Source organism: Myotis myotis, unplaced genomic scaffold (assembly GCF_014108235.1).
Source record: "Myotis myotis isolate mMyoMyo1 unplaced genomic scaffold, mMyoMyo1.p scaffold_m19_p_7, whole genome shotgun sequence".
Lineage (NCBI taxonomy): Eukaryota > Metazoa > Chordata > Mammalia > Chiroptera > Vespertilionidae > Myotis > Myotis myotis.
Window position 1 is genome coordinate 63,175,790 of NW_023416379.1, and position 144,179 is coordinate 63,319,968.

A 144,179-nucleotide genomic window follows, 5' to 3' on the forward strand; every position below is an offset into this window, starting at 1 on the left:
TCTTACTTCTTTCTTTCTAATTTGTCTGATTGCTGTGGTTAGGACTTCCAGTACTATGTTGAATAAAAGTGGTGAAAGTGTACATCCCTATCTTGTTTCTGATCTTTAGGAAAACACTTTTAGTTTTTCCCTGTTGAGTATAATGTTAGATGTGGGTTTGTCATATATGGCCTTTATGTTGAGATGTGCTCCTTCTATTCCCACTTTGCTGAGAGTTTTTTTTTTTTTATCATAAATGGGTATTGGATTTTATCAAATGCTTTTTTTGCATCATTGATATGATCATGTTGTTTTTATCCTTTATTTTGTGTATATGGTGCATCATGTTTATTGATTTGTAGATATTGTACTGACTTTGAATCCCAGGAATAAATACCACTTGATCATGATATATAATCTCTTTAATAAATTGCTGGATCCTGTTTGCTAATATTTTGTTAAAGATTTTAGTATCTATGTTCATCATGGATATAGGCCTATAATTTTCTTTCTTTGTAGTATCTTTATCTGGTTTTGGAATTAGGATAATGCTAGCCTCATAAAATGAGCTTGGGAGTCTTCCCTCCTCTTGAACTTTTTGGAATAATTTGAGAAGGGTAGGGGTTAGCTCTTCTTTGAATGTTTTATAAAATTCACCTGTGAAGTTATTTGGTCCAGGACTTTTGTTTGTTGGAACATTTTGATTAATACTTCAATTTTGTTCATTGTAATCAGTCTGTTCAGATTTTGCTTCTTCTTGATTATTTTTTTCAAGATTGTATGTTTCTAGGAATTTATCCATGTCTTCCAGATTGTCCAATTTGTTGGCAGATAGTTGTTTGTAATATTTTCTTATAATCCTTTACATTTCTGTGGTGTCAGTTGTTACTTCTCCTTTTTCATTTCTAATTTTACTTATTTGGGTCTTCTTTTTTTTTGATGATCTGTTTACAAGTTTATCAATCTTGTTTATCTTTTCAAAGACTCAGCTCTTGGTCTCATTGATCTTTTCTATCATTTTTTTTAAGAGTCTATCTTTTATTTATTTCTGCTTTGATATTTATTATTTTCTTCCTTCTACTCACTTTGCATTTTGTTTGTTGTTGTTTTTTTCTAGTTTCTAGCGTAAGGTTAGATTGTTTATTTGAGCTTTTTCTTGTCTTGAGGTAGGCCTGTATTGCTATGCATTTCCCTCATAGGACTAGCTTTTCTGTGTCCCATAGATTTTGGTCGTCTCAAGTTATCTTTTGATTTTTTTCCTTGATCTTGTTGTTAACCCATTCATTGTTTAGTAACATGTTTTTTTAGCTTCCATGTGTTTGCGTGTTTTTCAGTATTTTTCTTGCAATTAATTTCCAGTTTCTTATTATTATGGTCAAAGAAGATATGATTTCAATCTTCTTAAGTTTATTGAGACTTGTTTTATGCACTAACATGTGATCCATCTTGGAAAATATTCTATGTGCACTTGAAGAGAATGTATATTCTGCTGCTTTGGGGTAAAATGCTCTGAAAATATAGTGAAATCTGTTGGGTCCAGTGTGTCATTTTAGGTCTCTGTTTCCTTGTTAATGTTTTGTCTGGAAGATCTACTCATTGATGTCAATGGGATGTTAAATTCCCCTACTATGACTGTATTACTGTCAATCTCTTCCTTTATGTCCATCAATATTTGCTTTGTATATTTAGGTGCTGCTATTTTGGGTACAGAAATATATACAAGGGTTACATCCTCTTGTTGGATTGATTCTTTTATCATTATGTAATACAAATCAAAATTATTTATAAAAATATTTATTACCATGAGCAGCATAACTTGTGTCCAATGGAAGTTCACTGGTAAGCCATGAAATGTCTTGGGTTGGAGGGGACATTTTGAGGGTCATCTTATACCTCAAGGGAGACTCTCACCTACTTCATCCCACAGACTCTGCCAATGGGAAGTTTATTACCTCCTCTCTTGTATCTTAATGGTGTCTCTTAAGAAATTCTGCCTTCTGGTTAAGCACACTTATAGATGATATGAACTGACAAGGTGTCAAATTTTTCCTCTTCATTTCAGTGGATGGGTGGACACTGAAATGGACTGGAAATTCCAGATTCAACATCTAAGTCAAATTTCAGAGGTTGGGTTGTTGAAAACTTCTCATGCCTACTTCGAGCAAACTCTGTCCTTAATATTAAGCTGGCCTCAGAACTGGCCAAACTACTAAGGTTTTGATGCTGGGTGCAAAGACTGGGATTTAACTTGTGTAATTTGGCTTCAGTATATATTCCTAAAGCTGGTCTAGAATTTGAGTAATTCCTGGGGAAGGACAAATACCTTCCTTTCTTAAAAATTACTTTGGTATTAGATTACCATGAAAATCCCTTTTCCCCTCTGTATTAAGGGAAAGGAGAATAATGACAACAATTCCCTTTTAATAGCTATTGAGATGCATAGTGGGTGAAATAAAACTGAGACTATAACTAACACGTAACTCTTATTGTCCATGAGCACAAAAGCCATTGCAGGGCCAAATGTAGGTAAATTCTGAGAGGATACTATATGGATTTTTATTTTTTTAAATCTCCATATCTGGGTCCTATCTTATCTTAATTAGTATTCTCTAATACTAATTTACATACTCTGCATGTACCCAGCATTCTTATACATTCTCCCTTTTAAGTATTTGCACGCAGGAGGAGATGAAAAATTCATTCATGTTAGGACTACCAGGGCTATTCATGCCAAGGCTTGCTGAATAAAATAAAATGTGAAACCTTTTGTGGAATTGCAACTAATTGGTATGTGAGATAGAGTCCTATGTAGTGGACTATACTCCATAAACATTAACCAGTATAGGAACTTGGACCATAATTTATGACTGGAATTAATTATATTGAATAGTTATTATGTGATGACAGAGCAAAACATTTGAAATAAAGGTTGTTCTGGAAAAATCAAGACAAAAGATCAATCATCACACACTGGAGAGATCACCTATCGTATCTTCATAAATTCTTCTTTTACTAAATTCTTTATTAATTCTGAGTCTAAATTCTGACCTTCTTTGTTTTTTTTTTCTTTAATTGGCTTTTAGTTAACAGTGAATTTAGACTACTGATATCAACTCTAGGAATTGGTCAAGCATGAGTTACATTGATGGGAAAGCGAGCACATTGTTAAAAATTCTTAGAAGTCACTTTTATTTCAGTAATACTCATAGGACTTGTGTAAGCAAACTTCAGGATATAATTACTGAATTTATTTGAAAATCATTTCCATAAAACACAGTAAAGCACCAGTTCTCCGTAATTATTTTTTATGGGCTGCCTTCTGACATAGAGGTGCATAAGAAGGAAGAAGAGTGAAGTCAGTATTCACTTCTAGCCTGAAGAAATTACAAGTTTTCTCAAGTATTTATATAAGTGACCATTAATACGACTATTCTAGAGGAAATGTGATAAAATAAGACTGTTGGAAATGTGGTCTTTTCAAAACAAAATTTGAGATAAGAATTCTTTTCCTAGTTTAAATAATTGGGATTATTTTTTGATACCTTCTGTTCTTTAACATTTAAACCCACTTTTTATTATGCAATACCATTTTCTTCTCAAGAAGAAATATCTATATCTACCTAAATGGTAGGCATATAAAAGCTATTCTTTTATAGGACTACTCTAATACTAGTATATTGTCTTTGAGAGTAAGGAAGGCCAATCTTTAATGCCTTTCACAATAGTTGTTTCAGGCTAGATACTCCATAAATATTGTTTTAATGAAGAGAAGAAAAAACCAAATGAATGGCCAATTCGAATAATAGACACAGACATTTTGCTTTGAAAAGGAGCAGAAAATTATGGTTGAAAATGACATCTGCCTGAAAGCCCTTTACAAAAATATCTTCCAACGTCTTCTAAAATGGTTCAAAAAATAAAAAATGTAGTAAAAAAAATGCATCCAAATATAAACCTTATGAACAATCTACTGCAGATTCTTGGAGAATTCCCAAGACAATATAAATTGCCAATGTCTGGACTGGTAAGAACACTCTATGAATCTAACCTAGCTGTATTTTGCCTAATGTAGCAAAACAAACCCCACATACCTGAAATAATGGAAGACATCACCCTTTCTTACTAGGCTCACATGTAGATGCAGGTGGTAAACCAGCTAGAAAATCAGGCAAGTGATTCTTAGACTCGGGCTTTGGGGGGAACATGATACTATTCTACTCCCATTTGTTCTCCATATTAAAAGACAACAGCAAGCTCATTAAGATGACAAGTCTCCCCAGAAGATGTCAACTCTCCAGAAGACTACCAGCAAACCTGCTAATCAATTAGGTCCTATTTATTAGGCCTAATACAATAAAAGAGAACACTACCTTTATTGTCTTACAAAGAATCTCAGAGGAGAGAGGTCAGGGAAGGATATTTATAGGGTGTTAGTGTCTGGGCTCAAGTGGATTAAAGCTGGTCTTACAAGGAGGAGAACATATTAGGATTGAGCAAAGTACATGACATAATAATAATTTAGGACTGTGAATGCAATGAGAGTCTTGAGTGAGTCTTAAGCAAGCTGTTTGGCTAGATTTCGGTTGCCATAATTTACTGAAAGAAGCAGTGAAATTGTTTATTGATTCACATCCCTATATTTCTCTAATAATGTTCTGGAGTAAACAGTTAAGTAATGTTGATACAGGTGGCCTGATTTCTCCATCCTGGGAGTTAAGTTCCGTGGATGCCAGTGGTCTCAGATCTCACAGGTTAGGAAGCAGGGAGAGAAGGGTAAGTGATCACTGCATCCTGGGACATTTAAAACCAAGGTGAAGAGGGTAGAAATAGGAAAAAAAACTAGTTTTAGCATCTATGCAATGTGTTATACATGTGCACAGTCTAGTAAGAATATAAAACATCTAGGGAGTGAGATCAGAAGACCATTGCATGTAGGTTTAGCTGTGCTACATGAAGGCCTCAAATACACTGGGAGTTGTATTAGAAACTGCACATGGTAACCTGTTCCTCACAGTGAGTCTCAGATGGAATTTTGACTAGAATCCAACTGAAGAAGCAGGGCCAAGGAGCTGCAACTTCCCTAGTCTTTTGGAAACACCAGGTCTTTATAGGGATCTCCTTTCCGGAGGAGAAGAACACAGAACAAAACTCACATAGGGCCAATAGAAATACATGAGGAGAGTGGAGGAAGAACACCATTTGTAGCATACTGCTCAAAATTATTTACCTTGGAAGTCAGAGAAACATTTTATATGCTCTTTGGCATCCTTGGTAGGGTACACAATGACCTGACCACTATGAAAAAGGAGCAGAAAATTATAGTTATTGAGTTCAGATAAAAGGGAAAAAGCATAAGTAAAGAGACAAGAAGTCAAGATAAAGGGGAAAGGAGAAGAAAACTAAGATTAATAGTGTAATAACAATTTTTTTACAAGTTGAACTTGTTGGAGAATAAACAAAGTTTTGAGTTACAGGATTTGAGGCTTTAGAAGCAATTTTTGTTTTAAATATGTCAGAGCAGAGATAGAGCGCTGGTGTTTCAAACACCGCAACTACCATGAGAGTGTACAATGGAACTGGTGGAAGCGAGGGTATAACTTTGGGGAGGAAAATTAAAGATTAAAAATTACATTTTTTTGTCACCAGTTTTTAAATTACCACAATCACATAAAGACCACATTTTATGATTCTTTATATTCATAAAAGCATTGAGAAATTTAAAAACCATGTTTTATATTAAATAAAGAATTTAATAGCAATAGGATTATTATTTCTTTACATGTAGTAGTGGAAAACACAACAGAAAACAGTATCAGCAACACTGGAGTATAATTAGAAAGTAGTCCTCAGATTAGCTCTCTGGGTCGTAAGTGTTCTGTAGCCTCTAGCTTCTCTCACCAGCAAAGTGAAGGTTTGTACAACATAGTAGGTGAGTGATTTCACAGTTTTTTAAAAATTAAAGCTGATTCTGTTTGAAAAATGAGACTCATATTTCTGGTTTCATGCCTTTTCTTTCTCAAAATGAGAGCTCTATAGCCTCCAATGTAGATAAATGTAAGAAGTCCTGCCATATATTTCAGCAAAGTAATTGAGATAGAAAGAACTAATTAACATAAAGTTAAATTATTATAATTTCATAAACATAATTACAAAATTTAAGAGAAAGTTTCTGGATAAGAAATGAGGCTGCCTTGTAGAATCTCCCTGCTCTAATTCATAATGAAATAAACAACAACAAGCAAGCAAAAACTAGAGAAAAAAATCCACAGCAGCAATCAAAACCAGAAAGGAACAAAACTCAGTCTTCAAAGAATTACAGTTAAAGAAAGAAACATGACTCTGGAATGGCAGGACTTCTAAACCCACAACACTCCCCAGGAGCCATACCAATGAATCCACAAAATTCTAAGAATTCTGTCTAATATTCTGCAGTTGGGAGGAAAGCAAACTGAGTGGGTCAGCTTAAAGTTTTAATTGTTAAGCTTTTAAATGAGAAATAGCAGCCCAATTTTACTATGTTATATTTTACTGCAGGTTTCTTTTCTTTGTGGCCATATATTATCTAGAAAATAGTTTTATTTTGGTATACCCTCTAATATAAACCGCTAGCATGTACAGATTGTTAATTATTACCTAATTATAACTCTGTGTTTTGAATAATAAAGAGAAGAAGGCTAATATTTCCTACATATCAGTTGAGGGCACTGGTTCATGCTGGGTTCTAGGAGACTCTGATCTCCCTCTAGGTTATTTATTTCCAAGTAGGAGTGAGTGTCACTTCTGGGGATTTAAGAAATACAGATATCCCTTACTTCTCTTCTGTCCTCCCATCAACTGGAGTTGGGAATGCTACATATATATAGCTTGACAAAATTTTCACAAATTATTCTGATATGTATATACCCTGTTAAACATTCCTTTAAAATGATACTGTTCTATGAACACGTAGAGTCTGCTATATAGAACTATATGTCCAAAAAAGACATACAAATGGCCAAGTACATGAAAAGATGCTCAGCTTTACCAATTATTAAGGAAATGTAACTCAAAACCTCAATGGGATATCACCACACAGGACTATTATTAAAGACAAGAAATAACAAAAGTTAGTGAGGATGTGGAGAAAAAAGAACCTTTGTGCACAGTTGGTGGCAGTATCAATTGGTGCAGCACTATAGAAATAATACACAGGTTCCTCAAAAAATTAAAAATACAACTACTGTATGAACCAGCAATCCTACTTCTGGGTATTTATTTGAAGAAAATGGAAACATTAACTCTAAGAGATATCTGTACTCCCAAGTGCATAGCAGCATTATTTATAACTAGAGGCCTGGTACATGAAAATTTGTGCAGTGGCGGGGGTGGGGGGGTGGGGTGGGGTGGGTGTCCTTCAGCCTAGCCTGTGCCCTCTCACAGCCTGGGAGTCCTCAGGGGATGTCCTACTGACGGCTTAAGCCACAGTCTGGCCTCCCTCTGCAGGAGGCAACTGGGCCAGCTGATTAGGTGACGGTGCCGCCCCCATCACCCTACCACTGCTGGTCACTGCCCCCTTCATCGCTGTTTCCTCCGTCTGCCCACTGGCACATGCCTTGGCTGGTCTGATGCTGCCTGCTCACCGGCCCCACCCCGCTTCCCCCGCACTGGTCATTCCGCCAGTTGTTCGATTTATATATTACTCTTTTATTATATAGGATAGCCAAGATTTAGAACCAACCTGTGTCCATTAATGGGTGAATGGATAAAGAAGTTGTGAGATCTATCTGTCATCTATCATCTATCTATCTATCATCTATCCAATGGAATATTATTCAGCTATTGAAAAATGAGGGAATGTTACCATCTTTACAAAATTGATGGTCCTTGAAGAAATTATGCTAAGGGAAGTAAGTCAAACAGAGAAAGAAAAATACTGTATGACCTCACTTATATATAGAATCTAAAAAAACAACAACCCCCCAAACCAAAAACAAACAAAAACAAACAACAAACAAAAAAATCAAGCAACAAAAAAACCTCCTTCAAACTTGTAGAGGAAGATATCAGCCTTATGGCTACCAGAGGCTAAGGGAATAGGAAGGAGGAATTGGAGGAAAGTCGTCAAAAGGTACAAACTGCCAGTTATAAAATAAATAAATACTAAGGATGTAATGTACAACATGATGACTGGAGCTGACACCACTGTGTACTATATAGGAAAGTTATTAAGAGAGTAAATTATAAGAGTTCTTATCCTAAAAAAGAAATTTTTTTCTTTTTATTGTATTTATATGAAAAGATGAATGTTAGCTGTGCCCATTGTGGTAATCATTCTACAGTATAAGTTAATCAAACCATCATGCTGTATGCCTTAAACTTATACAGTGATCTATGTCAATCATTTCTCAATAAAAGTGAAAAAATAAAATAATTATTCCATGGTTAAATAAGTTTGGATTAAACAGCATGAAAAAGGTTCATTTTTTTTTTTCAGAATGATACACAGATTTTAATATACTAATGTGATTGTGAAATTCCAAACAGGGGTATTTTATAAGGAAAGCCTGGAAACAATGAACTAAAGAGCTCTGCTGGCTTCTTTATAAAATATATTTCAATGCAGTCAAACATCTTATCCTCAGGTTCAGCAGGAAGATTGTAATCTATGAAATCTGGCCACAATATGCCAGTCACTTTACATCAGAATAGCAAATGAAAAGTCACTCTGTGACTTTGCTAAAGAAAAGTTGGAAGGAGGTCTGCATTATTACTTTTAGTGCACATTTTTTGTGGTTTGGTATCCCATATTCCTTTCCTTTTGCAGTGGAACCTGAAATTCCTTGTGGGGAATAACTATCATATGTGGCTCAATGTCAATGGTCCCCAGTTTTCCCCTTTTACTATAATAGCCAAAGGGGGTCCAACCCTTCTATTTGCCCTGAGTATATTCAGTATGTGGGCATGAGACCCACACTATGCCAATTGGGCACTTATCCCCAGGACTTTAGAAGAGGTGGGGGACAGCTACAGTTCAGATTACCTCAGATACCAGTTTACTCTCCAGAGCGTCTAAAGAATTTATGGCTTAACAAGCACCATTTATTAGGCTTTCTTTAAGTGGAAGCTTGTTTTTGTCTTCAGTTCTAACTCTAATATTTTCTTTGTCAAGAACCAATTTTCCCTCCCAAATGTTTAGTGTGGTTTTTTATTTTTGTTTTGTTTTTTTGTTTTGTTTTTTTTTGTAACCTTGAAAGACTCTGACATTACACTTTGACTAAGCTTGAGTCACATTTGAATAAGAGCATTATTAGTAGAATTCTTCACAATTACTTTTTTGAGATGAGGGGCTGGATTCTTATTGATGTCAGGAATGCAGTTGGGAAAGTTGAGTGATTCCCAGGGCCACTTGTGGTCCCTCTCTTGTCAGTCCCCAGCTTGAAATCAGAGACAACATAATCAATGATTGAAAGAGGACACTCAAGGATAGTATTCAAGAGAATACTAAAACACTAAATGTCTTGCCAGAACTGTATTTAGTGCAGCAAACATTTGTCCAGCACTTCTACTGTGTGCTAGAAGGATTTTTAAAAACAATCTATCTGACTCATTTAATTTCCAGGTAAGAAATTACACAACAAGAGATGGAATGTTCTCTGTAAATTCACAAAGCTGGTTAGTGAAGAGCCAGGACTGAAACTCAGACAGCCTAATGCCTGATTCAGGGCTGCTTCCTCTGTTCCCATTGGGCTCACCATAGAAGGGCTGCTCTGAAGAGGGTGCTGTCCTCGGTGTGCAGTGAAAGCAATGGGGAAGCAGTGACCTGACGGATGAGAAGAAGGACTTGCCGGTGAGGGCTATCATACATTCCTCTGAACTATTAAATCTCTTCTTTGGGAGGCTTATGAATCAATATTGCGGTCCATCTCTGGGAACCTGTCTAGTAGCAGGTATCTGGTTAGATTGGATCCAAGTTTGAAAACAAGAGCATTGACCTTGGCTCAGGAGTGCATGCCCTCTTCTCTGGCTTTAGGGTTTTCCCTGAATCTATTTGTAAAGGAAGCAGTGAAGCCAAAAATGCAGGAGGATGCTCTGTGGGCAAAACCCATTTGGCCAGACTGCCTGAGTTCAAATTCAGATTCTGTCACTTACTGGTTCATATAGTGATGAGCATATTACTTAACTCCTTGTGCCTCAGTGTCTGTTGTAAAATGAGGATAATGAAAATGTCCAGTTTGTTTGATTTTTCTGAGGATTAATGAGTAATAACTACTAAACTGTTAGTATAATGTAAGTGTTGGTTCTTACTATTACTTGATGCTGCTAAAATCTCTTCAAGCTGAAAAATATTTATAATTCAGTGCTATACAAACATGTTAGAAGTATTGGCTACAATCTAAAAAAAAAAAAAAAGCAGAAAATTACACATGCAAAGTGGGACTGTCAATTTAGTTGTATTTAAGTCATCTTTCCTGAGTGTCCATTACGTAGCTGGCATGGCTCTAAACAGATTAGGTGGCTTTTTGCCTCAAGTTGGGAAGAACAACTTAAGTAACATTTTCTTTTGATTAATGATGCTCCATGTTTGCCTTTATTTTCACTGTTAAAAAGATACATGGAAGGACAGAAATATGAAAAATTAGATCTGTGTTCTCAAATACAAACAGAAATACCAAGAACATGTTAAAGTGAAGGGAGAGATGAATAACTTCTAGGGGAATCTGGGAAGGCTTCTTCTGATAGGTTGTCTTTCTTACACAAATTACTTTCCCTTCCCACGGAAAAAATGAGACAGATGCAGCCGTCTGACGCAGATTGGGTTTTCAGAACATGTAAGTTGTCTTGGATAGCATGACGTAAACATAAGTCCTGCCTGAATTCCATTCCCTAATCTGGATTAGAAGTCAGTCACTGTTGAAAAGCATGATCTCCTCAGCTCTGTGTTAGCTAGTCTCTGCTGGCTGAGCTGGCACATTCAACCATGTGGATGAAAATTAGTTATTATGCCTACGGATTGTGCCAGGGAGGTGGAGTGGTTACTGGGATTGCCACTGACAGTTCTTTCTTGGGTAACAATGGGCTCCTGATTTATTAGGCTTTCTTTAAGTGGAAGCTTATTTTTGTTTGCAATGTTAGTTCTAATAATTTCTATGTCCAGACCAATTGTCCCTCCCAGATGTTTAGATTATTTTTTTTAAGTAACCTTGAAAGACTCCGACATAACACTTTGACTAAGCTTGAGTCACGAGACTGTGGTGCCACCCTACTCTAAGTTTTTCTTGCCCCTAAGGCTGTTGGCAGCGCTCTTTCTGATATGAATACCATTTGTTTGTAATTTGCCTACGCTTTTAATAAAACATTTCTGTTGGAATCAGCATTGCTCCTTCCAAGTTGCTGCTTGCCCAATAAGTCAATGCCCATAAGTGCCACCATCTGAGCAAATCTCTTGCAAAATTTCTGCCTCTGGTTTTGTTCACAGATGTTGATGAAGAGATGTTCTCCCTAAAACCTCAGGTTATTCAGGCTCAGCTGCATTTTTACCCAAGTTGAAGCTTGTTTTGGAAAAAAATTTTATAGGTACTTTCAGCAAATACTGGGAAAAATGTTTATGTAAATAAAAATGATGAGATGGTTTTATTTAAAAGAAATCAGACACATTTTTTCTTGAATAATGTCTCTACTTTCTTATTGTCTTTTAAAAAATTAAATATATTTTTATTGATTTTAGAGAGGAAGGGAGAGAGAGATAGAAACATCAGTGATGAGAGAGAATCATTAACTGGCTGCTTCCTTCATGCCCCCATTGGGGATCGAGCCCACAACCTGGGCATGTGCCCTGACTGAGAATTGAACCGTGACCTCCTAGTTCATAGGTCAATGCTCAACTACTGAGCCACACCAGCTGGGCCTTTCTTCCCGTTTTGAAACAACACTGCTACTACAGTCATGATCCTCTTAACACCAGGAATATCTTCTGAGAAATGCGATTTTGTTGTTGTATAAACATCATAAAATGCACTTATGCAAACTTAGATGGCATTGCCTACTAAACATCTAAGCTTTATGGTATAGCCTGTAGCTTCTAGGCTACTAACATGTACAGCATGTTACTGTACAAAACAGCATGAGATTACCTCAAAGCACAAGAGAAAATAACGCACTCAAGAGTTGTAATAAAAATGAGGTATATGAGAGTGCTTTGGCATAACCTGGCATACTGTTTTACAGAAAATGTTTTTTTAATAAGTGAAAAATATACTCTAAAATAACTATAAAAAGTATCATATAGTAAATACATAAACCAATAACATAGGCATTTATTATTGTTATCAAGTATTATGTACCATACCTAATTGTATGTGCTACACTCTGATAAGACTAGAAAGGCAGGTTTGTTTTTACCAGCATCATCACAAACATGTGACTTTATGATGGCTATGATGTCACTAGGCTATAGGAATTTTCAGTTCCATTATAATATTACGGAACTACTGTTGTGTGTGGGGTGTGCCATTGACTGAAATGTTGTCATGTGCCATAGAACTGTACGACAGCACCATTACTTTTACAGAAACACAGTCTTTAAAGATGAGAGCAGATGCAACTGGGGTTGGGGTGGGGGTGGGGATGCTGGTCTATAATAATGCTAACCTGCCCAGCTGTCTGTCCATTCATGCCTTTCTCATCTCTGAACCTCCCTCTATCCCCTTGCCTAGTGGAACACAACAGGTGTTCTTTGCTGGGAAACCTCTAGTCTAGCGGTTCTCAACCTGTGAGTCGCGACCCCTTTGGGGGTCGAACGACCCTTTCACAGGGGTCGCCTAAGACCACCGGAAAACATATATGTAATTACATATTGTTTTTATGATTAATCACTATGCTTTAATTATGTTCAATTTGTAACAATGAAATTGGGAGTCACCACAACATGAGGAACTGTATTAAAGGGTCGCGGCATTAGGAAGGTTGAGAACCACTGGTCTAGACGAATGTATCTGTACAGAAATGCATATAAACTAGTACTTGAGAAACGAGTAGGACAGAATCAGCCCAAGTTCCCCCATGTGGCTGGGAGAACATTTCTAGTTAATGTTGACAACGTGCTTATTTACAAAACAAATGTCATTAACATTTTGGTGACAAGTTAGTTAAACTGATGGTGATTTATTTATTGTTAAAAGTCCTAAATTTGGGTTTCTTTTAAGCCTTTTCTTTTTCTTTCAAAATGAAAAAGATTATATTACCTATTCAAACTGTAAAATAATATGTGTAAAAATTCTTGATATTAGAGAAAAATATTAAAACAAAATAAAAGTTACCTAAATGCAGGTACCCAGAGACAAGCATCCTTGCCATTTTGGTGAATGTCTTTCGAAATGGTTTTCTATGCTTGAGTTCTTAAATTGTGCTCCACTTAACCCTGCATCGGATTATATATTACTAGAGGCCCGGTGCACAAAAATTTGTGCACTCAGGGGGGTCCCTCAGCCCGGCCTATGCCCTCTTACAGTCTGGGACCCCTTGGAGGATGTCCACCTGCTGGCTTAAGGATCGGACCCAAGCTGGCAGTCAGACATCCCTCTGGCAGCCTGGCAGCCCTCAGGGGATGTCCACTTGCGGGGAACAGGCCTAAGCTACAGTCAGACATCCTTAGCGCTCCCACCACTACCTCTGTACTGGCAGCCATCAGCCTGGCTTGTGGCTGAGCAGAGCTCCCCTTGTGGGAGCGCACTGACCACCAAGGGGCAGCTCCTGCATTGAGCATCTGCCCCCTGGTGGTCAGTGTGTGTCATAGTGACCAGTCATTCCCAGTCATTCTGCTTGGGGTCAGTTTGCATATTACCCTTTTATTATATAGAATAGAGGCCTGGTGCATGGGTGGGGGCCGGCTGGTTTGCCCTGAAGGGTGTCCCAGATCAGGGTGGGGGTCCCACTGGGGTGCCTGGCCAGCCTGGGTGAGAGGCTGATGGCTGTTTGCAGGCTGGTCAAGCTCCCCACAGTGGGGACCATCACCCCATGGAGGTTTGGCCTGCCTGGGTGAGGGGCTGTTTTCAGGCTGGCCACACCCCCTTTAGGGTCGGGGGTTCCCACTGGGGTGCCTGGCCAGTCTGGGTGAGGGGCTGAGGGCCATTTTCAGGCTGGCAAGCCCCCTGGCAGTGGAAGCTCCCAGCCTCTCTTTCTTTTCTTTTCTTTTTTTTTTATTCTGGGATTTATTTACCTTCTATGATTGAAACTTTGTAGTCTTGAGAGGAGCTCAGAGCTGGCCAGGGCGGGTGGGAGGGAAGCCTCCTGCTCACTCCAGTTCCATGGCCACGGCCAGCTGAAAGAAGGTATCTGGGGTTTATTTATCTTCTATAATTGAAACTTTGTTGCTTTGAGTGGAGCTCAGAGCCTGTAGTGGCAAGTGGGAAGCTTGGCTTCCTCCATCATTGGGGCGACCAAGCCTCCTGCTTGCTCCAGCCCCTTGGCTGCCCGCTGCCATCTTGGTTGGGTTAATTTGCATATAGTCGCTCTGATTGGCTGATGGGCGTGGCTTAAGGTATAGCGAAGGTATGGTCAATTTGCATGTTTGTGTTTTATTAGTGTAGATTATAATGTTTTCTGATATTTTATTTATTTATTTTTAAATTTGTCTTTATTGTTGAAAGTGTTACAGGTGTCCCCTTTGCTGTTGTTATTTTTCCCATTGACCCCCTCCACCTGGCACCTGCCCCTCCCAGACCTTGACCACACTACTATGTGTGTCCATGGGTTATGCATATATGCATATAAGTTCCCCGGTTAATCACTTCCCAACCCCTCCACCCCCCACCTTCCTTCTGAATTCATCAGTCTGTTCCATGCTTTATGTTTCTGGTTCTATTTATTCAACAGTTTATTTTGTTCATTAGACTTCTGTGATACTTATCTTTCTCTGATGGTTTATTTGCTCAGCATAATACTCTCCAGGTCCATCCATGCTATTGCAAAAAGTAAGAGTTCTTTCTTTTTTATAGCTGCTTAGTATTCCATTGTGTAAATGTACCACAACCTCTTTTTTTAAAAAAAAATATATTTTTTATTGATTAAGATATTACATATGTGTCCTTATCCCCACGTTGCCCCCTATACCCCCCCGCCCCCCCCCCCCCCGCTCATGCCCTCACCCCCCGTTGTCCGTGTCCATTGATTAGGCCTATATGCTTGCATATAAGTCCTTTGGTTGATCTTTCCCCCTTACCCCCACTCTCCCCTACTCTCCCTTCAAGGCCCGACAGTCCAATCAATGCCTCTCCGTCTCTGTCTCTGGATCAGTCCCTGTTCATCAGTTTATGTTGTTCATTATATTCCATAAATGAGTGAGATCATGTGGTATTTATCCACTCTCTAGTTCCATCCATGCTGTGGCAAATGGTAAGAGTTCCTTTTTCTTATTCCTCTTCTTAAAGAATACCTTTCAGCATTTCATATAATGCTGGTTTGGTGGTGATGAACTCCTTTAGCTTTTTCTTATCTGTGAAGCTCTTTATCTGGCCTTCAATTCTGAATGATAGCTTTGCTGGATAAAGTAATCTTGGTTGTAGGTTCTTGCTGTTCATCACTTTGAATATTTCTTGCCACTCTCTTCTGGCCTGCATGGTTTCTGTTGAGAAATCAGCTGACAGTCGTATGGGTACTCCCTTGTAGGTAACTGACTGTCTTTCTCTTGCTGCTTTTAAGATTCTCTCTTTGTCTTTTGCTCTTGGCATTTTAATTATGATGTGTCTTGGTGTGGTCCTCTTTGGGTTCCTTTTGTTTGGGGTTCTCTGCACTTCCTGGACTTGTAAGTCTATTTCTTTGACCAGGTGGGGAAGTTTCTGTCATTATTTCTTCAAATAGGTTTTCAATATCTTGCCCTCTCTCTTCTTCTGGTACCCCTATAATTCTGATGTTGGTACTCTTGAAGTTGTCCCAGAGGTTCCTTACACTATCTTCATATTTTTGGAATCTTTTTTCTTTTTTCTTTTTCGGTTGGGTATTTTTTGTTTCTTTGTATTTCAAATCTTTGACTTGATTCTTGGGATCCTCTTGTCTGCTGTTGGATCTCTGTAAATTATTCTTTATTTCAGTCATTGTATGCTTAGTTTCTAGTTGGTCTTTTTTCATATCCTCCAGGGTCTCACTAAATTTATCGGCAATTTCCATAAAATTCTTGAAAAACCTCATAAACGTGGTTTTGAACTCTATATCCAGTCATTTGCTTTCCTCCATTTCTGCCATTTGTGACCTGTTTCTTTGTCTCTGCATTTTGGCTGCTTCCCTGTGTTGATAGAGTGGCTTTGTGTGCTAGGTGTCCTGTAGGGCCCAGTGGCTCAGCCTCCCCAGTTACCTGAGGTGGACACTCTTGGTGCACCCCCTTGTGGGCTTTGTGCACAGTCTTGTTGTAGTTATGCCTTGATTGTTGTAGGATCACTGGGAGGAATTGACCTCCAGGCCAATTGGCAGTGAGAATCAGCTGTGTCTGCAGTGGGAGAACTTCTGTGCTGAAGACACCCTTCTGGGGCAAGACTTGCTTCAGTGGGGCTTTGGTGCTCACTGAGTCTGCACCCTGAGTGTGTCCCTTATGGATCTGAGGAGTTGTAGTCTGGATGGTCCCCCTCTGACCACTGGGTACACTGGCTCTTGGATCTAAGAAGGTGCTAATTTAGCCTCTGCCTGAGGTTACCCAGCAGGAGCTACGAAGAGAACTGCAGATTCCCCTTCCTTTTTTGGAGTTTGGAGGTGCCCTGATGAGGCCCAGCTGTGAAGCAATGCAAGCTGCTGTGGGGCCTTGGGCCTTCTCTTGGAAGTTCTGGGTCTGTCTGGCCCAGCTGCAATTTGTTAGGTAATTTTCAGGTTGCAAAGGGCCAGGGCATTCATATGCAAAAGCCTTTGCTGCAGCCTGGGTGGGACAGGGTCTCAGGGAATCAAAGGGCGGAGCAAGCAACTATGGCTGGCCCTCAGCCCTGCCCTAAGGGGCAGCCATCTCAGTGTCCCAATAATTGCTGCAAGCATCTCTGAGGGAAAGCCGCCCTCAAGTTCAGAGTTCTGCCTGCTGCCAGACAGTCCAGTTTCTCCCCTTATGAGTCCTGGGTCCCCAGAGACTTCCCAGAATCGGAGCTCAGAGAAGTCGGGAGCTTGTGACTCCCTCCTGATTCAAAAAGACAGCCGCGTCCTCAGGTACCAGCCCCTTGCCGCGGCGAGCGCGCTCGAGCCTCCGTACCTTTGCACTTTACTTCTGCAGCTCCTCTGGGTCTCAGTGTGCTTTTCTCTTTTCTTCTAGTTGTAGAATTTACACTCAGCCAGCCTTCCTGTAGTTCTGGATGATGTCCATTTTGTCTTTTCGTTGTATTTTTGAAGTTGTTGTGGGAGGCAGCAATTTCCCGGTGTTTGCGTATGCCGCCATCTTAGTTTCTCCGTACCACAACCTCTTTATCCACTCATTTGCTAATGGATACTTGGGCTGTTTCCAAACCTTAGCTATTGTAAATTGTGCTGCTGTGAACATAGAGGTGCATATACTATATCCTTTCTGATTGGTGTTTCTGGTTCTGAGAAGGATCACTTGACATGCAAACACACAGGCAAGGGTCCAGTGGGAAACAAAGACAGGTGGAACATAGGCAGGGGGAGACAGGGCAGTTCGAGCAGCCTAACCTCAGGAACCAACCATATAGGAATAATAAAATGTTTTTGGACTCAAAGTGGGAGGCATGTGAAACTAGGGAGGGTCTGCAACAATAAGGTGTACTGACACATAACAGAGAAAGTTCAGGTCCATTGCTGGGCAAGAACAACTGAGGGAATCAATCAGGTGACAACATGGATAGATATACTAGTAGAAGCAGGCTTGTAGCAAATATATACCCCTGGACTACAAGGCTACATGGGCAGCCCATTATCGGGCCCCCTCCCCATGTGGGGAGTCTGGATCTGCTTGTAATAAATTTTCCATGCTGTTGCTTAAATCTTCTGGTCTGCACAGCTCATTCTTCAGCATCGCGAGACACGACCCCAGGAAAAGAAAAAAACCTCAGCTCACCGATCTGGTGATCAATTCCCTAGGACAGTGGTTGGCAAACTGCAGCTGGCGAGCCACATGCGGCTCTTTGGCCCCTTGAGTGTGGCTCTTCCACAAAATACCACGTGCAGGCACACATGTACAGTGCGATGGAAACTTTGTGGCCCATGCGCAGAAGTCGGTGTTTTGTGGAAGAGCCACACTCAAGGGGCCAAAGAGCCGCATGTGGCTCGTGAGCTGCAGTTTGCTAACCACTGCCTAGGGTATATTCCTAGATATGGGATCACTGGGTCAAATGGGAGTTCCATTTTTAATTTTTTTGGGAAACTCCATACTGTTTTCTACAGTGGCTGCACCAGTCTGCATTCCCACCAGCAGTGAAGGAGGGTTCCTTTTTCTCCATATCCTCGCCAGCACTTGTTTGTTGATTTGTTGATGATAGCCATTCTGACAGGTGTGAGATGATACCTCATTGTCATTTTGATTTGCATCTCTCAGATGATTAGTGACTTTGAGCCTTTTTTTTTTTTTTTTAATATATCCCTTGGCCTTCTGTATATATGTTATTTTTTTAATGAGAAGAGTTTAGGTATAAATGCTAGGTTAAGCAAGGTTAAGCTTGTTTCTCTATTGTAGACCTCCTCAGGACCTTTAATATCTGAATTATGCTATGAGAATCACTAAGAAACTGTTAGCATGCAGTATATCTATAACTTATGATACTGGACTTCCTTTTTGGAAAACAAAACAAAAAAATCTGGAAAATGTTGTTCTTTGAGCACTTGTTCATAGGTTAATACATTTTATATAAAACAAAAGCCAGTCTTTATCCTGTTTTTATGTAAACTCAGCAATGTGTAATGAATATGTGCTCATATTCATAAATAGAAAGCTACACCACCATCATTTTTAATGACTGTATAATATTCCATTTTACACATGTATTATCTTCTAACTAAATTCTATATCTGTAAGCTCTGAGGCAAAAAAGCCAAAATAAAGACATACCCACTAATTTTACAAGAATATTTGCAAGTAAGCCAAAAGGTAAACATATTATTTAGAAGATATACTAGTACAAGAGCCCTGGCTGATTTTGCTCAGTGGTTAAAGTGATGGCCTGAGCACAAGAGGTTGGCAGGTTTGATTCCTGGTCAAGGGCATGTACTTCCATTGCAGGCTTTATTCCCACCCCAGTTGGGTTGAGAATAGGAGGCAACCAATTGATGTGTCTCTCTCACATTGATGTTTCTCTCTGTCTTTTTCCCTCTTCTCCCCTCCATTCTCTCTAAAAATAATAATAATAATAATAAATAAATAATATAAAAAAGAACATATATAAGAACACAGACAATTCACAGAAAGAATAACAATAAACCAATGTAGAGAAGAAATTATGTTCAGCCTCATGTCTATGCCATACAATTCAGGACATTGAATTATAATGTTTTATTGACTCGACTGCCAAAGAATAGAAAGACTAACAAATTCAGCATTTGTTTGAGAAAATGCACACTTTTTTTTCTATTAGTGAAACATGTAAATTGGTGTCACCTTTGTTAGGTGTAGGTTATCTATGCTTTTTAATGAGCATATCCTTGGAACCAACAGTTCCCCTATAGATTACTTCTTGGCTGAAAATCCACCATCACCTCATAAATGACTTCTTACTGAGGTCTTACTGTGGACTGCACACAGTGGTAGATCTGTGGGCAAGATAAATTTTTGTTCTCTACTTCTCCTCAGGAAGCTAGTGATATATACACTTTTGAACAAATCAAGTGCACAAAGAAACCACTAGACTTTTCACCAAAACTTCTGAATACCCAGTAATAGCATTGCATTTGACCACAATTGTAATTAGATCGCTGAAGTTAATCAAGCCTTTTCTAAACAGATATTTTTTTCTACTTTCAGTAGTGATTAAAAGTGAGTTTAAATTCCCAGAAGTTCCTGGCAGGGCTAGCATTTGTTCTTAGCATTTTACCACTGGAAATCCTTCTAGTGAGTCCTAATGAAGGGCAGATTTCAAAAATCAGGGTTTTGTATTCTGAGACACACTGCCTATCTTATCCATCCTGCACACAGTTACACTTCTATTTCCATCATGTTTCCTATTTTAGTCACTGAACAGTAGCTTTTTCTTCAGAAAAGTAAATTCTGGTATAAGGGAGAAGTCAACTGGATCAGTAAGATGAACGGATAAATAAGATAAACCCATTCAGCTGGCGGCTCCTGGAGGAAATGGGTTATCTTGTCCTCACCGTGGTGTCCCCAGTACCCAGGGCTTGTCACCCAACCTATTGGGTGGACTCAGCAAATATTTGTTATGGAATAACCTCAGGAAAGGTGATGTTAAAGAACTTAGACCTTTGAAAGTGAGCTCTAGATGGAAAGCCTACTCATGAGATCCACTCTGCATTTAAATGTAATTTCCTGGATATAAAATCACCAAGGGTAGAAACTTCATGGTCTAACAGCTAAATGAGAATTATGAAGATCAAGTATTTGGAAATGCTACTGCAGTGATGGCGAACCTATGACACGCGTGTCAGAGGTGACACGCGAACTCATTTTTTTGGTTGATGTTTCCTTGTTAAATGGCATTTAAATATATAAAATAAATATCAAAAATATAAATCTTTGTTTTACTATGCTTGCAAATATCAAAAAGTTTCTATATGTGACACGGCACCAGAGTTAAGTTAGGGTTTTTCAAAATGCTGACACACTGAGTTCAAAAGGTTCGCCATCACTGTGCTACTGTGTAAAAATCAGACTGGACAATTAAGATAGAGTATCAAGAAATAGGTGATGCCATAAATATGAAAATAAAATGAAGGAGAAGGAAAGGGGATGAGAACAAATGTGTGAAGTACCATAGTATATCTAGTACCTTTATATATACATATAGTAGAGGCCCGGTGCACAAAATTTGTGCATTTGGGAGGATCCCTTAGCCCAGCCTGTGCCCTCTCACAGTCTGGGAGCCCTCAGGGGATGTCTGACTGATGGCTTAGGCCCACTCCCCACAAGCTGCAGTCTGACTTCCCTCTGCAGGAGGCAACTGACAGGCCCATTGGGGGATGGCGCCAGCTGGAGAGCGGCCGGCCCCACACCCCATCACCCCTCTGCCGCTGCCAGTCACTGCTGCCCCCTGATCACCATCCCCTCCCTCTGCCCACTGGCACCCACCTTGGCTGGCCTGGCGCCCCCCACTTGCCGGCCCTGCTTCCTGCTGACCGGTCATGCCACTGTTCAGTCAATTTGCATATTAGGTTTTTGTTATATAGGATTGCATGTAATTTTCCCTACAATGCTGTAAGATTGTTGTTATTGTGCTTTTATTTTTACAGATGAAGGTCTAACAGTTTAAATAATTTTCTAAAGACCACCCTGTTTACACATGCTATACACTGGAAATAAAGCCTGCTGTTCCTTGTTACAAGGAAAGAGCTACTGAGGACAGCAAATCAAAGGGACAGCGTCAGAATGATCAGTTTGATAAAATAGGACAGTTGTTCTAAAACTTTAGTGTGTTTCAGAATAACTGAAGAGCTTGTTAAAACCAGCTTTCAGGGCCCCACCTCCAGAGTTTCTGAGTCAGTAGGTCTGTCATGGGGCCAGTTCATCTGCATGTCTAACAAGCTCCCAGGTCCTGTTGCTGCTGCCAGACTGGAGATCATACTTTGAGAAGCACTGGAATTTGATTATTATCATTTGTATTGATTTTAGAAAAGCATCTGAAAATGCTTTTTTATAATATTCTTTTGGTCAATATTGTTCCAGGATTGACCCACACTTATTCATTCAATGAACAATTCATTCAACAAACTATTCACTCAACAAATAGAATAATGAGGCAGGCAAAATATGGAATTACAGATTGAAACCTGCTCCCAACCAATGAAATGTGAGTTAATAGGAATTAAAGACAAGTTCTGATCATAAAGTTAATATAGGGTTAACAAGAACAAAAGCCTCTAAATATCCTAAGTTTACCTCAGAATATATTAATAATATAGGTCTAACATGACAGTAATGTGAAGGAACCCTGGGTTGCAGAGAATAGTTGGATTAAGAAGTTTAATTCTGGCTGCCACTTAAGAGAGTAAGAGAGTCTGGGTGTTGAGAGTTTAGCTAGGCTACTGCATGATATTGCTGCCTTGGCTTCCCTTTAGTTTGACAAAGTGGCCCGCAGGGGCCCTAAACTCACACTAGGTTGGATGTGAGGAAGTTAGGTGAGAGGTCACTACTAAAGATGCCCTCCCTCCATGCAAGTGCATGCCCCAGATAGCCCACAAAGTCACAAGTACATGAATTCCTGATGTAACTTTTTCAATGGCCTTGTGATAAACAGGTTTTCCACCCCACCCCACCCCATCCCCACCCCTGGGACTTGCTCTTGTATATCCCTCAGGTAGGACTTTCAGGAGCTTACCAAAACCCCAGGTTTTATCGTTTGAAATGACCAATTCTTGAGGTCCAGAAACCCCAAAGCACTCCTCTCTGGAACCTGATAAAGACATATGATCTGGTCCTGTCATGTCCTCTTCCCGCTCCTTGCCTTGACTTCCCCGACTGGCCCCTAGAGTTGTGTCATGTACCTCTCCAGAGCCTGTGATTAATAACTTGGCGATTGGGTGGATGGGACGAGATCAACCAAAGAACTTGTATGCGTTTATGCATAACCCATGGACACAGACAATAGTATAGCAGGGGCAGGCTAGAAGGGGTCAATGGGGGACTGGGGGGAAGAGGGTTATATGTAATACTTTCAACAATAAAGATTTATTTAAAAAAATAACTTCTCTCTTTCAATTTCCCTGTGATCTTTTGTTAAACCAAGCCCACCATTTGACATCCCAAGGCACTACTTAGCAAATGTTTAGCTAGCAAAATGACAACACTGGGGTAGTGAGAGGTCTAGAACTGCCACATGAAATGCCAGGAGATAGGATAGGAGATTTGGTGGCTGAAAACATTGGGTGATGGAGGAGCAGTACTACAATGGCGAGGAGTTGTACTAAATAAACTCTTATCTGCTTCTGACCGAGGATTTAGGGTAAAATTATAGGGTAAAGACACACAAGCCATTATGATGCTATAACACAGGAGGAACCAAGTGATACCACAAGGCTTATTGAAAATGTGCCAGGAGAGAATAGATAGGACCATCTAGATCTGACAAGGACTCACAATGATGTTGCATTTGAGGTGAGTCATGAAAAATCGCAGAATTTCAAAATGTAAAGTTTAAACTTGTTCAATTCAACCAACACTGGTGAGCCATCCATTTCATGTGGGGCAAGGCACCTGGGATACAAAAATAAGTTAAACATGGTGTCTGCCCTCCAGAGTGTCCAGATGCTGGAAATGGGGCCGTGAAAATAAAATAAAAGTTGGTCCCAAGTCTCATGAGGTCCCAAGTCTCAGCAGAGTTGAGAGACATTTGCAGTGGGATAAAGATTCTGGGGCTGGGGTCGAGGGAGAGGGGAATGGAAAGGGACTCTAAGGAAAGAGTATGAACCAAAACACAAGCATCGTTGTGACACATAGGGGCCCTTCTTTGTGACTGAGTAATTCAGTGGTTGGGATTTATGGGAATAAAGACTGGATAAATGCAGTGGGAGATTGTGTGGGAGAGTGACAATGTAAATGAATGAAGTAGACCTGCCTGGTGAAATTTGGGCCAAATTATTTGGGTAACAGAATTTATATAAAAGATGTTGGAGAATCTGTGTTTTAGGTGGATAACTGGGAATTAAGGATAAATTTGAGAAGCAAGAGGCTGGATGTGAGGAAATTAGGTGAGAGATCACTACTAGAGAGCACGTAAAAGATGAGTACTTTCGCTTCATCATGTTAGCAGCTTCAAAGATGAACCCAGATTATATAATTTTAAAAAGAAAATGATATAATTTTAAAAAGAGACTTTTGTATACTCAAAAATAGTCAAGATAGTCATTTCTTTTTTCCCTCCCTTTCATGTATGTTTGTTTCTACCCTTCTGTCTCTTTCTCTCCTATCCTCTTCCTCTCTCTCTCTCTCTCTCTCTCTCTCTCTCTCTCTCTCTCTCTCTCTTTTTACAACCTGGGAAGCAATTTTCTAGGTCCAGGAAAAGATTCTTATCTTAAAATCAGTAGAGGGCTCTTGTATTTGGCTTAGAAATTCCAAGAGCTGTATTGCTGAATAATATTTCTTACTTATCAGTTGATAAGAACCAAATGTATATATTTGTTGTCATTCATTATGATTTGAACAACAGGACAAGGGCACATAGTACATGTTTTTATGTTTTCCAGCATGTTAAAATTACTTTCTTATTAAACCCTACTTTTAATGGAATGTTATTCGAGTTCTCTGTTGAAGAGATTGTGCTACCAGGGCAGGGAATTTTCTGCACTACTTACTGCTTGTGTGCTTATCTTATGCCAGTGTCCTTTCCCTTGGGGTGGGGAGGTGAGGGGAAACAGGTAGAGTATAGACTCAGTAGTTTTTAAGCCAACAGCATTCTTGATTTCAAGCAAGGCAATCGGGTGAAACAAATGTAAAATACTACATCCAGTGAGTAGTGAGGCTAAGGAGTTAATTGGCAAAGGCATATAAAATAAAATGAATAAAACAAAATTGGTAAGAGTCTGCTTTCACTTACTTCAGCACTAAATTGCTCTGAAATCTTTTTATTAGCTAATTCCTATTTTGACTATATTTCATTGATTAAAAAATAATAGAGGAAAATACATCTAACCTCTTGATAATGAACATATGATAATGATTAAAATTTGTAATACAATTTGTTTTTGTACAGAGGGTGCTTGATGTGGTTTTTGAACCATTCTTTGAAGGGATTCCGTTTGTCATTTTCAATAGTTATGGATTCAGGTGGCATTTCTTTGTACATAGGTTGATCAGATTACTTTCATTCATTTTAAAATGATCAGATAATAGAATCTTTCTTTCCCTCTTTCTCTCCTCTCCCTCTTCCTCTCTCCTTTCCTCCCTCCCTTCTTTTATTGGTATGACTTTCTTTTCTTGGATAAAATAAATAAATCTGGGGATAAGCATGAAATAATATTTCTGTTAGCTGCTAGGATAGGAGCATGTGATAGTGATAATTATTGAGGGACCACAGGTTTGACATATAGCAATCAAAAAATAAGAATACATTTCATGGCCATGTAGCAATACTAGTGGTCCTCTTGACCATTTCTATAATTCTAGTTCTTGATGCCACAGCTAGAAGGATTATTTCTGAGTGAAGAAAGGTGCAAATTTGTAACTCCAAATGGGTAAGAAATGAGACTCACTTAAATGGTCTCAACTAAGACCTGTCTAGGAGCCTGTACCCTATGAATGAGCAGCATATTAGCATATTCAATTTCAGTTGTTTCCTTAGGTCACAGCAGAATCAAGAAGGCTTCCAGGGGCTGTGAGAGAGCCTCCAATCTCATTTGTGAGTGGTTGCTGACATCTCACGGAAGAGGCTGGCCTGGGTGATGTGGTCTGGGCGCTGCCCCTCCTGGACCCTGTGAGTGTGAAGTCCTGGTTTACGTTGAGAGCAACTGGTGTCTGGGGCTCACCTTCTACTGCAGTCTTTTCAGTCTTTGAACTATTTCTCTGAAGTTCTGGCACTGTATGTGGAAAGTGGCTCCCCAATGTTCTTGGGACCATGCAGTCACTATCTCCCTTCCAGCCTCTGGAAATCTCTCGTTTCTCTTGTTCCTCGCAAGACAATGTTTGTTTGTTTTTTTTGTTTTTTTTCTCCCACTTTCCTTTTGGGATATATAGGACAATCTTTAGTAGTACAGACTGCTACAAAAAATAAGAAGAATCTTTTAATGTAAGCCCAGGGAAACATTCAAGATCTTGTTGCTTGCTTGGAATGGGAAAAAACGATAGGGTACAGATATGTAAAGTAATATGTTGGTGTGCTCTAAACTGTCTTATGTGGCTCCCTTACTCTGGTAATGCAACACGGGGCTTGCTGGTCTGGACTGGTTTGGTGTCTTCATGACTGTCCAGGCCTCTCTGTTATCAGGGTCAGGGCACCATTGCCATTGGAGTCTGCGTGCACGGTCGCCTGTGGGGTTGGCGGTGCAGAGCCCCATGGCTGCATGTGCCTCAGGGTTGGTAATGCTGGATGTCCAGCCAAACATCAGGTTTGAAAAGCTAATCCTGAATTTCATCAATTCTGCTTACTACTCTCTAATTCTCCTACTCCTCTGAACATGCAACTTTTGCTTATTTCCTATATTTGCTTTTCTCCACTTTTGCTTGTCATTTATTTGACTCCATTCTTCTGATTTTATGATCTTGAGTTTCCCTTTGAAGCGACATTTAAAAATTTTAAGAATATAAGCAATGAGTTAATATTTGGGACAACATATCATATGTGTAGATGCAACTCAGGCTAAAATGCCTTCTTTGATAGACATTTCTTAAAGTAGGAATGACATCAGTTTCTTTTAGGCAGAGGACTTGCTTCACATATTTATTGAAGTTTCATTGTCTGATAGCATTATTTTTAATATGAATGGAATGCCAAAGTTTTGTTCCCGACTAAAATCTCAAACAAATGACACAGAAGATCTGTGAAATTCCTGATGTAATTTCCTAATATTTTGTTTATTGATTATGCTTTAAGTAAATAAAAGCAAATGTTTTCTCAAATTAAAGCATACCCATTAAATTCTAAGCAAATGAAATGAACTAATACAAATTGAGTCACTGACCAAGAAGTATTTAAATTTGAGGCCTGTGATAGGTCTAATACTGTTTTAAGTGTCCAGGATGCACAAGAGACATAGGAGAGTTATTTCTGCCTGTAAGCATCTTTAAATCCACATGGATAAATGATGCGTAGAAAATAATTCAAGAATGATGTAAAGTATAACAAATTCCTTTTGATTGGAAAATTCAGTACAATACTAACCAGGTGATAGTCTTATTGTAGATTAAAATAGGAAAGTGGAACCAACAGACAAAAATAAAATCAAAGAACAACTTTTCCACTTTACAGATATATTTGAAGTCTTGTCAGTGGCTTGAAAAGGTACACTGATTCTAAATAGGCCTTATTTAACTGGTTATGCCTGGAGGCAGAAACTTCCAACTCAGGCCAAATGCATGGTAGGGAAAACATTGTCTTGGCAAGAAAATGAGAGAAAAGATGAAACAATAATGCACTTTCCAGGTGCAACAAAGACCTACAAACCTGAAGAAGTCAGGGGAGGACAGACAGAATTATGAAAAGATTGAAGAGAAAAAAATTGTGACTCACCTTGACTCCAAGACTCACTTGGAGGTGAAACTGTTATCACATGAGCCATTTCCTGAGGTCTTTGAACTCTAGTTCATCTACCTCCAAAAGCTGTGCTCCTTCATCTTTCCTCTTCCTGTGAATGACCCCTGAAGGTGATGTTGGGAGGGTAACATAATTGAATTGCTTGAGGATCTTCTAGGAGAGAGAAGACTTTAAGGAACCCAAAATAGTACAAGGAGAATCAAACTCAAAAGGCTTGCCCTGGCCGGTTTCTGGTTTGGCTCAGTGGATGGAGCATTGGACTGCGGACTGAAAGGTCCCACGTTCGATTCTGGTTGGGGGCATGTACCTGGGTTGCGGGCACATCCCCAGGGGGGATGTGCGGGAGGCAGCTGATCAATGTTTCTCTGTCATCGATGTTTCTAGCTCTCTATCCCTCTCCCTTCCTCTCTGTAAAAAAATCAATTATATATATATATATAGCTTAACAATGGTGCAGGTCTAGGAGAAAACAGGTTCTGGTGGTGAGTACCTGTAGGTCTGAGTACCGAGTACCTGTAGGTCTCAAAGGACACTCCGCTAATCATCTTTTGCAATCCCTTGTCATAAGGAGATGAGGGCATGTCTGGTCTTCCATTGTTTCAAGAGGAGCCAGAAATCCAGTTGTTCATGTAAAAGTATCTTTCAGATTTAAAATACCGAGATTTAATTCATTTGTTTTAAAAATAAAATATTGTGCAAGCCAAATAAAACATATATATAATTAGTAATTGGCCTGTGGGTCAATAGGTTGCAAACTCTGAGATGGTTTGCCAAGCTGAGCAGCCTTTATTACTGGGAGGTTTCTGCCCTGCTTTACCAGTGAAAGCCCTTAAGGAGGAAAAAAATCTTCCTTTGTGCTTTTGACCTTTAGAAGGAGAGTAGAGTGATTCAGGAGAGAGAGACTGTCTTAGAGACTCAATCACAGAAGCCCTAAATAGCTGTTTTAGTTGCTACTCCTTGTACTCTATGTACCTTAGGGAATTATTATAACTAGCACAGAATTAGACAGAAAGTGAATGCCCAGACTCAAACATTTAATGTAGATTATACCATAAAAAATGACCAATATTTGATTTTTAAAAATCTAAAAATAGTTGAGTTTATAGTATTGTGACTTGCTCAAAATCAACCTCCTTTTTCAGATACTAACCCAGATAATCATGATTGGCTTTGGGTAGATTTTGTAAAATTATCAGAATTTATTTTTTGGGGAGGGAGAGAGGGATTTAATATAATGAATAAAAATGTGGGCTGAGGAGCTAGATTTTCTAGGTTTGAAAACTGACCTGCCATTTTGTAGTTGGTTTGCTGCAATTTCCTCATGTGGACAATAGGTCTAAAAATATAACCTGCCTTCTGTTGACATTCTGATGGTCAAAGGAGTTATTGCACGTGACACTTAGAAGAGTCTGGTACATATTAAGTTGCTAGTAAATGAGAGCTATAATTTCCATTTTCTCTTTTTGCACTTCTCATGATCTGATTGCTTATTGATCCTCTTCTGCTGATAGTACTTTATTCATCTCACCTAAATTTCTTCCCCATCAACTCTAATCTTAATTGTCACAAGAACTGCAGTTGAATGAGTTATGACTGATGACACAAGTTTAGTAGGTGGGCATTCCCAGTGGCATTTGTAGTTAAAATAAAACACTTAAAGAAGTAATTTTTTGTTTCCCACTTTCTTGGTGGCAAGAAACACCCAAGACTGTTAAACCTCCAGATCCCATCCTTGGAGATTCAAGTTTACCTGGTCCAGGATGGATTCCGGGAATCTATAGTTTTAATAATGACCTCAGCAATTGTTTTCAGGCAAGTTTGGAAAAACTACTTTAAGGCAAATAACTCAGTTTCTGATCATTATGTGTCACCCTCCATGATTGGCTTGTTTTCCTAGTCTTCCTGGAGGGGAGTTTTGACAACATCTTTGGGTGATTCACATGAATATTAAAATTTGAAAAGCACAGCTTCAGAACATCAGACCTTGCTGACAGACTAAATTTACTATAACTTGCTTGGCAGTGAAATTAAAAATTTATCTCCTGTGTTCTTGATGCTCTCTTTTAAAATAAGGTAATTTCATGTTTTGTATTTTTACAATATCATTTTAGATGAAAATGAAAACATTCTATTATATATTACTATCTGCAAAGAGCCTCTTGTGTATCGTCAAACTTCCTCCACATATGTAATATCTTAAAAATTGCACTTTAATATATATGTAACCACATAGATAACCACTATGAATATTTAACTCAGCAAAAGTGCTAAGCATGCCTTTCATACATGGTAACTTATTGAAAAACCACACAGCATAGGATCTATTTGGATATATCTCTGTTTTCTTTTCAATGAAAAGTTACAGAGAAAAACTAAACCTAATTCAGTTTAATGACATTTATTTACTCAACTAGAGGCCCAAATGCATGAAATTCATGCAAGAGTAGGCCTTCCTTCCCCCAGCTGCTTGCACCGGCTTCCCTTTGGAACCTGAGACCTGGGCTTCCCTCACAGCCCCGGCTTGAATGGAAGGTTGTCCAGAAGGACATCTGGTCTAATTAGCATATTATGCTTTTATTATTATAAATAGCATTCATGCTTTCTGCTTAGTAAGGAGAACAGTTTGCATTTTTATGAAAAATCAGGCCAATTTAGATACATGTAATGAAAATTAACATTGTCATTTTTTTCTTAATTTTTATTTCTTATTTTCCCACCTCCAGCCCGTAACCCTCTCATGTTGCACATGTCTTACATACAGTTTCACTCATGGACTCTCTAGGCTCTTGGTTTCATATTGAAACTTTTAGTCATTCCTAAATAAACATGTAATGTATTATATTGCATATAATACAATGCATGTAGTCCACACCTTCTTTAAATGTGACAGAGTGATTCAGCTCTATGTGGACACTCATTGAAGATTATATTGCTTTTACAAAGTAGTATCTTTGAGGAGAAACATAAACCGGGTATGTTTATATAAATTTGTAGTTTATTTTTAGTCTATTTTGATGCCCATCAACCTCTAAGTGACTCAGATGAAATGTGTTATTTCACATAGGAAAACGGAGCTACTGACTCAATGTTCAGAGCATGTGTTTCTTTTACTGGAAAGGTAATTAGTCTTTTTGGAGAGTCATATGCACTCTCCAATGGAACGTATATTGGGAGAGGAGGTGTTTGGTTATAACTTTACTTATTAGGAATCTCAGGATTTAAATAAGGGCAACCACAAATTACTGGTCTTATTGTCTTATTTTTGATAACCATGGCCTCTTTATCTACCCACATTTATAGGTCAACTCTATATGGTTTATTTAAAATAAGATTTTAGCTAATACAAACAACCTAGAAATACAATTGTTACTGATTTTTAGACTTGAAACTGACTTGGGAATATGTTTGTCATCAGAATATTGTTGATATGACTTTGCTATAAACCTCAAAATATGGTGAGGTACAAAGCAAAGCATAGAGTCAGTGCAAGTTGGGATGGCATGTGGCATGATATCAAATATATAAGTATAAGTATTGTTTTACTTTATGAGAGCCATAAAATATTTCATAGCTTTGTGTTGCCACATGTGTCTATGTTTTTAAAAAATATCTTCATTTTTAAATTAAAACAGGTTTGAAAATTTAAACATCTTAGGGGGAAAGTTTCCTTAAAAATGTATTCATTTCATGGTACTTCATCGTATTTTCAGAATCGTATATTTCAAAACCAAATTACCTATGTATTCCAACACAAGGGGAGCAGACTCACATTCATTATGCAGTGAAATGTCAAGACTAGCTGTCTTTACAATGATCTTGGACATTTCATTTCTAAGGGCATAGAAAAATATTAGAGGAAAAACATGTTTAAACTGAAAATTCTGTTAAACAAAGTTGTTTTCATATTTTTCTAATTAGGAAGAAAATTTGATACATACATTATTATATTGTGAATTTTAAGCTGAATTGCTTTAATGAAAGGATGCTCCACATGTGATGCAAGGCTGAGACCCCCTTATGAGTTCATTGTTGGACCTACTGCCTCTTCTGAATGAAGCTTTTGTCTGAGCTCTTGGATACAGTAACCACTAGACAGAGGGGCACTGAACACTCAAAGTGTGGCTACCAAGACTTAAAAGATGAATTTGTAATTTCATTTAATGTTAATTAATTAAAATTGAAGTTTAAATAGTCACATCTGGCTAGTGGCCGTAATCTTGGTAGGTGCAACTCTATACATGAAAAAAGGAATATAATTCGAATTCCTAGGTAACTATCTCTGGCTTTTCTTGGCTGGAACTTTGTCAGTAGATTGCCATATCCAAGAAATTGGGGTTGGGATTTTTCTAGACTAAACAGAAAATTTAAATAAAATTTTAAGCACGGTTTGTGAAGAGGTGTGGTATGTATACTCACTCAGTTGCCTTACTACTAAGATTGCTAATGTTATTACCTGGATAACTCCCTTCCAAGTTCTCTGAGAAGTTCACCCTCAAGTTATGCACGAGGGAGAGCAGCTCTGGTGTAAGCTCTCACTCCTCTTAGTTCTATTCCACTCACCATTTCTCCCAAATAACATCTCCCCGAATTATTCACATGGGATAAGGGAGGGATGGCCAGGATTGCAACCATATTCCATATCTTTTTATTTAATTTCTAGAGATTGAAGGGGTATACAAATGTGATGTCCATTCGTGCTGGCAATGACAGGGAGATGAAGCCACAAGCATTCATTGCAAAGTGTAAAAGCTGAAGTCTTCTGGGAAAAGTCAGAGATGTAACAGAAGTCTGAAAAGCCAATCACATTCTTTCATATATTGATTTCAGAGAGGAAGGAAAGGGAGAGATAAAAACATCAATGATGAGAGAGAATCATTGATCAGCTGCCTCTTGCACACCCCCTACTGGGGATCGAACCTGCAACCCAGGCATGTGCCCTTGGTTGGAAATGAACCCGGAACCCTTCAGTTTGCAGGCCAACGTTCTATCCACTGAGTCAAACCAGCTAGGGCCAACCATGTTCGTGAATAAAACGTATGTACCAGTTCTGGAGAAAAGATGTGTTTTATGCTGTAATTTAGGTTAGAAGACTTGAGGGTAAAGAATTTGACCAAACAATGAATGGATCAGTCAGATTTTACTGATGCAAGGGATCTTATGAAGAGCCATTTCACACCTTAAGAGATGACATTTGTCTAGAGAGGATAAATGACTTGACTCAGATCACATTATAAGGGAAGAAAACCCTAGTCTCTGATAGAATAGTTTTAACTTGAGAAAATGTTTTTTTACTTATCTACTACTCTGTCAAGTAGGCCACTTCCTATTGTTCCTGAGGTAGACCTAAAAAACAGCAGTAGCGGGCCAACCTAAAGCAGGAATATCTCTTATCTTCTTTTCCCAGTGTTATCCCCAGAAGAGAAATTCCCCAAACAAGTCTTCAAATATGTACTTTTTAGCTACCAATAATAACCTATAATTTTAAGCTTTTTAGGGTCATTCTGGGAGAGACGTTTAAGATGAGAGAGTTCTTTTTCCTTTTGAAAAAAGAAACCTCTGGTTTTCCAAACATTTCCTAAACCTCTGGAACTCTTTGCAGTGAGCCAGAAGTGGAAAAAGTAACTGGAACTTCTTGGGAAAAATAAGTAGTAGCTGTTGAAAAGAGCATTTATCAGTAATCCAGACAGCTCGGAAGTTTGGACATTGCTGAACAGGGAGTGTGGCCAGAAATGACTAGACTTGGGGCATTGCTGGTCAGTAACTTGGTTTAGAGGTGGTTGGGTTGGGTTCATTTTCTAGGATTACCATAACAAAGTACCACAAACTCGGTGGCTTCAAACAATGGACATTTGTTTTTCATCGTTCTGGAGGCTCGAAGTCCAAAATCAAAGGCTCTCTGCGAGGCCTCCAGGGCATAGCTTGTTCCATGCCTCTCTCTTAGCTTCTGGTGCTGCAGTCAGGCTGAGGTGTTCACTGGCTTACAGATGCCCATGACAATCTCTACCTCTGTCATCACAGGGTTCTTTCTCTCCTGTAGCGGTTTCCTTCCTCTTCTGCATGTATCAGTCTAAGTCAGAGGTATGCCCCCACACAATGACATCTAATGGGTCTAGACGTAGGCATATCAATTGCCCTAAATGCTGGAATTCCCTGCTGGTTTGACTACCTTTTACTCGGACCCTGCACATCTATGTGTTTCCAAGGAATTTCACTGAATATCGCAAGAAGCTTCCCCCTGGGGTTGTGATTGTGTATGTAGGAACTCTAGAGAAACATGGCCCATCAGTTCAACTGTGGATAAAACAAAAGCCTCTTTCAAGGGCTGAAAACAAAGCTAACCATGGGGCAGGGGAGCCAAGGAAAAACTGGTGAGGAGACAGTAAAATGTATCTCTGGTTTTACTTTTAAGAAATACATTAGATAAGACAAACGATCATATACAAAGATGTAAAGTCTCTTTTAGATAGGACTCTGCCCCTTTTATGGCTTAAAGTCTTTTAAAATGTGGAGGAAATGACTTATATCTCATGTTCCATCTTGGCCCATGTGGAATTTTGTTCTATCTTGGCTCATGTGGAATTTTATTGGCTCTCAAAAAAAGAGGGATAAAACATACAAACATATCAGGTTTACGGAGCTGTTAATAGATGTGAACCTTTGTTGCATGTTGCTAGCTCTGCAGTGTCAGTGAAATTCCTTGGAAACACATAGATGTTCAGGGTCAGAGTAAGAGGTAGTCAAAAATCTAATATGTTCACGCCTGACCAGTGGCCCTAACTATCTTAATCCAAAGAAGCAACTCATTTCAGTTGATATTAGGCAGCATGATATGGCAAGGATGGGACAGTACTCTTGGTAATTGACAACTCTTGGGTTAGGATGTGGCTGGCTTCTCTAACTTTATGCAAAAGGCCACCGAAATAACGGGAATAAAGTTCTTATTTTTGTGTCACTTTTCCCCTGAAGTCCCAGGTGTGGCATTTTGGTATCTAGGAGAGTAAACTTCCTCTTGAGTATGAATATCTGCTTTCTGTTTCAATTTCGCCACCAAAACAAGGTCCTTATTATTGAAGCTTTCTTTTTTTTTTTTTAAAAAAATACCCATACCCATTCAAACCATTTGTTCTTGTTACTCTTTTCTTGACTACTTTTCTTTTCTCTCTCTCTCTCTCTCTCTCTCTCTCTCTCTCTCTCTCTCTCTCTCTCTCTGTCATGTGTGCAGTCACTATGGCCAAGATCCTCAGCCGGAGGCACTTTCCTCAGCAGGTGTGAAGTTACAGAGGTTTGTGAGTCAAACTTGGACAAAAGAGTCAGGAACAAAGATGGCAGATGATAAACTTTCCAAGTTATAACCTGATATTGACTTGAATAATCACTTTGACCTCGGTTTTGGTGATAGGACAAAATATTCCAGATTTGCCTTCTATTCACTTCTAAATGCTCAGCACATCTTCCTAGATTATATTCTTAAGGAAATTGAAATGAAAGTCTTCAACCTATGAAACAGAAATTGACTTTTCATATGGTGCAAATCATGGCTCAGAAAGTGTTTCATTACTCAGTTTTCTAGTATTGTTGTTTTATTTTTAAGATGAAAAATAATTGATTTGCTTTCTATGCCATGTATATCTTATGAAAATTTAAATAATTTCTTCTACTATTTCACATTATATCAATATTTACTAAGTCCCGGAAGAAACTTGATCAGAGGTGTTCCTTCAGCCTGGGATCCAGGATGAAATAATGTGGGCGAGGCCTGTGATGAGCAAGTAATATGAGTGCAAATCTGCTTGGTCACTGCAAGCCATCAGGGCTTCTGATTGTCACAGTACAATTTGGCACAAGGTAATGCAGGCATATGTGCTTTCATAGGCACGGGGGGATTACCTTTCTCCCTTCATGCCATGCATTCTCACTTCTTTCTATAATTATATTTTCTATTTAGAGTAGAGAATGAGCAAGTTTGTAGGTGGTTTCATCCATTTCTTCTTGGGTGAGGACAGGACGACAAGGAGAACAAAATTTTGTTTTCTTTTATTATTAGAAGAAATTGAATCTGTGTTTTTAGATCTGTCTAGCTTATGAGAAATGATAGGCATGACTAAATCATCATGAGTAAGAGAATATTAAAACTTTTTTAAAACTATATTTTATTGATTTTTTTACAGAAGGAAGAGAGAGGAATAGAGAGTTAGAAACATGGATGAGAGAGAAACATCAATCAGCTGCCTCCTGCACACCTCCTACTGGGGATGTGCCCACAACCAAGGTACATGCCCTTGGCCGGAATTGAACCTGGGACCCTTCAGTCCACAGGTTGATGCTCTATCCACCGAGCCAAACCGGTTAGGGCAGAACATTAAAACTTTTGACTGCAGCTAAGCATAGAGAGGGCAGAGGGAGTAAGTCCATGAAACAATTACCTTTATGCATACATGTCTATTGAATATGCAGATGCAATACAGGGTTAATAATACACCCATTATACACCCATTTACCAGGTAGTTTGTATTGTTTTTCTACATACTAGTATTTGCATATCTTTCTAGTAGCTGGATGCCTGCCCTAGAACTGCATATCATGGACTATAGTCATTTATTATTGGGTTGCATTTTTGTGGGCATTTTTATAAAAATAGACTCTGATTATAGAATGGAAGATTTTGCATTGTTAAAGGGATTTTAGAAATCAACAATGAGAAAGAGATATTTTGGGGATGGAAAAATTAGAGCAGCTGTGGTTTTGCCCTGAAGTAACAGAAAAGGGTCTAATTGTTGTTTCTGTGTATGAATAAGTTGTTCTGAATCTACTATGGACAAACTGCATGAAATTGCCAAGTGTGAGTTGCTGAAAAGAGCATGGGATTTGGAATTCACCTCAACTTGGGTTCTCCAGAAACAGAATCTGCCAAGAAGATGGGTCTGTAGGAAGTTTATTAGGGAGTGAGTTTGAGATCAACACCCTTGGAAGGGAAGGAAAGAAAGGAGGTGGGAGGACGAAATTGTGCTCTGTTGCAGCCTCACTGGAGACTTCAGCTGACAATGAGGGTCATTCTTATGATGGGATGGCCTTTCTGAGCTGTCTTCAGATAGAGGAGAAGACAAGCCTTTATATGCCCACATCAATTAATCTGCAGATGTGGGTCACCTTGGAAGAGGTGAAACTTTGGGGAAAGAATTGACTCTAACTTCTGTTTTGTCTTTTGTTTGTTGTTCAAGCTGGGAAGCTTAAATTCCCATACATAATAAAGAAATGCTACATCAATTGAGACACCGGAAGAGAAACACTTGCAAACAGACAAGTGTCTTTTAATGCTGTAGCTTTTAGGTTACATACACTAGAAGGTAGCTACTGCACTGCACAGTTCCAAGGGGCTCACAGTCTATGATACAGTTCATATGAATGTTACCCAGGTGAACGGTACTCCCTAAATCTGTGCAGTGAACAACCTGTGTAGCTGTATGCTGTGCCCTAGCATGAGGTGGAAATGAGAACCACAGGACTATCAATGCAGGTAACGTTCTGACTGATTAATGATCTTGGCCATAGAATTGGCTTGTTTCTTTACCTGGCATAACTTGTTTTAGCTCATTGTCTTTCTGGTTTACTTTGGATTGGTTTCTTTTGTGGCTGTCCTAGTGTATCTGATGTCTGAGGATCATATTTTAAATAATAATGATAGTAATCTGCTTTTCTTAAGGGGTTGAAGTCATTTAACCCTTTCTCTTTTGTAATTCAGAATTCTGTGACATTTATTGAAATAGCTGATCATATAAATGGGATGCTCCCTTCAGCAGTAAATGTGGACTCACCCTCTGGACATGTACACACTTCCAGAGCAGGGCAACTAGTCCTGAGTGTCAACTTTGTAAAACATCAGGTTGCACTGCATTCCTACTTTTAACTTATCTGAGAGAACCCAGGAAGGGCAGTTATTTTAGGCAAGTGCCCTGTTGTTGGCTTCCATAACCTTAGTTGAAGACCCTGACTTCTCTTCCTGTCATGCCATCTTATGAATTTCTACCTTAGTATAATCTTTTTTTTTTTTGTGGGTGAAGGCCCAGCTAAAAAATGCAGTATTACATCTGTGTAGTTTCCCCCTCAACCCCCCCACCCTAAAATGTAAAATTTTATCTACCAGAAGAACAGGCTTATATAAGTCTTAGAGTCATTTAGAGGAATTCAATAGACTGACTACTGGAAATGCTAGTTGTCAAAATAAGAAAACAAAATTAAGACTTTGTCAACCCAAATCAGTATTTAAAGTTTTGCTAAAAATTAGACAAAACTCCAGAGTAACCAAAAGTTAAGTGAAAAATACTGTCATATAGGACATGCCGCATTCAAGGACATTTTGTAAGGCTTTGGGAACTGGTGATCTGCTCTGTGTGGGCTAGTCAGGGTGCTAATCACATGCTGTTTTCCATCTTGCTAGAATTACTACACTCTCACTACTGGCTCAGCGGTGGGCCTGCATTGCATCAGACTTGGGCTTTTGATCCAACAGTGCCCAATTGCAGCTTGGCAAGTGTCTAGTGAGTGGGCGTGTCATGAAGCACTGTCCAATTGCGGTGGCAGTTAATTACTTAAGGTTGTGGAATAAAAAGAGAACATTGAGAGTCAAAAAGAGATATTAGCGGGGCTCTGGGGTGTTGAAGTTCCAGTTGGACCACAAGTATCCTCAGTTAAAATGAACTGAGGCCTGGCCTGCGTGGTTCAGTGATTGAGCATCGACCTGTGAGCCAGGAGGCTTGATCCCCAGTGTGGAGCGTGCAGGAGGCAGCCAATCAATGCTTCTCTCTTATTATTGATGCTTCTATCTCTCTCTCCCTCTCCTTTCCTCTCTGAAATCAGTAAAAATATATTAAAAAATAAAAAATAATAAAGTGAACTGAAGGAGCCTCTGCCACAGGCAGCCAACTTAACACTTGACCCTACTTATTGGCCACCATATTTGCGGGGGTCTCAGGCTATAGAGATTTGACTACTGAAGCTGGGTTCATCACCCTTTGTAGGAGAGACCATAACACCAACCTCACATAAAAACATTAACCAGCCAAACTAATGGGTAGTAAAGAGTGACTGTGGAAATAGAAAAGTCCCCTTGTAGGGGACTGTACAGGTTCTCTCTCTCCACATACTTCTCCGTCCTTTCTGGAGACTTCTACCTTCAACCAAATGGAAACAAGGCCCTAATTTGAACAAATGCCAACCAGTTAATGCAAAAATGAATGACCAAGGTTGCTTGCAAACTGTGACCCAGAATGTAGGTATAGGAATACTTTTAAATTCTGGGTAATTAGATGAAGAAGTTTACTTAAAGTTGAACAGATAGACTGACAGCAGAAAATCTTGCGACATTAAGCAAGAGAGCTTCTGAAATTTGTAAGAACATCCATTTTAAGAAGGAGGGTGTGCCTGCATGCATTTTTGGCAGCTGTGGTTCTGTGGCTAGGTGAAACTATTCAGACTAACCATGAATGGGAAAGAGCTGATAATTTAGGGCAGAGCACAATGTGTTCAATTCAGCACACAGGGAGTAAGATGATATGATATAATGCCAACAGTTTCCCTGTGCTCTTAGGGACCTACTATATTAGCAAACTGGAAACGTTATCTCCTCTGTTTGTATAAGCATGCCACTGATATTCCTCATCCCAAGATGCATTCCAACCATTTATGTTTTGTGCTTCCTGGAAAACTAAATCTCAGACTGCCTGGAAGGCTTTGCTACTTTATGACACTACTGCCAGCATTTCATTAGAACCATATTTAGTTGAATACCTTCGAAAGAATTTTATATACCAAAAAAATGGACCCTTAATTAAATCCTAATATATTGATATATTTTGACAAATAATAACTTGAAAAAGAAGCAAAATTATTTGAAGGTAACATCATTGTTGACTCAGTATTCACCTATATAACAAACTAAAAAGAACCATGTTACAAAGGAAAAAATGATTGAATGTTTGGTTTACATGGTGCCACATGGACACATTTTATGCTCAAGAGGAAAACTCTCAAAGACAGCATGAAATCTGATTCCTCATGTTGTCACAGGGCCAAACACTGGTGGTAAGAAGTTTGGCCTTAGCGAGACCATTGTATATACATCAAATTCATTGCTTAACAATACCAATAATTTGTAGGCTTAAGTTGGTTTTGTGGTTGTTAGTTCCTCAGAACCCTAAACAATGAAGTGTTACAGAACTAAAAAGGAGAACCATTTTATTTAGAATCAATTGGTGGAATAAATCTGTCAAACCATTTGGCTGATAATAGTATACAGACTTATCTACAGGTTGATAAAGACATCACAAGTATGTACAAGAGTAAGCTCTGAATAGGACTCAATGCAGCAGTGTCAACATGCTTAATTCAGTCTTCATGAGGAAGAAAAACTAAATTGAATTTATTTTAAATATATTTAACTATAAGAACATTCACACTTCCCTAGTCCTAATTGCAGGGAGAATTAGTACAGAACTAAACCTATTTTAACAAGTTGGCTTGTCATTAATGTCAAGAAAAAAAAATACTGAAGAGCTTGATCAGCTATTGCTGCTAAATACTACAAGATTTAATTGAATTCAGCATCTTCAATTTATATAGAATATTTTAAGTTCTTTAATAAGAATATTTAATTGATGAAGATTAGATATGCCTCATGAAATTTTATTAACAAGATGAACTTGTCCAGAAGTCTCTTTTCATGGACAATTTTAAGTAAATATTGCTTTGTGCCAGCTTAAACTTTTATATAGTTCAAAAATTAGGAAGTCTAAATTAATGATTGTTCAACTATTGAGGATATACATATAACAAGACAAAGTCAAGGCTTATTTTTAGTAGTTTTAGATAGTTTTGTAAGAGAAATGAATATCATAAAACTCATTGTATCACTAGCATGTGCATAAACATCCATAATTAAATCTATGTTTTGGGATTCTTTTTTCAAAATTAAATCCAGTTTTGTTTTTCTGAAATGGATTATACCACATTGATATGTGGAATTCACTGATATGGTCAATGTAGGTCAGACTCTTGGACATAGAGCAGGGGGGACAAGGGTGGAGCGTTCTTCTGGAGGGGCACTCTGAGGTATCAGCACATTATCAGGTTCTGAGTGTGAGTTCTCAATCCCAAGTAATACCTCTTACATATCATATGCTGCAATATTGTATATTGTCTCTTAAAAATCTGAGACATACATTATAGAAAATAGTCAATGAACTATTAAATCAATACATTATTGATTTAAGCCATGATATTGATGGTTTTTTTCTGTAGAAAAAAATAACTGAACAATGACTTTGTTTCTTCATCAAGTTGAGAAATTTGTTACAGTGCAATTATAATTTGTTATTGGCAAGAGCATAACTTGCTTACATTTTTGAAATCATATAGAGATTCTGATTAGGGAATCTCAAGAGTTTTTTTAAAAAAGTTTTAGAGTCTTAATAATCCATGTTCAATCAATAGCTAAGTGACACATACGCTACTCAGGGGAACTGAGGTTGAGTTTTTATTTTGATCAAAGAAAAATTGTCCTCATCTGGTGAAGTGGGAAAAACAGAAGCTTTAATGGTGACTTGTATTTCACTAGTCAACTCATAGTATTGGCTTTGGCTACCATGTGGTTTTACAGTCACATTGATGTGGCATTGAAGAAAATCAACTCTGCGGCATCAATCAGTACTCTAACCAATATTAATCAGCACTGTGGGTTGACATTTCAGGCTGCTGTAGACATTTCAACATGGCCACTTTACCTTTGCCAAAGAAATTCAATTTTTCTCAACTGCTGCAAGATAGTGGGTCTTTGAGAAGAATTGAATGAAAGAAAAAGAACAAATATGATATAGGCTTATCCCTCTTGCTCTTATTCACATGTGCATTCCATCCTCTTTGAATTCATCTTACCAAACAGGACTGCATGAATGATTAACTCTAAAATCCTGTGATTTCTAAACTTAGTGGATTGGGGCACCATAGCCCTGTTCAAACCTTTATATGTCAGTAATAGCACATGAAACACCAGGATATAGAAGAGTCTGTGGCCTGTCCTATTCCTTTGATTTCTTGGCCTCATTCCTTTTTATAACTCTTCAAAGTCTTCTAGACTTACATTGGTAGATTTAGTAACTTCATCTATGATGTGAAGTAATAGAATAATAAAAAGTAAGAGATGAGAGAAATCTCAGTGATAATCTAGTACAAATCCTAATTTTAAGGATGAGGAAAATGAGATCCAGAGACTTATTAATTAGATAGAGGACACAGTTATTAGTGGCCAGAATACCAGAAGCCAGCTCAAAATATTAGAACACTTGGAACAAACCAAAACTAAGAAATTATCTCTTGGTATCCAATGAATAGCTTTTTTCATTATTTCCTATTGACTCATAAAAAGTGAAACTTACAGATAATTTTTATACCTACCTGAAAAAATTTATCTAAGAAAGTATTTAAATAAAAACCAAAAGAGATAAAAGGAAAGGATTGTACTGCTAGAAATGATACATATTCTTACTTTATACAGTGGGGCCTTGACTGACGAGTTTAATTCGTTCCGTGATGGAGCTCATAACTCAAATTACTCTTATGTCAAATCACTGTGACATTCGCTGCGCCAACTAGCTGTGGGGTATCTAAAGCTGGCTCATAACCCGAATTTTTTTGAGCTTGCAACTCAAGGCAAAAAATCGGCCAAGAGATGGCTCGTATCTCAAAAAAACTCGTTAGTCGGGACACTCGTAAGTCAAGGCCCCACTGTACCTAAAGTAGCCAATGATTATATATCAGAAATAATGACATCAATTATAATTTCTATTATAACTTCAAAACGGGGTACTTCTTTAATCATGTAACCTTCAAGTGTTTGAAAGATAATAGATAATATATTTCTTTCAAGATTTTTATAACTATTGAGAGTAAGGAGAAAAACTTGTTTCAAATATATTTTTGTTTTGTGGAGAATTGTTAAATATTTTGCTTTTAGTAAAAAAAATAATGGTTAGACGCATGGAATCCCAGAATTGGAAGGGTATGTAGAGATTTCTAGCCTAGCTTCCTACCCCAAATAGAAATCCTTTCTGCAGTGTCTCTGAGAAGCAGTCCTGTGGTCTCTGCTTGCATATTTCCAGTAATAAGAAACACACTATTTGTGAAACAGCACTTTTTACCAAGACGTCATAAAATTCTTCCATATTGAGCATGTCAGCCACCCCGTCCTTAAAACTTCAGCTCAATAGTATTAGTTGTTCCCTCTAAAGCAAGGGAAAAAAGTTTGTTCTCTCTTTTTTTTTTGTAGTCATCGCACAAACATTTAGAGATTGCTATTCTATCTACTCTAAGTGTTCTCTTCTGTTGCACCAGTACTTCAAGTTTCTGTAGTAGTTCCATGTAAAGCATGACTTTGGGATTCCCAGCCATTTTTGTAGTTCCTCTGAAGGTTGTGATTTCTGAATGTACCCCTAGAAATTGATGCTCACATAATGATTATGGGTCCCCAATATTTTCCTATATATTTCCGGTATGGTTAGTTTTCTATGTGCTTGGATTGTGGCATCAAATTTCCAGTATAGTCCTAGTTCATGTTGATCTTGGGGGTAAATAAAATATTCCAGATGTTTTCAACATGACCCTTGTTAAAGCATCTTCTTAATCCTGGTGAAATTTGGTCCATGAAACTTAATGCAGAACTCTAGATTTTTCTCTGCTAATTTTTTTTATGGTTTGTTCCCGGTGCTCTAGCATTTTGAGCTGGCATCACTTGTGGGTATTCTGGAGTTTAGCCTCAGTAAGGATAGACCCTGGCATGGTCTCTAGTAAAAATTCTGGGCGTGAGCTTGGATGGTGGGATATTCTAGCCTTTAAAGGATTATACTGATAAGAATAAAAAGGTATCAAAAGAAGAGTGAGGCAGAAAAGGAAAAGTTTCTTAAGTCAAAGTTCACTAATTTGTAGTTTTGTCTAGAGACAGCTAGGAATAGGGCATTTTAAATAGATATATTGATATTTTATTAGATAGAGCCCATCATTTATGCTAAAAATATGCCTTAAGAGTATATTAGGGGTGAATTAGTCAAAGAATCTCTGTTATTCTGATTTAAAATTATTTTAGACCAGGGTTTTTCAACTTCAGCATTATTGACATTTCAGGCCAAAATTTCCTTGTTATGGCAAGTTTTCTATTGAGTTGTATATTGTTTAATGGCAACCCTGACCACTACCTACCAGATGCCAGTAGCACCCCTAACCTAGTTGTGGCAACCAAAAATATATCAGATGCTGCCGAATATCCTCTGGGGAGATAAAATTGCCCTTGGTTGAAAATAACTGGTCTAATTCAGTAATTAATAAATTACAGCAACCATGATAAAACATAGTCTATTAAATTTGTTGCTACACAGCAAACAGTAAACATTAATTTTAAGGAGCATGACCACTGCTAACACATTTTATGCTCATTTTTGTGCATAGTCTATATGAGGGATTGCCATTTTTTAAACCTACTGTCTTTATGCCATTAGAAGGACTTCATAAATATTTATGTGCACAATTCTCAAAATCTTTATTTATTGATCCAATAAGTAAATATTCGCTGAGCATAGTATATGTTCCCAGTACAATTATCCACATTGGGGTTACAGCCATAAATAAGACAGAGGAAAATCCCTACCTTCATAAAGCATGCATTAATGTGTGTGTGTGGATGTGTTCTGGAAGTGAGCATGAAAAAAACAATGAAAATTTAAAAAAGTCATATAGGGGTTTGAAGTTATTGAGATATTATAAAGAACACAAAAGTAGGATAATGAATAGAATAAAGAAGGTGAGTGTGCTGTTGTAAATTGATGTAGAGGACAGCCTGTTTGAGATTACATGTTAGCAGAGAACTGATTGATATGAAAAAATGAGCCATGAAAATCCTTGAGAAAGAATATTTTAGACAGAGGAAAGAACATTCCTATAGGTCAAATTTCATCCTTCTCCAAATTTATATTTGGTGGTCCTAATCCCCAGTACTAAAAAATGTGACTGTATTTTGAGATAGAGCTTTTAAAGAGGTAATTAAGGAAAATGAGGTCATATGGGTGGCCTCTAATCCAATATGACTGTTGTCCTTATAAGAAGAAGGTATTTGCCCGGCCAGGGTGACTCAGTGGTTGAGCATCAACCTATGAACCAGGTGGTCATGATTTGATTTCGATTAGTTACATGCCTGGGTTGCAGGCTCAATCCCCAGTACAGGGTGTGCAGGAGGCAGCCGAACAATGATTCTCTCTCATCATTGATCTTTCTATTTCTTTCTCCCTCTCCCGTCCTCTCTGAAATCAATATATATATATATATATATATATATATATATATATATATATACACACACACACACACAATATATATATATATATATATATATATATATATATATATATATATACACACACACACACACACTAGAGGCCCGGTACACAAAAATTTGTGCACTCGGGGGGAGGGGGTCCCTCAGCCCAGCCTGTGCCTTCTCGCAGTCTGGGACCCCTTGGAGGATGTCCACCTGCTGGCTTAGGCCTGCTCCCTGGGGGATCGGGCCCAAGCTGGCAGTCAGACATCTCTCTGGCAGCCTTGCAGCCCTCGGGGAATGTCCACTTGCCAGTGGGGAGCAGGCCTAAGCTGCAGTTGGACATCCTTAGTGCTGCTGAGGATGCGGGAGAGGCTCCCACCACTACTGCTGTACTGGCAGCCATCAGCCTGGCTTGTGGCTGAGCAGAGCTCCCCTTGTGGGAGCTCATTGACCACCAGGGGGCAGCTCCTGCATTGAGCATCTGCCCCCTGGCAGTCAGTGTGTGTCATAGTGACCAGTCATTCTCAGTTGTTCTGCTGTTAAGGTCAGTTTGCATATTGCCCTTTTATTATATAGGATATATACTAGAGGCCTGGTGCATGAAATTCATGCATAGGGCGGGGGTGTGTCCCTCAGCCTGGCCTGCACCATCTCGCAATCTGGGACATCCCTCTCTCAATGCAGGACTGCTGGCTCCTAACTGCTTGCCTGCCTGCCTGATCGCCCCTAACCACTCGCTTGCCTACTTGATTGCCCCTAACCACTCACCTGCCTGCCTGATCACTCCTAACCATTTGCCTGCCTGCCTGATGCCCCCAACCACTTGCCTGCCTGCCTCCTCTTTCCTAATCACCTCTGCCTGCCTGTCTGATCTCCCCTATCCACTAGCCTGCCTGCCTTATTGCCCCTAACCACTCTGCCTGCCTGCCTGATTGCCCCTAACCACTTGCTGGGGAGTGGGGCCAGCCGGGGTGAGGGGCCGTGGTCCTTTTGGTCTCTGGTCATTCTGCTATTTCGGTCACTGTGCTTTTATTATATAGGACATTTTGAACAGGGGATTTGGACACTGACACATATAGAGACAGCCATGTGAGAACATGGGGAGAAGTAGCATCTGCGAGCCAAACCTGCTGATACTTTGATCTTATATCTTTGAACTGGGAGGAAATGGAGTTCTATTTTTTAAGTCATCCAGAACGTGGTATTTTGTTATGGCAGCCCTAGAAAATCAACAAGCAAATCAACAGGTAAGAGCTGGGTATGTTTGTGAGCAACAGGTAGGACAGAAAGAAATCTGGGGAGAGTAGTAGAAGAGGGGATTGTAAAGAAGGACAAGGGCCAGATCATTTGCTGATACAGAGGCTGGATTTTGTTCTTAGTAAATGTGAACAGGTTTTAAGGCAGGGAATTGACATGAGTGATTTACATTTAAAGAAGGCCCTATGACTGCAGCATGAAAAATAGACTTTGAAGAGCTAGAGCAGAAGCAGGAGGTGGGTTAACAGGCTGTGCAGTAGCCCACATAAGAAGAGAACATGACGTGGACCTGGCTGCTGGTGGTGGAGTCTGTGAGAACTGATTGGGTTCAGGGAATGTTCTGATGGTAGAGCCAACAGATCTTGCTGGAAGTACTATGTAAAGAAAAGAGAAGCAAATACGAATCCTAGTTTTGTACCTAAGTAAAAGGGCTAAGGATGGTTCTGTTTTCTGAAGTGGGCAAACTTGAAGGAGAAATTATCCTAACCCTTAAACGTAGGTTGCTATGTTGTTATATGCACATGAAATACTATTTCTTTGTTTGGAAAATTTAAATAATAATATTTCTGGGAAAACTTAAACAATAAAGGAGTAAGAAGTATATGAAAAAAAATTTCTCCCTTTGTAATCTCATTCCTCAGAGATGAGCATTATTAACAACTAATGGCATTTCTTTCTACACCTTTCAAGGGTATATTTGACCTCTCTCTCTCTCTCTCTCTCTCTCTCTCTCTCTCTCTCTCACGCACACACACACATTTCTTAGAAACTGATTAATAAAAAGTGCCAGAATTCTCAAAAATGATATAATTCAATGGAATGTGCATTTATATCCCCCTCCTCTTTTTTTTTTTAATTTTAAGGGAGCTTGTTAGAATAGCATGTAGAAGGTCAGATAGTGGGTGGTAAAACCACCACTTTGAGGAAAAGAGAGCAGTATTCTCAATGGCAGTGGTTGCTGTTATTCTGGGCTTCAGATCCTGGATCTTTGTTTTCAACTGGATTTGGTTTTTATTAAGGTGAATTTTGTTCAATGAATTTAAATCTTATTTGTCTGTAATTTTATAAGTGAATCTTTTGGGGGGGGACTGGTAGGGAGTTATAAATACAAATGATAGAGTAATTTCTTATTTGATTAACTATTATTATTTTAAAGTCTCTAGGTCTTTTTATGTAGTGATCTATTTTTTCTGACATTTTTATATGATTAAACCAAATGTGAACAAGGCAATTCAAGAAACCAAATTTACTTGCTGAATTCACTAAGTCTCTAGATGGGAAAAACAGAAATGAACAGATTCCATATAAAACATACAAAGGAAAGGACAAAATAAAGTTAAAAATTTTCATCTGAAATAGTTTAGCAGATTAAATATTGTTAACCCTTAGAGGCACCATAAAATGAGATACAATTTATGTGTGTGGCCATGCTATTATAAGCATTGTAATATCTATATATATAAAAGCCTAAGCAACCGGCTGATCAGCCAATCGTCTGGTAGGTATGATGTGCACTGACCACCAGGGGGCAGATGCTCAACACAGGAGCTGCCAAGAGACAGAAACTTTGCAGAGTGCCTTCTCACACTCCGGGGACCCCTCAGGGGATGTAGGACTGCTGGTTTTGGCCTGGAGGGACCCTACCTGTTGGAGGGACCCCACTCACTCTGCAGATGCCCTTCGAGCCCTGGTGCCACCCCAGGTGTGGCTGGCTGGGGAGGTACCACAGGAGGTTGGCTCCAGGAGTGTCCAGCCCATCTTGCCTAGTCCCGCCCTGCCAGCCTCCTTCTAATTAATTTCCTTTTAATGTGCACAAATCCATGCATCGGGCCTCTAGTCTTTGTATAATGCTGGAACCAAAGTTGTCAATCATAAACCACCTGATTCTCCATAAACCTCGTATTCTTTCTGGTTCTTCTTCTTTTCCATCCCCATACAAGAAGAAATATATTCTAGAACAATGAGCTACACAGAGCTCTCAAAGAGAACGAACTAATTCAGAGGATCAAATACAGCCCTGGGGGGAAGGAAACAGATGACATAACCTAAATGGTCTTTGGAAAGAGAAGTGATGTGTCTATGCCAGTCACTATGATAAGCTTTTAACACCGACATCTCATTTAGTCCTTACATCAACCCTGATGAATGTTATTATGTTAGTTCTCCTTATCTGTGGTTTTGTGTTCCCAGGTTTCAGTTACCCATGGTCCAAAAATTATAAATGGAAAATTCCAGAAACAAACATGTTATGAATATTAAGTTGTGCATCATTCTGAGTAGTGTGATGAAATCTCATGCTGTCCTGCTCCATCCTACACAGGACGTGAATCATCCCTTTGTCTATCTTGTCCTCGCTGTATAATTAGGTTATCTCAGGAGCAGTAAAATTCATTACTCTTCCCTGAGCTGCTAATGATTTATTTTTGTAAATGGTTACAAAGTAATAATTTATTGCCATACATATATTTCTCTGACCACGTGTTAAAGTTGACGTGTATTATAACACAGAATTCAAACTTTCCTTCATTTCTTTACGTTAGCTAATGGAGCTTATCTGGGATACAACGGAAGGTATTTATGCAGACTAATTGGAAGATTAGGATGGTTAAATTCCTAGCTGTGTGGTTCCATATTAAGCAATGAATAGCATTTACACTATACATTATTTCTAAATCTTGCATTTTTATGGTACTTACAAGTAATTTATATGTCTACTATATTTCTCACAAATAACTTTGCCCAAATTATAGAAAGCTTTCTTCTACAAACAGGTTAGGTGTCAACTAGGAGTGTGATTTGTTTCTTCAGTTTTAAAACTGAAAAACATGGGAATAAAGTTTTAAAGATTTGAACTAATAAATTTTTGTTACCTATAATTCCCAGTTCCAAATCATTTAACAATTTCTCTATGAAGATCTTCAGTTGGCTGATTCACAATTTCTTTAAATTCTAGTTTAAAGAAAGGATAACTTTTGCCATTTAGACTGAGACAAATGTCTCCTCTCTGGAAGAAGTGGGGTAAGATGTAGACAAAGTTTTACTCAGAAAGGAAGAAGTAGGAGGCCAACTGGGGTCACGGGAAGGGGAAGATAAAGATCAAATATGTTAAGACTTCTGACTATGGCCTCAAATATCAGGGAACAAATTGTGTCTTTTAGTTTAAGAGAATATCAAAAGTAGAGAAATATTAAATCATTCCCTTTTGGGGAACTCAGAAAGTGACTGCTTCAGAGTGTGATTTCAAAGACATGGCGGGGGGCAGAAGTGGTGCACATTGGTGCAGCGGGAGTAGATGAGGCTGCCTGGGAGTTCTCAAGTTGACCTTGGACTCTGGCATTATGGAAGGGACCTGGGAATTCTGTCATGTTCTCAGGCAGAAATGGAATATACTTAGCGTTTGACTGGTAAACTTGAAAGAAGGGCTTATAGAAATAGAGGAAAATGGATGTTTCACAAGGACGAGAGAAAGGCAGACTTGTTGAGGCAGTAAACCTACTTTCCCTCCCGCTATCACCCAGATTCCTCTGGATGGAGAGGGAGTAAATTTGAATGACTAAGAATTTATTCAAAGAGACAGAGTAACAGAAAAGAGTCTCTTGTACTGGAGGATGTTGAGGCATTAATCAGCAAAGTTAAGATCTTATTCTCTTAGACCCGTGGTCGGCAAACTGTGGCTCGTGAGCCACATGCGGCTCTTTGGACCCTTGAGTGTGGCTCTTCCTAAGCCTTAGGAGTACCCTAATTAAGTTAGTAACAATGTACCTACCTATATAGTTTAAGTTTAAAAAATTTGGCTCTCAAAAGAAATTTCAATCGTTGTATTGTTGATATTTGGCTCTGTTGACTAATGAGTTTGCCGACCACTGTCTTAGACCATGTGATGAGGGCTTGTGAGGAAACAACAATAAATTTTCTTTGCTCATTTGTAAACCAATGCAGTCCTGTGATTCTGTTGACAACTTTTATCAGGCATCTTTAAAAATCCAGTCATTTTCCTAGGCCAGGACAACATTGATTCATTTAGCCCCTTCCTCTAATGTGGTAGGAAGCTCTTTAGCATCACTGTGAGCCCAGCGTCTCTCTCCCTGGCTTCTGGCCCAAGGCCCCTCCCCTCCCCTCCCTCCACACAGCTGGGGCATGGACGCTGGGCTCGTGTTGCCAGGGTGATGCTGCCAGCGTCCCGCCCCAGCCGCTATGGGCACCACCATCTTTGTCTAGGAGTGATGTTTAATTTACATACTACTCTTTTATTAGATACGATATGTTCTACTTGCCTAACACTATGCTATGTATCATAACAAATGAAGGAATAAAACAGTTTGTTATAACTTCCTAAAGGAGATACCACATATACCCATGACATATAGGAAAATGACTTTATGTGGCAGGTTATAATTTTAAATGCTTATCTGACCCTAGCTGGTTTGACTCAGTGAATAGAGTGTCAACCTGTGGACTGAAGGGTTCTCAGATTCAATTCCACTCAAGGGCACATGCCCAGGTTGTGGGCTCAGTCCCAGTAAGGGAGGTGCAAGAGGCAGCTGATCAGTGATTCTCTCTCATCCTTGATGTTTCTATCTCTTCCTCTCCCTTCCCCTCTGAAATAAATAAAAACCCATTTAAAAAAATGCTTATCCATATGATTACAGAAGTAGAAAAAGGGTTAGAGACAGGAGAGAATACTGCCAGCTGGTGTTATTTAGTCTTTATAACATACCTAGTATTATGTAAGGAGTTAGAAATACAAGAAGACAGAATTCTTATTCTTAAGCTCAGTATCTTCTAAACCAAGGAAGGCCTCAAATGAGAGGCACTATTTTGGACAGAAGAGTAGAACGTTACACAGCAGGGAGATCTCTCTCTCTCTTTCTCCCCATCCTTTCTATAAAAAAAAATCAATTAAAAAGCACACACACTTGAGATTTCTTTCTGCGCATGGCATCAGTGTGTTGCCTGGTAGAAAGATATTTTTTTTTCTTGTTCCTGTTAGGTTTCTAAGGTTTTCACTCTTAGCTTTGTAACTCTTATATTCTTCCTGTGTTACACTGACAGCGCCCGATATACATGGGTTCCAATACTTTTAACACTTGTCCCTTTATCAACCAGTTCTCAATCATGTGGAAGGACGGAATTGTGAGCCACACTGTGGCGTGGAATAATCACGGCCATAGGTTTTTCAGTCACTTGACACAGGAAGGTATTATTTACCTTCATATCATATTAGATACCATTCCCTAATTTTATGGGAGGAAACCCAGGTGTAAAGCAGTTGCCTAACATCACATTGAATGCGTGGAAGGCTGGGACCCACGCTCCAGTCCCCTGATGCTTGGTAGTGGCTTTTCCACTCAATCAGCGCCTCAGGAATGGGCTCCTAGGACACTCATTCTGGGAGGTTTTCATTGGGTTTCCCAGAACAAAGGGTCCTGGGGAGGAAAATGCTTTTGGGAGTTCTGCATGCTAAATCTTTTCTGGGCCTAAACTGGCAGTCAGACATCCCCCTCGCAATCCGGGACCCCTGGATCCTAACCACTTGCCTGCCTACTGGCTTGATCGCCACCTAACCGCTCCCCTGCCAGCCTGATGGCCCCCAACTCCCCTCCTCTGCCTGCCTCATGGCCCCCAACTCCTTTCCCCTGCCTGCCTCATGGCCCCCAACTACCCTCCCTGACCAACCTGAGGGCACCCAACTGCACCCCCCCACTGGCCTGCTTGCCCCCTACTCTCCCCCCCTCCCCCTGCCATCCTGATTGCCCCTAACTGCCTCTGCCTTGGCCCCACCACCATGGCTTTTCCAGAAGGACATCTGGAAGGTCTCCAGGTCTAATTTGAATATTACCCTTTTATTAGTATAGATATTAAATTGTTAAAATGACCCATTTTCAGAGGAAAGCTTTTCTTCGTACACCTTTCTTCTAATGGGAAGTTATTTTTCCTCAGCACCACTTTGGGATGGCCTCACTATCCTTTATCCTCATTCTGGAATTAGGGTAGCCAATGGCTTTCCTGGGTGCAGTTAAGGCGAGGAGGATCAGAATTCTTTCTGAGAAGAAAAGTCAAATGGCTTCACAGCAGGAAATAACTGTAACCTCTATTTTGTTGAGTGCCACCAGACTGATGAGGTATATGTGGGCTGAAGCATAAGCGAAGTATATCTTATTTCTCATTTACAAAAAGCAGTATGGCTCTCGGTTAGAGCTGGTATTTGGTGTCGGCTAGTCTGGTTCTTGTATAGCTCTGCCATTTAGCAGTTCTGTCATCTTGGGGAAGTTATTTAAGCTATTTGAGCCTCTATTTCCCCATCTGTAGAATGGGAACAATAATTCTTAAATCTCAGAATTTTTGTAAGGATGAAATACCATCACATAGAACCTACAGCATATCACATATAATGCACAATATGTGTGTTTATATAGCCATCCAAACATAATTTTCATGTGATATACTTCCTTCTAGCTTTTTACAAAAATATATTGTTCCATAATTGTAATCGATGATGTATTATTATCAATAGTAATTAAATCATAATGGGTTTAATGTTCCATTTAGTTTTCATAATTAACATTTTTAATGCCTGCATAATATTTCATCAAGATAACAGAATTCGGCTGATCATTCCTCTATTTGTGACATTTTGATCATTCTCAGCCATCCAATGACCTGCTCACATAAACTAAGGTTACTTTTCATGCAAACGAAACAAAACAAATGAACAACCCTTACTCATTCATACTATTTGTCAAATTTGCACTCAGTATTTTCATAAGGAACTGCATTTGGGATTCCTGTTACAGGGATGGCTACACTTTGCAGAGGCTACTTAATATTTTCTTGAGTTTTGATAGTCTGAGTGGCGTTGACATATAACGTAATCCTTTCTTAGGGCAGATGGTACAGCCTGCTCACACAGGCACGCTCCTCAGTTGTTATCATTTCACATCCTTTACGTTCAGAAATGGACCAGGGAGAGACCAAACCACGCCAAACTCCCACCTCAGAGAAACACTGCCTATTATCAGGCACTCCTTGAAATAAGTTAGGCCATATCAGCCGGTCTGCTGAAATGAACTTCCAGGGCTGGTTACGTGTTTCTGCTGTGCTCCTCTTCTGGCCATCCTATCAGTCTTACCCTGAGTGTTGCTATTAATAAAAGAATACCCCTTTTCTTCCCCACTCAAAAGAGGCCTAGTATGCCTCTGCAATTTCTGGATCCCCAAACCCGTCCCCCACCCCTCGCCCCTAATTGAATCCACCTGCACTATAATTACTAGTTTCATTCTCCTTCCTGCCTGCATTATTATAGGTTTTGACAAAATATGAGATATTCATGCTCATTTTATTCACTGGACTTTCTAGTTGTGGTTATGGAATACATATAGAAATGGCTTGACTACAGAGCAATTTGCCGTCTAACTTAGCTACCAAACAATGCCACGTTATCTACTTTGGGATCTTATTTATATTAGAAATAAAAGTTTATTGAAGTTTAAAAAGCTTTGCTCTCGCAGAGTGAGACATGCACTAAATTCGGTATTTCAATTTATCCCACCAAGGTTCATTTTCCAGAGTATACGGCGAGGTTAAGCTTTGTGTACCTTTCTTGGAGGGCCAAGTCCAGCTCGCCTATATTTGCAACCCTACGGGAAATGGTCCCTGCACAAACTTCATATTTTAAAATGGAAAGGAAGAAAAGCACTAGCTCTCAAAAGGCTCTTTTCAGAAAGGCTGAAATGATGAAACGTGAATATTTTCTTAAATGTTTGGCCTCGTGGTATATTTACATTAGGAACCCACTGTTTTCTCTGAGCCCTCCAACTTTTATTTTAAGACCTATATCATTCTGAAGCTATAAGTGAACTGCCGAGGGATGGAATTTTACAGGATGTGCTGCGGACAGGGTGCGGGCAGAGGAAAGCATATGTTTTCACACTTTAAGTTGTTAGGGGAAAAAGGGTATTTGAGCATAAATTGGCATTAGAAGGCAGGAAAGTCTTGGTTGTTCGGAAAATAAAGAAGTCTGCTCTGTTGAACCACAATGTTTGAGTCCTTCAAAACCATGTGCAATATATTTTGTTCATGTTTCACATTGTTAAGCAAACTTGTAGGAAGCGTTGGGAAAATGGGATCTTGTGACCCCAGATTGAAGCGGGATTTCCACGGGCGCTTTCATTTTCCACTGCGGTGCGAGCGCCGCGATATCCCTTCTCCCCCAGCAAACATTTCCATAAGCAGCTTGCTGCCATCTGAACCTTATTTAATGTTCTACTCATCTGTTTGCTGCCCTCTAAAGCTGGTCCCTCTCCTACCTTCCCTAGGTTAAGCTCATCAGCATGTTCTCATCCCGCAAACATAATAGCTTGAAACTAATTTTGACTTCTTCCCCCTCCCATCCAAAGAGTCACCAAGCCCTTAGTGATCTGACCTTTATTCTATCTTTCCCAGGTCTCTGACCCCTCTGGGGCATCCCCACAGCCCCGTGTCACATTATGCCTTGGAAATAGCACACATCTGATCCAGAATGGGCTTTGGAGTTAGACATCCTAGGATCAAATCCAAACCATGGCATTCACCGGCTTGGGTAACTACAACAGGGTCGGTACAGCTACTTATAGGACTGGAGTAACTGTGCAGAATCATATATGTAAAACACAATGTTTGATACAAACCAGAGTCTGTGAAGAAAAGTTAAGATTATTCATCAGTCTCCTTTTTGATGCTCCCCTCCCTTCCAAGTTCACCACCACCAAGTCAGTCTAACTAAAACACCTCCAACATATTAGCCCTACCTCCTGGACTCCCCAGTACTCACTGGCAGCCCAAAGCCGGACTCTAGCTGCCTGGTTAGTGTTCTGCATACTTGATTACTGCACTCGAGCCAACCGCGTTTTCAGTCCTCCAAAACAGGTTTGTGTTTTCCCATCTTTCATGCTCTCCGAATGTGGGCCACACTGTCCTAGTCACCTGGAGCACCTTCTCTCTGGAAGTCCTTTCCACCTATCCAAATCTTATAAGGATACAATCAAGTCCAATTATTTCTGCAAAGTCACCCCTAACCATGGTCACCATCTGAACTCCAATAGCTCTTAACGTTAGTCACTAACTTCTTAGGAAGTTAATCACCTCATGCCTATGACATGGTGTTCCATCTTTATTGAGGTGTACTATTGCTATTTAACTTTTCACATATTTATTTCTTACTCCTTCAATCATTTCCTTAGTTCACTGGAGGCAGAAAGCAGGAAGTTTACTGTGTTATGTCTGTTGTAGTTTCTGGCATTTAGTCAAGTTGACAGCTTAGTTGGATCATTTAAGGGGATAGCGTGATTTATGTCTGACATTAAGATATTTTGTGTTAATATCTGGGACATAACTTTTTAGAGAAATAAAGCTGAGGTGCACTTGCTTTGTGCCAAGTACTGAGCTGGGTAACGGGGATGGAGAGGTTGATACTGTGCTTTCTTAAGGACCTGGCGCTGGGAGAGATGCCCACGAATCAGTACATGCAGGAGGGCTGTGTGTCAATTACTGGTAGGCACACCTGTGCACAAGGCAGGTGGCTGTCCTTTCTACACGAGGAGGTGGGATGGCGACATGGGAGCAGAGGAGGTACCGGAGAGCTGGTTCTTAAAGAGTGAGGAGTACTTTGCTCCAGGAAAGAATGTGTGTGCTTGTTGGTGGGTGGGAAGTAGAAAAAAAATATCCTTTGATGTACATGACAATTCATAAAAAGAAGTTTATAAATAGAAAACAAGAATTCGTTAAGAATGTACAAATATTTAAAAATAATGAATAACTAAAGTTTACTTTCCAAAAATATGTTCACACCAACTTTCTTCTATTCTCCTTTCTCTTTCCTCCCTCCGTCCCTCTCTCCCATTCTTCCTTCTTTCTGGAATAGTCTTAAAATCTGCTAGAATTTCTCAAGAACTTGCTGTGTGTCAGCCTTGATGCCAGTCCCGCCATCTCTGATCTCCTTTAGACCCGTATAGCTCTCTAAAGTCAGCACTACTCCTGATGAAGAGCCTCTGGTTCAGCAGTGAAAATAACTTGCTCAAAGTCAGCTGGTAAGTGGCACAGCTGGGGCTCTACACCCCTGTCTCCCAGGTCCTTGCCTTTAGTCACAAACAGAGCTGCCTCACTCTCTCCCTACTCTACTCCATGTGACTCAGTGTAGCATAAGTCCTGCCCTTTTAAAGTCCTAAATATTTTTCTGAGTTTCCATCCCAATTACATTAGCCCTGATTGAGACCCACACACCCACCTGGATAATTACCACAGCCTCCTGATGGGTCTGCAATGCTAGCCTTTCCCCAGTTACACCACAGGTGGCGGTCAAGGTGATATTCTCAGAAGGCTTCTAAGGTGTTCTATTGTCTACTAGACACTTTAGTCAGGGGATGCTGATGCTGATAGTCCAGAATACACATTGGCAATCACTGTCCTATAGGGTTCTGGTTGAATTCAGAAGATCCAATGAAGCTGTGAAAGGTAGGAATCTGGCAGGGGGAAGATTGAAGACAGATGGTAGTGACTGGAAAACCAAATGAATTCTTCTGCATTTACCTGGATATTTGGCATCACATGAATAGAGCTTGAGAATAAACATGCTCATTCCTATGCAAGGTTGGTGTATGTACAATAACAGAATGTCTAAGGAGTGGGCGTTTGCATAATCCTTCAAAATCAGAATGGAAGTATGTGTTCAATTTTTTTTTACTTTGTTCTGAAGCTATTTTTGAAATATCTGGTTTTCCCAGGCTGTCAAATATATGTTTTATTAACATGGTTTAATAACGTAGTGGTAACGTAGTTAAACACTAGTTGGTTTGAGTCCTCCCTTATATAAAACTGGGTAGACATGATGGGAGAAGTTACATTTTTCTATCTTCCCACATTCCTTGCTTTGTTTACATTGAAGTTGAGAAAAACAATCACTTTCAGAAACCAGACCCTCTGGTGCCTGGTGCTCAACTGGCCTCCTTTGGGTGTGGGATGTGTGAGTGTGTAGGAATGTGCATTGTCACTCGAGGATCGGGACTCTTGAACCACTCTAACTAGAAAATTAAATAAATATAAATTAAAAATTAAATAAATTTAAATAAAAATGAAATAAATGCTTAAAGAATTATTATCTCTACCTTTTCTTCTTCTTCTTCAATCTATGTAGATATGTCCTGATCAGGCCATTGTGTGATATGAAAATGTTTCCTATGTTAGAAAGTAGAATGAGGTTAATGATGTATTCCTTTCTTTTAGTCGTTATTCTCTTTGAATGGAAAATATAAGAAGTTAAAGTAAAAATAAAATAATAAAAACTACACGACGTATTTAATTGTCTTACTCTCTATAAACAATTATGCAAACTTGTTCAAACTGTTCCTAAACAACTTGTTTTTGTATATTCATTCAAGCTTTAGTGTGAGTGTTTCCTCTTGTTTTTGATAAAGAGTGTTCATAAAGTGTCTACGAATGCATTCTTTTCCTTTGATTTTATTTTTTATAACTCTGAATCTGACCATGCTTTTTAAATTATGTGTTTGTCATGCTTGGCGGCTCATTCCATGTTTGGCCATTCCTAAGCTTCTGTAATTCTTTTGAGGGCTCCAGAAGGTTGTTGTGTGCCCTGACCTCCTGCTAGGTGAACGGCTTTTTTTCTCCCTCCAGATGTTTTCCAGTTCAAACTTTTATAGCCACAGTCTGTATACAAGTCATATATGAAAAGTGTCAAATATCATTGTCCAGCAGTAAAATTAGGACCCTTTTAAATTGGAGGGAAATGTTAACAAAGTGCAACTGTGTCTTGCCAGTGTTTCTCCTGGCGAGCTGGCTCAGAGACGGCTGTTTTCCCTTCAGCCATCTGTGCTTCCATAAACAATCCGCCCGCCGTGGTTTCTTCTCCTCACTCAAATTCTAGCAGCTGGATTCCCGTCTTCGCTCCTTTTGATGTTGTGACACCAGTAGCAGCACGGTCATGAATCTTGGTGCTTCTTTCTACTTTTAGGGATTAAATCACCAAAAATGTAGAATAAGTAGTTCACATGAGTCTCCCACATGGGGATTCTGCAATGCATGTGCTAAAGTAGGCCATTTGGGGCCTGATGAGAAAATGAAATAGAGTATTTTAAGCCTCACCCAACTTCATATGCCCATGTTTCTTCTCTATTTGAAAACAAGCTAATTCTTCTATTTAACATTAAAAATTTTTTATCTGTTGAGAAGTCCTCCTGTTCTTACTCTACCCCCCACTACCCATCACGTTAACTATTTCCAGCATCATGCACTTCAGCTCCTTGAATTCAGTTCAAAGAAAGTGCTTTCATAGACATCTAACTTTATTAGTATTTGTTGACCTCCTAACCCTTCATAGGAGGTCTTCAGATGTACAATTAGTTAGTGTACAGTGTATACACACACACACACACACACACACACACACACACACACACACATATATAATCTCTTCATTGATCACATCACACTTTTTGTTCCTGTTTAAATTCATTTATTGCACATTTTTTGTTTTTCAATGAAATCAAGTCATTACAAATTGTAGAACTTTTCAGAATATATCACATTTGCTCTTTTAAGAGTTAAAAAAATCTGATAGTGATTTTCTCATTAATATGTTCTTGCAAAAAGTTGTGTTGCAAAGTCTATATAACAACCTTTCTTTTAAGAAAAGGCAAATGTAATAAAGTAAGATATCATATAAACAAAAAGAAATTTAAAAATATCTCCCAAAGAGCTTTGTGAGCAGTTGCATTGGAAACCTGATAGTTGAACAACAAGCAGATGACCAGCAGAGAACACAATGATCTCACACACATTAAAAAAGTATCAGATGCCTAAATAATATTAAAAACCTGCAGATAAATATTATAATATTTGAACATTAAATCGTTTTTACTGTAATACCAAAGACCTGAATTTAACAAAACATTCAAGTGATTGGTCAATATTTTTTCTTTTCATTGACAAGCTTTGTTGATTTTGTAAGATAAAGATATTAAAAATGAGCTTGGCTATTAGTCTTGAGCTCTTTAATGTTCAGATGCTTTTGCTTTCATGTAGGATTATATTACTAAACTCAGGAAACTGTTTTCTTTTTTTCCTGAATAAACTGTTTCTTTTGAAGAAATAAACTATTCTTAAATTCTTGTGAAATATCAGTGAATTAATGAATTTTATAAATTATGTTGAGTGCCCAATATTTCATTCCTGGACCCAATTTTCACTTAACTAAAAGTTCCATGGGGGTCAGGGTCTATCTTATTCTTTATTGTTGCCCCAGTGCCAGCATGATAGGCACTCAGTGAATGGATGGGGAAAAGTGAATGAGTGTTGGTTGATGTTTTAAACTTATTATACTTAAGCAGGATTGTAGGAGACACAAAGACTAGGAATCAGAAGTTTTCATTCTGCCACTTGGCCAGTTGGATGGCTTTGAGTGAGGCACCAGATACCTGCTGTTTTTCTTAGTCATTAAATTAAGGGGTTTGAGTGGATGGCTTTTAAGTTCCTTTGCAACATTATTTTAGTATAATCTCTAGGAGGATCACCTCATTTATGCAATAAGTGTTTATTGAACACTTTGATAACACCATGCAGAAATCATTTACTCAATGATTCTGTAATTTATAGTATGAGTTAGAGGAAAAGAGGTGAGAAGTGTACAGTAAAGGGAGAGAGTAAAGAGGGTTGAAAGCCCAGAGGAATTGAAAGCAGACTTTATGTGATAGGAACATACTGGATGGTGGAGAAAGAGTATAGAGAGCAGTGGGAGAGGAAGAGTAGAGACAAATTAGGAGGGTGTTGTCATGGTCCAGAAGAGGGAAGAGGGAAGCTTGAACTAGGGTGGACAGTGGCACTTGTGAAAGTGAATGAGTTTGACACCTATTGTGTGTGTAGAACTGACAGTAGTTGGGATGGTTATTTTTAAAAATAATGAATGAGCCCTAACTGGTTTGGCTCAGTGGATAGAGCGTCAGCCTGTGGACTGAAGGGTCCCAGGTTCAATTCTAGTCAAGGGCATGTACCTTGGTTGCTGGCACATCCCCAATGGGGGTGTGCAGGAGGCAGCTGAATGATGTTTCTAACTCTCTATCCCTCTCCCTTCTTATCTGTAAACAATCAATAAAATATATTTAAAAAAAAAAGAATGATCAGGCACTATCAAGAGTGATTCTCAGAATTCCTGCTTCAGCAACTGGGGATGGCCTTGACTAAAGTGAAGAACATAAGTGGAATAGGAGACTAGTGTATTTTAAGGTTGACTGGTGAGCATCAAGTGGAGGTATTAAGTAGGCAGTTGGATGCATGGAGCTTAGAATTGATTCTAGGATGTAAATATAAATTTTGAGTCATCAGAATACATAGATGATATTAAAATTATGAGATTCGCTATAACAACAACAGCTATACCAAACCTTGAGCAACTCCAATATTGTTTGTTTCAAGAGGTACATATGCTATCTGACCTATTAGAATGACTCTTTTAGTTGAAATCATATACCAATTAGTCATTAATGGCCAAATATTTTAATGGCAAAATTATGGAAATATTTTGTGTCTTTTTTATCCACATGTTCCAAATATTGCAAAAAATATATTTGGATGAAAGATGCCTTTGATTAGAGACATATTTTTCCAATATATGTCTTTAGATTTGAATTTTCTCCCTGAAACTCAGTTGGGAGAAAGTTACATGTTAATATTTTTTGCTACTCAAATATAAGCTATAAAGCTTCGTATGTTTTGGATTGGAAATGTATCCTTAGTTTTATTTTTCTAAGAGGTTATACTCTTCCAGAGGCCTTGGAAAAAGTTCCACGGCTTAACTGGCCAGAAAACTTGGGCAAGAACCCTCTGAGTTCTTCACTTTCCCATGGTTGACTGCTCAAGGCAACTACATGAAAATTTGCGTTGCCTTACAGGAAGTCATAAAGGCTTTAGATTTAATTTTGAACAAAAGTTTGGGTCAATCTTCCAATCTCTAACATATTATTCACTTCTTCTCCGTCTCAGAATTTCATCCATTTGGTTAAGGAAGCCTATCACCTTTTAATCCCCTTCCTATTCCTACTTAGGTCCCCAGGAGAGGAGGATCCAGGCTGTGAGCACTGCAGATCCTTCCTGTGCCCACGAGATGCCGGTGCTGCCAAGTCACAGCCAATTCCTAGCACCTGTGTGTCCATCATCAGAGGTAATTTCAGGTTTTCCCTCTCTCCTAAGTGGAACAGAAACCGGGGAAATCGTTCCCCTTAAAACTGGTTTGTGATTTTCAAGATCCACCAGGTGTACCTTTGTTTCCATGTAATTTTCATGCTTGCATTTCACGTTGTTGAGAACCGCCTGCCACAAAATGTGGACCTTCGTTGAAAGCAGTGAAGCTAAAAGACGGACAGTTGCACTTCTTTAACTTCTGAATCCTCCTGTTGTGGTTGTGCAGTGTTGCTTTCAGCCTCACTGTGGGCTCAGACCCCCTGCAAATTCTTGTACCTTTGCTTGTTGCCCAGTCAGTCACATGGCAGGTGGGTGGAGGGGCCGGTCCATTTGCAGGTACTACCACTCCTATCTTGCCAGTGTATTTTGGAAGGGACCTCAGCAAAGGTGTTTACCTTGAGATTCCTTAAAGCTGACTAGCAGCTGATTAATGCGTTGTCTATTCTACTTGGTTAGGGACTAGGCCAGTGGTCGGCAAACTCATTAGTCAACAGAGCCAAATATCAACAGTACAACGATTGAAATTTCTTTTGAGAGCCAAATTTTTTAAACTTAAACTATATAGGTGGGTACATTGTTACTAACTTAATTAGGGTACTCCGAAGGCTTAGGAAGAGCCACACTCAAGGGGCCAAAGAGCCGCATGTGGCTCACGAACCGCAGTTTGCCAACCACGGGACTAGGCTGATTCCCCTGAAATCATCTATCTGACACCTGTTTCTAAAATCTCAGATAAGAGCCATCACTCTGGCTCATGTCTTCCTCTGCTCTTAACTTTATTAACATCAGTAGCTGAAAGAAGATGAAAGGAATGTCAGACTATTACCAGATTGATTTCATGGCAAAGCAAGTTGCTAAAATTGTCCTGCTTCACTTGTTTTAAAGAGATCATCCACATGTTTGAAGTCTAAAGATGCCTTGTCCAGAAGCCTTCTGATCAGTCCATTGTTGTAGTCTGTATATTAGCAGACACCTTTTCAACCAGCCTCCTGGTGTTTATCCAAAAAACTGACATGCTCCAGTTCTGGGATCCTACACATCCAAGAGCCTGTTTTGATTAGTTGAGACATTCATTTACAGTCACTAGAGCACTAATGGATAGGAATGCCACTCTTGAAAAAGTAAACTCAGTAATTGATAATTTACTTCTTGCATCAAAGGGAATACAGCCTTCCCCGCTGTCTACGTCTACACATTAGCCAATGTCTTGGGTGATGTGGGTAGGTGTGGGGACATAGGACTGTTTTCATATCCCAGGATCCTGGCATTTAGGTCATCATCACTTCTTATTTAGGAAGAGCTTTCCTGTTTTGAAATTCAGGGTCTGAGATAGGGACTGTAAAAACCAATTTATGTGCTACTTTATTTTTGGTATTTCCCTAGTAATGACAGAGAAATCCATCTCTTGGCAAACTCTTAAGACTGTACTCATATTTTTTTTCCTTTTCTAAACTTTTTGAGTATCGCTTTACACTTTCTTAGGAGATATAAAGCATTCTCTATATGCTTTTAAACTCAGTCCTGTCTCATCCATTAGTATTTCCCACATTCATCTTTTTCAGAGTCCACATTTATCTTTGCACAACAGTTCTCCAACAGCGTCACAGCTGTAACTGGTTTCTTGAACAGTCTGAACTCAGTGGGGAATGAATATGAAACCATTCTGTTCTCTCCAGTCACTGACTAGAACCACACTCAGATGAATTTCTCTTTCTTGTAACATGGGTGACATCTTGGACAGATTAAAATTGGGGTCACTATTGAGTGAGTTGATTTTAAAATTCTAATCTCCATTCTGATTGAAACTTTAACTCTTCCTCTCTCCCAGTAGATTTAAAATAGGGAGTGGGACATACAGACAATAAGTGTGGTGAAGGCCTGAGTGGTGGCGGGAGTTAATGGGGGAAGGGGGCGGGGAGGAGGGAAGGGGAAATCTGTAAAATTTTCAACAATACAGGGAGTGAGGGGGAGAGATCATCCAAAGGGCTTGTATGCATGCATATAAGCATAAGCGATGGACGCAGACAATAAGGGGTGAGGGTGAGGGCAGGACTGGGAGGATGAGGAAGACAATGGGGGGATAAAGACACATTTGTAATACCTTATCAATAAAAATAAAAAATACTGCAAAAAGTAAAATATAAACAAAATGAGGAGTGGGAAGGGTCTGCTTTTTTATTTCTCCTTCACTTATGGGAAGGAAGGCTGAGAGTAGAAAAGGCAGTCTCTGGGGGTCATTAGAGCTACTCACAAGTGTTCCTATTCTCCTTGGCACATGAAGGAGTTACACTTCCCACTCCTTCATATACTTTCTTAATGACAGATGGAGGGAAAAGGGAATGTGGGGAATCCCACATTCTCACAGCTGCCATCTGGAAGTGACTTATCTCACTTTCAGTCAGTTTTTATTGGCCACAGTGAGCAGCCTTAATCACCACCATAATTTACCTTTCTGGTCCCCAAATAGTTGGCTACTTCTTACCCAAAATTCCATCCAGCCCCAAGCCTAGAATCTCTGAGTGATATTCCATAGTTTCCTTACCAAGTCTGGACATGACATGCCTTCTTTTAGTCTGAAGATCTATGAATGTAGTAGACAAATTACCTATCTCCCACACACCCATTATTCAATGGTGGAAGAAGGTTATGACAACTAAAATAAGCATTCCCATCTAGAAAGAGGGAAGAGTGAGAGACACAAAGTGACTACAGATTCACAGCAAATCTTAAATCCAGCTAGGTCTAGCCTGACAGTGAAGAATGCTTCTTGATTAGACCTTGACTCTGCTCACTAGGAGAGCTCCCTGGCCCACTGGTCCCATGGCTCTTGAATCTGTCACTCTAGAAAATTCTTCCTTTTCCATTACTCTTTGACCTAATCAGAACAGATACTGATAAATTTGTCTGCTATGGAGTACTGAGCAATTTTATTAATCTGCTTCATGATACTGAGAAGTCAGAGACCTAAGATAATTTAAAGTTTTGAACAGTCTCTGACTTGTTCAGTTCAGATATGTGGTTTCTTTGGTAGTATAACTTTGCTAAAAACATAGCAAGCATCATATTAGATTCCATTCAGTTCTATGTGCCAATAGAACACAGTTTATTTTTAAACATACTAATTCCTTTTGCTAAAATGCTCCTGTCTATATCTTGAGTTAATTAGGAAACTACCAGGCTTTTGTTATTGGTTTCCGCGCCCCCCCCCCCGCCCCCACCATTTTGTCAATTGGGAAAAAAAATGAACATTAAACCTTTAGTTGTTTCTTGCTATTCTCATCTTAATCTATTCAGAGGTTTTAACAATAAGATTGAAAGCCACACCTTTAATTGGCTTTCAATAATAACTGGTCTTTATTATTCTAATGAATCCTCAAGTTTTTCTTTTGCAAGTTGAGAAAGGAGAATTAGTAGCCTCTTGAACCTTATTTATAGGTTTTTGTTGTTCTATTTTATTTGCTTTTATTTACTCCTGAAGTTAGCCAATTCTTTTCTGAACTCATCTCTTTCTCATAATACTGTATCCTCCCCCTTATCTGTGGTTTTACTTTCTCTGGTTTCGGTTACCCAGAGTCAACAATGGTGGAAAATATTAAATGAAAATTTCCAGGAATAAACAATTCTTAATTTTTAAATAGCACCATTCTGAGAAGTGTGATGAAATCTTGCACTGTCCAGCTTCATCCTACCCAGGAGGTGACTACCTTTTGTCCAGCTTATCCAGATGTCCATCAGTCATTTAGTATCCATGTTGGTTATCAGATTGACTGTCGTGGTAGTGCTTGTGTTCAAGTAACCATTATTTTATTTAATGATGACCCCAAAGCTCAAGAGTAGTGACGGATATGTGAAAGAGAGGCCGTAAAGTGCTTATTACATATTATTAGAAGGTAAATAGTAGCTGCTAAGTCACAATGCCTACATCATTCACCTCACTTTACCTCATCACATAGGTAGGCATTTTATCATTTCACATCATGACAAGAAGGGTGAGTACTGTACAATAAGATATTTTGAGAAAGAGAGAGAGAGAGAGAGAGAGACTACATTCATATCATTTTTATTACAGTATATTGTTAAAATTGTTACTGGACTAAAAGGGTCTATTTGCCTGTGCACATCAAAGTCCAGTAAGACACAAATAGGAGTTTGCAGCAAAGAAAGTAAGGATTTATTGGTTGAGAAAAGTGGCCTGTGCCCATAGCAGGTGAGCTAATCCTCAAAGAACTGGCTCCAGATGGCTTCCATGTGATGGGCTTCATAGGGGAAAATCATTAATCATGGTGACTAAGGGAGTTGGGGTCACGGTCAGGATCATGGTCTCTACTGATTGGTCTGCACTCGGGTAGGGAGTCGTTAATCAGTGCATCTGGTCCTGATACCAGCCATGGCATTGCTTCTTCTGGTTTCACAGATTTTCTGGGCCTGGGGCTGAAGCACAACTGAGGCCTAGATGTTATCTCTAGTTTGACTCAAACTCTGTCTCTGGGGTCAACAGACTGGAGACTTTGTTCCTACGATTATTTGTTGCTGACCAGAACCTCATTGTCCGGAGGGCTTAATGATTAAGGGAGTGGTCCTGCTAGGGAGAAGGAGGCAGGTGAGTCAGGGTGCTGGATGAGGCCAGCTTGAATCAAAAGGAAAGAAAGAAGAAAAGATCATATTAAAGAAATGGAGTTTCTACATGGTTATACTATTTTATTTTTGGCTATTGTTGTTAATATCTTACTATACCTAGTTTATAAATTAAACTTTGTTATAGGTACACATGTATTGGAATAAAACAGAGTACAGATAGGGTTTGGTACTATCTGTAGTTTTTGGCATCCACTATTGTCTTAGAACCTATCTCCCATGGATATGTAAGACTACTGTATCTTATCAAAGTGAAGCCAGAAACAACCAGCATATAGGTTGCTTGTATATATTATCTTCATTCCAAGTTATTTCGGGCAATAGCTTTAAGTATCATTGGTATATAGCTTTAATCATTATCATTTTAGCTTCCAATAACAGTTTCCTTTCCTTGCTGCCTACAGCTTGGTTACTTAGCAATGCTATGTATTTCTGGTTGTATGTTGTATATCATGATTCCATCTCACATTGAGTACTAATTTCTATATCAGTAAGAATACATTAAGTAGTGCTTAACCCAACAAAGTTTAGTTCTTGCTCCAGCTACATGTGCAATACAGGACAATAGAAGAGCTTTGCTCCTTGTGATTGCTCAGGGATTTAGGTTGGAGGCTCCAGTTGATGGAGGGTCCATGTAATTAGATTTCATTGACTACAGCTAGTTACTTGGCTAACCTAAGTTCATATTGGATGGGGAAGTATAATACTACCAGATGCCTAAAAAGAAAACTAGAATGTTTGTGAGTAGCCCTAATGAATATTATAAGCATCATGGCATTATAGTGATTGGCTCTAGCTTTTACTGTTTTAATTTGTCCATCTGTGGTGCAGATGTAGAATGAACAAGAATCCTTAGCAATCTAATCCTTTCCCAAAGCCTGTTTCTTCCATATTCTTTCCAATCCATTTAAAATAGCAATTCCATTTGCTCACGTTTTTTTAATAAAAAATCTTATCATCTTTCATGTTTCTTTTTCTCTCACACTCAAAATCCAATCTAAAAGCCAATTATATTTGTTTTACTTTCAAAACATATCCATAATATTACCATTTTTCTCCACTTTCATTTATACCATTTAGCTTAAAGCTACTATTGGTGTTCACCTCCTAATTGGTTGCCTTACTTCTACCTTAAACCTGTTTAATTATTCTCAATGCATTTGTCATCATATTTTTTAATGCCTGGAAATATCATATAATTCTGGATCATTTTACTTCATGATCCAGTCCCCCACATTCTTCTACCCTCCCATATTCCTTTATTTACTCCCTTCTTGCTCAATCTGTCCCAGCCACATGATTTTTCTTACAGTCTCTCAAACATGTAATCACTAGCTGTTCATTTATTTTCTCTCATATAGTCAGTGACTCACTCCCTCACCTCTTTCAAGTGTTTGCTCAAATGCCCCTTGGTCAGTAAAGCCTTTGCTGATCAATATATTAAAATTATCAGACCTCCAACTCTCTTTTCCCCTTTTCTGCTTTTTAATTTCCTTCATAGCAATTATCACTAATATGTTAATTTTTTTACTCATTTATTTTATTTTCTCTACTAGAGGCCCAGTGCATGAATTCATGCACAGGTGGGGTCCCTTGGCCTGGCCTGTAGGGATTGGGCCGAAACCAGCAGTCCAACTGCCTGCTGCTCCTGCTCATCCCAGCCCAGCTGCGCCTGCTCAGTCAGTCCTGATCAGGAGAGGCTCCTGCTGTTGCAGCTGTGCTCGCTAGCCTTGAGCCCTGCGTCTGGTGCCCTGAGGAAGGGAGGGAGGCCGGGATGCAATTGGCCCTCTGGGTGGGCGATGAGACACTCTTGCCAGCCCAGGATCCCAATCCGTCCTGCTGATGTTTGCGCCGGTTGTCGGGAGTCACCTGGTGGCTGCTTTTATATCATTTCTTCCTTGTGGAGCGTCTAGGGAGGGGAAGCAGCCATGGTGCCTGAGGCTGACTTCCAGGAGGCCTTCAGTGCTGTTGGGATCATGCCGGTGGTGCCAGTCCATCAGTACCTGGCCCATTCTCTGGAGATTGGACCTGCAAGACTACTGAGGGAGTGAATGGCTGCCATGGGGCCAATGGGCACCTGGAACAGGTCACTCAGTTGAGAGCACTCCCACTGTGAGAGAGCACCAACCACCAGGGGTCACCTCCTGTGTTGAGCGTCTGCCCCCTGGTGGTCAGTGTGCATCATAGCAACAGGTCGACCAATCCTTTGGTTGTTCAATTGTTCGGTCGCTCAGGCTTTTATATATATATACTAGAGGCCCGGTGCACAAAAATTTGTGCACTCGGGGGGGGGGGGGGCCCTCAGCCTGGCCTGTGCCCTCTTGAAGTCTGGGACCCCTCGGGAGATAACGACCTGCTGGCTTAGGCCTGCTCCTGGGTGGCAGAGGGCAGGCCCAATCCCTAGGTCAGCCCCTGGTCGGGCTCAGAGCAGGGCCGATTGGAGAGTTGGGGCGCCGCCCCTGTCATGCACAGAGCAGGGCGGATTGGGAGGTTGCGATGCCACCCTCAGTCACGCTCAGGGTAGGGCTGATTGGGGGGTTGGGGCACCGCCCCCTGTCACACTCAAGGCAGGGTCGATGGGGAGGTTGTGGCGCCACCCCCTGTCACGCACAGAGCAGGGCCAATCAGGGGGTTGGGGAGCTCCCCCCTGTCACTCACAGAGTAGGGCCAATAGGGGAGTTGGGGCACTGCCCCCTGTTACACACAGAGCAGGGCGGATCAGGGGGTTGGGGCGCCGCCACTCTCACACTCAGGGCAGGGCTGATGGGGAGGTTATGGCTCTACCCCGTCACACACAGAGCAGGGCCCGTGGGATGGGGGGGTGGGGCGCCGCACCCTGTCACACACAGAGCTGCAGGGCGATCAGGGGGTTGGGGAGCTCCCCCCTATCAGGCACAGAGCAGGGCCGATTAGGGGGTTGGGGCGCTTTCCCCTGTCAGGAACAGAGCAGGGCAGATAGGGAGGTTGTGGCCCTGCCCCCTGTCACACACAGAGCTGCAGGGCAATCAGGGGGTTTGGGCGCTGCCCCCTGTCACGCTGATCCCGGTGCCGGGAGGCCTCTCGGCTCCGCTGATCCTGTTGCTGGGAGGCATGTTACCCTTTTACTATATAGGGTAGAGGCCTGGTGCACGTGTAGGGGCTGGCTGGTTTGCCCTGAAGGGTGTCCTGGATCAGGGTGGGGGTCCCCACTGGTTTGCCTGGCCAGCTTGGATGAGTGGATGATGGCTGTTTGCAGCTGGCCACACACCCTTCAGGGTTGGGGTCCCCACTGGGGTGCCTGGCCAGTCTGGGTGAGGGGCTGAGGGCTGTTTTCAGGCTGGGACTGAAGCTCCCAACTGCTCCTTTTTTTCTTTTCTTTTTTGTTTTTTAATTCTGGGCCAGCTTTAGCTCTGAGGCTTGGCTCCAGCTCTTAGGCCTCCGCTGCTGAAAGCAGGTATCTGGTTTGTTTCGGTTCTATAATCGAAACTCTGTATCAATTCCAGCTCTGAGATCCCGGTTCGCTGAAAGCTGGTTTCTGGGGTTTTGTTTAGCTTCTATATTTGTTACAATGTTTTTTAAACTGCAGGCTCAGAGGCCGGCAAGGCAGGAGGGGAAGGTTGGAGTCCTCTGTCACTGAAGCAAGCAAGCCTCATGTTAGTTTCAAGCTGCCTGGCTGCCGGCCGCCATCTTGGCTGGCAGTTAATTTGCATATCTCGCTGATTAGCCAATGGGAAGGGTAGCGGTCATATGCCAATTACCATGTTTCTCTTTTATTAGATAGGAGATAGATATAGATATAGATATAGATATAGATATAGATATAGATATAGATATAGATATAGCTAGATTTTCAGAGGAGCAATGGGGATTATTTCTCTCTTTTTTCCCTCCCTTCTCTCCTCCTTCTCTTCCTTCTTTCCTATCTATCTAATTCTTTTGTTTGTTTGTTTGTTTTCCTTTTTTTCCTTCTTGCTCATGCTGTTGATTTCTTTTTCTCTATCATCATCGTTACTGTTATTTTCTAAAATCTTTTTACACTGCTATGTCATAGTGCCTAAAATAGAACAGGGCTTGGCATGTATTAGGCACTCAGAAAAGTTTGTTAAATAAATGAATAGAAGAATATTTATTCATAAAAAGACAAGTAGTATCCAAACTGAGCCCTAGCTGGCTCTGCTCAGTGGTTAGAACATTAGTCTTGTGGGTTTAATTCCAGTCAAGAGCATGTACCTTGGTTGCAGGCTCAGTCCCCCGGAAGCAACCAATCGATGTGTCTCTCTAAAAATTGATGTTTCTTTCTCTCTGTCTCTCCTCCTCCCTTGCACTTCTCTAAAAACCAATGGAAAAAATATCTTTGGGTGAGGATTAACAAAACAAAAAAAAAGAAGAAAAAAAACAAAACAAACTGAGTGTTCACATGGGAGTTTTACATGAGGTGAAGGTGACATTTCATGTCAGTGAAGAAAATATGGTTTTGCAACAACTGGATAAATATGTAAAATATATAAAGTTGAATTCATGATAAACTTAGAGTTCACTCCAAAATAGATTACTTACATATACAAAACTTAAATTTTGGTATACAAACCCACTAAAATAAATAATTAAATACAGGGAAGTATTTTTGAGCATGATATAAAAATGAAACTATAAAACAAAGGATTAATCCAATTTATCACTTGAATTGATGTTATTCATTTACATGAAATTTTAAAATATTGTATATGTCAACTTCTGCACAACAAAGGAAGCCATCAACCAAATGAAAAGGCCACCTACAGAATGCAAGTTAACATTTGCAAATTGTATATCTAATAAGGGTTTAACAGCCAATATATATATATATATATTTGTGTGTATATATAATTTGTATATAGAAATACAGATCCATAGCAAAATCCCAAATAATCTAATTTAAAAATGAAAAGAGGAAATATATAAACATGTTCCCAATGAAGACATACAAATGGCCAATAGGTACCTTAAAAGGTGCTCAACATCACTAATCAGAGAAATGCAAATCAAAAGTACAATGAGATATCACCTCACATCTGTTAGAATGGCTATCATCAAAAAGACAAGAGATAACAAGTATTGGTGAGAATGAGGAGAAAAGGAAATCCTTTACATCATTGGTTGAAACGTAAAGTGGTACAGTCATTATTGGTACAGTATATATATATTTTATATAATATATCATATTTTAATATATTTTAATATATAATATATATATTATATTTTATATATATTATATATTATATTTTATATATTTATTATATATATAAAATAAAAGCATACTATGCTAATTAGACTGGACGTCCTTCCGGACGACCTTCTGGATGAAGCAGGGGCTGTAGCCATGGGATCGAGGAAGCCACCCCACCTGCAAGGGATCCAGGCAGCCACCACGGCTGTGAAGGCCTACTCTTGCACAAATTTCATGCATTGGGTGTGGCCTCTAATATATATATATATATATATATATATATATATATATATATATATCATATGATCTATCTATTCAATTTCTAGGTATATAGCCAAAGGAAATGAAAACAGGATATTGAAGAGGATCAGCATTTTCATCTTCATTGCAGCTTTACAATAGCCAAGATAGGAAAATAACCTAAATGTCCATCAACAGATGAATAAATAAAGTACTAGAATGATATATATCCAATGGACATCATTCAGCCATAAAAAAGGAAATCCTGCCATTGGTGACAACATGGGTGAAACTTGAGGGTGTTATGCTAAGTGAAATAAGTCGGAGAAAGACAAATACTGCATGGTAACATTTATATGTAGAATCTAAAACGGAAGGGGGGAAAATGAAACTCATAGAAACAGAGAGTAGAAAAGTCAGGGGCTGAGGGTAGGGTTGGGGCAAATAGAGTGAGTTTTGTAAAAGGTACAAACTTTCAGTTATAAGATGAATAAAGCCTGAGAACATAATGTGAAATAGGGTGACTATAGTTAATAACATTGTATTATATAAAATAAATTCTGATTTCTTCTAAAATGTCAGAAACATGCATGAATTAGTGTTTTTTCCTGGAACACTCTTTTGAGTTATTTATTCATGTATTCACTCAGCTTATATTTTTGAAGAATTAGAGACTGGCTTTAGTTAGGTACTGGGTATGTATCAGTGAACAAAATAGAGAAAATCTCTGCTGTGGGGAATTGGAACGTATACTAACCATACACTATGTACCAGACACTGTGAAGGCTATGGAGATGTATATAGTTCTGCTTTCAAATCCTTGTTAAAGAAACAGATATAAACATATAATCACCACCCAGAAATGTTACACACTGTTTTTGCTCTATAGGAGTGGTTTTGGGGAAAAATAAAGTATATGGCAAATATATCATAAACAGTCAAAACAAACAACACAACAGAAGACAAGTATTTCAAATTTCTGAGGGCTGACTAATGTCCTAGCTATATGAACAGTTCACTCAAATTAATTTTTAAAAAAGTTCAGAAACACAAACACACAGTAAAATGCACAAAGAATATGATCAGAGAAAAGAAATAAAAATGGATCTTAAACACATGAAAAGGAAAATCATCTCACTGCTATACTTAACACTAGCTTGCCCAAGGAAGTCATTTTGACTGTTTTTTAATTTCAATTAGGAAAACAATTATGTATATAAGGACACAATGTCTTAGAATTTTGTGACTTTTTTTACAACATATGAATGCGTTTATTAATAATTGTAGTTACCTCCCCCTCCTTCATTTCCGGTATATATATATATATGTGTTATACCTATATTGCCCAAAAGCAGTCATTTTGACTGCTTGGGGAAATTATGACTCTTATTATTGAATTGAGTAAATTTCTTATATGACCAGGTCAGCTCTGTATTGAAATAACAGTTTTCATTTTTTTTTCGATTACCGTCACATGATAACATACAAGTACATGATAAATTGTCGATACTTGATAAGTTGCAGTTGCTCAATTAGCTAAACTAGTACTTGTTATTCGAATCTTTATGCAGTGATACTTGTTCTAATAAGTTGTTTATTGTATTTCTTTTGCGCCCTAAATTCATAAAAGAAATGTCGAATAGAAGTGAGTTATTGGAAAAGCTAAGGAACATAAGTGAAGAGTGCTCTGATATTATTCTTTCACAGTGCAGTCATTTTGACTGCTTTTGGGCAATATAGGTACATACTAAATTTCCGTCTTTCTAGTGTTAAAAGAAGCAAATGAGAACTTCAATGATATACACTTTTCAAAATCACAATACTGGCAAAGATAATTTATTTTAAACATCTGGTGTTTGACTAATAGGGTACAATTATAATTCTAAAAAAACAAATAAACAGATTAAACAGAAAAATCTATCATAAGCTATAAAAGCAAATAAAATCCCATCATGAGTTTAAGTATTTTCTGTTAACACTATATCTTCCCCCAAAATACTTATGTCCTTTAAAATATTTTGAGATATTCTACATTTGGAGAACCAATGATGGTGTCCATTTTGTTAACCTGAGCTGATCATTGACTTGGCCCTGAATTCTTGATATTTTGTGGAACCATCATTGAGAAGACTTTGTTTTATTCTTTACCAGAAACACATGTTCAGGGGGAAACCTTGTTTAGTTTGTTCTTGACAGCTATAACTATTATCAGGGTCACACCCTCGTGGAAACCATGGATATAAGAACATAGAGCGGCCTCATTCAATGCTGGGGTCCCACCAGGGGCAGGCAGGTTCTCTGCAGAAGACCTGGCTGCAGTACTCAGTTCTCCTTCCTTATCCCCTCCCAGCAGTGCCTGCCCTCTGGCCGGATTCTAGACATCGATTTATTTTATTTTCTGGCAGCTGAGCTCTAGAGCACTTTCAAAAGAAAAGGCCACAAATGAATAAAATATTTCCTCTCGGGGGTCTGGAGGGAGGGAGGACACTTGAAGCAAATGAACAGGATGCTTAGCTCTTTGGCGCAAAGCTTTTGGATTCTTTACATCATCCATCTACTCCCCGTGCTTCTCTTCTGCCTCTAGCTCATCCAGGCTGTCTGTCCCTCAGAGGCCTCTCGCACCTCCCAATCTGGCCGTATTTTTCCCAGGCGCTGGAATTGGAAGGATTTTCTATTAAGTAGGACAGGGTTTTAAGGGTGGCCAAGCAGGAGGATGTGAGGAGAAAGAGGCTGGGGCGGGGCAGTGAAGCGTCTCAGAAATCTTGCCTTGAGGCCCAGAACATAAAGCTAAACTACTGGTAGGAAGCTATAAATCCTTCATTTCAGTGAAAGGATTGGAGCACGTCTTCTCCAGCTCACAAGCACTTCAGCAGAAAAACATTTATCTTGTCTAACCTTGCAAAGCTGGTCCAAAAGCAGACTGGTTGAATGAGGCAGAAATGTTGGGAAAGCGGTCGCTGCAAAGGCTGTGTTCTTACAGGCAGCCCTCTGCAGGAGGGAGCTATGCCTCTACACAAAAATGCTTTCATGGTCTGGCCCCATTTCTTTGGCTTGGCCAGCCGGATTCAAGGGCTTTCTTTAGGGGGTTCTGCTTGCGATTTCAGTGACCCTGGGCCCCACTTCACTAGAGTTACATTTTTCTGTCTCTGATAATGATGATCTGTAAACAGTCTCAGCCTCTCTGTTGCAACCCAGATGTGAGTTATACACTGTGATGCAAAGAGAATTAAAAAAAAAAAAAATTAGTCCAGGATGTTCTTTGTGACATTTAGAATTCCTTTGAGAGGAATTTTCCAACTTAAGGTCTTCTCCCCCACCTCCCCCCATAAGCATTTTATAAGTCTTGCCGGAATGATTAATCATATTTCTAAATAAAACATTTACTACTCAATGTCTAAATAAGGTATTTGAAATGCAAAGAGGTTTTCCTTTGGCTCTTCTTGAAATAAAACTTTTCTGAACATTTCTTGGATGAGAGGATATGGACATTTTCAGGTTTCAATGTGTCAAAGCGTTTGAGGAGCTGGTGATGGCACTTACTTACCTGGTGACCTGGCTGCCTGACTGCTCTGCATTTGTATTTTGTTAAGTGATTTGTAGGCTATTGAGCCCGGGAGAGCTCAGCACGGTTCCAATGCATTCCATTATGTTTTCATTGCTAATGTAATTACCGACATCTACAGAATAGCAAGTGTATATAAAAATGAATCATTCCATTTCTGAGGGCTTAATGGGCTTCTTGAAAGAAAAGGAAAGAGAAAAAAGATTGAGCCTATTAAGAAGCCTTTTCCCCTCCCTCTCCGGTTTCCCAGTGAAATGTATTTCTAGCAAGCAGAGACTAGGGAGTCGGGAGTGGATCTTTGAGGGATCGTTCTGATTTCTTTCGTTCTTTCTTTCTTTCGATTCTGTTTTTTCTGTCTTTCTTTCTTGCCGGCCTGCCTCCGTACGGAAGGCCTTCGTCTTACTTCTTCCTCTCTCCTCCTCCTCTCTCCTCTCTCCTACTTCTCTCTCTCTCTCGCTCTATCTCTCCTCCTTCTTCTTCCTTCTTCCTTCCTTCCTTCCTTCCTTCCTTCCTTCCTTCCTTCCTTCCTTTCTTTCTTTCTTTCTTTCTTTCTTTCTTTCTTTCTTTCTTTCTCTCTCATTCCAACTTTAGTCAGTAACAAACTTCCAAATTGCCTCTCTCGACAACTGTGGAACATGCCCAATAGTTTCTCTTTGTGCAAGAAAAGAGGGCATAGAAATTGCTAAATTTAATCAGTAATAATCAGAGAAATACGAGATGAATCTAGTTCAGAGGTTAGGAAATTATGATTCTAGCGACCCTGATTCAAATAGTAATATGATTTTGATAGGCAGAAAAAAGCTCAGGATGAGACTAGGACATAAAATAGGCACAGGGACCTTTTAATTATTGCTTTTGGTGTGTTCTCGAGAAACTGAAAGTTTGGAAATTTAACCCAGTAGCCCTCACCTGGGTTGTTTTGCTCCCCACCCCATGCCCCCTCCCTTCTGGAGGATATCTGCAATGTCTGGAGACATTTGGGTTGTCACAGACAGAGGGGAGAATGCGACTGGTGTATAGTGGGTAGGGCCAGGGATGCTGATGAGCATCCTGTAGCATACAAGACAGCCCACAACAAGAAGTATCTGGCACAACATTTCAATATTATTGGTCTTGAGAAACCCTGGATTAATTTAACTCATCATCATTAAAGATGAAAACTCAAAATAAGCAAATAAACATAAAAGACTAAGCCTTATATAACCTTTAGCCATTCATCTTTTTAAAAACATTTTTAAGGCCTGGTCTGTGATACAGTTCTATTGAGCTACCTCGAGTCCCACTACATGGAACTCTGTACTTTAGTACTTTTTTTCCTTCTATTTCCTTATTCACATTTAAAGATATTCAAGACTTTTCTTAAACGTCACCTCTCCTAGGTGAAATTTTCTATGACAGAGTCTCCTTAGGGCTCTGTCTCTTAGGAAGGACAAACTATGTTTGAAAAAAGCACAGTATGTGCCTCTGTTATCTACTCTTCACTTGCTACTGCTTGTTCACATTCAGTCACATTCAAGCACCTTCTGTAGACTATGAGCTCCTGACAGCAGAAGCTGGATCCTGCTCATCTTTAAAAACCCAGCAGGGTCTACTCCTTAGCACCTTTCAAAGGGACAAATGCCATCATGAATGAAAGTCTCAGGGAAGAAAGAAGCCTCTTTGGGTTAACCTCTCTCTTAACTCTGCCTACTTCATCTTTTGACTGTTTTTATCACGTGTGAACTTTGTTCAATAGCTCATGATGTCATTTAGTCCAAAGCTCTTTCCCGAGCTGCGTTATAGGTATACATAGTACTTTCAAAAGAGTTACCATCACTTTTTCCTGACATCGCCTATGTATCTTAAAACCCTCCCCAACTTTATTCGATTATGACCCTTACATTATTTCCTTTCTTAATTTGCTTCTTTTCCCAAATACCCTGTATCAAGACAGATATAGCAAAATGAAGCTCATGAGAAACCTTCTCATTCTCTCTTCAGAGTCCTGTTCATAACTGAGTTCTAAATCACTTCCAAATTCTCTTCTCATTTCCATGACCATTTCTTTAATGTTGACCTCTATCTCATTATCCATACTGCTTCCTAAGAGACAGAGCCCTAAGGAGACTCTGTCATAGAAAATTTCACCTAGGAGAGGTGATGTTTAAGAAAAGTCTTGAATATCTTTAAATGTGAATAAGGAAATAGAAGGAAAAAAAAGTACTAAAGTACAGAGTTCCATTTAGTGGGACTCGAGGTAGCTCAATAGAACTGTATCACAGACCAGGCCTTAAAAATGTTTTTAAAAAGATGAATGGCTAAAGGTTATATAAGGCTTAGTCTTTTATGTTTATTTGCTTATTTTGAGTTTTCATCTTTAATGATGATGAGATAATTTTTTTTTTTTTTTTTTTTTTTTTTTTATTGCTTAAAGTATTACAAAGGGTATTACATATGTGTCCATTTTATCCCCCCGCCCTAGACAGTCCCCTAGCCTCCCCTATCCCCCAATGTCTTATGTCCACTGGTTATGCTTCTATGCATGCATACAAGTCCTTTAGTTGATCTCTTACCCCCCTACCTCCTGCCCCGCAACCCTCCCCGGCCTTCCTGCTGCAGTTTGACAATCTGTTTGAGGCAGCTCTGCCTCTGTATCTATTATTGTTCAAAAGTTTATAATGGTCTCTATTATCCATGAATGAGTGAGATCATGTGGTATTTTTCCTTCATTGACTGGCTTATTTCACTTAGCATAATGCTCTCCAGTTCCATCCATGACGTTGCAAATGGTAAGAGTTCCTTCCTTTTTAGAGCAGCATAGTATTCCATCGTGTAGATGTACCACAGTTTTCTAATCCATTCATCTACTGATGGGCACTTAGGCTGTTTCCAGATCTTAGCTATGGTGAATTGTGCTGCTATGAACATAGGGGTGCATATATCCTTTCTGATTGGTGTTTCTGGTTTCTTGGGATATATTCCTAGAAGTGGGATCACAGGGTCAAATGGGAGTTCCATTTGTAGTTTTTTGAGGAAACTCCATACTGTCTTCCATAGTGGCTGCACCAGTCTGCATTCCCACCAGCAGTGCACAAGTGTTCCTTTTTCTCCACATCCTCTCCAGCACTTGTCGTTTGTTGATTTGTTGATGATAGCCAGTCTGACAGGTGTGAGATGGTACCTCATTGTTGTTTTGATTTGCATCAATGATGATGAGATAAATTTTTAAGCGTAATTTTTCTTGTCCCTAGTTAAATTATGTAATGATTCAATGGCTCCTCATTGCCCGTAGATAAAATCTACATTCTATAGACTGGCACTATAAGAGCCTTTATGCTATTATTCCATGATATTATCTTTCCAGCCTCACCTCATCTTCAATCATCATATGTGCTCCCAGTACACCAAACAGTTTGTGTTATTTCCCTTGCCTAAAAGCACCTCATTTTATCTCCCACTCACCCACATTGTCTTCCACTCATTGTTATCCATCAAGCTCCTCTCTCCTGAAATTATTCACTTTTATCTTTAAGCTGGTTGGTGGCTCTTTTTTGAGTTCCCGGCTCATTCTGACTATATTTCTAGTACAACCCTTTCCTCACAGCGTTGTCAGCATGTATTTTCCCTATTAAACTGTGAGCCCTTTAAGGAAGGAGATGCATAGCAACTCTTTCTACCTTCCCATTGCCGATTAGAGAGCCTGACAGGGAAAAGTTAATAAACACAGAGCCTTTGATGTAGGAAGTATTCAGTAAACACATGTTTAGTTAAACTGAGTCTCAGATGAGGAACCCATGGGAATAAACCTGGAAGTGGCAGGGTGTTAATATACTCAGCTTATCTTTCATGTACTAATGGTATTTAAAGGGACCAAAACTCAAATCGTTTCCCCGAAGTGTGAGGCTCCAGTCTCTTGGTTTGTCTGCCCTATTGGATTTTGCTAGTCTCCAGTTCTATGGTTGTGACTTAACTATTCAAACTCATAAAAATTCCATTCAATTACTTCACTAAATGGAATTTAGTTTGGCCTTTAGAAAGCTCTCCTAAGACTTTCCAGCCACTAGGTTATCATTTAGTCAGAGTATTGTGGTAAAGAGTGGCTGGAGAATGAATGTGGAAGTGATGGTGGTCCATGACGATATTGCAGGAAGCACATAAATTACAGGAGCAATACCCAAGTGTACAACGTGAGGGAAAGGATAACCGGGTGTTAGGTGAGGTCCAACAATGAGATAATTCAAGTCTCATTTCCAGGTTTCAGCTACTGCAAGAATTTTAAAGATTTAAAAATAGATATAATATGTTCCTTGTCACATTCCCAGACATGGAAGGGCTCCTCTGTCACATTCTCAGACTCTGTGGGTACGAGACATGTAAAGCAGAGAAGGGATGTTTAAGTTTAAGTCTGGGCAAAATTGAGGCACGCGCTAGTGTTCCACATTCCAGAAGGAAAAAAGAAACACCTCAAAGCAAAAATCACATCGTGCTATATTTTTGCAGACATAGCTGAGGTTAATATTAAGATTGTCACATCAATTTTATTTTTATTTTTTCTCTTTCTGAGAAATGAAGGAGTGAAAAAGAGGAAATAAAGTTTAGGAAGGTAGACACACGACTTGTAGTTCATATTTCATAGAAAAATATACAGTGTAGGAGCCTTTCTGGAAAAAGTTCTGAAGACTGAATTGGATTATTATAAATGTATGTAGGTGCAATTGATGTTCGTAAAACGGAAGTCAGTAATGTCCATCTGGAAAGCATTTATCAGGGATGTTAAGTGTGATGATGATTAGGAGTTTTCTCAATTAGATTAATAAATAAAGTACATGTAATTTGGTTTGTTATTTATAACTCAGCTGAATTATATGCTAGATCCACACTGCACAAACTATTAGAACTCACCTGGAAAAAAAGAAACTAAAGATCTTTTATGTGCTATTTGGTTGATATGGTTTAAACTTGAAACATTGACTATTTAATTCAGCTTTTTTTCTCTTAATTTAACTTCCTTACTAATCACTTAATGGCTTAGTTCTTGGTTTCTGTCCCTTTGGTTCCCCTAATAAACTTAAAAAAATGAATGTCCTTGAGATAATCCCATTCAAGATAGTATTTGTTTGTTTTGAAACTTGCCATCAAAAGAGCCTTGACTAAGGCAATTCTTTTGGTTAGCGACCAGGCTATAATAGGTCCCATGATATGCATGGTGCTTGTGTCATTTCAATTCTGACAAGAGCTTTTTGAATTAGATATCTTTGGTCCCATTTGGCATTGAGGAAATTGATACTAAATAACTTGTGAAAGTCCCAAAGCAGGAAAGTGACAGAGACAGTATTCCAAATTTACACTTTAACCCTTCACTGTAGGATGGCTCTAGTGTTTGATCTTATTATCTTTATACCTCGTATATATATATATATATGTAGGATCCATAGTTTTTATATGTGAATCTGCTCTACCTCCACAAATTCTGAGTAAGGCAGACTTGGTATTTTTTCTTTTCTTATCCTTTAGAGTTGGCATATTGCTTTGTCTAAAATAGATGCTCTGTTAACATTTACTAGTAATTGACTCAGTAAGTGAAAAATAATGGGGAAACACTAATGGCAGGTAAAATGTTTTAAATAATTAAGACTTGGCTGGAAATGAGAAAGAGATGTTTCTTCTGTTCTCTTCCTTGGGAGGGAGGCCACAAGGCTGCGACCTCTGGGAGTGTTGAACTTTGCAGGGTCTCTGTACTAGGCTGGAGGTCTGGAAGGGACGAGCTGTTTATCTTTGTTTTAAAGTTATTTTCTAAGGCAAACTAGGCCTTCAAAAAACATTTATGAATTCATTGCAGATGAGTGGATTCAATACTATTTTCTTTAAAAGATTCCAGCCTTGCCCGGCCAAGCATCAACCTGTGAAGCAGGAGGTCACAGTTTGATGACCTCCCGGTCAGAGCACATGCCTGGGTTGCAGGCTCGTTTCTCAGGAGGCAGCTGATCAATGATTCTCTTTCATTGATGTTTCTATCCCTCTCTCCCTTCTTCTCTGAAATCAGTAAAAAATATTTTTAAAAAAGATTCTAGCCTTGATAAAGCTAGATTTTTCTTTTAATACTACAAAATTTTTGTGTCTGCATTGGTGTTGTTTATATATTATTTAATTTTTTCTTTGCTTTAGATACCCTTCCTGCCATTATAATAAAGGTGACAACAACAAATCTGACACGTATTTAAATGACTTTTGGAATATGGATAAATCAGATCAGCTCTCTATTCTATTATACAATTTCATTTGAGTTTTTCTTAAATCTTTCAACATCATACCATCTCTCAGGTTAGCCTAATATTGTGTAAATTTTCTCGTTGAAATCATAGGATGGTGAATTTTAATATTTGAAGAGGAAAAAGAAAGTATGCAGAGTGGGGTCTAGGTGTTAAAACACACACAGTAAAAACCTCTGACTCCTGCTGCCCAGCCAGGGTTTAAAAGCCAATGTCCAATCCTTTTGGTTTACAGATAAAATGATTGAGTCAGAGAAAATATTGGTAAACTGTCATTTGGGTTCCAGAAGGAATGCATAAAACTGAAAAGAAATGTGAAAATTCACCTAATAGGAATGATTTACTTTTGTAATATATTTAGTAATAACACTTTTATTTGCACATGACTGAAAGCCAACTGAAAACAAGATATGAAGAAAAGCAAATGAATTGGCTTATAGAATTCAGAAGTGTTGAATACCAGACCATGGAAAGGGCAAGTATGCAATTGGGCATTAGGCACATTCCACACCAGGTACTCAAGTGCTACCGCTCCTGCCTGTTGTTAAACTTTATTCGCTTCCATTGAAGTGCCAATTTATCCACATGGCAGAACATGTGGTTGCCAATGATTTCCAAATTTTGCACCTCATCATTTAAGACACCAGGAAGAGAATGACCTCAAGCTTTCCCTAGAGCCAAATGAAAATGCCCTACCAGGTCTGTGCTGGAAGTCCTAGATTTGCAATATATGTTGACTACTCAGCAATATGTTGTCTCATCTCTTAATAGTATAGTAAACCATACTTTGTGTTTATTATTTAGAAAAAAATTTTAAAAAAAAAGAATTTCACTTGATTTGGGCACAAATTTGAACTCAAATTGGACAAAGGACAGGGTCACATGGACTGGGAGAAGCATGTCCATATAAACCGTATAGATAGGGGATGAGGCAGCTTTTAGACTTGGGTACTTAGCAAAACAGCTCAGGCACCTACTAAAAGAATCAGTTATTTAACTTGGAGAAATACATGAAAATGTTATAATCTTTTAGCTGAAACACCTTTGCATGCAGTACAAGGTGATTTTTCCTTGGGAACCATTTAATTTCTCTAGAGCAGGCCCTTTCAGCCTGCTGGGCAGTGGGATGGCCCGAGGACCCCAGAGCCCACTCTGCAGACTTTCACCTACTCTCCTTGCATTGACTTCTGTGCCTCACTTCTGTGCTGCCTGAGGTCTGTGCCCCCGTTTAAAACATCCTGATTCAATTGCTCCAGATAATATGTTTCTTTCATCTGTCAAAAGAGTGGAGAAAGACGAAATCTTTTTGTAAAGTTGGGATGGGCCTGTGCAGAAGTTAACACCGTGAGCAGGCCTGAAGCGACTGTTGTTAGAAGGTGCAAGCTTGGTCCTCAGCTGGTACTTTGGCTTTCAAAATGTGCCCCTTGTTACTAACCAATAACTCTGTGTTTCTATTTCTAGGCTGTTTGTACAAACGCTGTCATTGATGGTGAATATCTGCTGTCCTTCTGGGAGTCTGAAATTTTTATACTTGCTAGGCAAAGGGTGCTCACATGACCAGCCCCCCACCCCCCTCAACAAACAAACAAACAAACAAACAAACCCTAAACTATTTGTCTCAAACAGGATTCTCTGGACAGAAACATCGCGTGTGTGTTGCTGCATTTTCCCTGCAGGAGGACTTTGTGCTCTGTGTGACGGGAGGGAGAGAATATAGGAAGACTGCACATTGATTCCTCTAGGCTCACCTGTCTTCTCCCTTTCTGATCCTTGTATCACAGTGATAAATCTTTACTATGAGTACAATTATTTGCTGAGTCCTGTGATTCCTTCTAGAGAATCATTGAAAGTGTGGGTGGTTTTGCAATACTTGGAATAAGAACCTATTTTTTTCCAGGTTCATGGTTTGCTCAGTTCTGGACCTTGCTCCAACATCTCTCTTCAATATCACTTTCCATGTAATATCACTTACATTATAATCCATCAGCTTCCCTTTTCCAGAACTCTGTTGGAATCTTTTCTCATTGGTATCCTTTCAAATTCTCTTTGTCCATGTGGACTAATACAATTTTTTGTTACTCTGTTGTCATTACAATACATATTTGTACAAGGAAGGATAAATCAAGTCTGGTTAACCTGTCATATGTATGTGGAAGCTCTCTATTATATCTGCGTGCTTTTTTCTTTACCATTTAACCTAGTCACTTTTTGAAGGAAACCAATTCTTCATATTTTGCTTTTGTGATGTTTGTTTCATATTTATCTCTAATCATTTTTATATCTTGTTACATGTTTTCATTGTGTGTCATTTTTCTGGCTAATTTGCCATAGCACTATTAGAATCTTCTGTATATTAATGGATCTAATTTATAAATAATTCATTGGTATTATTTTCCTCCACAATATTTCATTTGCTTTAAAAAATATCATCCTGCCCTAACAGGTTTGGCTCAGTGGATGGAGCATCGGCCTGCGGACTGAAGGGTCCCAGGTTCGATTCCAGTCAAGGGCATGTACCTTGGTTGCGGGCACATCCTCAGTAGGGGTGTCCAGGAGGCAACTGATCGATGTTTCTCTCTCATCGATGTTTCTAACTCTCTATCCCTCTCCCTTCCTCTCTGTAAAAAAATCAATAAAATATATTTTTTAAAAAATATCATCCTAATGCCTTATTTACTCAGGTTTCAGCATATTTTATAGAGTTAATGTCTTCCCAACATTCCTTGAAAGTACAGACACATGTTTAATGTTTTTATGTTATATATAGTATTTTTTAAAAATTACTTCTCATTTCTGGTATCTCTATTCCTTTTATTTTTGTTGTATTTTTATATCTTCAAGTATTTTTTTTTTGGCTAAAGTTTCAAGTTTTAATATCTTTCTTTCTATTCATTTTGGAATGGATGATTATTTTCTCACCTATTATTTTACCCAAGGTAGTGTAATAATTTTCTTGACTTTGTTATTTGTTTACTTGTGCATTGTATAAACATTTCCTTTGGGCTTGAGAGTGAGATATTGATAGTTCATATTTTCTTTATCAGTCAATAGTGTTAATATGACACCATAGTCAGCTACACTCTGATTTTTGTTGTTGTTGTGTTTTGTTTCTTTGTTTGCCCATTTGCCTGACTTTTCTCTAAACTGGTTGAAACTCTTGTGCTGGGAGACAATGTCAGCCAATTGTGGCACTTACCTTTTGCTTCTGGGTGAGCCAGCACTTCGGTGATAATACCGTTTAGAAAAAGTTCAATTGACATTTTTGTTTCTTAGGCCAGCACATATTTTCTTCTCCCAAGTTATCTTTGTTCTGCAACTAGAGTTGGCTTTGGGGATATTCTTTTTCACCTCATACAATCCACCTTCACCTTTACACCTTCCACCTGTCAGTTAAAAAGTGAGATTAGAGAGAAAATAATGGTAATGTGTAGGCTCCTAGGATTTCCTCCGATCTTACTCCCATGAGGATCTGTGGACATGGGGAATGTGCTCGAGGTTAGGGATTTTCCCTCTTTTCCTGTCTCTATAATCTCCACGGCTTGTGCTACATGCTGGGGAATATTAGTGGGGCATTTATTTCTTTTCTTTCCACCATTCTTTACTGTATTTTCAAGATCCTTTTTCAATTTGAACCAAATTATATGTTCTTAGATGTATCTTGCATGAGTTGTGAGTTGTTCCTGTTTGAGTATAGTTGACATTTCCCCTTAAAATTTATTCAATGTACATCAATATTATCATATATTCCAGCCTTGGAAACAATAAACCTCTCAGTCTGATAGCATATAAACTTCTTAGCTTTAATGGAAATTTTGCAAAGGTTTAACACAACAAAATGACTCCAAAGACTGGGCTGCTGCATCATCACATACAGTGATTTTTAGAAAAGGTATTCTGTTTTCATTGACAAACTAAAAAGACTTCCCCTCTGTGTTGATAAAACACAAATCAAAGAGAAAGGGTTAGTGAGTAAAGCAAGAAGGATTTTGGCTGTCACTCAAGCTTCATGGTTGGGCATAAACTTCACGGGCACAACAAGCTACCCTGCACAAAACATGCTAGGTGTCTAGTAAAATCAGTAGTGTTTAGTTTCTAAGCAAAATAAATTAATTGGAGGCCGTAACTAACATTATACGCAATGGTGAAAAACTGAAAACTTATCCTTGAACAAGATAAGGATGTTTAACCCTGGCCATTGTTTCTCAGTGGTTAGAGAGCGTCCCCCCTCCCCACCTACGAAGGGTGGTGGGTTTGATTCCAGGTCAAGGACATGTAACTGGGTTTCAGGTTTGATCCCTAGTCCCTGTCGGGGCACTTGCAGCAGGTGACCAATCTATGTGTCTCTTTCATCTCTCTCTCTCTCTCTCTCTCTCTCTCTCTCTCTCTCTCTCTCTCTCTCTCTTCACCCTCTCTCTCCTCCTATCCTTCCACTCTCTCTAAGAAAGATAAGGATGCCCACTCTGGCCACTTTTAAGCAACATAGTATTGAAAGTCCATACTGTTTTTGTTTTTTGGTGTGTTTTTTGTTTTTGTTGGAGTAGTTTTCTCATTTCTGTAGATTTAACTATATTTCATTATTGTCTCATTGCCATTTTAATGCTCTATAGATAATATGGGGAAATGGCCTGGTCTTTGTGCCTCAGTGGTTGAGCATCCACCTATGAACTGGGAGGTTGCAGTTTGATTCCTGTCCGGACATATGCCCAGCTTGTGGGCTCAATCCCCAGTGTGGGGTGTGCAGGAGGTGGCCGATTGGTGGTTCTCTCTCATCATTGATGTTTCTATCTCTCTTTCCTTTCCTCTCTGAAATAAATATATATAAATAATATGGGGAAATGTATTTCAATGACCATCTTATCTCATTTTCTGTGTACAAAAAGGTAGAACTTGTTGAGTTATAGGACCATAATGATATTTTAGTATATTTTCATACAGATAAGTTTAAAACTTTAGATATATTGGCTATTTGACAAATGAAAACTTAATTGAAAATTACTTTAGCATATCATTAATCCAGTAAAGTTACATTACTCAAAGAATTTAAAAATCTGTATTTTAAAAACAGTAATATATATGAGGTAAATTAACAGCAGAATGTTTTATGTACATCCTCACATTGTGGATTTGATTGTCTGGAAACTATTCAACATCCACTTATGATTGTTGTTAGCACCTTTTAATGCAAACAGTACATAGAGTAACTGTTACATTTCTTTGGAGAGCAGAACTGACATTTTAAGTGGCTAAAATAAGATTAAAGTATTTAAAAAACACTTAAATCTGTCATGTAAAGATGTTTCCTATTATCGCCAGGAGTTACAGATGGTCTCATCACAAAATATATCTACCATAAACATTATGGGATTATGAAGTTGAATTTCTAAAGTTCTGACAATGTTCTCTGGTTGCTACCACTTATAATATGTTCTGCTTTTTTACTTCATTTTCTGTACACAGTAATGTCAGATTTCTGCTAGAATAAGAGGAGAGAAATGAAAGTTTTCATGGATACTATAGATATGGAGAAGATAAACTACAATTTAGTTTTTAAAAACCTTAGTTAAAAAGTAATATTGAATCATTATACAGCTATTTCTTTTGACAACATCTATAGTTCTAAGACCCATAAATACACGTTAAAAATGAACAGAGATTTTTTTTTACTTTGATTACAACTTTAAAGGTACTTGTTCTATGAAAAGGTATACATATAAAATACAATAGATTGTACTTATGACATTATTTATAATAAGGATATGAAAATATAATAATAAATATGACTATAAGTAAACTACTATGTACATGAAATTAGGTGTAGCAATGCCATTTAGCAATCCATCAAGCTTCCTCCAGTTTTGACAAATTGGCACTGCAGATATATATATATGAACACAGGCAGATAGCCCAAAAGATAGAATGGTATTAAGATAAATAGTGAGAGAAGTTACCGGGCTTTGGGGATTTCTTGAAAAATGGAAGAATTTGTCAGATAAGCAAAGACCCTGGATTAGTATCTTTGTCCTAGAAGTAGAAGTGGCAATTGGTCTAGAAACTCTTAGTTAAAATAATACGCTAATTGATTCCATGAGCTTATATAATTAAAAAATACCTAAGACACCAAATATTTTCCTAGACAAGGTGGGGGAGATAAGAACTGGGCTATTTATCCAGCTTGTGATATTATATGTCTAAGAGTTATGCATCAATGAGAAAGGGAATACTACTCACTTAATGAAACAATCCTGGTATGAATGTTTAAGTGATATAATTTGGGGGATTTTTGAGAGTCAGAGAAATTAAGGAATTTGTTCAAGGATTACCCAACTTAACCTACCTGAATAGAATGTTGTTCAGTCTCAAATGTTCATCAACTTTTGGTGATATTGAAGGTCAAAGCAAACAAAAGTAGCTTTATAAAATATAAAAGAAGAAACAGTATTTAAATTTGCTGTTATTAAATTTGATTATAGATTTTTTATAAAAATCTCTTATAGATCTGAGTAAATTGGACAAATGTCTAGACATTACAGAACAGTAACCTCACCTTTAAAGTTACTAAAAGTACCTTAGGAAACAATTTTAATTAAGCCCTTAATAAATCACATAGTGCTGAGACAACAGGTGGTTTTGAAATATTCAGTAGCAGAAGCTTAGATTCCTGTAATATTTCAGTTGTGACATTTGCTTAAACCATTTAGTACTTGTCTATCAATCTTGTGAAGCGGTTGGAATAACAGATATTTATAGACTCTAAGAACCACTCTGATTGTGGACAGATAGAACTGGCTTAATCCTTCTTAGTTACTGAGAGGAATTGTGTCATCATAGATGTGTGGCTATAGGTTAATAAACAGTACAAGAAACATAAAGGTAGGTTGTTTCTTTTCCTTGTGATTTAAATTTATCAACCTACTTTCCACTATGTATTTCCAGAAAGTTTTAGAGAGAAACTTGACAAAGAAGAGGGACACAAACAGATATGCATGTATACACAAACACACACAGAGATTAAAATGTGACTTTTTAAGAAGGTGAGAATACATTAAGGGAAGAAAAAATATGCCGAATATAAAACTCTAATTGTTCTGACAACATAAATTCTGATAACAGTTCACTAAGGCAAAAAAAGGTAACATTTTTAAGTTATATAACTTTTATAATCAGAGAAGGGAAAATAGACTGGCTATTGAGAAAGACAATTATATTCCTAAGTACCAAATTCAGAAAAAAAGGACAAATTTAATAGCAGCAAATTTATAGTAAATGTAGAATCAAAATTCAAAGACCTGTTTCGAATATTCACCTTGATGAATGCCAAGAGCTAAAGTTAAAATGTAAGTCTGACGAGCACCCAGCAAGGGGTTAAAATAATAAACATCAAGGTATTGATTTGGTATAGAGGACTCTCAGGTAGATCTTCAATATTCATTTGACTCAGAAGTAGACATAGAATCCTTAAATGAATCTGTCAAATCATACTTTTAAAATTACATTCTCTCTCTCTCTCTCTCTCTGTGTGTGTGTGTGTGTGTGTGTGTGTGTGTGTGTGTGTGTGTGTTTCCACTTATTAACCAACAATATATTAACTTTGAAAAGCCGGAGAAGCAGGTGCTATGGTTACTTTCTGCTACTGAAAACCAAGAAGGCTGCCAGTTTCCTTCCCTGGATGGAAAGACCCTCTGCTTGCACAAAAGTTGGAAGGATGGCCTATAAATGTACCTCCCTCTTAATAATATACCATTCAACAATTGCACTCATGATGACTGAGGTTTATGGTTATGATGGGTTGAATTGTGCCTTCTTCCCTAATTCATATGCTGAAGTCTTAACCCTAATGCATCAAGATCTGACCTTATTTAAAGATAGGGTCTTTATCAAGTTGAAATAAGGTAATTAGGGTGGGTTTGTACTCCAATATGACTGATATCCTTAGAAAAAGAAATCTGGAGATAGACTTCATTGCAGGAAGAATGCCATGTGAATATGAATATATCTGTGTTTAAGCCAAGGAGAGAGGCCTGGACTAGGCCCTTCCCTCACAGACCTCAGAAGAAACCATCCCTGCCTACACCTTGATCTTGGACTTCTAGCCTCTAGAACTGTGAGACAATAAATGTCTGTGTTCAAGTAACCCAGTTTGTGGTAATTGGTTAGAGTAACTCTAGGAAACTCATGCCATGACGTGAGATAACTTCTAGATTTAAGATTTTTGATTATACACTAGAATAAATCCAAAAATAAATTAAGGTGAAGCAAAAATATAATTTTCTGTTACTATTTATATTTAGTTGTCATTTTCCAATATGCTTGTATAGTTGTAAACAAATATGTATTTCTAAGCTGTTAACCAGATACACATTCTTACATTTAACAAATATCCTTAGGAAATATACAAGAAAAATTTGTGTTGATAACAGTGTTTTCTAAATAAAAATAACCTGATTTTTATCCTAAAATTGTTTTTAAATTTTTTTTTTTTTATTGATTTCAAAGGGGAAGGGAGAGGGAGATAGAAACAATGATGAGAGGGAATCATTGATCAGCTGCTTCCTGCACGCCCCCTACTGGGGATTGAGACTGCAACCAAAGCATGTGCCCAGACCAGGAATTGAACTGTGACCTCCTGGTTCATAAGTCGACGCTCAACCACTAAGCCAAACCAGCCGAGCAAAAAATAACCTGATTTTTATCCTAAAATATCATTATGACTGTGTATACATATATTTTTCAAGCTATTGTTTATGCTTTAGAATCTCCACTGTTTTTCATATTAAAAAAATATCCTTTACCAAAAGATTTTAAATGGTGGAGTATTTTATACTGTCATGTGGTAGAATGTTGAAATGTGATGACAGCCCTTTCTCTGACTTATTTAGATTTTCCCAACACTGAAGGTTTAATAAAGTTATAGTAGGTATTTGTAATTCAAAAAATGTACTGACATCTGATAAACTCATATTGTAAGTAAAATGCTGTGGCTTTTTCTTTAGCTTTTGTATCCAATAAAAATCATAGACTCCTATGAATTTGAGAATTCTCCTATGTATGTTTTTTTACACAGAAGAGAAAACGTGTGTTTTTTCTTTGTCATCCCTTGCCACCCTGATGCCTTCCCTTGGGCCTTGGTAATGTTAATTGCTAGCATTACATCTCCTTTTTAAAATTCAGATCTTGCCCTACTGTGACAGCAAATTATAAGCATTTCTTTTCCAATGTTTATTTAAATTATATTAAATTGTTATATTTAGAATTCTCCTTGCCAAAAGGGGGGCATATAGAAAAATTAGTATGTAACCTTCTTGGACCTAATCCTCCTATACCACTTGTGGGGTTTTCGTGTGCATATAAACTCTTTGTCATTTAGGTAAAAACCGAGTGATTTTACCAAATGACGTTTTTAGGTTTACATGGTTTGATGAGATGGCTATTAGTGGTAAATGTAACTAAAACCAAGGGAGCAATAGTCAGCATACTATTTTAAACTGCCTGGATTCCCCCTCCCCCTCTTAATTTCAATACATTTTATGGTTTGTCATCTGCTGGGATACTTGTTTTCTTAGGCAGCAAGAATCCCGCTCACTAGGTAGCACAAGGAAACTCTCTTAATAGAGAAAAATTCTTGGACAAATGAGGTTGTTGGTTGTCATGAGAACTCATTGGCCAAAAAAGAGAGTCAGCAACCTAGGACAAGGCCTGGCCAGGACCAAAGAATAAGCAATGTCGGCTGGCTTACAAATATAATTCCTCCTCAGAAGCCACTCCCAATGCAACATTCCTAAAGTTACCATTCCTAAGGCAACATTCCTTAAATGGATAGTTTCACTTTGATTAGCACTATGGTCAAAGATTATTAGAATCTGGGCTCTAACATTTTACCCAGTGAAAAGGAAATCTCAAATGTAACTTTAAATTGATTATAAAAATCACTCCAGGGAATAATATTGTCCAAGATTTCATAAACAATTGCATTGAAAAATTGTGTACAATTTTTTTACGCAATCTTTTTTTAAGCCACAAATTTAGCTGTGTCAGAGGTGGCTAGCTGCTCATCAAACACGTGCTTCTCCTTTCTTGGCACAGAGTTACCTTTGGGAAACAGCTATTCATCCACTGACCAAATTTGCCAGTGCTCTCTCCCACCAACATAAACTAGTTTTACCAATGGGATGTGGGCAGAAAGGAAGTGCATCCTTCCAACTTCCTCCATACCCTCTTCCTCTTCATAATGGCTTAATCTCTGGTAACCCACACTAACTCACCAGCCCTCATCTATAATGATTCTCTGACGTGCTCGTATCGGAAGCACAGCCTTACTTTGATGAAGTCTCTCAATATAGAGCTGTGTTGCATTTCTGAAGTTAAATGTGATTCTAGAATTCCTTTACTTTCAGGACCGCCTACCTCTTTCTCCTGAAATCTTAAACAAAGATGATGCCGAGGCCTGAAAAAATGTTGTCTTGCTCAGTTGTCTGAAAGGCGCCAGAGCTACTGACACGTGTGGTCTGGCCCTCTGGACTCAGCTGCTTCCCAGTGCTGGCAGGAATTCCTCCCCTGTCTCAGCTCCCATCACCGGCTCATCACAGAGATGGCCAGATACTCGTCTCTTTTTATCATGACCAAGAATGCTTTGGATTCTTCATGAAACTGACAAACTGTAAATTTAAAAAATTACACCAACTTAGGCTAAAGTAGGGAAAAGAAAAAGGTTGCTTCCCACACAGAATGCCTGTCTTTTGTCCCCACTACTTGTTCCACACCCAGCCATGTCAAACATTTGCAGTAGTTTATGTGGCCATTGTGTTTCTAATCTATGGTGTACTAAGATTTCAACTTCTCATAAAACTCCTTTTTTTTATTAAGTGTGAAAATCAATCTCTGACAGAGAATTTGTAATAAAATTCACTTTATGTTCACCTCAAATGTGCAGCATTTGTGACAATAAAAAAATCTAATATTTGCTTTGTTCTATGAAGTCAAAATGTAATCTGCCTCCAGCCACTTCATGTCCTATTCCAGGGAACGTATACTTGAAAGAAACTTAGGAATAACTGGAGGCAGGGACAATGCCACTGGGTTGCTTTCATATAGAAGATGGTTCAAAAAGTTCAGCTTCATGGGGTTAAAATGAGGAAACAGCAAGTTATTATTCTCAAATTCTTAAGATTTCTGCTGTAAGTGCTTCTTCCTCAGTGTAATAGTGAATCCAGCCAAGCCGAAGAGAACTGGTTTAAACATCATTGCTCCTAAGAGGAAGAAAGGATCATCAGTTTGGTTTTTAAAAGCCAACAGAAATAAAGCGATAAATAAGATCTAACATTTGTGTTCCCTTCTTGCCTGCTTCTCACGACAGCCTTCTGGAGAAGGTGAGGTCACCTTACTCGATTCTATGTTAGAAGTTAGGAGACTTTCACTCAGGTTTTGATTTGTGCAAGTTCTCAGAACGGAAACTAGGGTTAAGTCTGTCCTTTACAGGAGTCCCTGCTTCATATTTAGTGACACTGCTCCAAGTTGGCAGGTCTGCAACAGTGTGGAGAGATGGTGCTCTGTGTAGGGCATACGAACCACTGAGAATATGGTTAGTTGGCTTCATATTGGCTTATTTTGTCTATTGTGGAGTTGTAAAATCTGTCAAATGATATTCAGAGTTTTACATTACTGTAAAGTAAAACCAAGTGTATGTGTGTGTATATATACACACACACACATGTTTCTGAGATAACATAGTTTTAAATTTTGAGCACCTTTTATGGCACAGATACTAGCCAATCAAAATAGGGCACTGGCCAATCAGAATGGAAGTTCATCATAAACAGCCTGTGTGTACAGTTGACCGTCAGCTCTAACACTGATATATAAATAGACTGGGATTCCTGAGGGCAAAGGTGATGCTGGCTTGCTCCTGCTCCGTTCCAGCACCATGCACAAGGCCAGACACTAAATATGCTCTTAATGGAGACTTTTAAATGAATAAATCCATAGGCACTGAATTTTATAATTTTTCTGAAATTATGGGAGAATATACTTTCATGATGGACACTTTAGTGTATTTATGATGAAAGAGTGAACACTGGCTAACAGTGACTGAAAAAATTCTGTGAAAAATAATTCATAAGCTGTGCTTCTGTCCAGGCTCTTATTTTTCAAGGTTAATAGTTCCAAGTTTTTTGTTGGTTGTTATTGTTGTTATTGATTCTATTGTTGACAGTATTACACATGTCTCCCATTTCCTCCTTTTTTGTCCCACTCTTCTCAACTCCACCCCCCTTCTCCCCTCAGGCCTTCCCCATACTATTTATTGTCTGTGTCCATGGATTATGCACACATGCGTATATGTCCTTTGGTTAATCTCTTCCTGTCCCCTCCCACTACCCCCTCCCACCACTGAGATCTCTTATTATATTCCACACATCCATATCTCCGGACCTATTTTTTTTTTTGTCAGTTTATTTTGTTCATTAGATTCCACATATAAGTGAGATCCTGTGATATTTGTCTTTCTCTAACTGGCTTATTTCACTTAGCATAGTAGTGTTTGAATAGTTAAAAGTTTTACAAAATATTTTACTCATCAAAACATTATCATTTATTAAAAATCACATGCTGATGTTCAGACTCTGCTATGAAATTGAAAAAATATTGGCTCTCTCCCCTGCACATCTCTAATACTAGTCCATTACTGGGAGACTGGCCCTTTCCAGTGATGGTGAACCTTTTGAGCTCCGCGTGTCACATATAGAAATTTTTTGATATTTGCAACCATAGTAAAACAAAGACTTATATTTTTGATATTTATTTTATATATTTAAATGCCATTTAACAAAGAAAAATCAACCAAAAAAATGAGTTCATGTGTCACCTCTGACACGTTTGTCATAGGTTCGCCATCACTGGCAGGAGCAGGCACCACTGGACGCTGTTTCTGCCACAGACCCTTCAAGTCCCCTGGCCACCCTCTGGATTCCTGCTCTCAACTGTTTCATAGTTCAGTGATATAATTGTTTTATAAGCCTTTTGCACGATTTCAATAAGAGCATTTCCCCATAATGTTTCTAGACGGAATTCTGTTTAAAAGTATCTTGAAATTTAATAAGAAATCTTGTTCTTTACATGCGACAAAGCTTCCACCATCAAAAATAGGTGCAGGAAACAGCGTAGGAGCTATTTTTTTTGTTTTAATTAGTATAACAAAGCACACAAGTAGGACAGTCTACTTGTAAATTGATGCAGATTTAAAAAGAATTAACAGCCATGTAAATAGTTGAGATAATTGCACTTCGACAATAAATATTTCTGTGAAAAATGTGGAAAACACATGTAAATTTAGTTTTTAAATATTCTGGAAAAAATTTAGGGGAAATTATTTGCATAACTTCCAGTAATATAACAAATTTCTAAGGGAAGTGTACTTACTGTTAACATTTTCTTTAACTTTAGTACACTCAGAGATACAATTAATCTGTGGGGAGAGGCTGTTAAGATCATGTAGTCGCCAGGTGCAAATGATTTTCTGACCTATATTTGTTGAGTTTTTATAAAATAGATTGCAACAGAGAGGGATGCCCCCTCTTAGAAGAGGCATTTGCTGGCTATACTAGTAATGTATTTTCCAGATTTACAGAACTGGTCCTCCGTCTTGCAATCACATGTCTGCTTTTTAAACTCAGGCTTTTTCTTTTTTTTTCTTTTTTTTTTTAGTGAAATTGAGTGCAAACTGAATCTTTGTGTCTTTGTTTAACTCCTGCTTTCAACGGTATGGCTGGACATTAAATATACTTTTAAATATGCTGCCAACATGAGCAGCCACTCCATATTTACTTAGAATGAATTGGGTCTGTCATGGACGGAATTGTGTCCCGACCCTCAATCATATGTTGAAGTCTTAGTCCTCAGTGCACTTGGAGATTAGGTCTGTGAGGAGGTGAGTGAGGTTAAACGAGGTAATAAGGGAGGGGCCCTCTTTCCACAAGACGCGTGTCCTCACCACATAAGAGACACCAGAGATCGCTCCGTCCATGAGCACACGGAGGAAAGGCCATGTAACTCGACGGCCCGCACTGAAAACTCGGCAGTGGCCTCCCGTTCACACATGAGCTGTGATTCTCCGCTGGATCTCCAAATAATTTTGGAGGCCGTTTGTTCACACATGGTTTGAAAAGTTACAGGAACACTGATGTGCAGCAGATCCAGACCACAGGTATTTGGTCATCACTAGAAACAGATTGACCAGCGGGAATTTCCCAATTTCTTTTTTCTTCAAAGCAGCTGTTTGCTTCTAAGTGCTCAGTCACATTCAGTTTTGTTTACTAATTTGTCTTTTCGGATAGATCACTGCGGTAGCCACCGTGAAGAATTCCTATAAAGAAAATCAGACTTGCCGACTTCATTTTGATGACACACATATTTATCTGAAAAACCTTCCAGAAACCTCACCTGAAGTGGAGTGTAGGAAAACAGAAAAGGTGTAAACTTGTAGTTAGAATAGGAGCAAAGGACAAAGGAAAGGTATCTGTTAAATTTTGGGGAGTGGGAGTCTGGGTAGGGAACCATGAGGCAGGGAATTTTTCTTTTCTCTTTAATAGACTTTTAAAACTATTTTGAGTTTTGTTGTTAGAAATAGGTGTTTTATTTTGATAAGATACCAGTTAGATGTAAAGAAATTATGAGCACAGGCCTTGCCTTTAAGGAGAGTCGGTAAAATACGCAATGCTTAATTCCTTCCTTGGGCATTTCTTAAGTTGTGAGAATCTGAATTAGACACCATCTAAGAGGCAGTCACTCTGGCACTGAAGCTGCTACTGATGCACAGGTTGTTGTGTCTTCCAAGTAGTCATCAAAACCCAAATCCTGCCACTTCTCCCATGCTTCATCTAGGAGTAGTTCTCAACCTGTGGGTCGCGACCCCTTTGGCGGTGGAACGACCCTTTCACAGGGGTCGCCTAAGATCATCCTGCATATCAGATATTTACATTACGATTCATAACAGTAGCAACATTATAGTTATGAAGTCGCAACAAAAATAATTTTATGGTTGGGTCACAACATGAGGAACTATATTTAAAGGGCCAGAAGGTTTAGAACCACTGGTAGAACAGCTTCATACCTGTAACAGCTCTTCTGGTTCTGAGACCCCTCGGCCTCCCATGCAACCTCCAGCAGAGGACTCGGCCAACTTAGTGTTGGCTCTTCTGTGGGCGAGATGGGTGGGTAGCCAGGGACCTGCAGTGGTGGCTGTCTCAGAAGCAAAGGCACTCTCCCTGCTGTGGATGGCCTGCCCCTGCTCCTAATCTCTTGCTACATGCAGTCCTGGAAACACATCTCAAAGAGGCATTTGTCACAAGTTAAATTTGTAGTCACAACTCATCTTTGTTGAAATATAACTTTCCCCAAGAGTGTCTAAGTCTCCTCAATGGAAAACACTTAATATTGCCACTTTTAGGTTAACACTAATTCAAAATAGCTGCTTTCAATGGAGTATATTAATTCAGGATATAAAAACATCCTTCTTTTCCGGGTGATTTTCCCTTATCCAGCGGCTTGTAAGGGGAAGTGTATGTACCAGCACTGTGCAGGGACCTCAGTGATCTCTCCCTGCAACAAGACACTCCCCTTAGTTCCTACTAGTGCTGTAGGTCTTTAGTCTTGACTATGTCTTTCATCCTTTCGCTGGAATACCTAGCTCTTCAGTATAGGGTTTCCAGATACTGTAAATAAAAATACAGAATGCCCTTGTAGTTACAAAATCACAGCTTGGAGCATGTTTGGTGCTGCAGCAGTGTTTAGTGAAGTGGACAGGTACCCTCTGTACACTGAGACACAGTGGAGAGACTCTGGGGGCCGTGGTATTTGAGACACTGGGTTTAATAATCATGGTTCTTGGCACTGCAAGAGCATCAGAAGGACACTGGGAGTGACCACATACTCACCTGGGAGAGCAGCAGCCACCAAAGATCAGAGGCTGGTCTGTGGCCTTGGGCCTACTGCCCCTGCAATGCACTAGGACTTCTACGGGGCCCATATCCTTGGATTGGGTAATGGATCCTTAGATATAACAACAAAAAGACAAACAACAAAAGAAAACATATATTAAGGGTTTTTACAACTCAATAATAAACATACAAATATAGTTGACTGTTGAATAACACAGGTTTGAGCTACATGAATTTATTTCAATAAATACCTGTACTGTTTTTGATCTGCAGTTGATAGCCTATGGATGTTGAGGGCTGACTGTATGCATCGATCTATGCAATTTTGTATAGGGTACTTGAGCATCCTTGGTATTCATGGGAGTCCCGGAACCTATCTCTCACAGATACAGAAGGACAACTTAAATCAGCCTAGCTGGTGTGGCTCAGTGGTTGAGCATCCACCCATGAACCAAGAGGTCCCCAGTTTGATTCCAGTCAAGACACATGCCCAGGTTGTGGGCTTGATCCTTAGTAGGGGGCATGTAGGAGGTAGCTGATCAATGATTCTCTCTCATTGATATTTCTCTTCATCACTTTCCCTTCCTCTCTCTCTCAAATCAATTTAAAAAATTGGGGGGAAGTAAAAAGTTAAATGCACATTTCTGAATGTGTGGGGGGTTAGGGAACCCTGGCATGTTCAAGGGTCAACTATTGTTCAATTTAAAAATGAGTAAAGTTTCTGAATAAACATTTTTCTAAAGAAGGTGTACAAGTGGCTAATAACACTTTAAAGGATGATCAACATCATCAATAATCAGGTAACTGCAAATCAAAACTATGAGATATTATTTCGCACCCACACAGGCAGCTATAAGAAAATAGGTGGATAACAAGTGCTGGCAAGAATGTGCAGAACTTGGAACCCTTTTACATTGCTGGTGAGAATGTGAAATGGTACAACTCCTGTCAAAAAGTTCGGCAGTTCCTCAGAAAGTTAGAGTTACCGTGTTGCACAGCAATTGCAACTCTCCTAGGTATATATGCAAGAGAAATGAAAACATCTTCACACAAAACTTGTATAAAAAAGTTAATAGCAGCATTCTTCATAATGTCTCCAAAATAGACACATCCTAAATGTCTATAAATTGAAAAATAAGTAAGTAATAGCAGTATATCCATGCAATGGAATATTATTATTATTCCACCAATGGAATAATATTATTATTCCACCGATGGAAATACTCTAAAATTACATAGTGATGATGGTTGCACAACTTTGTGAATATACCAAAAACCATTGAGTTATACATCTTAAAATGGTGAGTTTTGTGATATGTGAATTACATCAATAAAAATGTTAAAAAAAAAAAAGCCTGCCAGTGTGGCTCAGCGGTTGAGCATGGACCCAGGAACTAAGAGGTCAAGGGTTCAATTCCTGTAGCGAGTATGCACATGTTTGGGTTGCAGGCTCCATCCCTAATAGGGGGTATGCAAGGGACAGAAGATGGATTATGTTTCTCTCTCATCGGTGTTTCTATCTCTGTATCCTTCTCCCTTCCTCTCTCTCTAAAAATAAAGATAAAAGTTAAAAAAAAACAAACTTGAAGGATGAGTTCAGTCACAAACAGAAGCCTTTATTACATTAATTCAGGCAAGTAAATGCATGGAGTTTGAAGGACTCACATATTAATTTATACCCAGTTTGAAGTTATGTATATTTATAAATTTATTTTGACAGAGTGTACAAGAATCACCACATTTCCATAGTTCACCCTCTTGTTTTTTGGGGGGCATAAGAACATTCTGACTGCCTTATGCCAAGTGAGTAATTGGGGAAAAGCCTCATTTCACATTGGTTACTGCTGATGTAATCTTCCTCAAGCTTGTAGGTGGGAGGATTGAGTCCATTCATGCAGACCTTGGTTTGGGCCCATTTTTCCCTGGCTTCCAAAGTTCAGCTCTTAATTCAGGAAGCCTTGCATATCTTTTCGCTTCCTCAACAGAAGTCTTGCCACGACTTGTGGTATTTCTGCAATATAAAAGCGCTTGGAAGATAAGATGTGGCGAACTTCTTGGGATATAGGAAGAAAAATACCTAGAGTGGAGAGAACAAAACACTGGAAAAAAACATCTTGCCATATAAGCAGAAGGGGAAAAATGCCTGGAATGATTTATAACAAAATTTGCTGAGTGGCTCTTTTTGGGTAGTGGAAAAATAATGATTTTACACTTTTTCATATACTTTTTGTAGCAAAAATATGTTTTCTAGTAATTTTTAAAACCCTACTTAGAGAATCTAGCTTACCCAGCAAAGTAGACTAATGACCAATTACAGCCATATATAGCTATTAGATGCCAAGTAATTTGCAAAATAATAGGAAATGTGATCCAATTGATAATGTACAATAATAAGGCATGACCAGAAGTGACCCTAAAATAGTTACTTTATTGCTTTCAAATGGGAATTTGCAAAGGAGAATAGCTTCTCATTTGTACATTCTACTTTGGCTCAGTAACAAAAGGTAATCAGAACACAGTGATGGCTACTTTAAAACTATGATTTTCTTTGATATTCAATAATAAATATTTATTTCACTGTGGTTAAGATCCCAGGCTCTGGAGCCAGGCTGCTTGAGTTTAAAACTCAGCTCTGTAATTTATTAGCAGTATCACCATGGGTGAGTTATTTAACCTCCCTGGGACTCAATTTTATTCACATGTGATGAAAGCACTTCCCTTACTAGTATATGTATGTGTGTGTGGTGACCACATAGCAAACACTCAGTACAATGCCAAGCATTTAGTAAACATAAAATAAATGTTACTATAACCATTTGGCTTAAGTAACCTGCATAAATATAGTTTACTAATAGAAATACATTTGGCCTTTCCATACATATACGACAAGCATTTAAGAATACGAAAGCCAAGGGTGTATGATATCTAAGCTGATTTTAGAAAACACTTCTAATACTAAGTCACTTAATTTAGATGTACATTCACTTCTAATCTGAGACACAGTGGTAATTGTACTTAAATGGTAAGAGAGCTGCTGTTATAAACTCTAACCAGAATTGAGGCTTTTAAATTCTAATGATCAAATTTAGATCTAATGTTTCTAATGATCAGAATAAATATGTTGTAGGGAAGCAGACCCCAGCGTAGGCCTGGAACAAAGTATTAGCACTGCTAGTGGTCATAAATGTGTCAGCCATATGTGGTTAAGTATTTTGATTAAATCTGTAGTCTGAAATTTTATTATTTTACTCAATTTGATGCTTCTTGGGTTGAGGCTGTAGCGATGGAGTCCTTTTCTATGCTGACTGCATAATGCCATTTGGTTGGGATGCGTGCACTCCTGTCTACTCCCAGAATCATTAGACCATGGGAAAGTTTGCCAAGTTCCATCTATGCATGTGTAGCTTGGGGTCAAATCTGTTTTTCCTTAATGTTCAATTTCCTTATAAAGGCAACCTTGGCCTCCAGAAATCCCCAGGCTATTTTCTTTATGAAAAATAAATTTTTTAAAAAAAGTATCTAGTATACTCTGCAGTTCACCTGGGCTCATTTCCATTGTTGGAGTTCTTGAGTTGTTTACACAGTAGATGTAATGTAAACCTCTTTCCAAATAAGCACAGAATACTCTTTGTAGATTTTTTAAACAGTGACTATAATTTGATATCAGATTTCAAGAATATGAAAATTAATGCTAATTATTGTCATTTTTGAACTGGCAAGATTTATTACTGCAAACATACAACTTAGAAAAAATAAGGGGAAAATGGAGATAATATCTCTGCATACTTAAGGCAAAATGAATACATTATGGATGTAATGAGGAATGAATGATTATTTTCTAACTAATCCAAAAGGTGGTTCCACTTTGAAAATTAATGCCAACTCCACTGAAACTTACTGCACTGAACATTTTTTGAAGAATATTTTCCCACTTTGTAAGGAAGAAAATGTATTATTATTTTCATTAGTGGACAACATGAAGTTTCTCAGGGAACAGCATTTTTATTAAATCTCAGGGACAACATGAAGAAACTCTGACTTAATAAATAATTGGCTGACTTAATAAAATGATACTTTGATACTTCATTAATTTCATCTTAAGCCACTGATACCCATTCTAGATTTTTAAAAATTTTATTTAGAAATTATTTTAGATATATAGAAAAATTACAAAGATAATGCAGACAGTTCCCATATAATCTACTTTGTTTCCCATAGTATTGTCTGTGATATACTGAATGATTTCCCTCAAAATTCATTATGTTGAAATCCTAACTCCCAATGTTATGGTATTGGGAGGGGAGGCCTTTGGAAGATGATCAGGTTATGAGGGTGGAGCCCTCATGAATGGGATTAGTGCCATTGTGAAATAGACCCTAGGGAGCTTCCTCATCCTTCTGCCATCCTTCTGCAATTCCCGTCTATAAACCAGGAACTGGGCTTTCACCAGTTACAGAATCTTCTGGCACCTTGATTTTGGACTACCCAACCTCCAGAACTGTGAGAAATAAATTTTTATTATTTATAAAACACCCAGGCTATGGGATTCTGTTAATAGCAGTTCGAACAGATTAAGAAACATATAACACTATAGGCCCGGTGTACAAAATTTGTGCATGGGGGGCGGGCGGGGGGGGTCCTTCAGTCTGGCCTGCAATGACTCAAATGCTCTGCACCCAGCCTGGCCAGAGGCCTTCTGTGGCTGGGGTGGAACGCTTGCCTCTTCGCAGCGACGACGAAGCAAGCATTCCGCCAGGCCATTCACGCTGCCCACTCTCAGCGGCCACCCCCCTGGGACTGGGGGACTCCGGCAGGGCTGAGAGGACTGGGCGCCACCATCTTGTAGCTATGGGTGCCGCCATCTTTGTAATGGAGTGATGGTTAATTTTCATATTACTCTTTTATTAGATAGGATGGTGTTTTTGTCCTAACTAAGAAATTAACTTTGGTAGATTACTATAACTGATTTCTTAATTATCTGATAATGTCCAGAATCCAGTCCAGGATAATACATTTCATTTAATTGTGATATTGCCTTAGTCTTCTCCAGTCTGTGACAATTTTTCAGTCTTCCTTTATTTTACACAAAATTGGCACTTTTGAAGAGCACTAGTCAGGTATTTTGCAGAATGTCCCTTATTTGGGGTTTCTTTAATGTTTTCTCATGATTAGACTGAGCCTGTGAATTTTGGAAGCATACCACAAAGTAGAAATTGCCTTCTCATCATAAACACGCACGTGCACATGCACCTGCAACACACACACACACACACACACACACAGATATGCATACACACACACATTTTGGGGAGGGCATGACATAAATAATGCTAACTTTGTTCACTTGGTTAAGGTAGTGTTTGCCAGATTTCTCCAGGTTCCTTTATTGTGAGGTTATTAATTTTCCCTTTTTGCATTTAGAACTGAGTCACTAAGTCCATTTCACACTCAAGGGGGTGTGTATTAAGCTTTGCTTCTGGAGGGAGTAATATCAACATGTGGTATTTGGAATTCTTCATAGGAACTTGTTCAGATTGGCTTTTGTATCCATTTGATCTGACCCCATCTTTTTTTTTTTTAAACTTCCTTCCTTTTGACACCACCAGATACTCCTGTCTCACTGTACATTTTCACTGCTGCAGTCCTTGAATCAGGTATTTGCTCAAGTAGCTATTATATGCACAATAAAATAAAGTACTTAAACAACAAAGTCAGAAGATTTAAAAAAGCAGAAGAAATTAGTGAAGATAAAAGTAGAAATTAATGAATTAGAAAATAGAAAAATAGTAGAATTAATAAATAAATCTAAATATTAGTTCTTTAAAAATACCGTATCCATTTTGTTTGTGGAAATTCTTTGTTGAAAGAAAAGTATGTTTGGACACTACCAACAAAATAAACAAATTACTAGCAAACCTATCAACATAAAAAATAAGAAGACAACAATGCACAAAATTAGAAATGATAAGAGAAAAATAACCATCAAAAAAGAAAAAAAATTAAATGATGAGATTAATTTACCCAACTACAAACAAGTGTAAAAGTCTAAATGAAATGGATAATTTACTAGTCAAATACTACTCATAAAAATTAATCTTTGTGGAAACAAAATGTAGAAAAAAAAATATCTCCCACCCTATAAAAATTCAACAAGTACTAGGTCCAAATGATTTCATAGGGAAATTTTAACAATTCATTAATGATCAGATACTTCCACTGCTCTTTAAATGAGTTCAAATCACAGTGAAAGAAGAAAAACACCCAAATTCATGTAAACAAACAAACAAACAAACCTTGAGATAGAGCATATATATAATGCACATTTTTTGCAGCATGTTTTTGATTTAACAATGATCTTTTGATATTCCATGGCTTAGGGTTTGTGAGTTCTAACTTATTCTTTTAATGTCCAGTTCATACTTAGACAGATATGTAATGATTTATTTAATTATTTCCATATTGGTAGATATTAAGTTTGTTTTCAATTTTTGGCCCCTGCAAATTGCATAATGCTATATTAAACATTCTTGTACTCACTCATATTCTTGGGGCGAGAGCTTCTGTTTTTGTAGGACTAAGAGGTAGATCAAAGTGATGAGAAATAGAAATTATTGTAGGAAATAAATGTAACACAAAACTGAATTCCAATACACATTCATGTTTAATTCCTAGAAAATCATGCTACAAAAAACAGTTGACATAAATGAATATAATTAACATTTATCCAAAACTTTTTTGTGCAAAAATCCATGTAAGTTTAATAATGTCATCAATTTGCTTCCTTAATGTAATTTTCCATAACAAAGCATTGTCTCGTCTAGAGAACATTAGTGATCACCAAAGAAGCAGAATAACAGTTATGCATGTCTTCCTCTTAAATTATTTGAGTCAATTAAAATCAAACCAAGAAAAGAAGCACCCTAAGGATATATTTTAACATGGAATTTATTCAGAGATATTGTAAGCATTTTGTTTCATAATCATTTTACTATTTGAGTAGTATTCCATTTAGAGTGGAAAACACCCTCTTTCATTATTATTTAGAGTAAGTGTTGTGCAATATCATGGCGTGAAGAAGTTGCTTTTCAGTGGTACATTTATATTAATTATAAAAAACATACCCATTTCCTATATGGAAAATTGTATGACTCTGACAAATTAAATATCTTGTTACATTATTTCACAATCTTCTGTAGTAGTTCTAAAATAAAATAAACTAATAAAGGAAAACCTATAAAAATTGAAATAAATACCTATTATTTTAAGCTTTTGAGTACCTAGTACAAATAAAGTCATCTTCTTCAGTTCACTATAAAATATCTCAAATATTAAGGTCACAATTCCACATGAACTGAGATTAGGATTCTAAAGAAAAAGTTTAAATTAAGATAAAAGAAAGCCCTGAAGCATTTCTACATTATTCAATAATACAATTCACATTTTACATTCTTTTTTAAAAATATATTTTATTGATTTTTTACAGGGAAGAAGGGAGAGGGATAGAGAGTTAGAAACACTGATGAGAGAGAAACATCGATCAGCTGCCTCCTGCACACTCCCCACTGGGGATGTGCCTGCAACCAAGGTACATGCCCTCGGCCAGAATCGAACCTGGGACCCTTGAGTCCGCAGGCCGATGCTCTATTCACTGAGCCAAACCGGTTAGGGCAAAGCTGAAACAATTTGAACAAAACAAAGTAGCATTGGATTATAACTCTAAGTATAAAATAAATATCCAATCCTATATAATGAAAGGCTAATATGCAAATCGACTGAACAGCAGAACAACCGGTTGCTATGACATGCACTGATCACCAGGGGGCAGACGCTCAACACAGGAGCTGCTCCCTGGTGGTCAGTGAGCTCCCATGGGGGGGGCACTGCTCAGCCAGAAGCCGGACATCCCCCCGAGGGCTTCAGGACTGCCAGAGGGTGCAGGCCAGGCTGAGAGACCCCTGCCTTCCCCCGCCACCCGAAGTGAACGAATTTTGTGCACTGGGCCTCTAGTAGTATATATATTTAGATACAGTTATAGATACAGATGAGTGGATGTTTATTATGGACATTGAGAAATCTCACAGTGTGCCATTTGCAAACTGAAGAAACAGGAAAGCCAATGCATTGTATAATTCAGTCTGAAGACCTGAGATCCAGGGAAGCCAATGGTGTAAACCTAAATCTAAAGTGGTGAGAATGGGAGGAGCTAATAACATAAGTCCTGGGTTGCGTCTGAAGGCTTGAGAATCAGAACACCCATATCCAATGATAGTGAGTCAATTTGCCCTGTTCTACTCAGGGCCTCAACTGGTTAAAGGAAGCCCACAGCACTGGTGAGAGCAACCTTCTTTTCTCAGACTACTGATTCAAATGCTAATCTCTTCCTGACACACTCTCACAGACACACCTAGAAAGAATATTTTACCAGCTTTCTGGGGATCACTTAGCCCAGTCAAGTTGATACATAAAAATTAATCATCACAATTTGAAAAAATGCCGTCTTCCCAGAAACCTTTCTTTTCTATTCCCTCCTTAAACTTTTCCCTCCATTAACTAATTACTTTCATCAGTAAGAATCTTAAATGAGTAACCTAATCCCAATCTTGGTTACTATGCAACCTTTTTGCTTCCATCTTTTAAAAATATTTTCTGTGCGGTTGGTAGTTATATTCCTATTTTCATTCTTCATACAAATAACTTGAAGCACTCCCTTTTTTTCTCAGTGAGTCTAGCTAATGGCTTGTTAATTTTGTTTTTTAAGAGCCAATTTTTAGTTTCATTAATTTTTCTCAAAAAATTTTTTTTATTTTATAATTTATTTATTTTCTAATCTTTATTATTTTCTTACTTCACTTTGTTTTCTGTTTAGGTTGACCTCTTTTAAATTTCTTAAAAATGAAAGTTAAGTTGATTTGATATTTTATCTTTTTAAAATATAGGTTTTCTGTCTATAAATTTCTCTCTGAGCACTGCTTGAACTGCATTCCATAAGTTTTGATATGTTGTGTCTTTGTTTTATTTGTTTCAAAGTATTTTAAAATTTCTCTTGTGATTTCTTATTTTCCTTATTCTTTATTTAGGAAAGTGTTGCCTAATTTCCACATACTTGTGATTTTCCAAAAATTCTTTCTATTATTAACATCAAATTTAATTCCATTGTGGTTAGAGAACATACTTTATAGATTTAAATTATTTTAGATTTGTTTAAGCTTTGTTCATGAATGGGCATATGGTCTAATATTCAAGATATTCCACGTGCACTTGAGAAGAATATATACCCTGATTTTGTTGGGTAAAGTGTTCTATAGATGTCTGTTTAGTTATTATATAGTGTTGTTCTAGTCTTCTGTTTCCTTGCTGATTTTCTACCTATTCTATCTGTTATTGAAAATGTGATATAAAATTCTCCAGCTATTATTGTTGAATTTTTCTATTTCTCCCTTCAGTTCTGTCAGTTTTGCTTCATTAATTTTGGTGCTTTTATGTTAGGTGCAGATATGTTTGTAATTGTTATATTTTTCTTGCTAACTGACACTTTTATTATTATAAAGTGTCCTTATTTGTCTCTAGTACCAGATTTTGTTTTATATTTTAAATATATTTTTATTGATTTCAGAGCTAAAGGGAGAGGGAGAGAGATAGAAACATCAATGATGAGAGAGAATCATTGATCAGCTACTTCCTGCATGCCCTCCTTCACTACCCTATTGTCTATGTCCATGGGCATGTCCATGGGCGATGCATATATAAATATAAATTATTTTGTTAATCTCTTCCCCAACCCACACTCTCCCCCACCTGTCTCCACCCCATCCCCCTTCTCTCTGAGGTTTGCCAGTCTGTTCCATGTTTCTGGTTCATGTTCCCTTGCTTCATCCCCATGTGGTCCCAACTATTTTTTTAAAAATGTATCTTTATTGTTGAAAGTATTACAGACATTCCTTTTTTCCCCCATAGACCCCTTCCACCCAACTCCTGCCCCCTCCCCAGGCCTTTATCACACTATTGTTTGTTTTTAATGAAGTTAGTTATTATAAAGTAGGTGGTCTTCATACAATCATTTGGAAAAAGCAATAGCTAATTTACAAGAGGATCAAATACTCGGCATTCAAAATGCCTCACAAGTTGGCCAACTTTACCTTTGCAACTTTGAAAGCATTGGCTCTCCCAGGACTGTCTGTTGAATGTGCTGTGTTCATGCTGTGCCTTGGCTGTTTCTTTGCTGTCACCTGACATGCGTTATTCTTCCTTTGTGCTTGACTTCATCTCCCCTTGCTTAACCCCAGCTCACATTTCACCTTCTCCACTTTACTGACACACATCTAATTTAGCCTATAATAATTAGAAGGATAAATTGAGCTAGATGCCACTGTTTTCCTAAAGAATAACAATAATTGCTTAGTTTTAAAAATTCTGATTCCATCATGTTAGTGAAGCACTTGACTATGATTGCTTTTCCCTCCTAAAATAGCTGGGGACTCCAGCGGGGCCTGTCAGTTGAACTTGGCCTGAAACTGCAGCACATGAAGACAGCCAGGATCCAAAGATTATCTAGGAGCAATACAAAGATCACAAGGCAGGTGAACAGTCCTTCTCAGGTGGCAACCTGGTGAAGAAGAGAGACAAAATCCAAGCTGAAAGCCACTAGATAGAAAGCAGGAGTCCCGGAGGAGAGCAAGTTCTGCGTGCAAGAAGCCATGCCTGCATTTAGATTGTTAACCCCATTTTGGCAGAGGCTGGAAGAATGGGCACGGGTGGAGCCATCACGAGAGGCACAGCAACAGAGAGACAAAATTGTAAATGATAAATTGAATTTCTTGTTCTTATTAAAAAGGCTAAGGAAACCTGAAAGCTGACCTTGAAGTGCCACAACGTGCTATTGTTAGCTTAATCCGACAGAGACTATCTTTGACCTCAGTCTTGGTTCCCTGGTGTCTTCCTTCAGTCTAATCTTTTGAGTTCCTCCAAGTATTAGAGCAGCGGTTCTCAACCTGTGGGTCGCGACACCTCTGGCGGTCGAACGACCCTTTCACAGGGGTCACCTAAGACCATCCTGCATATCAGATATTTACATTACGATTCATAACAGTAGCAACATTACAGTTATGAAGTAGAAATGAAAATAATTTTATGGTTGGGTCACTACATGAGGAACTGTATTTAAAGGGCAAGGAGGCTGAGAACCCCTGTTAGAGGATGGAGGAAAAAATAAGGAGCAATCTCATGCTCTGTTGATGGTTACAATCAAGGTCAACGCAAATGTTTATCATTTCCATTTTAGATTTCAATTCCTGACAACAAAGTGTCACCAATTATATTGTACTAACTCAACATTAAAATATATTTAATAACGATCTTTGTAATTAATATACAGAACATTTTCATGTCAGAGATAAAGCTGATTTGTTCTCTTTCTCCTCTAAAACGTCCTTTGGTGTCATCTAGACATATACAGATAAAATCCTGTTAAAACTGTAAATAGATATTAAAAGTTTAAGTATATTTTTCTTAAATCACTCAATTCCATTTGATGACACTTTTATGTAATTTTTATATGTCTGTATGTATGTATATATGTTTATTTATATGAAAGTGTAAGCATAGTGAGACAAAATAGCAAAGTTACTCTGTATGTTCCTTTTCTCTTGCACTCTACATTTGAACCTTTGTTTTTTTAAATTTAAATTCTTTATTGTTTAAAGGATTATACAAGTCTACTTTTTCCCCCATTGACCTCTCCCTGGCTGTCCCCACCCCCCAGCACATGCCCTCACCGCCCCCTCCCATCTGTGTCCATTGGTTATGCTCCTATGCATGCATACAAGTCCTTTGGTTGATCTCTTACCCCCTCACCCCCAACTGCCCTCATAGGTTGGACAGTCTATTTGATGCTTCTATGACTCTGTTTCTATTTTTGTTCATCAGTTTATGCTGTTCATTATATTCCACAAATGAGTGAGATCATGTGATATTTATCTTTCTCTGACTGGCTTATTTCACTTAGCATAATGCTCTCCATTTCCATCCATGCTACTGCAAATGGTAAGAATTCCTTCTTTTTTACTGCAGCGTAGTATTCCATTGTGTAGATGTACCACAGTTTTCTAATCCACTCATCTGCTGATGGGCACTTAGGCTGTTTCTAAATCTTAGCTATTGTAAATTGTGCTGCTATGAAAAAAGGGGTGCATATCTCCCTTTCTGATTGGTATTTCTGATTTCTTGGGTTATATTCCTAAAAGTGGGATTACTGGTCAAGTGGGAGTTCCATTTTTAATTTTTTGAGAAAACTCCATACTGTTCTCCACAGTGGCTGCACCAGTCTGCATTCCCACCAGCAGTGCAAATGGGTTCCTTTTTCTCCTCATCCTCACCAGCTTGTCGTTTGTTGTTTTGTTGATGATAGCCAGTCTGACAGGTGTGAGATGGTACCTCATTGTTGTTTTGATTTGCTTCTCTTGGATGATTAGTGACTTTAAGCATGTTTTCATATCTCTCTTGGCCTCTGTATGTCCTCTTTCAAAAAGTGTCTACTTAGGACCTTTGTCCATTTTTTGATTGGATTGTTTATCTTCCTTTTGTTAAGTAGTATGAGTTCCCTATAAATGTTGGAGATTAAACCCTTATTGGAGATAACATTGGTAAATATGTTCTCCCATGCAGTGGGCTTTCTTGTTGTTTTGCTGATGGTTTCTTTTGCTGTGCAGAAGCTTTTTATTTTGATCTACTCCCATTTGTTTATTTTCTCCTTAGTTTCCATTGCCCTAGAAGCTGTATGAGTAAAGATATTGCTACAACAAATGTCTGCTATTTTGCTGCCTATGGCTTCTTCTAATATTTTTATGGTTTCCTGTCTTATGTTTAAGTCCTTTATCCATTTTGAGTTTATTTTTGTGTATGGTGTAAGTTGGTGGTCTAGTTTCATTTTTCTTTGCATGTATCTGTCCAATTTTCCCAACACGATTTATTGAAGAGACTGTCTTGACTCCATTGTATACTATTGCTTCCTTTGTTAAATATTAACTGAGCATAATGGCTTGGGTCGATTTCTGGGTTCTCTGTTCTGTTCCATTGGTCTATATGTCTGTTCTTGTGCCAATACCAGGCACTTTTGAGAACAGTGGCTTTGTAGTATAGCTTGATATTTGGTATTGAGATCCCTCCAACTTTGTTCTTCTTTCTCAAGATTGCTGCAGCTATTCAGGGTCTTTTTTTATTCCAGATGAATTTTTGGAGAGTTTGTTCTAGGTCTTTAAAGTATGCTGTTGGTATTTAATGGGGATTGCATTGAATCTATAGATTGCTTTGGGTATTGTGGACATTTTAATGATGTTGATTCTACCAATTCATGAACGTGGTATATTTTTCCATTTGTTTATGTCTTCCTCTATCTCTTTTTTCAGTGTCCTGTACTTTTCTGAGTACAGGTCCTTTACCTCTTTGGTTAAATTTATTCCTAGGTATCTTAATTTTTTTTGTGGCAATGGTAAATGGGATTTTTTTTTTTTTAGTTTCTCTTTCTGTGAATTCATTATTGGTGTATAAAAAAGCCATAGATTTCAGGGTGTTAACCTTTGCTTTTAATCGTATCCTTTTTTAATCCCCAATGTTTAATCCCCAATGTCCTTGGGACAATTTTTATATTTTCTTTAATGTCAGTGACATATTAAATAACTAAAAGAAAAATATGTGAATAACATATAGGTAAGTAAGTTCTGCAATAAGAGAGTGAAGACGTTTTTTGGTAAAGAACACTAAATATAAGTAATAGTAGATAGAAAAATCTTATCTTAGCACAGACATGTTTAATATGTAATGAATAGCCATTACACACCCACACACATCACTTCAGGGTGATAACTCCTCAGACTTTCAGAGAGTATTTTCAGGTTGAGGTTGACAGAAAGATTGTTTGCTTTTTTGTTTATTTTTATTCATTTATTTATTTTGTTGAGCACGTACTAGGTGCTAAGTAAACACTATCATCAAAGTGCCTGTCCTCATGGGTCTGCTTTTCCACTGGGAGAAGGCGGTGTGCAAACAAGTAGACAAATGTTAAACATGATAACATTGCCAGTGGCTCTCAGGGTTATAAAGAAAATAAAGTTGGGTAGTAGAAAATAGAGAGAGAATGACTGGAAGCAGGATTTTAGGCCTAGTGATAGGGATGTTATCCTTGAAGAGGTTACCTGCTACAAAATATGCAATGCAGTTAGGCATGTGAAAATATGAGAGAACCCCCAGTGTGAACAGCTTGGCTAAGGGCAGGATCAAGACTGAGCAACTGAGGAAGAGGTAGGAAACTAAGCAGCTGGGTTCTAGTAAAACAGGCTGCAAGAAACGATGTAGGAGAAGCAGGCAGAGGCCAGATGGTGTACAGCTTTATGGTTCTGGGAACAGATTGTAATGCATTCTAGAAGTCATGAGAAGTAACAGGAAGGTTTTAGGCAGGAAAGTAAACTAATCTGATGATGAATCTGGTGGGCTAGAGAACAGCGGGGCACCATCTGGTTTGGCTTTCATAGGTGTATCAGATCAGCCATCTTCAGTTCTCTTTCTCTGTATCTTGTTTTAACTGTATCCAGAGCCGAGCAGGCACTGTGGACAGGCTAACCTTTTTTTGAAGAACGTAGTTTCAAGAAATCTGTTTCTTTTGGAGAGTATTGCAGATCATAAAATGTTTGAATATTGGTAGATTGCCCATGAAAGAATGATTGCCAAAAGGGTTTTAAAATGCATATCAGGAACAAAATGTTTCCTTACCCATGCAATGAAGAAGAGCAAAAGCATGATAGCTCTATTTTATTACAACTTTGTACATTCTCATTTTTATTTTTTGCTTAGTATATTGTTTAATCAATAGAATTTGTATAATTGCTGGAAAAGGTACTCAATTACACATAGCTCTTCTCAAATACTACTCATGTACACAAGCATATCCCAGAGATATCCCGGGTTTAATTCTAGGCCACTGCAATAAAGTGAATACCACAATAAAGCAAGTCACACAAATTTTTTGTTTTCCCAGTGCATATAAAAGTTTTGTTTATACTATACTATAATCTATTAAGTGTGCACTAGCATTATGTCTAAAAAAACATTGTGCATACCTTAATTTAAAAATGTTTCACTGATAAAAAAAATGTTAACCATCATCTGAGCCTTCAGAGAGTCCCAATCTTTTTGCTGGTGAAGGGTTTTGCCTCGATCTTGATGGCAGCTGACTGATCACCCATCACCATAACAAATATAATGATAATAATAATAATGATAAAATATGAAATATTGTGAGAATTACCAAAATGTGACAGAGAGCTATGAAGTGAGCAAATGCTGTTGGAGAAATAAACGCTATTCAGAGAAAGCAGAACCTAAACCATTAGGAGAAACAAATCAGAGTCTCAGAATCTCAGAAAGACTCTAGATGAAACTGGACAACCGATGGGTCTGGGCTGCCTTTTCCAATTTATTTTAAATTATTTAATGAACCCAGCTACATATTTTAATTCTTCTATCTCCTCTATTCTAGTGCTTCCAAATTGGTAGCACTTTGCAGCTAGGCACATTATTTATCACAAAACTTCTGTTTGAGTTTGTGGTTGGTTGTGCTCTGAGGCTAATACACAGAAGGGCAACCCTTTCCACCAGTTTTTTAAAGTGTTGCACAATGTTTGTTGACTTGTCAACAGAGGCTCTCGTGTCCTTGGTAAGTCTGAGAAACATATTTCTCAGAAATTATAAGGGAAGAGCAGCCCAGTCATGCTCTGTGCAATATGCTCAGCAAAGCACTAAGGGTAGGAACAGCAAGTAGGAAGCCAGTCTAGACTCAGAGCTGGAGTAGATTACCTGTACGAAGGCACAGACACTATCCATTATGTAACATGCTTAGAAGGATAGTAGATGCTCAACTTATGTCTGTTGAATGAATTAGAATTTCAAAAGTCCAGGACTGAATTCAGGCCTGGGTGGTAGAAAAAAGGTGAATAATGGAATCTTTCTATTTCTAAATGCAAGTGAGGACCTAGATTTAATTTCAACACATGAGGACATAAGTAGAAATGGAGAATGAGGATATCAGAGGCAGAGATGAAGACATGTAAATGTAGAGGGGTCTGTGTGCACGTGTACAGGGGTGTTTATGTGTGTTGATGGAAAAGAATGAGGATAGAGGAAAGATTGAGAGCATGAGTGGGATAGGGTAACTAAAAGAATAAAGAAAACACAGTTTACAAAATTATATCCCCCTCTTTTTCCTTTTCAAATTTGAACAAAGAGAATTGTAATAAAGAACAATAAAAAACTTGAAGTTTTATTATCCAATTGTATGCTGATGTGATTAAAATACATAGCTTCCAATTTATAGACTACTTGATGTTGTTCAAACAGATAATTTTGTAATAAGAAGTGGGAGTGAGATGTTGTATTTAGAAAGGGATACTTATTTGTAATAAGTTAAACTAGCCAATAATCAAGTTGTGCTAAGTTTCCAATAAACTCCATGGAATTATGGAAAACAATTTGCAACCAGGTTATCAGAATACAATGCATATATACACGTTTTTATAAGTGTCATTAAACTCAATTGTATTCAATTGAATTTTCTTACTTTCTGTCTTTTTTTTTTTTTAATTAATGAGCCAGGGATAGAGTGGCTACAAGTGGCATTTTTGCCTGATGCATTATTTTAAGAATGGAGGTACATACACTTTTAAATGTAGTACCTCAGATATAAACATGGAGTTCTCAGTGTTAAGGCTGGTTCAGCACTTATGAGTTTCTCATTTTGTCTCAACTGAAATGTTCTTTGAATACTCTTTACTGCGTGATGAAGGTCTACTGTCTCCTCTTACTCATCTACCTACAGAATGTCAAAATCCCATCGAGGCAGTGCTGGTCCCAGCAGATCAAATGTACCAACACCTAGGACTTCCTGCTGATGTCGACAATTTAAGGTAGTTCAAAGTTAACGCCTTACTAAGAGTGTGCTGTACAACTTGCTAAACTGACACTTTTCTAACCAATGACTCTTTTTTTTTAACCAATAGTTTTTCCACATTTTCTTTTCAAGTTTCAGACAACTCCAATGTATATTTAATCTCATTTTTTCAAGATATGGACCATAATAACTCTGTGAAGCTTTCTAAGTCCCTTTTATTTCCTAAGTAGCCTTTTCTAAGAGACTGTTACTGTGTCCCAATAAAAGAAAGTAGCCATGTGTTTTACCAAATCTTCATTCAGTTCCTATTAGTACTACAACTTTTCATCTTCTTCCTCCTTTTTCTCCTCCTCCTCATCCTTCTGGTGCTAGCTGCTACTACTAATGCCACACCTACCACTACCATCACCACCATCTACTGCCACTACTTCCTGCTATAGCTGCCACTGCCACTACTGATTTATCAAATCTCTATTGTGAGCCAGGCATGATGCTAAACACTTTACTCATGACAAATCTATAAAGGCAGACATTTACTTATTAATATTTTACAGATGATGTTGTCAAAGTTAAAATGAGTTCATAGTGATCTACAAGCAAATGTCAGAGTCTGGATTCAAACCCAAGCTTCCTCAACTTGGGTGTTTCTATTCCACCAAAAGCAGAAAGACTAGATTTACTTAGAAAATTACCAAGAAACCAAGATCCTTTAATAAAGAATCTGGAAAAACGTAAGTGTACAATTTGAGATTGACTTACCCCGTTGGCAGGCAAGAAGGGGGGGTGGCTTTCTCGGTATAGGACATTATGTCCTTCCGAACACCCTAGGCTCCCTGTGGGTTATTTAGGATGAGAAGTTCAGATTGGGCACTAAGCATTAGGTATGCACTGCTCTCTAAGTAGATGTCAAGAGATGGAAAAATTCACTGAGGCTCACTTAGACTCAGCATAACCCCTAGAAAGTTAGCTCCATTTAATAGCAAAGATAGGGTTCTACTGAAGTTCCAAAGGACAGAAATTCATGAAAAGAGATTGTGCACTTTATGCCTGCTTTATTTCATTACATCAAATTCCCAAGCTTTTGAAGTCCATTCTGTTCACATTATTTATAAATCTGTGAAGCTCTGCATGATAAAGAACATTTTCATTTATCATTTGGGAATCATAGAGACAGGAACAAAGAGATATGCTGGAACCTCGTATTTTTAACCTTAGCTAACCTACTCCTTCCTGGTAAAGAAAATAGAAGGGAATAGCAAAATTAGGAGGTCCACTGTGAAAGACTTGAAAATATATTTCTTTCTGACTTAAAATGAAATGAAATCATATGACATGAGCACTTAGTTGTAGACAAATAGCATATGAGAGTAAATATTTAATAAATATATGCTAAATAGTTTTCATTGACAAACCTTCTTTAGCTCTCTGAACAGATGACAAAGTCTTTGTTAACATTCTTAGAAGTCTCATATTGAATCATCTGACTTTGAGAATATAGTTTATAACTTTAAAATTTGCTATGTGCTAATTTAAAAAAAGCTTTTAGAATAATTTATTTAGTACAAATACTTTTATTACTTTTTAGGAATTTCTTATTTAGAAACATGAATTAGGTTTTTAAAGTTTACATAAGATAGTATAGTACAACACAAATAAGCAATATTTGGAAGAAGTCGAAATCATTTTTTAAAAGAAGAGATCTCACTGAAATTTGGCTTTATAAAACTTTATGGAAATCTTTATTTGAGTCTCAGAGGTCATACCACTATGTAACTCAATAAAAAAGGAAATGAACACTTAAGAATAGGCAGAAAAAATGTTAAACACATAAATGAATACATGAATTAACCCACATTTTCATATATTCATAACAGACCACAGTACTCTTAGGGTGTCATGTTTCAGAAATTTTATGTGAATGGGATTACAAATATGTCTTTTGGAGAAAGATTTTATCTTTATTGAAAATAAGGTCATCATAACCTCTTCCCTCCTCTTCCTGCCCTACCTGCTTTTTAAATTGCTGTTCAGTTCCTGTTATTGCTGCCATTGGTAATTCTGTGGAAAATACTTCAAACTTTTAGAGAATTTGAGGTTCTAAATGTTAGATAAAGATACGCTCTGAAAACTGCAATGATATTAGGAAACGCACACTTGGCAGTTTCCAAGGCAGCTCACCATTTCATAAGTGTGTTTCTTCCTAAAGTCTAAATATATTTCCTTCAATTTATGTCATTGCTTAAAACTCCTCCAATTTATTTGCGTTAGAGATACAAATACTTCTGGGACACATACGGGGTGTTAGAGAAATTAGCTAAACCAGATTGTTGGTTTTTTTTGTTGTTGTTTGTTTGTTTGTTTGTTTGTTTTTTGCCAGGAACTGAAATCAGATGGACTCAGGGAGTGGGCGTTTGTACAGAAAATAATCCTGGAGCACAGCTGGAGTGCTCAGGTGGCACTTTAGAGGGCTCCCTTCAGCAGGAGTCCATAGAGCACAGAGCAGGATGTTTTAAGGCTCTACAGTAGTGGAAATCACCTGGAAATCTTGATAAAATCCTGATTTCTGGGCCTCATTCTCCAGAAATTCTGTTTCTTTGTTATGGGGTGGGGCCACAACATTAGTAACAAAGAAACAGAATTTCCGGAGAACGAGGCCTAGAAATCAGGATTTTAAAAAGATTCCCCGGTGATTCTAATGTGCAGCCAAGGTTGAGAACCACTGCTCTACAGAAAGGAAGGTGAGTGGGTACCTATGGGATGTTTAAAAGGGGTTCATCTTGATGCAGGGAATGAAGTGGCAGAATTAGAGGTTTATGGAAGAAGAGGAATAGAAGTAGTTGGGACACAAGTGATGCCCAGGGAATTTGTCAAGAAAGAAAAACAAGTGCAATGTTGCTGGAAAGGATAGTGAAATTAATTTTTTTCCTTACTCCCAATCATTCCCTGCTCTCAAGAATTAAACATAATCGTGATGTTCTCACTATATTTCAGTTGTTTTAGTAGTCCTTTGTTGAGGAGATTGGAAATCTAACTGTTATTGTGTGTGCATTATAAATTCCAAACAACAAACTCTTGAGAGTTCCCAGCAGAAAACACCTTAGAATGGTGAATAAGGACTTCACTGTTTATCCTCTTTTTAGGATAAATCTGCATTCTCTCATTACTGTTAATCAGATCAAATGTTTGCAGTTCTGGGAACATGTAGGAAAGGGTAATGCATTTGGGCATCTGCTCATATCCTCTACTCCCTACCCGTGTTCCCACCCATACCCTCAAACCAGTTTGGGATGGATTTCCTAGATGAGGTGATTGGGAAACATTGGCTCATTTTTTAAGACAGCAGTTCATTTTTCAGCGTTTTATGACTCCCCTTGGAAGAACTGGCTATTCTCTCCACCACACTCCTAGAGATCCTGTTTCTTGTCTGTGGTATCAAAAATATTTCATGGCTCTTACTTGTTTTCATATATTTCTCCCCCTATTGGAGGGTAAATCCCTTGGAACCAAGAACTGTGGTGTGTTTGTCTTTGCATTCTCAGGGCCCGTCCGAGTACGTTCTCTCTCTCGAATTGGTGAATGAGTGAAAAAATACATGGATTCATAAATGAATGAAGCAGATGCCTGTGATTCCCCTTTGGAATGTAATCTATTTATCAGTTGGAGCTCCCTACCTGTCAGGAATTACTCAGGACTATGACTTTGGCTCTCTGTGCTGCTTTCCTTTTCTGATAGAGCAAGATAACTTTAAAAAGCCAGATGTGAAGACTGTAGGCAATCTAAAGGGGAAATGAAATCTTTTATTTTTGAATTTTTGTGATGATTCAAGAAATTCCAGCTACTTTATAAGCATTCATAACCTGATTTCTGAACTAGCAAATAATAAATCAAAACTGTGTTTATTCTCACTACATGACTACTTGTTTACAGGGAAACAAAGAAAGGGGAGGGATCCCTAACCAGGGTAATGGTTAGAGATAAATGAAGGTGATATACTTCCAATAAAACAATTTAGGAAGCTGCTAGAGATTTTGAAATAAAATACAGATTAGAACTTGCTTCTGGATTGTTATTAGCCACATCATATTCTCTGGGTGATCTGAGAACTTCCAATGAAAAGCAACCCAGAATTTATGCAGCGTACTCTTTCTCTTCAGAACTGTTGTTTCTGCAGAATTAAGAGAAATTTGACCTTGACTGCATTCTTGGAGGCCATGCCTAATCTAATTTATTCCCAGTGGAGCTGCACAGGGAAGAGTTGGTGGAGTCTGCTGGCCAGGTCTACCACCACAATGCTTTCTTCAGAAAGTTTTACCATCTGGAAAGTGTATGACTCAGCTTCACTGGCACGCATACATCATATGTATGAAATAGAAGAACAATGATATTAACTGAACAAGCTTCAAAATAAATACAGCTTATTTGTACAGGAATGCTATCCAATTGCTGAAAAGTGGATAGGTCTAAATGGCTTTCATCTTGATGATCTGGACACTCCATTTCAGTTTGTTTTTATTTTTGGAATAGAATTTCCTTATTTTTCAATAGAGACTATAAATAAAAAGAATAGGTAAATGTAGAATGTAAAAGAACATATTCAGAGGAAGATCACCCTGAAATATAGGAATTCTAGAATTGAAAAATTGTTATTTTTTTCCATGAAGAATATTATCCAAAAACCTCTGCCAAAAGTAGTGATAATAAGGTTCTGCTTTCAGTGTTAGTGCTGAGAATGAAAATGCTTAACTTGTATAACATCAGAACAGCAAGCTTTAGCGGCACTATTAATACCCTAAAAAGTTGGTCCCTATCAGGTATGGAACTAAAATTTTATCAGATGACACCTCAGGGCATTGGTTTTCATGTTTATATTGCATAGGTCTTTTAGCCCCTTCATAAATGCACCAACTACCAGCATGTGTTCCAAGATACATTAATACACTCAACGACACATCTCCCAGCTAACATTCATCATCTTTATTATGATGATGATCATTATCATTAACATAATGGTAACACTATCTATTAAGCATTGTTAAATTTTCAACTGTTCTAACATTTTTTTCATAATTTAACATCTCTGATGTCTGAACTTGTTTCAATCAATATTATCTTAGATAATTGTTATCCGTCATTTGAAAGACCTGACATAGTTGTTTGTCTTACCTGGCATTTTGGGAAATATTTAAAAAAAGGCCATCATGAAAATATACACAATGAGTGTCATCAACTGGAACTAACACTCTGGAGACAATGGTGAAGTCTTTTAAGAAATGCTGTATGTTCCATGATCATGGTGCCGTTAAAAAAATATTTTGTGGAAAAATATCAGAATCAATAAAAATGATCTTAAAAGTAATTCAGAATGTTATGACTATTTTAACCAAATCATTTTATTTGTATTTTTTATTAATGTAAAGGGTGATATATAATAAAAAATAAGGAATTGGCTTACATGATTATGGAGTCCAAGAAGTCCCAAGTCAGTAAGTTGAACCGTAAGGTGAACGGGGATGTGGTGGGAATCACCATCCCTGCATCTTTCAGGTCCTTGACAGTGGCACTAATTTTTACAGTCTCTTCAGGAAAGTGGTATTGTTTTGGTTTACTATTTTCCCTGGAAGAGACAGTTCTAGTGGCTTCTACTTGGCCTTTCCTATCATAGTAGCCACAGGTAAGAGAATCAATGTGGAGATTCTGCTAGCTGCTATTCAATTATACATTCTGGAACTTGAGGAATACCCACTGGATGTATTCAGGAACCCACTGGGCTCACTGTGAGACAGATATGAGCTAAAACTTCATTGATTACCTGACTTCTATAAGCCCCTACTGTGACTGATGGACCACTGTGATATTTAGGTCTCCTGGAATCAGTGTCAGATCTGAGTCAGTATCCAGTAGTCTCTAAAATCTCTGATTATTTCCTTTTCCCCAAAGAACAGTTACCCTGGTTCTTTGGTGGAAAGCTGGAATGAAATCAATAATACACATTTTCAATAGTGTACTGAGGTCCTTCCTCAAAGAGACCTCACCACCTTTTTCATTCAAGGGGTTCTGTATACCCACTCAAGTCTGGGAATTGATGGAAGGGCCATGACTTTTTGTTTTTATGATTCAGTAAAGACACTCACTATTTAGAAATTTTCTGCCTATACTGATCAAATAAATATTTAATAGGCTTCTTATCTGTGTCACTTCTAGGAACACCATGTTTAATTAGCGAGCTCCATAGATTTTTTAGGTGTCAGACTATTCTGATTGCTACTTTGACTCTGCTGCCCATTACAGTCACCATACCCACTTTCCCTTTGGCTGGTGAGTGCTGCCACCTGATGCCTGCCACCCTGGAATTCAATTACCCCTATTGCATTTAGGTTTCCCAATTCAGTGACTACAATACTGTATGTCTGACCTACAGAAAAGAGCAATCATAGAGTCAGTTCTTCAAATTAATTTTTCACAGTCATTGTAGAAGATGTGTCTCTTAGACCTTTCCAGTGTGCTCGAATCGGTCTTAAATGACAAGTTCACACTCACATTCCAGTTATCCTAAGCCTTTTACATTTCCCCTTTATATCAAATCAGGAAAGATCTGTCATTTCCAATTTACTCACTGTGGGCCTTCTTTTGATCCATATTTCAGCTGAGCAACCAAACTGGCAGAACTCTTTCTGATTATCTGAGCTGCACATTAAAAGCAGAATCTCTGCTTACTGAGTCCATATAAATAAATTTGGCCTGATCCAACTTTGTTGTTTCACAGATGGTAGCTTTGCTTTATTGGCTCCTCAGTCAAGCACATACACCAAATGTCTGGATATTTCATGGCCCAGTCAAGTTGACATATAAAATTAACCATTACAATATGTTTAAAATAAAAATTCTAATTGACTAAAAAACCATTGTGTTACAGTTTAATTTGCATCATTTAATTGATGGTATCTTAGTTTCATTGACATGTGACAATCATTTGTTAGACATTGCTCTAGTTACTTGATGTGTGTGTTTTTTATGGGGTAAGATCCATTTTAAAGATGGGGGAATTGCAGCTCAGACTGTTTAAGTATCTTTCCCAGTCTCATAGCTTGGAAAGAATAGAACAGGGACTCAAATCCAGGTCCATATGACACAGAAGGTTTTTTATCACATGTTTGATACTTATTGATACTTAGAGTTTAGGATTTACAAGACTTCATCCTAGAAGCTTAGCAATGTATAAAATTTAGATATCTGCTAACTGGTCAACCTTTATGAAATTTTAGAGCTGGACAAGACCATCTACTTGGGACAAGTGCTCATTGTTCTAAATAGTGTGGACACTTGAGTGAAGAAACCTAATGCCTGTCCTTATGGAGACAGGTATATTTAGGTAGATGATATATAATATGGTAAGTGCTCTAGAAGAGTTTTATATAAGATTTTATGCTTTGTGGGGTTTCAGGTGGAGGTAAGATTTCATTAAACAAATAAATAACATTAGAGGGGGACCATGTTCCAAAAAGAGGAGAAACAAAAGTGTAGTTTTCATGGTCTATTATCAGCAAATAAATATGAAAAGTCTAGAAAATTTAAGTCTGGAACTGGGAGCAAAATATGGTGAGACCCATGTAAGAGAAATAAAGCTGGAAATAGAATATGGGGACTAGTCATTGAGTCTGTTATGACAAGATAAATAATTCTGATTTTGGTTGTGAGATGAATGGTAGATTCCCACATTTTACAGTAGAGAAAAATGAAAACTGAAAATTAAAATAATTGACTTTAGCCACAGAGTTGTTGCATCAGAATCACATAAAGGAAACATACATCCAGTTCCCAGCCAGACTGAGAATATATTAAAATTGGAATACCAATAAAGTTCATTTCAATGACTTCTACCTTCTCCATAAAGTAAGAAGAAAAATTTCTGGTAGCTAGAATGGAATGTAAGAAGGACAAGAAGTTGGAGATTTAAGAATGGAGGGAAATTCAATAAAAGGGAGGTTGACAGAAAGACACAAATATAAAATAATAAGCAGCAATAAGGGCATAAGGTGAAACTAAGATGACAAATACTTTTAATAGGACAGTTGCTCATCACTTTGACCTCCATAATAATTTTCCAACAGTGTTTCTCACAGCTTCTTAAAGAACTTCTGAAAACACAGATATCAGACCTCTTTCCTAGAGACTCATATTTGGTACATCTGTGGTGGAGTCCAGGAATCTCAATTCTGAATAAATATTGCAGGTGATGCTGATAGTAAACTTTTATAAACACTAATTAAACACAAAAACAGCTCTTTGGAATGAGGTTTATGGTATTGAGAACCAACCTATTAGGTTTTCCAGATAGGGAAGACATTCACAATCTACCCTAACTTATAAAACTGCAATAATTAAAATAACCAATATAAATATTTAGTAAGGATTTTAAATTTAAAAAAAGTGATACACAAATTAGAGTAACAATTGAAGAAATTAAATGCACACAAATTAGAGTAATAATTCAAGAAATTAAATGCATGGTGATGCTGTTAACTGCTATCTAACTATTAAATTACCCATAAGATTCCCTCCATCCCAGTCCCCATCCTCATAAAATCCTCCAATCCAGCCTCTAACCTCCAACCCATCATGCTTATGACTCTGACCTAAAACTCATGTTTGGGCTCTTGATGTTGGTTCTTCCAACTTCAGTCTGAACACTTGGATAAAATTACTCCTTTAGAAAACAGCATGTTTTTGGTGAAATAACGAATGAATAGTTGAGAAAGAATTTGAACCCAAGCCCGTCAAAAACCCTAGTGAATTGAATCAGCTTAACTGGATATGGTTCTGTCACAATTATAAACCAACATACATTATTGCTATGGTAGGCAGAGAGGTTAATTTAGCCTGTCTCCAGAGTTTTTGTTAAGGTCTATGAATAGACCCACAGTAAAAATACTGAACACAGAGGAGTTTGGGGGCAGATATTGTCAAGCTTCTGCATCTCTCTAATTATTCTCTTTCTAAAGAGATTCCTTACTGCCAGTGGCCACTGTCACTATGGCCTAAAGGTAAATGAAGAGCACCAGGTCCCACAGTGTCCTATACAGCTAGAGGTAATGAAAAGCACAGGTTCACCTGAGTATTTCAGTATTTATTACTGTGAACTACATTCCCCTAAAATTTCATGGCTTAAAATAAAATCAGTTAACCATCTTTCACAGTATCTGTGGGTCAAGAATTTGGACAGAGCTTGGTTGGGAGTTTTGGATTGAGGTCTATCAAACAATTACAGATAGATGAGATGATGAGTGGAACTGGAGCAGGGTGTTGTATCAGTCAGAAGTTCACCAGGCATCTCTCTGTCTCTTCATGTTCAAATATACTAGCTTGGGCTTCCTCACAGCATGGCTGCCTCAGGACTGTTTGCCAGCTTACACGGTAGCTGGCTGTTTTGTAAGTGAATGTCCTGAGAGCCAGGCATAAGCTGCATCTCCTTTTATGGCATCACCTCTGAAGTTGCATAGCACCACTTCCACTCTCTCTATTGATTTAAACAATCACAAAAGCACACTACTGCCTGGTAGGAAGAGTGCTGAAACTTCTATAGACATATTTTAAAATCTCCCAGCTTCTCCGAGTGTTCATAGTGAGAAAGAGGAAAAGGGCAAAAAAAATACGTGCATCTGTGATATAGGAGTTAGCTAATACGTAAATGCACCAAAACAATTGTCAGGGATTAAAAAGATTTGAATACTTAAATCTAGACATTTATATGGAGTTGTTGTTTCTAAAGTACTCGAGGGTCTCAGAATAATCATGCATGTATTATGACTGCATGAATGTCTTGCTGGAGTGATGAAACCACTCTGCATTTCTATTTAAAGTCTTTTCCATGTTGTTTTATTTAAAGACTTGAAAATATTAAAAGAGAAAAGGCATGGTCTCTAAAAATTGAAAGCAGATCTTTGGTAGATGTTAAATTTTTAAATGGCAAAATAAATAAAGAAACCCAGTTGATAATTAAGCATTGCTTATGAAGGAGGGTGGGGCTGAATGAGTGAATTAAATCCACTGCCAGGAAAATTCTTTCCTGATTAAAAATAAAATTTTATATGGTTTTTCATACATATTCCATCCTGCTTGTGCATGGCATTTTAGGAGACAAATTTCCTTCTTCCAGATTATATTAAGCTTTATGTAAGTGAAGAATTACGGAGGTGGACTTGATAGGTCTAAGAAATGGAAATGTATAGAAGGTCCCTGAGGCATTTCTACAAGTGGTTGTGAACACATTAAAGGCTAGAGTGAAGTTTCCCACTAGTGATTTTATTCCCAAAAATCTTAGTGGAAAAGCTGCAAATTCAAAACAGCATGCGCTCAATAGTCCCAAGGTAGTGCTCAGTATGCATAGGGTTTTTTCTGCTTCATATGGTTCCCAGAGTTGTCAGAAAGTTTACTGTCACCAAACATCTTCCTAAGAACATCCTCTGAGTGCTGTCTGGGGTAGGATGACTAATTACCCAAGCAATAGCCATGGTTTGGTTTCATGGCATCTTCTCACACAAACAATCTGTAGCCAGGTAGGTATTCCCAATTTCTTACTTCTTCCTAATTAGAGAGCAAGCAAATCTTACAATCTGGGATGCCATCCCCTATGCTGCCATGCAGAAATAAAAAGGAGGGTTTGAGCTCTGTTCTCACTTCTCTTCAAAGCAAGTGTCAGCATGTGGGCGGATTTTGATTTCAGTAAGAATAAAAGTACGACATTTGGCTGAAGTATATGCCATAACTTAGCAAGATTTCACATTTAGAAGTACAACCTGCTAGTTCTTTTCTTTCTTCCTCATCTGCCTTGTTACTAACACTTAGTCTCTTGAGAATGCCTTCTCATCAATTTAAAATGCTTATAACTCTGTCACAATTTGGCTCAGTTCTTTTTTCTCTTAATGCTGGTCTTCTAGTTTCCTCCATGTTCTGCATTGTTTCTAATACTTTATATACATTATTTCCCCTGTCCCATATACTAAAAGGCTAATATGCAAATTGACCAAATGGCAGAACGACCGACTGCTATGACGTGCACTGACCACCAGGGGGCAGACGCTCAATGCAAGGGCTGCCCCCTGGTGGTCAGCATGCTCCCACAGGGGTAGCGCTGCTCAGTGAGAAGCCAGATTCATGGCTGGCGATGCCGCTGGAGCTTCTCCTGCCTCTGCAGCAGCGCTAAAGATGTCCCACTGCCAGCTTATGCCCGCTTCCCTGAGAGGGGCCAGGGAGTGGGCCTAAGCTATCAGTCGGACATCCCCCAAGGGCTCCTGGACTGCAAGAGGGCACAGGCTGGGTTGAGTGACCTCCCCTTTCCTCCCTCCCCCTGAGCACACGATATTCATGCACTGGCCTCTAGTTCTTTATAATAAATGCTGATGAAGCTATCATTATTTCCATTTTGCAGATGGGGAAATGGGAATTGGGCATGTAATTCTGGAAAATAATATCTAGAAGGAGGAGCAAAATAAATGTTTGGTGTATATATGAGAATAGATTGGACAGATAAAATTTGAGATATACATGATAACAAGACATAAAAGTTTCAATTTCATTAATCCATCCTGTATTTTTTTAAATATTTACTCTATTTAATGTTTTATGAATAATTATCTGAAGTCATTATTGGTAAAGACATAAGGATGAATGAGATTATTTGGGAACAGAATAACAGAAGCAATTGCAGTTTGGGGTTACCTGCTGGGACCTCCGTCCTCTACACAGAAAAGATTTTAAGGTTAATGAAAATGAAAGTAAAGCAAAATGTGATTTATTGAAGATACACTCCAAGGGAGAAGTGGACCAGTTGAGAGAGACAATGGCCCCTAACTCCTGGGTTATATGGTTTAAATGAGGGATTTTTGGGTGGAGACTTACATTTGCATTCAGGAATGATTGACAGAAAAGGGTTATATAACTATATTTCTTCTGTTCATGCTCTTACCCATAATGCATACAGAAAAACCCACGGAGGGGGGCTCAAAACAGCAATGCAAAATTTTATTATAATTAGTCCAGGACCCTAGTAAGGCCCGTTGAGGTCACGTAGTTTTCCTCTGAGCTTGTGCCAAGAACCTGCTGGTTCTGAAACAGCCTGCTGGCTGCTGGGCCGCCCATGGGGAGGCGGTCTGAAGGCAATGTTGGTCTGACCCCTGTTCAGGACCCCAGGGAAGGCCCCACCCCAGCCGCTCATGTCTAACTCTCTACCTAACAAAGCCAGACAACAAAACTTGGGGAGAAGTAACATATAATGGAATTTTACCAAAGCAAAAACTCTCAACTAACATCAATTTAGGTTGAGATTTTTCAATCCAGCCTCATGAAACATTTATTTAATCTTAAGGGTAGAAAATTCAGTTAATTAAAATTTCTAAAATATTATTATTTTCTTAAAAGCATCATGCCTTAAGAATGCAGTGGGCTCAACTTAATTTACTAACATAACTATACTTAAACTCTAAAAGTAACAAAAAGAGTAAGTTATGAAAATAATACATAATTTTTCAAAATAAATATTGAGAGTCATCCCTAGAATTAAAAATAAAATGCTTTTAGTAAGGCTAAAAGGCTGCTAGAGAGAGAAAAAGAGAGTGACTCTCAGGAATATTTTAATAAGACATGCATTAATGTATTGAACATATATTTTAAAATTGAAATGTATAAAATATGTTTAAAAACAAGCTCCAAATTATTGATTTTCTAGATAAATCATACTTTGGGGTCAATTGGGAAATAAATATGTTAATCCATTTTCAAAGCCATATACATCACTTATCATAGTTTATCTTGTCTTGGGCCATCTTTGAAAGTTCTAAGGCAAAATTTCCTTTGTGCCTCAATTTCAACTTCTATAAAATATAAAAATAATTTCCTTTCTCTTACGAAGTTGCGAACGTTAGATGCATTACTATATATAAAGCTCTTGGAGCAGTGCCCTGCACATAACACCAGCTTAACATGCTGCAGGCATTGGGAGCAGCACCAGGTGTTAAGCTGGTGGGGTCAGACCAAAACTGGGTCCAGCAACCTGGGTACTTGGATTCTGGCTGGGAAAGAATTCAGATCCAAGGCCCAAAACTGTAAGAGAACATTTATTTGGTAAATCACAGAGGTAGAAGTAATTCCCAGAAGAAATGGGTTTAGGAAGCGAATTATGGGGATAAAGGGAGCACCCTTGGAGCTTGGGAGTGAGAAGCTAATGGTAATGTGCCTGGGGCAGGGAGGGGAAAGAGGGGGAAGGGAAAGGCACCAGGTGTGGTCCAGGGAGAGAGATCACACTGGGTTCTCTGTCTTAAGAGTTTTAGGGGTGGAGATTTTAGGGGAGGTCCCAGGAAAAGTGTTGAGTAAAGAAATCTTCACTTTGTTTATTTCTCATATTAAGTTGAACATATAAAAGGGCGGTTGCAAACATTATCATTATTTATACTATATATATCCCAAGTTCAAAGGCTGTTAAATCACATTGTTTACCCATATCTTCAGGAAAAAAAATCACTTCATCATGGTAAACAACCTGCTCCCCTATTTATAATGGTCTGGCCCTCTATCAACTTTAGCGCGAAATTATAGCTAATTTGCCTACAAACGTCAGGTGGTCATAATAATCTGGACACTCAGTGTGTATTCTAAGGAACCCATTTGTGGCATTGCTGCTCTGAAGGAATTATAACTGAATAGACGAAGCAATTATGTGCAGATCAGAAGCTTGGAAAATATAAAAAACTCTATGGGCCATCTGCAACTTCCGATCTGGATCTTGTCTGATCCGTAGACATAGCTATGGTAAGTCATCTGCACAAATTGCACCCTGCTTTGTGCAAAATGATATCACTTCAATCAGGCAGTGGTTCCTCTTGCTTTTTGCCCTGGTACACGGGGCGGGCTGCCACAGGAGCTCAGTTAGTAATCACACAGGTGCGATCTTGAGGTACGTGGTAGTTATTGGCCAAGGGACAATTTTCAACCGGAGAGTAAGTACTTGACACATAACCACTAATTTTTTTTCATTATGAACAGATAATTCTGAGATATATTTCATATCCTTCTGCTTTGAATGTCCCAGCAGTATTGAGCACCTATTCACACATAGTGGTCATCAACTAGTAACACATTATTGTGTTGTCTGCCTCTTTCTACTTTCATTCTCCCGGGTCCTTCTCTGCAGCAAATAGGATCATTTCTCAAATGGCCTTCCTGCTTGCAAACTCTCCTCTCAGGCTCTCTGATTTCTGGAGAGCCTAAGCTAAGATGAGGACTGATACACAGACTGATATAATATGAGAACATATACTGTATGCTCTATATAAGACATAATGTAGGCAATAAATCTTGCGCTTTCTATCTTTTGAACTCAGTACATTAGCTTTAAGGAATCATGTTTGATACAAAACTCACATTCCATGTCTGATAAGGGAGGGAGGAATAAAGAATGTATATTATTTTTCACAGAACGTCTTATTCCAAGGTTTATGTGAGTGGCGTTGTAAGTGAAATTGTAGTTATCATTCTTATCTTACTTATTGGCTCTTCAGTGATGGTAACCTTGGTTGACAAGGTATCAATTTTATAACCAAAACATAATTGCACAGGCAGCAAGAATTGCTGATAGCAGAACTGGTGTGTCAATGTGGTCTGAAAATCTCATTTTTTTCTTAGACTCATTGTATCCTTTGATAAGTATGTTTGTTGAAATACGATGGACTTTATGTTATTTTGATTTGTTTAATTATTTTTAAAATTTGTTTTAAGAATGGAGGAAAAATTTACACCAGAAAAGAAAAATAAATAAAATTCAATAAATGAAATTCTTTGCTATCAGAAAAATAAATTTGAAATAAATAAAAAAGTCAATAAATGAAATTCTTTTTCATCAGGATAAGGGAGAAAATTAGAAATCATCTTCTTTCCATAATGAAGCAGGTTTTAGTTTTAATCCACATTTACATTTCAACCGTTTTAAGGGTAGGTTAATGGAGGCCTTTTGCTTTTAATGTTGACCTTAAAATATCATATCAAATTTAAATAGAGTCCCCATTGATTAGATGGGAAAGCCAACATCTCCTGGCTTGGAATATCCTTAATGTTTGGCAGAACCTTTGGAGACAGGCCCCAGATTGACTTCAGCTGGGATGGCACATGCAGATCGCTGGGTGATTCATTTCCAGATGGAAACATGTGCTAAAAGAACTACAGTTCTAACATGAAGCAATCATGGAGAAAATGTTTCTGAAATTGAAGAAGGTCACGGTGTCTGGTCTGAAGTAAAACCATCATAGAGCAAGGTCATATAGCAAACATAAATCAAAACCATCTTAGTGATCACCCTCTATAAATATCTAACCTTCTACTTTCAATGACTAAAGGCAAAGGAGTCTTTTAATGAAACTGAAAAGTAATGGCAAGGTCTTGTAAGCAATTTCACCTTAATTTTATTTTTTTCAGTAGAGGAAATTCAACACTTCAAATGTCAAACTATTGGAAAATATAAACATTTTCCTTTGGAAAAATAACTTAGATTTCCTCAAACATACATAAATGTTAAAGGCCACAGTGTACATTATAAACATATAAAGGAAAAGCACTTGGGAAAAGTTAAAGTAGGTTGTCACAGAAGAAAGGGAAAACAAAAACATACTCCCTTGATTGAAACAAATACATGTTCTGCTTTGTAATGTCATCATTTGTACAAATATCGTATTCCTGAACCATAATAAGAGGACCAGGTGAAGAGTTTATTATTGCCTACATGGCTTCCTCTAGTCACTAGAGTCTCTAGTGTCAATATAGTGCATTCTCAAAACTTTTGGTTAAAATTAATTTACATTTATAAATTCAAAACTGCTTGAAGAAATCACATGTAAAAATTATATGATTCTATGGTTCATTACATGCATGGTAAAACTGTGTTTTGATGTGGTAAAGCCATGATTACAAATCTATTATTCAAGCAATAATAATACAAGAAACAGAACAAAGACGAGAGACCCATTCTGACTCTATAATCAAATCTGGCATTATATCTGAGGTATATGGACTCACATACCCTGTGTGATGTGATGCGCCAGAAGGGAGCCTATACTCGGATATATGTGTATTTTCTTGTTTTTCCTTTTTTCATTCTTGACACTATTACAAATGTCCCCATTTGCCTCCACTTTGCCTGCCTCCACCCAGCCCCCACACCGCCTTCCCTCTAGCCCAGTGGTTCTCAACCTTGGCTGCACATTAGAATCACCTGGGAATCTTTTTTAAATCCTGATTTCTGGGCCTCATCCTCTGGAAATTCTGTTTCTCTGTTATGGGGTGGGGCCACAACATTAGTAACAAAGTAACAGAATTTCCGGATGATGAAGCCCAGAAATCAGGATTTTAAAAAGATTCCCAGGTGATTCTAATGTGCAGCCAAAGTTGAGAACCACTGCTCTAGCCATTACCACACTATTGTCTGTGTCTGTGGGTGATGCACATATGTTTTTTGGGCTGCTCCCTTCACCTTTTCTCATCCAGTGCCCCTTCCCTCTCTCCTGTCTGACAGCTGTCAGTATGTTCCACGTGTCAATGCCTCTGTTTCTATTTTATTCATCAGTGTATTTTGTTCATTAGATTCCACAGATAAGTGAGATCATATGGTATTTATCTTTCTCTGTCTGGCTCACTTCACTTAGCATAATAACCTCCAGGTCCACCAATGCTGTTGCAAAAATAAGATTTCCTTCTTTTTGTAACCGTGTAGTGTTACATTGCGTAAATGTACCACAGCTTTCTTATTGGATATATGTGTATTTTTAAGTAAAAATCCAAGGTACCATATTTTCAGGCTTTAAGACTCAGCCTCAGCCCAAAATACCTGGGTTCTAACTCTCAGTGAGAGAGACATAGATCCCTCCTTCCCAGTAAGGCAACTTACTCGCTTTTTCTTGGCCAGTGGTATGGTATATAATCTGTGATGGAAAATAAAGTTCATCAAGAATTTCATAGCCCTGTATACTCATGCTTTTAAAAACTTAATGTTAAATTGCCTTTTCTTATAATATATGAAAGATCCATGTGGTCTTCAGGTCAGAGGCATCGACATCACTTCAGAACTTGTTAGAAATACAAATACTCCGCGGTGTGGCCCAGCAATCCGTTTTAACACGCACTGCAGGTGATTCTGACGCAGCGCACGTGAGAACCACTGGAATGAAGAAATCCAATAATCCTCACCTCCTCTCCCGGTGTTAACAAGTTCTTCCAAATTACTGAGATCTCAAGGACACATTATCCGTCTAAGCTCCTAAGATAGAAAGAAAACCAGCCTCTGCCTCTTGAAAGTGGATTCAGAGTCTTAGGCAACATTTCAGAAGACTTCTGATCACTGCTGTCAACCATGAAACCACCTGTGTATAGCGACATCTATCAGATTCGATTCCTGAATGCCGGTGACAGAACCCCAATTCGAAAGTAACTTAAACTAAACCTCCCAGGGTGAGTCTAAAGCGCCCCTCCCTTCTGCCCTCCTCCCAGACCCTGGCAGGCTCAGGCCAGCGGGGTGATCCTGCATCCCAGTTGGCCCAGGACATTCTGCATACACACCTATTGCCCCAGACGAGTTGCCAGCTTCCCCTGTCACTCAAAAGAATGAGTTTTTGGACTGCAAAGGGGTGAACTCCTACAGGCCAGCACTGGAAGATCAGGGACCCGCATTCCAGTACCTGGTGCTGCCTGACCATGCCCTTGCAGAAACCAGGTGTCCTGCACTGATTTCTGAGGATCCTGCCAGCCTCGGGGCTTCCTGAAAACCCGTTCTCGGCTCCTAGAGTCCTCTTAGTTGGGAAGAGATCAAACAGGATTTATATGCATATATGAATAACCCATAGACACAGACAATAATGGGGTGAAGGCCTGGGGAGGGGACAGGAGTGGGGAGGAGGGGAGGTCAATGGGGGGAAGGAGAGGCATTTGTAATACTTTCAACAATAAAGATAAATTTAAAAAAAATTTTATAGAGGAGGAGCAAGGAGAAGAACTCCTGGAGTAAACAACTATATTTTGCCAAGGAGACTTCAAATCAGGACTCTCAACCAAGCATAAGCATGTGGTATTAACTCGCCGCTGGCATTAGCTAGTGAATCCGGCAGGACAGAGTTCATGTGAAAATCAGCAAAGTCAAACTTTGGGGTACTTCAGTGAGTAACTTAATAACAGTGCATCTTGAATATGCTATTTTTTGGCAGGGTTAGTGTTTGCTCTGGGGTAGCTTTAAATCCTGAGCTTTGTTTTGTCAGTATGAATGTGACCATATTCATTATGGAAAAAAAAAATTATGTCTCAAAATAAAAATGTATCTGAGTGTAGCTGCACCAAAAAAATTAATAGTCTTTAAAGAAAAGACTCATTGAATACCTTTTGCTAACTCAATATTTTCCTTTTTTCCCCTCCTATTGTTTTACTGAAAAGTCTATGACTTGATGGACTGGAACAGAGAACATTCTGACAGGCTTTTAAAATTAAAGGAGGGAAAATTTCCAGGGATTCTCATCCCATTTAAATTCTGCTGACCCTGTAAACAGAAGTGTCTGCTATTCAAAGTGACAAATTGTGGTTGGAATTATTCTGCCTAAAACAAAATAAATTTATAAATACACAAATCAGCTTTCAGCCAGTGTCTTGATGATTATAACAACACTAGAGGCCCGATGCATGAAATTCATGCAAGAGTAGGCCTTCCTTCCCCTGGCTGCAGGCATTGGCTTCCCTCTGGCACCCAGGACCGGGTTTCCCTCGCAGCCCCAACTTCATCTGGAAGGTCATCCGGAAGGACGTCCAGTCTAATTAGCATATTAGGCTTTTATTATTATAGATAGCCACATTGAGAATGATCTCTTTTGTTCTAGGAATTACTATTGTCCTTATCAGACAACACACGCTTATATACAACCTTGTTAGGTATTGGTATGCTAAAGACAAACAAAATTGCAAAATAAGGCACAGATATTCTTTTCCAGACATTATTACTTTGGTATAAATAAAATCAAGGCTATTTTTGTGTGATTAACTAAATATCATTGAAGTACTTATGATTTCTCTGATGATCTTTGGGTTATATTGCTCTTTCACCTTCCACAGAGTGTTTTTTCCAGTTTAATTCTATAATAATAGACAATATGTTCCAGAAATATGTGAACTAATATGGAACTCAGACAAAACACAAATGTTCACAGTGTATTGTTAAGGATCAGGTTAGGGTCAAGTCCAAACTAGGAAGGCACTGCTCGTTCTGAGGCAAACGGGGGGATGGGTGCTCCCCACACACTACCGCCCACAGTATTCCATCACAGGGTAGGCGCTTAGCTTCTCTATTTTTCGGTTTGATCACCTATAAAATGGGGAAGAATTTATCAACCTTATATGTCGAGCCTTATATATGAAGTCTTCAAGACTTCACAAAGTAAACATTGCATGAATTTATCTAGCCCAACATGATGAATATAACTGTCTACCCTTTTACATTAAAATTCAGTCTTAACTTTTAGGGAATCCTAAATGTGAATCATTGAAAAGTAGTTTAAAATGTGGTGTTTATTAAATTATATTTGTTGAATACATGAATTCTCATGTTAGCTCTGCTTCCTTTGCTTATTGGAATCTACAAGAAGCACAACTATATATACAATTGGAAACTTACAAAATCTTAAGTGTATCCATAAGTCAGTGCAAAATAAAAATGGCACACTCAGCATGCTAATAATAATATTTATATACCACTTTGTGAAGTACTAATCATCACTGCAGAAATGATTTTGTTTTATTCTTGCAAAAATGCCTTGCAGTGGGGAAACCAGTTACTGATGGGGAAACCATCTTACTGATGAGGAGAGTGAGGCTCAGAGAGGGTTTGGCTTTCCAAGGACACGGAGCTAGTAAACGGGAGGACCAAAACTTGAACATGTCCTTTTTGTGACTATAATTTTCCAAGTTATTTAAATTAGCTCAGATTTAAGGTATTAGAAAAATTATATTAAACATAAAAGGAATCATATTGCAGGAAAACAGACATTAAGTCTTTCATTAAGTCTATTTGGTTGGCTCTTAATAGTTTGTAAAATGTTTGTTATGTGTAATTTTATTATATTATTATTTAAAAAAGTTTTATTGTCAGTATTACAAATATTCCCTATTTTCCACCTTTTTGCCTCCCTCCACCCAACCCCCACCCCACCCCTGGCCTTCCCCAATGACAAAGACATGAAATAATGGAGTACAGTCTATGAAGCAAATATATCACTGAGTTTAGAGGATACTTGAACTTATTTAAAGATTTTCTGTAGAGCAAATAGCTACTTATCTGGGATGAAAATTAACCTTCACCATTGGTGGTATAAGTGCAGGGGAATTCTTAAGAAGGGACTCAGAAAAACATAACAAGGGGCAGAGGAATTGCTCTATTTCAGAGTTTACCTCTTAGAGGTGGTGGCATTGGGAGAAGAAAGTCCCTTCTTCACAGATGGGATTGAACATGTTGCAAAGTGAGGGGAGGGTAAGGCTAAGAAAGGGTCAAAGAAAGACAAAGTATGGGAACCTCCTTTTTGTCTGTGGTGTACATGGAAACACACATTTGGAAAGCAGGAAACATTGCCTTATGTCACATGCACATTAATAGACTCAGGAATCTTGGCCTGATTCTAACTGGTATATTCTTCACTTGATGTAGTTTTCCTCACAAACTTAGATAATTGATCAAAGTTGGGCTTTAGATTTTTTTGGTGAAATGTTTGTGCCACTTATTTGCATTCCATGTCATTTTTTTTTCATATTCCAATCACTAGCAAGTTCAGAAAGTTACGTAAACAGAAGACATTTCTACAAATTCTTCTAAAGTTTCCAAGTAGCTTGTGTTTGAGAAAAACCATGCAGGTAGTTTTTGTTTGGATGGGATAATGTTCTAAGTCTTGCATGTAATCCATTAGTTGTTCATTATCTTCATTAATCTTTGACTGTTTAGACATTTCTGAAGAAAAGAAATATTTTATTGTTATTCAATATTATTGTTGGATGAATAAGGTCAGAACAATTCATTTGCTTTATGATGTAAAATAATATCTATTCAGAGCAGCTAATGACATAATTTTAAAATCATTAAATAATTTTTCTATAATAAAAATAATTTATTATTAAAAGAATTTTCTAATGTTTAAGATATTCTCACATTAGAAAATTTAAAACTTGATTGAAATAAGGGTGAAAATTCATAATTGTAATTTTTTAAATTTAATCTTTTTAATTCTCACCTGAGGACATGCTTATTGACTTTAGAGAGAGGGGAAGAGACACACAGAGAGAAGCATCAATTGGAGAGAGAAACATTGATTGGTTGCCTTCCCATACATGCCTGACTGGGGATCGACCCCACAACCTAGGTATGTGCCCTGACCTGGAATCAAACCCACAAACTTTTGGTGTACTGAACAACACTCTAACCAACTGAGCCACACTGGCCAGGGCCATAATTTATAATTCAATTGCTTTGGTCTATATGTGAGTCCTTAATTTTCCTTCTTCTGTTTTAAAATTTTGACACAGGCATTTAAGGTAGAAAATTTAGCAAGAGTTCAGAAATTTGTCAATATTTTCTATATAAACCTTATTTTGGAAAGAGTTTTCTAAAAATCTTTAGCAAGTTTCCATTTCTTTAAACAACAACAACAAAAAACAGGTGCTTTTAAACTTCACTAGACTCTTTATCCCCACATCCATGCCTTCCAACCTCCCCTCCATCACAGCCCAGGTAATGCTGCACCTTTTAGTTAACCGTTCCCCACCTGAGCTCTTTCTTGACATCAGCCATGACTACCCTATGCCCGTATATCACTTTTTCAAACACAAATGCTCAGTTTCTTACTCCTGCCAATTATCAGAATCCCTGGCTGGGGGAAAGCATTATTTTGCTTAGAAATTCCCTAAGATTATTTTAATGGGCAACCAGACTTGAAAACCCACTGCTCGACATTTCCCTCACAGTTTAGCAGTGATGACATTGTTTTTCACCACCCCATGCCTGGGCAGGGTCCAGAACACTTCTGGGCACACCCAGGTTTTGGTTCAACATAAACCATTTATCCTGTGACCAATCTTTCTACCCTGATAAAGCAAACTGCTCACCTCTCAATTACCAACTCAATAACAGTGCCTTTATCTAGAGAACAGCAACTTTTTTTTTTTAATATATAGAGGCAAATTCTTATAGGAGGGCTTAATCACAGCACTGTTGTCTCCCCCTGCCACTTTATTATTTCTAGGAAGTGCTGGTGATAGACTAAGAGAAAGTGGGCCTTTGGAATGGTCATATGTGGGCTGAAATCTCAATTATACCACTCACATGCCCAGGTAAAAAGTTTCATTGTGTTGTATTTTCAGCTTCCCTGGATGTAATATGGGGCAAATATCCCATCTATAAAGTTGACTAGAGGATTAAATAAGAAATAGACGTGTAAAACACCTGGTACATAACTAGTTTTCTAGAAATACTAGAGGCCCGATGCACGAAATTCGTGCAAGAGTAGGCCTTCCTAACCCCAGCTGCCGGCACCAGCTTCCCTCTGGCACCTGGGACCCGGGCTTCCCTCCAGCCGCTGGCAGGCACTGGGACTTGGGCTTCCATCGCAGCTCTGGCTTCGTCCGGAAGGACGTCCGGTCTAATTAGCATATTACACTTTTATTATTATAGATTAGTATCATTCTCTTAAGAGACCTTATACTTTATTTTTTTAAAATATATTTTATTGATCTTTTACAGAGAGGAAGGGAGAGAGATAGAGAGTGAGAAACATTGATGAGAGAGAAACATCGATCAGCTGCCTCCTGCACACCCCCTACTGGGGATGTGCCCGCAACCAAGGTACATGCCCTTGACCGGAATCGAACCTGGGACCTTTCAGTCTGCAGGCCGATGCTCTATCCACTGAGCCAAACAGGTCAGGGGGAGACCTTATACTTTAAAACAGTAGTTTTTACATTGAATTTCTAGGAGCATAGTGCTCAGTGGCAGAGGCCTCAGGAAAGTCAGGTTCCAAAGGGAACTCTAATATATTATATTTAGTGGCCTTTGACATGAGATGTCATATAATGAAAGAATTCTATTGAAGGAAAAAAATGCATAAAAGTCACTGATTTAAGTTCTTATGACAGCTATGACTTGTATTTTTTCTTCACTGTGCACATAATTCACTGCAAAAGCACATTTGATTTATTATATCATTAGTTCTAATATTGACTTTAAAATTTGTTTTTAGATATTAAAAATACATTAGTTTCATGGTGACTAGACATTTATATAACTTATGTGAAGCAGAAAATTCATATTTTAGTTGTAAAGTACATAAAAGTGTAGCTTTATAGAGGGTTTTAAGGAATCAATGAAACTAAGTCACCCCAGGAGGAGAATAATTGAGAAAGATAACTTAGTCAAAATGATTTCATAGATCATGTACTCTTTACCTAATTTCAACTATAAAAAATGAATGGGACCAACAGTAGTCTGGAATTTTTATAGATACCTGTCTCTTTAGTTGTTTATTATTTCCCAAAATAGCAGAGGATATATGACCTTTTTGCTGTTTCTAATTTAACAAATATAATCACATTAATATAAACATAGCTGCTTATCATAGCCATCCGAATTTCTGGAAAATATTAAGATTTATTGTCAAAGTAATGAGAACAAAAAGAAGTTGTTCCTTAGCATATTTTCTGTTGGGCATTTCCGGTTGCTTTCTGCATACTTTTTTATTTCAATCCTGGTTGCAGCTGAACCTCATAACTATTTTCTTTCTTTCTCTCTCTGTCTTATACTTGTGGATGTGGCATTTCATTAAGTGGCTAAAACTACCAGGTAAAGTTTAACTCTAAATTCTTCTTGGCTCACACACAATGTTTTCTTCCTTAATGCATAAATAATTGGAGTCTCCTGAAATCCATTTGACATGCAGCACAAGATAGCTTCAACAAAAAACAATCAATAAAGAGAGATCCAGAAATAGCAGGTCATTTTTTAAAAAATTATTAATAATTGATGGACTTTTCTCCTTGTGAGAACTCTACCCAATGTAGCTTATTTCCAAACTTGTTAGTGTAATTCTCATACATTTTTGGTGCGAATGAAAAATGCTATGGAAATTTGGGAAACATTTTGGGGGTTCTTTGTAAAGTTACATATACACTTATCATAAGATCTAGCAATCCTTAACTAGATTTTCTTAGGTATTTACCCAAGAGAAATTAAAACATGTCTACACATATTGTATATGATCATTCATAATAGCCAACTCTTTGATAGTACCCAAAATATCCATCAACATGTAAATAGGTAAAGAAATTTTTATATAACTCTACAATGGAATACTACTCACCAATAAAAAGGAACCAACTGCTGACACACACAACATGGATGAATCTCAAAGTCATTACACTAAGTCACATATAGATATTTACAAAATGTTATTAGAAAGGCAAACATTTAGTGACTGAAAACAAATCTGAGACTGGAGGAAGGACATTCACTACCAAGTGGCATAAGGGAATATGTACATAGGGATATATATTTTCTCACACTTATCAAATTGTACACTTAAAATGAGTGAATTTGATTGTATGTAAATTTTACCTCAATAAGCCAAGAGAAAATAAGTGGAACGGATCTGGGATAGAACAAGTTTCTGAGAACTGAGACAGCTTGACCAAATTTTAAATTCATTGTTTTTAAGAGAGAAACATTTTGGTAGTAAAAATCAATAGCAAATAACAGCTTGTGATAAATAAAGCTTCTTGAATTAATGTCAAACATGGGAAAGTCTGCTCATATTCAAAGAAAGCCTTGAAATAGCGCCAAGTAAACTGACATGCAGTAAAACTGGCAAAACAAGACAAACACTACATCAATGCATTAGAAAAGCTAAGATTTTTGCAAGATTAGAGTGGGTTTGAAAATTAAATATATGGTTTTGAGCTCATTACCAGAATGTTTAGATTTTTGCCCTCATTTGATTTATTTAGTATTGGACACTTACAATGAAAATAAAATTTCAAGGAGAAGGATTGCGTAAAATCAATGACACAACTCGTAGGTCTTCTCAGAGTTGGCACACTCCTTGTGGAAAAAGGCAGTCATCATTCTCATTTTAAAACATTGGGGTGGACAGCTCCTCCCCATTCTGGACAACCAAACTCTTTGTTCAGGGGGTTTTCTTAGGTATTGTTTATTGCTCTTACACAGCAACTGATTCAGTTAGGAAAATATGTAACTTTCAACATCATCATTCTTTATGCTGATTGCATCTTTGTTCACATGAAAAACTTGTATGAGTGACTTCGCCCACAATCAAATGTGTGGTCCTTCATTTGAGATACATTCATTCATCCACTCTTTTTTCTTTGATTAAATTATTCAAGATCTATCGAGAATTTCCTTTGTATCATATATTCTGCTAGGTGTCAAGGACACAATAATTAATAAACTATATACAGCTCTTGACACCAGAGTATACAGCCTAATGGAAGAGACAAATTTTTCATTAAATGTCCAAAAAAGGTGTTATGATTAATTGTTTTTTTGTGTAGGTGCTTTTAAAGAATATACTAAGGCCAGGGAACATGAAATTTAAATAACAATATATAACAAAGAAATCTGACTAAAAATTTGGAAAATGACAAAAATCAATGCATTTAAGATAAAATAAGAAGTTGGAGACTAGTCATTGAGTCTTGGCAAAAAAAAAAAAAATATCTTTTTTAGGAGAAAAGTCAAAGTGACAAGCCTTTCCTAAGAATTTCTTTATCTTTAAACCAAAGTATTTACAAAGTTTTCTTCCCAGGGAGGAGACGATCACATTTGTCTGATGAGAATAAGGATACTTAAACATATTTCACTGAAAGATACGTTTTGCCCATGTTTTTTGAAAAATGAAGTCTATTATGATATGGTTTTCCAATGAAAATATTTCTCCCTTTCTCCGTTCTGGCTACTCTTTTGCTCTACTCTTTAATGGAATGCCTGTCTGTGCCGTGTCTGGTGGGGCCTGCTGTGCACTGCATCACTCCAGGGAGCTCCATTGCTCCGTTCCCATCATGGTGCATTTGAGACAGTTGGCTCTTGGCATGTGAGATACTCCTCAAACTTCCTCTCTCCTCATGTTCCATCCTTTTCTTTAAAAAAATATGTTTTTATCGACTTTACTAGAGCGAGAGGAAGAGAGAGGGAGAGATAGAAACATTGATTGGCTATCTCCTACTCGTCCCCTACTGGGGATAGAGCTCAAAACCAGGACATGTGCCCTGACCAGGAATCAAACCAGTGACCTCTTGTTGCATGAGACTATGCTCAGTCCATTGAGCAACACTGGCCAGGCTCACTTTCCAGTCTTATCGTGTGACATCTCTAGTCTCTGTTTTCTTTTCTTTTCTTTTTTTAAAATATATTTCATTGATTTTTTTTTAACAGAAAGGAAGGGAGAGAGATAGAGAGCCAGACATATCGATGAGAGAGAAACATCTATCAGCTGCCTCCTGCACACCCCCCACTGAGGATGTGCCCACCACCAAAGTATATGCCTTTGACCGGAATCGAACCTGGGTCCCCCCAGTCTGCAGGCCGATGCTCCATCCACCGAGCCAAACTGGTTAGGGCTCTAGTCTCTGTTTTCAAGACACCTCTCCTGTGAGCTACAAACCTTGTATAGTTAGCTATTTATAACACATCTCTCCGTGGCCATCTTGCAGATACTTCAAACTGTTGGCATGTTCCCAACTGGGTTTATCTTATCTTCTTTAAAGCTCTTCAGATGTCATTTCAAGACAATTCAGGAAACATCCCCTCGACACTTATAGAAAGCAGTCTTCAAGGCACTACGAAACACCATGATGGGAAAACAAGAGATTCCCGGCCTGGAGGAGCTCCTCAGAAAATATGTTCTCTGATTATTTTCTATCTTCTTTTTCACTATTCCTTACAACACTAGTTCATTACCACCAGAATCTGATCAGTATCAGACACGTACAACAGATGCAGAAAAGCACTCTTAGGATGAAAACAGTCACTGGAATTATGTTATATTTACCAAGTGAGTGAGAAATTCTGAAAGATTTCCTTTGAGCATGGTTATTTTCTTATTTGATATAAATCATGCTTGAATTTTCATATGAGGAACCATGAACACTAACATGGTCATAGATAGAATTTTTTTCTTTGACTTTTCATCAAATGTTGTTCTCTCTATTAATCATGCCATTTTACTTTCTGTATTTCTGAGACTTTGGTATCTGGAGCCTGTTGACTCTAGAGAGATTGTCCCTCCCAGTGCTAAGTCCTTGAAATAGTAAGAGATGACCTGTAGAGCATACATTTCACATGCACACCCACCAATCCAGGGCCCAATCTCCACCAACTCCTCTAATGGGCTTTCACACTCAGGGCCAATATTTCTTTGCCCGAATCACCCCAGGGACCGGTACCAGAAAACTAGGAACAGCCCTATACATTGAATCCACTGAAATTATTCAGACTAGTCAGTCCTAAACATGCCTACCTGCATTGCCAGTTCCTGCCCACGGAAACCACAGTAAAGGCTCTTGCCCAGGTTTTTATCGCTCCCCTACATCCTGGTCAGCTCTAGTGCTTTCCTGTGTGGCCCTGTGCGATATGCCATGCCCCCCTCCTCTTGGGAACTGTAACAAACTATCTTTAAAATGCCAATGATCTCCTAGTCTGTTGGCTTTGCTATACCTGAAAAATAATAAAATACATTTTAAAACATTCTCATCCTTCCAAGGAAGAGCTGGAGTTCATGGCTTGTGAACGTTGATGTTGCTTACAGAACTGACTTGAACAACTGCCTTTTCCTCTTTCTAAAGGATGTACTATTATTATGCAAGTTTACCATTGGTTCCTAGAGCCTTCTGCCACTCAGAAAAAAGTAGGTAAAATGTCTCCATTCCTTGGTCTCTGAGGACATGTCCTGTATCCTATGGATCCTACAATAAAATACATATTACATTGGTAAGTTGCTTTATGGTTAGTAAATGTTCCCAAATATATTTATTAATTTAGAGCTACGCACACACATAATGAAGACAGGTTGCCCTAAATTATTCCTGACTTGGAGATGAAGGAATTATGTCTTTAAGAACTTATATGGTTTTCCCAGGCTCATGCTACTAACAAGTGCTGGTGGTGGGTGTTTCTTAGTCTATTACTCCAAATTCTGGTGTCCATCAACATGTGAAGGGGTTAACAAATTTTACCCAAACAAATTAAAGCAGAAGATTTCTGGGGTCTAGAAATCTTGTGCATAGTAGAATAAAAATTCTAATAGAAACTTAGTTTTAGAAAAGACAGTAAAATGAAATTATCCCCATGCCAGTAAAAGTAATCACATTTACAGTTAGAAAGGGAAAGATTGAGCCCATTTCTCTCTTATGCATTATCTGCAATCGCAGTGCATCTTCCGGGAATGTATTGGGGAAGACTACTTGACCTGGTTACTTGCCAACATACATATATATCATAGAATCAGGATGAACCTTTGTTAATTTCTTTATAGTTTTGTATTCAATAGTTATATTAATTTTTTTCAAAATAATTTAAAACAATTCCAGTTGAACTTTTCTAGTAGAAAGATAGCTATGCTGCAATACAACTCTTATACTGTTAAGGAGGGATGAAAAATTTCGAGCTGTAATTAATTTTAGAGATTATTCAGTAGAAACATTTATTGAAGAAGCCCAATGATATCAGGAAGTTTTCCCAAGATATCACAATACTCACTCTCAGAAATTTGTCATTTTACTACTAAAGTTTGAGCTAACACTGCATATACCCTTGAGCATGTTTCAGCTCAGAACTTCCGTGTTCTAATGTAGGTTGAAGAATTCAAATCCCTAGTATACTGTGCAGGAAAATAGCCCTGTGTCATTGTTTTAGGAAAGTAATCATTTCTCTCCTGTAGAAGTTAAACCATTTGAGGTTAGAAGGAGGAGTGGAGGGAGAGATGTGACCCAAAGTTTTAACACAGTTTGAAGGTAAAAAGTTTAATGCGAATTTCAGTTGCCAGTTATTCTGTACAATCTTATAGAATCTTGGTGGGTTTCAAGTACTAGTTTGACTAAAAGGGGGATATCATCTCAATCTTATATCTTATTTACATTTAATACAGGCTCTACCAGAAGGAAGGTCTCCCAGTATCTTTCCTTAATCCCAGAGTATTGGCCCTGAGAAGCCAAAACCTTCTCCAAATCTATGAAAATAATTTTAAAACCCAACAGAACATTTGGGCCTTTTAGAAAGAAAAAAAAACTTTCAAAGATCTCTGAGGTTTATGAAAAATTCCTTTTTATTTATCACTGAAGGCTGTAATTACTTAAAGCAAATCTGCTTCATTTTTCTTTAATGGAAGGCTCCCAAAAGTCATAGAAGTTCTGAGAAGTCAAATACTGAAATTTTCTTCGGCTTCTGGGTTATTAAAGCTGGGCTGAGTTACGTTTATTAAATCCATCTCTTATATTTTTGGCAATTAGTTTCTCACACCTTGATTTTAGAAATCTGGGAATCATTGACATGTCAAACCTTCAAAATATAGGAGACTGCTTTTTCATAAGCCAACATGCCTAATTACTGGTATTATTTTTTTGAAATTTTTTCATTCCTAATCCCCCTAGGATTCATACATGGCAAAAGCATTTAAAATGTCATCTATCATCTGGACCCCTATTTTCAATCCCTCAGGCAAATGTTTTTGTAAACAATTGGCCCTTGAAGGTATTCTCAGAGCCAGGAAACTCATGTTTCATTGGTCCAAGAGAAGAAGCACATTCCAGAATTGAGGATCCTCTGAGGACAAAACTGAGTCAAGGTTTACCACATCATATCTATCATTAAGCAGCTTGATTCCAATGATGTCATAAATCCAAGGTCAAACAGAACCGTTAAATTCACCTCCAAAGATCCACTGTTACAGCTTCCAGGGTGTCTTGTGAAATTTTCCTTCTAATTTTTAAAATCAAGACAATGATTATGAACTCCAAAATTTGAAAACCAGCAAAATAAGTGCAGAGTTTAGTGCTATAATCAACTAAAAGATAGAATGAAGTGCATCTAATACATGCAGAACAATATACATAATTACAGTTAGAAGACATAAAAAGTAGTCATAAATAGTAACTAACAATGAAATTAGTGACATGCACACAGCTGATTTGAACATTTTTAAGTGTCACTTGGAGAGGAGATTTGGAAATCTACTCTAAATGGAAAACTAAAATGGAAACTGCTCAGAGCCCCTACTCAAGACAC

At 38.2% G+C, this 144,179-nt stretch overlaps 1 long non-coding RNA gene across 2 annotated transcripts; it reads left to right on the forward strand.

The window, feature by feature from the left end:
• The first annotated feature begins 9,652 nt into the window (after positions 1-9,652).
• LOC118659737 lies at positions 9,653-113,861 on the forward strand. Of its 2 annotated transcripts, none has more exons than XR_004968692.1 (3): positions 9,653-9,805; positions 60,978-61,093; positions 113,771-113,861. It is a non-coding gene; the product is annotated as an uncharacterized LOC118659737 (long non-coding RNA). The 2 variants fall into 2 exon arrangements; XR_004968691.1 differs by lacking the exon at positions 113,771-113,861 and adding an exon at positions 91,375-91,940.
• The last annotated feature ends 30,318 nt before the right edge of the window (positions 113,862-144,179 follow it).